We start from the raw sequence: 136485 nt of genomic DNA on the forward strand, positions 1-136485 counted from the left end.
ATGAGCACCATGCAATTATTTGATGACTTCTTGCTTTTGTCCGAAATAAAATTGAACCATCACACTATCAACCCTAATTATTTAATTTGTTAAATTGTTGTATATTTTCTAATATGATTGTGAATCATAACTAACAATTTTCAGATCATAATATATGTGGATTGATGCATGGTTTGGGCACCAAACCCTAGGCTAATTTGACTTAGTATTTGCTCAACTTACATGGGCCAAACCTATGGTTGGTTGGGGACTAATAACAACCCCTTGGATCACTGATTAAGTGATCAAATTTGGATCTAGGCCAGAGGTTTGATGGGCCATTACATGGACCAATTCGGTTCATACTTGTATAACCTAGTTAATATCATATTAAAGTAAGCTAAGCCCGTGTCAGCATGGATAGCTATATGGGGCGAACTGTGTTTTTGCAATTAGGCTCATATACCAAGATAAATATTATTTGATAATTGGGCCCATTAATGGGTTGATCATGTATTAATATAAATGGATTTGGGTTTTACAAGGTTTAATTTGATTTTAATCAATTATGTATTTAATGTGCTATGTGAATATGATTTGTACATGGACCATAAGTGCTTGCTAATGAAAAAGACTTATGTGTCTCTCCACGCCCATCATGGCCGAATGCACATCATTTCCATGATGTCCATGGATCATTGAATGATTTCCTTTTAATGGACCCTTCTCTTGTTTCCTCTTCAAAGAGAAACACCACAAGAATCCTAGCCCTCATGGATAATGTAAGTGTTATGAGATAGGGAATATCATAAGCTGATATCTCTAAAAGTCATCCTTCATTAGCAAGAAAGTCAGTTGAATTGGTGGACGGGGATGCACCATAAAATTATATCGGCTTCAATCAGGGCAAACCCGTTAGTTTAATAGTCAAGTGGATGAATTGGATCTTGAAAATTGACGTACTAGGGTTTTTTGGGTCGCTGACCATATTGGTGAGGTTTGAATGGTTAAGTGAGGTTTGGATGATGGATATCTATGGCTTGATACATTCTAGTCAATGAGATTTGCTGAAACAAAATTTTGGCTTGATAGTAGATTAAATGAGAGACTTTTGGGATGAAATTTAATGGGTAGGGACTTTTAAACGTCTTGAATCTAATGAAAAAGTTGGATAATTAAGCAAAGGTGTGGATTGAAAGATTTGATTCAATTCATGGTTATAGCTTATGGTTTATTAATCAACAAGAAGGCTTGGAATGAAATTTTTCTTGTTTAACGGTCATATGGATACATTAGGTCATGAAATTTGACATACTAGGGGTTTTGGGCTTATGAACATGGATGTGAGGCTTGATTGATTAAACATGGCTTAAATATTGGAGACCTCTATCTAATTAATAAGATTTGTTGAAATTGAATCTTGGCTTGATGGTGGGTCAAACAATAGAATTTTAGGATGTAATTTGGTGTATGGGATGGATTGAGATGAGGAGTCAGGTGTCTAGTTTAGAGATGAGAAATAATCCATTAATCTTGGTTATCTAGTTTGAAATAACCAATACCATCAAAATGGAATCTTGGTATTTTTATGGTTAATCATAATAGATTCAAGGTGGAATTTGGGGGTTGATCGTGTCTTAGTATCTTTGAGGCAATTGATGTGTTGGATTTGATTTCATGTGGTTAAGGTTTCAACATTGCATAAATTGGGACTGTTAAATAGGGGGTTGGTATGATAAACAATGGATTGTTGGAGTTTGGTCATGAAATTTAATGTGTAACTAAATTATAACTAGTTTCCTAAGCCTAATGATCATATATGGTTGATCTCATTGTTCTTGTTAATTTTTATGTTTACTCATGTAGGGGGTCAAGTCTCAGGTTAGTTCAATTATATTGTCAAGTTTTAAGGTCTCAAAAGAGGGCATAAGGACGTAGGTTGAAAGAACCAATCAAAAATTGGGTACTGACATTTAATGTTGTGTCCAACATGTTTTTGACTTCACTTTGTTCAAAGATAGACTTTGGTCCCTTATCCACTTATTGGAATTAGTGATTAACTACATGGTCTCTCTACTAGTTGGGAGTTCACAAGAAAACTATTTGTTGAGGACATCTTCTACACCCTAAATATTGAGCCAAGTTCCAAAGGATATGACATTTGTAGAATGATATAATGGATTTTCCTATGAAGAGTGTAATTAATCTAATCTTGCTAACAAGAATTCGAACATGTGAGTCACCTATTCCATCAATCGTTTCTATTGGTCCATCACAAGCAAATCCACCTTGCTCTCCCATTATACAAAGCTTGTCTAACTACTTGCTAAGGAGGAACGAAGCTCTCCTCCAACAAAGCTTGTGTAATAGTTAAAGAATCTCCCTCAAACACTACATCAAAAAGTTGAAGCTCCATAGAAAAATTGATACACTCCACAATAGCTAAGGATTCAGCTTCTACTGCAAAGCATTTAGCAAGCTTCTTTGCTCTATAGAATAATAGCATACCATGAAGATTATGGATTACAAGGCCTACTCCAACACTTGAGCCAGAGGCGACTCCATCAAAGTTTACTTTCAACTAATTTGTTAGAGGTTTGGACCAAACATTGGGGGTAATGGAAGGCTGCAACAACTGATTTATGGGTTCATGCGTGAGATTGGATGATTGAATATGATTTTATAATTCATCAATCTGAGCATTATTAGCACTAATGATAATGGAATGAATTGAATATGATTGGATTGATGTTGTTGTTTACCACATGATAATAGCACATTTTGCAAGAAAACGATAGGACACCACTCCCAAAGATGTCCAATACTTGTGCCCAATTTGTCAACCAATCATTTGAAGTACAATCACCAAAAACATCCAAGGTTCAAAATATTGATATGCCTGATCATATACTGGTAGAGGCATATCGGGTAGTATCAATGGCTTTTTTTTTTAGTTTTTTAGTTTTTTTTAATCCAGTTCAGAGAGGCCGGTTTAAGGTCTGTCCACCCCTTGAACCGATCAAAACCCCAAAACACCCCTTGGAGGGGCATATCAGGAAGCCCCCGATATGAAACATATCGGATCGATATGGCCCGATATACATTTCGATATTTTGATCCTTGACAACATCAATTCACAAACCCAAAAAGCTTCCAAACCATATTGCCCATGAGTGTTAAAATGTGATAAACAAATGTTAGTAGTTTCAGAAGTCTGGTGGCAGTGAGGGCAGAGGTCATCAATCTTATTTGAGTGGCGAGATAATTCTGCGTTTACTCAAATAGTTTGTTTTGTTGAATGCATCTCTAGTGAAAAACATGAACATGTGGAAAAATGTACATGGCACGCCAAAATGTCATCCATGACACCACTCTAAATGCAAATGATATAGTGGAAGATTGGGCTTCTCCACTCTTTAAAATTTGTAAGCTCCTGATGTATGTTGTTAAACCTCCACTAGGGATATAATTCCAAATTAATTGATCAGTTAGAATCTAAGAAGTATAGAGGAATTTGGATTTCAAGAATGGTGCAAGCTTGATCCTCCGTGAGAAAATGTTGAAGAGCAATGACACTCAATGAGTTTGTCTTTGTATCAATAAATTATCCCACCGTTAAGGAAGAAGTACTATGTAGGGCTTCTACCATAAGTAGATATTTGTATTGAGGAATCCATGGGTCATTGAACATATCTATGTCCCATCCTGAACATACCAGCCATAATAACCTAGAACGTAGATCATTCTTACATTTTAACATATTATCCCAAAAACTAGAGCTGTCATTTTGAGTGACATTCTATAAAGAAATCCCATTTGATAAATATTTGGAATGTAGGAGTGAGGCCCATAGATAATTGTTTGAAATCATGTATCTCTAGAATAATATCATAATTTGTGATTTTCCTAAGGCACTCCACCAAAAATCCCTTTGGCCAATCTAGTGATGACTTTGTAAACATCAGAGGAAAAAAATCTTTTAGACATAAAATAATTGAGAATTGATGAAACTATTCTCTTCAACATGATTATTGTACCTGCATGAGAGAGGTATCACTCATTCCACCCCACTGGGAATTTTTTGATTTTGTCCATCAACATACAATTCACTTTCATCCTTGAGACCTTTGGATTCTTGTAAGTAGAACCCAAGGTATATTTCATATGTTGACATCAAATTCACATTAATAAATTTAAGATATCTATCTCTCCTCATAGTATTTGTACTGAATAGTATAAAAGATTTTGGGCTGACCACATGCCAAATTATGAGAGAATAGACCATAAATCACTACAGCCAAAAAAAAAAAAGTAGGATATTATTTACAAATATTAAATGATTCATTATGAAGCCACCATTGCTAAAGCTAATACTACAAATCATGAGCCTCTAACTTAATATGAAACATGCATGATAATACATCCATGGCCAATATAAAGAGATAAGGAGACAAAGGGCAACCCTACCTTAGTCCCCTTTATGGATGAAAAGAGGCTGAAGAATTACTACTCAATAGAATAGAAAAAAGATACTATGAATTTACAGTAGGTAATCAAGTTGCAAAAATGCTCCTAGAAGCCTGCGAATTGAAGTGCTTTTAATAAAAATGGTCATTCTAATTTGTTATGGACCCTAGAAAGGTCAAGTTTTAGAATGAAAGAATCATACCTATCTACCTCTCTTCTTCTTCACAGAGTGAACAGCTTCGGAGGCAATAAGTCTATTGTTTTGTCTCTCTTGGCCTAGTTTACCACCCATCCTTTTATTCTTTCCCACGAATGATATTAATGGTCCGTTTGGTTGTCGAGAAACAGTGGGATGAGAAGGGATGGGATGGGATGGGAAAGGATGGGATGAGAAAGGAAAATTTATTTTCTCATTTTTGTTATCTTGTGTTTGTTTGCTGAGACCTATTATCCTATAGAATCTGCTTCTAGTGTTTGGTTAATGAGAAAATTTTGCAACATGTTTGGTTTTATCCCACATGGATAAATCCATGTTTTCTCCAACTCCACAACACAACCCTATTTACGAGGTGACATGGCATGATAGGGAAAAAGAAAAAAATATCTAAGAAACATAAATTTCTATATCCTAAGATGACCATGGATCATGTGATAAATGAAAAGGAAATATAAAAATAAATTAATCTTTTGTGTACCTTGTTACACCTCTCAAAAATTTAATTAATTGAACTCATACTCTTGTTATAAACTTGATCCAAGTCCAACTTGTGTACCTTCTAAAATTAATATATAATACCTTAAAAATTAATAAAAAACTGTTCTTAATATGTTCTGTACAAGACTCAAGGGATCTACAAACATTCAACAATTTCTTGGTTGACTTCCTAAATTGAAGAAAATAAGGCAGGTCTGAGATCATGTTCTTGGCTTGCCTGGGATGACCTAAAACAAATCAAAAATTAAAATCAACAGAAAATAAGGAAGGTCTGAGATCAATATTAACAATATTATCAACCCAACAAAACACCAAACCTAAAACAGATAAAAAATAAAAGCAACACAAAAAAATGGTAGATTTGAGTTCATTTTAATGTTTAGTGCTAGAAGTTGGAAGCCAGATCTGGAGCTCAAATGTTAAAATGAACGGAAATGGCCGTTAACATGGAAGAATGACACCTCTAACAATAGATCTATCATTTTTTGTGAACGAAAACTGGTCTAGAAGACTAGGGATGGTAGTAAACGAAAGTAAGATTTGAAGGGGGATTCATTCAATGAAAGAAGACAAAAATGATACAATAATGGGTGGAAATCATGAGAGGAGGCCAAATCTGAGCTTACCTATCGAAAAAAAAAATCACCGGAGATGACACCGGTGAGATGACCATTGGATGGTGTCTGAGAAGAAGACGACACTCTCCGGGTTGCTGGCTCGAAAAAATTTTCTCACAAAAGGCCTCTATTTTCCTTTCCCAATTTTTCCTTCAAAACTAACAATTAGAAAATCAAATATTCTTCCTTTCTCATTCCTTTCTCCGCAACCAAACATACCATAATGATAAACCTCTCTAATATTCTTCCTTTCTCATTCCTTTCTCCGCAACCAAACATACCATAATGGTAAACCTCTCCAATTACTTTGCTGATCCCCATGGACCCTCCTATTAGACAAGTTCCATTAGCCTTCATATTGCTCATTAAACTTGTCTACTAAACTTAAATATGTAAATCCCATGTTTTAATTTTATTTCATTAATTTGGACCAATGTAGGAGATCCGGATACCCAAGACCCATCAACAACCTGAATCTCACACCACATGCCACTCCTTTCAAAATGATTGAAATTAAGCAGGGAAAAGCTCCCCTAAGGTAACTGACAATTACTTCGTACTGGTTGAACTCAGTTGGGTCCAACCCAAATCTAAACCGACCCAGCCCGCAATTCTAATTTGGATTTATGGTCCACAGGTTAGTTATATACAATAATCCTATGTAATGGGTGGTCTCAACTCAAGTCTAAAGCGACCCAGCCCGGACTTAGTTACGAATGTTGGACCTCAAGCTAGGCATATACAAAATTCCTATTTGATGGGTAAAATTACTGTAGATACAAGGCAATTGGCCCAGCCCAATCGACCAATCCATTTATATCAAATTCTAGTACAGATTGGACAAGTTCGACCTTAGGCTACCTTTAGGCTCAAGCCTTACGTCCAAATGTTAGAACTGGGCCAGATTTGACCTTAAACCCAGTTCAATCTGTCCGACTTGCACCCCTTTATTACTTGTTCATACCCTTCTGCTAGTCATCGTTATATGCTTCTTTCATGTGATTGCACACATGATGTTTAGATCCTTTTAAAACCCAAAAATGTTTTTAGGCTCAGTTTGAAAAGAGTATAAATGCAAATATGTAGAGTGTAAAATTTTATATTTTATATTATTTTGTATATATTTGTACTGTACATATTTGTATTTGTACTCCTTCCAAATTGAGCCTTAAGAAAATTGCAAACAAAAGATGAAGAAAAGGAAGAAACTAGGCAACGGCATCAACGATGAAAACGAAGATGAATGTAACTAACAAAGTGCTTTGACTATTACAGCAGTGGTTTGGAGAGGTTCTACATGGATTGGAAAAGGCAATTACAATGCCCTCCTAACTAAGAAATAACAACAAACACACATCAAATAAGGTTGATTCGGAAGAGACCAATAGATTGAGTAACAAGGCTATGTTGAAAATTTCTTCTCTTATCTCAGTTTTGCTTTATTTGGGGCATCTCAGTCATCAATGTTTTCTCAAAATGCTAACACTTCGGCCTTCTTTTTTCTTTTTCTTTTTTTCAGGTAAAAGGGTTATTTATTACTTTTTTTGTTTACTTTGTTTGAAATGGAGTAAGTCAAGCTCTTGGTAAGTACCTACATTACGTCCCCTTACAAAGAGTTCAGATCTGCGCCCCACAACTTCCCACACCACATTTCTGCCGTGTATTAAGAGCATCTCCCGATGATGTCCTAGAACTGATGATGTCATCATCGGGAGATGCTCCCATACACGGCAGGGATGTGCTGTGGGATATTGTGGGGCATCCCCTGTGGGGCATAGATGTGAACTTCCCTACAGAGCAGATAGGAGTGGCTGGAGACAAAATCATGCACACCAGGCTGGGCTACCTATCATGAGTGAATAGTTGAATACACCTAAATTCACTGTGGGCCTCACCAGTAGTGAATACTGGCTTATTCACTCATGATCATAGCTTTCGAACTGCCGTTGACCCGGGCAGTTGGACCACTCGGCTCGAGAACCATCTAGGCAATCGTTTCCGTTTTACCCCAAACACATTCCTTGGCCAAAAACTGTTGAATCAATTAATGACCCGTTGATCTGGGTAGTCGACCTGTTGAACGGTGTTTTGGCCCTTTTTATTTTTTATTATTTTTAATTTTTGTTATTAAAACCGGTCATTCATTCAAATCAGGTGGTCAAACCGTCAATCTGATAATCAGTGCTAGAATGATTCCGTTTTATAAGTCGTTTTTTAAAAGCATGTTCTTGATAGATATCCGAGCCCGCGTACATGATTTCATCTCCATCTCATCCGAATGCCTTGCAAGGGCAGTACTTTTCCCATTACATGGAGCCTTAAGCTACCTTTGGTGCAACCAAAAACATTTCAAATTTTGTACTGTTGATAGTTGAGAGAAGATTAAAAGGGAGCTGCAAGATTTGAAGAGAGATCTAGCAGGAACTTGGTTCGGAGGGCATTTGGTTGTCTTTTCAATCGCCAACTCAAAAAATGACAACACGTTTGATGAGATAATTGAACAATTAATTGAGTCAGAATTTCATTTTCTTCCAACAGTAATGTACAGAATCTCATTGGGTCGTTATTAATGTTACAGAAGAACAAGAAATAAACATAAAGAGAGGTTGATCCTCCGGGCCGAATAATAAAATCAAAGCTAGCATAGGGCATTGATAGCAACTTCTTTTAGAGCTGAAAGGTGGCAAAGAACAAGGTGAATATATACTTCTTTCACGAGTAACGCCATAATTAATCTTTAGTTGCGACCATTAGCTTCTTTCATTGGTGCAAAAAGGTGTTTGACAAAACGACAAAGTGAATACTTATTTCAAAAGTGGCAAATATATTTGGTAATATTGGGAAAAGAAAAGAACAGAGGGTTTGGTCTTTGGAGGAGCGCTAACTAATAATCATTCTGATTTGATTTCTGAATTTACTTCTTTATCACTACAAAGAGAGTGTAGAAGTAAATTAATGATGAACTTTGAAGTGTTAATGTTGTGTAAATTAAAGAGTAATTCATATGGTGGTTTAGAGGAGAATTATCATTTTATACATGCATTCTAAACTGGATTTCCTACTCACTTTTCTTATTCGTCGTGAATTGCAGCTACACATTTCTATTATGAATTGAGAGATTTATAGTTACAATTCACACAATGGCCGGATAGAGAATAAGTAAAAAATCTGGGTTCCATACATTCAGTCAGCAATAGGGGATATTTTTCTTCTGGGAGTGGCAATTTCTGAACCATCCACTTGCAGCCACCCAAACCTATTCATTATAGGCCCCGTTTTAGTAAAGTTGGTATAATACTCGTGTTCATTTGTCGCTGTATTAGATCTCACAGTAAATGAGAATGCCTAAGAATATCAATTATGTGAGTATCTGATATCCTCTTGCCAAGTGGGTAACTAACTTTGAAGCTGATGATAATTGTTCTCTCTCTTTCACCTCTTTTTACCCGAGTAACTGGTATTGGACAAGAACATTGGAAACTTGTTTACCTAGACAAGCTTTTTCTAAGAAATACTTGCCCGAGAGAACCTACTTACCCAAGTAAAAAATAAAGAATGAATAGAGTATTGGTTGAACAACCCATTATGTCAATTAAGGTTTGGATTATGGCTATCCATTTAGGTCCTAAATCATGAAGTTTCTTTGTTTCTTTCGATGGGCAACTACATGAAAAAAATTGTTTACATATATTCTCAGTCGTTTATCTTTTTTCTTTTAGATTATGTTTGGTTTGAAGGAAAAAGTAGGGAAAGAAAAGGAAAGGCAAGAAAACCTTTACAAACCTTGTACAGGTTGTGATATCTTTCCCATCCTTTTTCTACCTTTTCCTTCAAACCAAACATGGACTTAAAAAACGTTTTAATAGGGGTTTAAATATTAAATGGATCATATGGATGGATTTAAGTTGGATGTGGGTCAAGTTAGGTTGCAATCCATGTATATATGTGGGTCTATCCCAGAGAACCAAAACAATCATACTGAGAAGTATAAATCAAAGTAAATATTTTATTTTTAATTTTTATTTTCAATAAACAAATAAAAATTTAAATACCAAAAAATCAAATAAATATTTTACTTCTTACGTAAGTTTGGGATTCATGCTACGTAAAGGAGGTATAAATCAAATCACTTCCTGTACGAATGTTGAACGGATTCTACTTTTCAAAAATGAATGTTGAACAGATTCCAATACTGTAGCTAGAAAATTACCTCTCATGCGAGAGTGAGAGGTACCACTTTGAAGTAAAATCCTACAGAAAATTTATTGCTTGGAATCTTCTGTTTCAATTGTCTCGGGTGTATTAATTATTCCCTCACCTGACTTCAGAAAGTACAAATTTTATCCTCCCATTTCTGGGAAATCTTGATTTTTAAGTCCAAACTGTACTTTTATCATAAACCGACTGGGTCTCAACGTGTTGTCCCACTTCTCAGCCGACGAGCTTGATGAAATCTCAAGTTTACGATGCCACTCATCTGGACTGGACGGCCTCAGAAAACTTTTGACCACCTCGAGTCTCGAATTAGGTAGAGTTTGCTTTCAGCTTTCAACTAAAAGAGATCAGAAATGATGCTTATGACAATATTGAGATTTTGCTTTGGGTTCAGTTATTGCAAAAGAGGTGAAATATTGAGATTTTCAGGTGGACTATTTTGATGAATTTTCAGAACTTTTCTTGAAAATCCAGGATTTTATTGTATGTTTTGTCCAGAAACTTACACTTCTGACAAAATTTTGTCATTTTTATGAAAAAAATGATAGTTTAATGGAATATTTCAGATGTTGTTTTTTCAAATATCTAGAATATCCAAAATTTAACTACTTAAGACTTGTCTTTGGTTGTCTATAGAAAAACAGAAAGAAAATTGAGGGAATGTTTTTAAGCAATTTCACAAAATTCTTTAAGTAGCTTTCCCTCAACTTTCAAGATGTCTTTTGTTTTCTATCAAAATAAATATAGCGTAATTACAATTAGGATTTGAACTTAGTTTCTCTACTAATCAAAAGAAAGTCAAGGACGTCACTTACTCAGCCTCGATGGTTATTCAAAATTAACCAATGAGTATGTATTTTATGTGTTTGGTTTCATTTACCTTGAACATTTTGTAATTGTGTGGTTGTAAAATTGAGAAAAGTAATTAATGAGAATGTTTATGATACATAAGTATCATTAAACATCACATCAACAAAAATGTTAATAAATGCCTAATTGTTAAGGGAAACTCCAAAATGAAGCTTTCTGAAATAGGAGAGATGTACAGGATGGACGTCACTAAACTTCCTATGCATCCGTATCACCTTAACACCACTATAGCACATAGAAGAGTGTAATAAGTGAGGATTTCTTGGCCATGGGGGGACATGACTCCCCTCGGTCCCCTTGGCTTTGCCCCTGGTAGTCTAGTAGGTTTATTGCATTGGAATTCTCCATTAGCCAATGCTAGACCTGTTGAGAAATTGTCTTTCTATATTTATATTTATGAATGTTATTGAACTCCGTATGCATCCGTACCACCTCAACATAACATTGAAAAGTGTAATATAAGTGGGGATTTTTGGGCCATAAGGGAGACATGGGGAGACTTGTTGGTAGTCTAGTGAATTGGTTTATTGCATTGGAATTCTCTATTGTCAATGCTATACCTACTGACAAACTATCTCTCTATATTTAAATTTGGGAATGTCATTGAACTCTGAATGTATTCATACCACCGATGGTTTTCAAAATTAGCCTGGACCGGACGGTTGGACCGGGAAAACCAGGAACAGGTTAGGTGACTGGTTTCGGTTTCCTCAAAATCATTGATTTTGGTCAGTAAACCGCTGACCTGGGTAATTAACCATTCGAATAGTTTTGATCGGTTTTTGTTTTTTTAATTTTTAAATTATTTTTTGTCAGAACGGGCCGACCATTCGGGCCCGTTCGACCCAGTAACCAGACCCCTGACCGATTCAGTCTCCAGGTTAATTTTAAAAACCATGATACCACCTTAACCCCACTAACCAGGTTTAGCATATGGTACTTACCCCAATGGAGATCTATCAAGAAGCCAATCATTGGCTCAACATATTTAATGAATCCAATAGGAGGGTGGAATCGAGCCGATCCCAAATGAATATCTGGTAATTCGAGTTTAGCTAACTCAACAAAAACAAATGAGATTCGAGTTTAAATTCGAGCTTGATTCGAGTTAGATGTCTAAGTTCAAATTTGCCTCAACTCAAAAGTTAATATTGGAGTTGGGTTTGGCTCGATCTTCATATCTTCATATAAGATAAAAAAAATTATAGATGGGCACATGTTATGCATGTGTGATGCAAGTAAATGAAGTTGACGGTGTATAATATTCAAATATAACTTTTATGACTTACACTAAAATCAAGGAAAATATCCTCTTTATAATAGTATATATAAATATAACACTACTAGAATACATGTATTTAGAGAGTCTTGACCAATGACAATCAAAACAAAATGCCTCTATAAAACATTGAACACAAAAGTTTTATTTGGTTTATTGTAAAGACAGATTTTAATGCCTCTATAATGATATTTTATTCCCCATTTTAATTTGGCAAACAAAAAGAGGTTGTCACTTAATTAGGTTTGGAGCCCAAAATGCATCATGCACGAAACCTCCTGTTTCCTCTCCTCCTCTCAATGTAAGTCTCCAAGTGACTTCTCTTTTCTTCCTCCACTCCACAAGCCTTTTATGCCCACTCCTCCTTTCATTGCAAACCTCCAATTGTCTTCTCTTTTCTTCCTCCTCTCCACCACCCTGTGCTCTCTCCTCTTTTCTTCCTCTTTTTTTTTTCTTTGAACCCCAAACTTTACTCCATCATCAGGTGCATGTGTGACCACCTTAAAATTTTATTAATCAATGACTGAAATCATATTCAAAATATAGGGGAGGGTGTAGTCTACCTTGCCCCAAGCCCAAGAAACAAAAGTCTCCTAAACTCTCCAGCCATTCCCTAACAAAGAAAACTAAACTCATTTAACATGGATCCAAGGGATTTCCACTTGATCTTTTCTTAACACTTTCTTAATCTAATTCGGTAAGCTATCACTTGGCCAAAACATCCAATCTTGGCATGCATCACTTGCAAAGTTTGCCAATGCATCCACCACTCTATTGCATTCTCTCTATAAGCATGGTTGATCTTAACGGCCACCTTTGCACAAGTATTCAGTATCCCCACCAGGCCTATAAACACCAAGGAACTAAGACCTTGCCATATACCATGTTGACAAAATATTTAGAGTCCAGCTTTACCCAAATTCTAAACAGCCCAAATTCATCACATAATCTCAGGCCTTCTAATAGGGCTATTGTTTCCGCTTGAGTGTTTGAAGTCTCATTATAGAACTTGGAAAAAGCTAGTAATAAATCAGCTTGAGAATCTCTAATGGTGCCACCCCCATTTCTTCTACTTGAACCATTACAAGCAGCACCATCAATATTTAATTTAAACCCATGAACAAGGGGTTTAAACCTTTTAGTTGTTATCATTCTCTTGCTGTAAACATGGTGCTTCATAAAGGCCCAAACATCAAAATACATTTTATGAATAAGAGCATATTGATGTTGGGATTTAAAGCCATACATGGAATCTCTCATGTTATCAATAGCACTATTCATGACTTCATTGCTTGTGGACAGTTACCCATTATACCTCTTAGCACACCTTTCTTTCCAAACCTCCTAAAGAATGAAAGTAGAACCAAATAACCAATAAATCTGAGATCACATCTCCACCCCACAATGCCCCACAGCACATCCCTGTCATGTATTGGGAACATCTTTCGATGATGATATATCGGGACTGGTATTATCATCGGGAGATGTTTCCACTACACGGCGGGGATGTGTTGTGAGGTGTTTTGGGGCGGCCCCTTGTGGGGCAGAGATGTGAACTCAATAAATCTCAGTTTGGAAGTGGCACACAACATTGCCAAGAACCAACTGCATATCTCTGTTGGTTAATGGATTGATGTTGATTAGTTAGGCCTTTAAATAAATTTAAAAACTAGGTCCAAACTTTAATTTAGATGCAAGTGTGCCTCTATTAAACAAATGAGTCAACGATTCAAGATGAGCATATGTGTAAGAAGAGCATTTGGATCAAAAAGGAAAGATTTGTTATACAATTTCAACACTGAGAATCTTTCCTTTAAGAAGCTACCAAAGGAACAAAGAAAACCTTTAGAAGAAGAGCCTTACACCACATATATTTTTTCCATTCCACCTATTCATGCCTTCTTTGATCCACGTTCCAAGTATATCTAAGGGAGAACTCCCCACTATTGTTTGCCTTCCACTAAAACTTTACCCCTATTTTGTAGAGATCAAATCAGCCCCCCACAAGATTGCCCCCTACAACGTCCCACAGCACATTCCCACCATGTATTGGTAATATCTCCAGGTGATGACATCATCACTTCTAGTATATCATCAGGAGATGTTCCTAATACACGGCTAGGATGTGCTGTGGGACATTATGGGGGCCAATTTTGTGGGAGGCTGATTTTAACTCTATTTTGTACTTACGGCTTAGTTTGGAAGGAGTATAAATACAAATATGTATGGTGCAAATATATACAAAATAATACAAAATACAAGGTTTTACATTATTTGTATTTATACTCCTAGCAAACTAAGCTTATAGAAGTTTTGTTTTCAGTAAAAACATTCTTTAGAGAACAAACCTTCTTCCATTGTTTTGATCCCCTTAATTTAGAAGTAGACAAGGGGGCCACCACACCACAATATTTATCCTTCACAAACTGCAATGAGGGCGTATTTCTAGTTTGTAATTGCTAAAGAAGTCTTAGCTTTATGGCTTTACAAACAGCATACAAGAACCTCAAGCCCATACCCCCTTCCTCAAAATACAAGCATAAATCCTCCAATTTAATCCAATGACTTTTCACAGCCCACTTCAAATCTCCTCAAAATTAGTAAAGCATGACCCTAGCCTCTTCACAATTAGATTTATAGTGGCTAAAGCAGCAAGAGTGTAAAAAAAGGCATAGACCGAAGAACATGCTTCAGGAAAACCACTTTACCACTTGCCAAAAGGATCTTACGTACCTTTTGGGCCATCAATTTTGTTTTGTGTTTTGTTGATCCTTTCCTCAAAGAGAGCTCTTACACCTGCCAATAAATAAAGGGACTCTTAGAAAGGATGTTCCTATTCTCTTCATTTGGCCTTTTTTCGTTTTTTTTTTTTTTTTCATTTCCCATTCCTCCCCTATTCAAATCAAAGATGCGTCATCTAAGTTCAATCTCCACCGTTTAAATCGAAGAAGAATTGAAATAGTAGTTTTTCCCTGTTCAAACCTTCTAAGGTCAATTTGACCCAAGTATAAATCTCTTCTTCCCACTCCTCTTTTCATTCTCTACAATTCACTTTTTTTTTTCTTTATTGTGAGTAATCAATGGAAGTTTTTAGTCAAGAGGCTCATTGAGATAAACTCAGAATAGTAATTGCAAGTTTTTTAACATATTCAATAGCAAGAAGAAGAATACAATTATTTATATTACTCATGTCTTGAAAGAAAATGAAGAGTACTCCTATTCATATCCTTTTGTTTATCATCATGATCAATCATCATCCATGCATGCCTTATCCCAACTATATAGGGTCAGCTACATGAATCTTGTTTTGCCAATCTGTTGTATTTAAAGCCATATCCACTATTAAATTGCTATTGCTTAAACCATTTTTTACTACTTCTATCCATACCCTTTTTAGTCTACTCTAAGATCTTTAAGCCCCTTCAATGTGCAACAAATCGCTTCTTCTAACCAGCACAATTGGTGGTCATCTATGGACATGCCCAAGCCATCTTAGTCTACTAACTTTCATTTTATCACCTATTAGAGCTACTCCTAAGTTCTTACAGATAACTTCATTCCTAATCCTATATATATCATTTCTAGTTTTTTCCACTCATTCATCTTAACATTCACATTTCTGTCATATTCATTTAGATATGTTTCTTTACTACCCAATACTTCACTCCATGCAACATACCTAACCTTACAACTGTTTTATAGAATTTTCCTTTTAATCTAAGTGATATTTGCTTATCACATAAAAGTCTAAATTCACCTCTCCATTTGTCCCATCAAGCTCTAATTCTTTAGGTGCGACATCCTCCTCAATCTTTCCCTTGTTATGAATTATTAAACTAAGGTACCAAAAATGTTCATATTGAGTTATTTCTTGGTCTCCAATCCCAAGTGTATCTTGATTACACTCCTGTTCTAAATTTACATGTCACATATTTTTTTTAGTCCCACATATTTTAAAACCTCTTGTTTCTAAGGCATTTTGTCCATAAGCTTAATCTTGCCTTTAATAATTCATAGTTTCATCAATTAAAACAATCATCCATATACAACACGTACCATAGAACTTTCCTCTGAATATGTTTAATTAATTCTTCTCTTGTTAATAGAAACCTAAATTTGTTTAGAAAAAGTACCCAAGAAGAGAAGATTGGATGGTGATGGTAATGGAAGTATCCTAAAATACAAGTAATATAATAAAGCTAAGGAAAGAACTATCTTTTTATTTACAATGTGACAACCTGACAAGCCATTAGGCTAAGAGTTGCCACATGATCTTAAAGTGTTATCAATCAACACATACAACTTTTCTTTGTGTTTCCACATAGATAAGTTGTCACGAAGGATTCCCCATTGATTAGAATTGATCGAAGAGTTTTAGGTGTGGTAGGAGTAATAGGGAAAAGTGGAGATAATATATACACATATTGCCCAATTAGCCTAACCCAAGAGGGGGATGAAATGGGTTTTAAAGGATTTCCCCAACTAATGCCTTCTACAAATTTGAATGCAAAACTTAATGGAATAGAAAGTTATACGTGTAGTGCAGTGTGATGCAATTAAAAAATAAATAGACTAGTAAAGAAAAATCAACTACAATAAAGTAAAGCACACGGAGATTATTTATAGAAGTTTAGCTAAACCCATGCCTACATCCTCTCTTTAAGCAACTTCATAAGAATTCTACTAAATTAGATGGACTTCTAGGTGCCAACAAGACCTTATAACATTTCAACTTCTAAGTGCCAACAAGACTTTATGCAATTGGACTTAAAAGCTACAACAAGACCTTTGAAAATCTAAGTGTCAACCAAACCTAAAGAGTTAGGCTTATAGGTGCCAACTAGACCATTGATGGTGTTCACATTTGAACACACTAATAAAACAAGATGATAAACAATGAAAAGCACAAATAATATAAGTGCCTCTTGATAGGCTCATAAAACTGATACAAATAAAATTATTCAAATGTAATATGATACACATATGCTATAGGCTCAGTCACTTGAAAATGTTTGAGAAATCTCAATGAGAAAGGAGTCTAGATCTGCTGACCACAACACATTGCTGGCCCTATTCATCTAGTCGCACGTTGGGAATATCTTATACTTTATATCATCGATATTCCCGATGCACGGCTAGGTAAAAGTGACTAGCAATGCGTTGTGATTAGTAGATCCAGACTCTTTGGAAAAAGGACCTCTATCCACAACCAACTAGGACCCTCTACAAAATTACCACCACCCTATCGTCAAAGGGTCAAGCCTTGGACCTCCAACAGTATTTTGGAGTTTATTTCAAGGTAAGTTTAGTTCCACCAAGGCTATCAGGTTGGTTCAGGTAGGATAAACTAGACCCTGGAACTAGCCTCGATAAGGTTCAGTTCCAAGAATTTGGATCCATACCCTACCCTGTAATAGATTGGATAGTGTTGGTACAAGGTTAGTTCAAGGTTGATTCCATTTGGTTCCAGGTAAAAACTACCCATTTACTCACCCCTAGCCACCGAGATCCCACCTCAAATAACAATACCTTGCAACATCTCCACCCTTACTTCTTTTAGCATGGCACACTTCATTGGCCTTTGGAAAGGAATCTGGATCTACTGACCACAATACATTGCTGGCCATGTTCATCCAGTTGTACATTGAGAATATCTCATCATCAATATTCCCAATGCACACTTGGGTAAACGTGACCAGCAATATTATTTTGTGATCAGTAAATCCAGACTCTTTGAAAGATGACCTCTATCCACAACCAAGTAGGACCCTATACAATACTGCCACCACCCTAACCTCAAAGGGTCCGGCCTTGGACCTCCAACAAAAGGAAATTGAATGGTAGCAAAGATCAAGAATGCAATGGCATACCATAAACCCCATTCCACTATTTGAGGTATGTTTTAGAAAATAGGAACACTCTCAAATGTAGGTGACCATGGCCAGAAAGAAAAATACCTTCCATAGGACAAATAAGGGTTGTTCTATAACACTTAAATCACATCACATTCTGATAGAGGAAGAACTGAAAATCGTTGAAAAGTTATTTGACTATTGACCTTGTTGATTCACCAAACCTGCTCAACGGACTATTCAATATAGATTCACCGACCTCTCCAACACAACCGGACCTTCAACAATAACTGTGTTGGTACCACCGTCAACCCTGACCTTAGCACCCCAATGTAGATAAGTGTGATCTGAATCTAAACATTTGATACATTTATTAGTGATTCCATCTCTTCTTAGCTAAAATGGTTGCATGTTAAATTCCTTGGAAGTACCATTTGTTTGATTCTGATAAGGATCTATAATGTCCTACTTCAGTTTATTCCTGATTTGAATAATCTAGGTCTCTCAATTAAACAAATTGACATTCCTACTCACATGGACTCATCGTAAAAAGAATTCAAATTCCACTAATTTCCTGTTCGTTTTTCGGTAAGTTATTTATCCAGGTGGAAAAGACTTACCCAGGTAATTATATTTACCCATGTTCTTTTCTTTTCCATATAAATAAGGCAATGACCATCTTAGCCATAAAAATTCCATTATTAAAAGGGACATTTTTGTTCCATCTAAGTATTGGCAATTTTCTCATAGATGGGAAATTTAATTTACCCACCTAGAAGATGGGTATTACTTACCCGGGTAAGTGATACTCAAGAAAATAAACTTTCACCAGTCCCCACATAAATCTGAAAAATAAATATGAGTTTTTGGTCAATGAGAATCAAAATCCCATTGACCAACTTTCCCCCTCTCAAAATCCAAAAACAGAATGCCCCCTAAGAAACATAATTTATGAGTTATTATGACCTTTTTCTTAAATTCTAACGCTGATGAAAAAAAAAAATCATCTAAAGCATCCAGAGATTCTTGCGATTGACAATTCAATTCTGCCTCCAATGACAAATCCACTTTAATACAACTACAAAGAATAAATGTCACAAGAAAGTCACCAGTTGGTAAGAACTGAATGACTTATTGATCTGTCTTTTGATAAATAGGTTTTCAAAAACGTTGTGAGTTCCTGAACAGCTGAAGCTGAAGTAGATTACTGTACCATCGAGTATTTCATTATTGAATTAATTTATAGTCCAACAGACAAAGCATTAAGTCATTCAATTCAGCTCCTTCAGCCCTTACCTGTTATATGTTTATGTCCTATACAAATTGGACTGTTCAAATAAATTTCCAGTTTAATTTCAATTTGACCCAACAGGGTCGGACCGGACCCATCTCATCGTTATCTCATGCATCCCCTGATGCAGCACAAATTAAACATTTGTTTTTAGTTGAATATAAGACCCAACGACTAAAATTATCAGGCAAAACCTCTGCAAATGTTTAGGCACATAAATATCCACAAGGGTGCGCAGGATAAAAGAGGGGCTGTAGGAATCAACTCTGATAAGAGAGAACTGCTAAACTACACACATGCGCGCAGGGAAGTCAGTGACTGTTTAATTTGTGTTAGACGTCTTTGTCTTACGTAGGCAGCCGGTACAAGACAGAGAGAAAAAGGTTGAATAGACAATGTGTTGTCACTTCATAAAGGTAGTGATAATGAAAGTGTAGTCAGATAAAGATTGCAGGAGAAAATATTGAAGATAAGATAAATGGGTGGTTTAGCAAGGTATCTTTTCACGTCTAATACAGGATTCTCTGCCACTTGGAATAATTTCTCTTATCAGTTGATTTGATTCAGTTCTCATTAAAACAGGACCATCAGTAACAGAAACTTAAACATAAAATCCCTACTTTCTAATATAATAATAAGAAGTTTAACAATAAAGTGGAGGAAATGGTCTAATGATAAGATTTAGGTTGGTTAATTTTAACAAATTCTCTTGGGTTTTCTCTCACCCTAAACCCAATGAAAGATTTTGTTGACAGACTGAAATTAGATATGGGTGTCCATGAGTCATCCTCTTCCTGCATGGATAATGCATGAGAAGAGTACTCGGGGGACTGCTATGGCCATGCATCCATTTGCATATGTTAATGATCATGGGTTTTATTTATAGATGATCATGTGTTTACCATTATTTGGGTCTTGAGCCATGACACTTGCATTGTTGCATGGTGTCATCTTTTCTCTGAGATATTTGCATCAATTTGAATGTTGGTGCTTCTGCATGTACATGGCCGTTGATCTTTCTTGTTTACCTACTTTGGTGAAAAGTCTTGATTCATATTTGAATATAAAAACTAAAGATAGAATTATCAGTTAGCAGCAATGAATCAGGCTTAGCAAGTTAGCACTTGAATAGGGTGAAACTTGATTAACTTTGGACTATTATTAATTTATTGCAGTACTGTTTCACTTTAAATCACTAATAATTATTAAAGTAATACATTAATAACAAGTAGTCAAGCACCAAGTACCGAAAAAGAAAAAGATCTTAATTTGGGTAAGATTGCTCTTAGAACCTGTTATAAAAGTCAGGATTTTTCAACATGGTCAAAGAAATGTTGCAACAGGGTGAAAGAGACATACCACCGTAGCAAATACAGTCTTTCACCTTTCTTCTTCTCCTCCTCCTTTGCACTTTCTTCTGCTTTACTATTCTCCACAAAACTTGATACTCTTATTAGTATTAATGCTTCATTTATCGGATTGCGTGAGTGAAGAGGTAATAGACGAGAGAGGGAGGATTACAGTGACGGATGCTGTTCTCATAGATGGGTAAGTCTCATAACTGCACTGGCACACTGCTATATCTATACTTTCTGCTCTCACCTTCCCTCAAATCAGATCCCCATTTATAGACTTTGTTTCTCGTTTTGTGTTTACTTTCATCAGTTCAATTTAGGACTAATCGGTTACTTTTTTGTTTGTGCAGGAAATTAAACTCCCATTTCGAATGTCAATCTCTTGCTTTTTAATTTACTTCACATCCTCTTTCCTATATAAACCTTGTGTCTCCTCAACAAGGATCATTACTTGTCAATTTCTATCACTTCACACTTCCACAGCACAACATGTCTGCTTTTCTCTCCCTCTCTTTCATTTGTTCTTTGTCGTGGTCTTCTTATTCTTGCTTCCATGACAATGGGCTCTATTTTGTGAAGCCAGACATTTCATTTTCTTTGTTTAGGGTTGTTGTAAAGAAGAAGAGAAAGAAGAAACAGGAAATGAGTTCTGCCTAATGGTGCTATCTTTTCTGAGCTTATCTTTCTTTTCTTTCTTTCCACTCTTTTATTTCACAGAGCATCTTTTTCTTGGCCTTGCAAGACTTGTTCTTGTGAAAAAAAATTTATCGGCCGCCCTTTATCCCGCTTCCATCCATCCTAATTGTTGGCGTCCTTGCCAGACCTCCCATCTTCATCTTCCACGTCTATCCCTCAAGAGCTGTAAATGGCGACATTATTTAAGCTTTTTGTTTTTTTGTTTTTTGTGTTCAAGCGGAACTGTGCTGTGTGATGTTAGTTATTTAATTTGTAGTCTGCTCTTTCATTTGCTTTTGCCTTCTTGCCTTCTTAAGGTAAGAACAAAAGGGAGATATCAATGAAATCATCAATAAAATGAATGATGGGTATTTTTGTTCTCTAGACGAATTGAATGCACATATATCTATCTATCTATGTTTTCCACCCGTTTTCACACGTTTGGGTGTGATTCCCAATACCTCATGAATAGTAAAGTTGCCTACGTCATTTTAATTTTGATTTGGAGATCACTGGTTATCCTGTTTGTAAATGTTGCATTTCTTTCTAATCAGAATTCAGCAACCACATTTGGCGCTTCAATTCCCATTGTAAATGGCTAAATACCACTGAATGAAGTTTTTCCTTCCCCTCCTAATTAAGGTGAACAAATCTGTACACTACTGATCGATGTAATTGTTACAAACTTGTCAAGACATTTAGCAATTAATGGCTTGTGACATCCTGTAGGGAAAATATACTAAAACCTCAGGTATGGTTTGGAACAATTGATTAAGCCTCTTTAGAATTTAAAAATCCCCATTTTTCCCATAGATAACAATATATAGTGGGGTTTAGATTTATCGAAATACCCCAAGAAAGGTGATTGGCTTCTTAATGCAGATTCTGGGAGAAAGAGGAAGGGTGGTTACTAGCAGCTTGCTATTTAATTGAGTGTTCAATCATATTGTAAACATTCTGCTTGCAGGCCTCTTCCTTAAATGTCCACTTGGAATAACAGAATTTATTATTTCTTTATTAATTTTCTGAAAATTGTACACAGATAGCAATTTTGCTCTGTTGAAAGTTGATAGTAGATCAAATGGTGATCCAAAATATATAAAACCATATGCACCTAACAGCTGACCAATCCATTTTCAGTATGTTTTAGGCATTGTCATTGAATGGACCATCTATCTTTCCCCATTAGGTTCAGTTTGGAAGGAGTATAAATATAAATATGTATAATGTAAAACCTTGTATTTTATGTTATTTCCTATGTATTTGTACCGTACATATTTGTATTTATAAACCGGTCCTTAGGACCGACTCTCAACTCTTACACTGTCGTTGCAACTGAAGAAAAGCATGAAGCGATCAAATGGGCCTCCTTCCATGAGTTGCCGATGTTTCCATTGCTTTGTGCAAGTTCATCAACTCATCAACATGACAGCTCCTTCAATGTATCTCCCTCTTTCATTATACAACCAAACACCAGTAAAGTCAATTAATACGGGAGTCTATCCAACCGGCCTCAACCAAAGTACCATTGAATCTCGAAACCCGTGAACAAAAATCCTCATAGGCTCCGTTAGTTTAGAAGGAAGTTAATTAATTATGTTCTTTTATTTCCCAAGTAAAAAAAGATAATGACCATTTTAGTTATAAAAAACCATTATATTAAAAGGGGCAAATTTGTTGCATCTAGTGTTGTTAATTTCTTCCTCTCCCCCAACCGAGAATGTTATTTATCCACCTACCAGATAAGTATATATTTGCTCTTAAAATCCAGAAAAACAACGAGCAGGCCCTTAGTTGAACTACACTTGTCAAACTGGGATCTCTGCTTGGGTGCAATTTTGAGATCTTTTAACTCCTGATTCATTATTCAGTATTTGTCATGTAATTAGGGTTCTCGATGTATACCCACCAAAGAAGCTCATTCTTGAGCAGTTGCTTTTAGTTGGAGTAAACTGTCCTCTCCTTGCATATATGCCACAATGATACTAGTGCTAGTTGTTACCAACCTCATTTAGAAGAATAGAAGACTGGACTAGTCAAGAGATAGGGTTTAATTGGAATCTAATGCTGAGTTATAGTGGAGTCTTTGGATGGTAATTCCAATATAGTGAAAGCTCCGGTTCTTCCTGCCTAAAGAGTAAAGATAAAAATTATTATGCATATGTTTGGAATTTGAACGAGGTTTCTCCAATTTATTTGAAGAGTCATGACACTCTTTTCATCAGTTGTTGGGTCAATTCTCACTCAAGTCTCTTTTTGGTGATCCCAAGAATAAAGCAATAAAAGAATAGAGAAAAACTCTAGGATTCGGTGGTCATGAGTATCAACCGATCCTAGATTAATTTATATAGATTATTAAACAAGTTTGTGATAGAGTACAACACTAAAGGAGATTACATGATAAACTCAAGTAAGATAAACACAAAATTCTTCAAAAGTTGTAATAAACATAGGACTCCCAAGAGAAGTAGGATAAACTTAGAATTCTCCTATGGTTGTCCTAGTCCATCTCGTATAGTGTTAGCACGCCCTTCAAGTTGAACGAGGTGATGTGAAGTTTTGATCAAAGAAGCTCAAAACGAGAGGATGACAATGGCTTGGTGAACACATCCCGAGTAGATAAATCTCTAAGAAAATGATAATCAATTTCAACATGTTTCGTGCAAGCATGGAAAATATGATTGCCAGTTAAATAAGTAGCACCAATGTTATCGCACCAGCTATTAGAGGTGACACGGAGTAGCCCAAATAAGTAAATAGAGACTGGTTCCAAAACAATTCAATAACAAAATTGAATAAAGCATGAAACTCAGATTCTATACTCGAGCAAGCTATGGTGGCTTGTTTCTTGGAATTCCAAGCAATAAGATTGGAGCTAAGATAAACAGAGTATCCTCCAATAGACCATCTATCATACCGGCAGCTTACCCAATCGGCATCGGAATAAATAGTTAAAACAATCTCAGGAGAGGCATGAAAATGAAGACCAAATTCAATAGTAGCTTTTAGGTAGCGAAGAATTCGTTTTAGTATGCTGCAATGCTCCTTAGTTGGACAATGTAAAAATTGGCATACCTTGTTAACTACAAAGGAGATGTCAAGTCTCGTTAACAAGACATACTGACAAGCACCAACGACACTCTAATACTCAGTAGGATCCGGAAGAGCATGCTAGAGAGAACTTGGATAGTTTAACTGAAGTCGCCATTGGAGTGGAGATTAGTTTGGCTCCATCAAAATAAATTCAGCATAGTAGGTCAGCAATAAACCTTTGTTGAGATAAAAACAGCCCGACAAAAGTAAGTTTTGCTTCAATACCCAGAAAATAATGTAGAATACCAAATCTTTGAAAGGAAAAGTAATGGATAATGAGTGCTCAAACCTCCATAAAGCGTATTTGGACCATTAGTTGAACTATCATTCTAAACACCAAAGACATACCTGGCTTTGTGACACTGTAGAGAATTGTGTCCATTCTTGTTGCATATCTAAGAGGCTAATGCTGGATTTTTGTTTAGACGACCGTCACCAAGAAATTATAGATGATTATTAAAATTATTTTGCTGGTAAAATTATTGATGATTGAACGAGAAGGGTCCTCAACCTCTACCTCTACCCCTACAAAATGTTGAGAAGGTTTTCCTTTCTATTGATAACTTTTATTTTTTGTACCAGCAAAATTAGCATTAACAAAAGTATCATTTAAATAATGAGATTGCTCCTAAGGACAAGTTTCATGGTTGAGAAGTGATCCAAGAATGTCTTGTATACCAAGACTGTCAACATTAGGTCAATTAGTAATAGCTGTAACAACTGGTTCATATTCACTACCAAGACCACCCATAATAAAAAGAACAAGATCAAATTTTGATACCAGTTTAGACACAGTAGAGAGGTTGTTTGCAATCGATTTTGCACATTGTACATAAGAATTGTCAATCTGGAGTGAGTGGAATAGCTCTTTGCCAGCTTAATACTAGTTGATCAAGATCTGCCCACTTCTCAAAGTCTAGATTTGGAATGGTTCCTATACCATTTGAGTTCTAGATATCCTATGGTGGTGGCTTCTTCTTTCCTTCTACCAATTCCATCAAATGGTGACGATGGAGAATGGGCAATAACTGGGCTTGCCATATAAAATAATTGTCGCTTCTTGACTTGATTGGTAGATAGTACATCACATTCTAGATCGAGGGAATAGAAGAGGTTCCACTTAAGACTGCCACACTAACACTTGTACTCAATGCTACCTTACCAGTCACCATAAAGCTCTGATACCAAGTTAAAACAAAAAATGAAACAATAAAAGAATAGAGAGAAAAACTTTAGGATTTGGTGGTGAGTATCAGCTGATCCTATATTAGTTTATGTAGACTATTAAACAAGTTTGTGATAGAGTACAACACTGAAGGAGACTACATGATAAACTCAAGTAAGAGAAACACAAAATTCTTTAGAAGTTATGATAAACATAGGACTACCAAGAGAAATATGATAAACTTAGAATTCTCCAACAGTTATCCCTAGGCCATCACGAGTAGTGTTAACAATGCGGGAGTAGAACATTCTCCATTCCATGAACATTCTAGTGTGGTACAGATGGAACGTTCAAGGTTTCCTTGGGTTTATGGGGCCAAGATAGTGTATGGAGATGCTATAATTCCCTCCCAAATAATGTGGTCCCTCAGAAGTTCTTGAGTGCTCACTACTCATCAATTTACTGTGGCTACGTGAGTTGCTGCCATAGCAGCCTTAGCCACCACAACAGCTATCGTGGCAATAGTGCTCTAGCATCCTTGTTCTGATCAACATCCTCCACATATCAACAAGAGCATCCCAAGCTCTAAGACTCCTTCCTTTCATCTCCATTAATCATTGGTAGCTCAATATGTTCCTTGTCACTAAATGAGCTAATGAAACTCTAGTACTTTTGCTTCACCAGCAAGATCGAGAGAGAATTTCGGCTTCAGTGCTCATAAGACGGTGCTTAAACTGTTCACACAGTCCTTACAGCCTTGCATTGAGAATATCTACCCATGAAAACAAAAGAATATAAGTATGGAGATATTCCCAATGTATGATATTCCCATTGTGAAAGATTATGTAAATGGTATGAGCACCGTCTTATAAGAACTGAAGCCGACCTCATCGAGAGAGATCTAAAAGAAAGAGTGAAGTTAACAAAAGTATTTCAAAGTACTTGGTAAGCGCAAAAGTGCATTTTTTCTGTTTTAATGGAGATAGTAATTTTAACATCTCCATCCACACCAATCTAACATGTAGCCAAAGTTCAAAGAACGAGACCGGGTGTCGACCTAAAAAAGATTCAACCAAGGTTCTTCTATAACATATATTTTTTATAATAAAATTAAGATTTGAGGCCAAAAAATGCATATTCTAGCAAAAAATAGTGGGGTGCCTTGGGAACATGTAGATCTCAAAAAGTACCTAAAATAAAAAAAAAGACCACCCTAATCGGACATCTAAGCACAAAATTACGACCTTTAGAAAACCATACTGGAACCAGGTTACTGATTTTTCAGTTCAACTATCTGGGTCAACAGTTTTGTCTAGTTTTTTTACCAATGCGGTTTTAAGGCTATGACCAAATCGGCTAAGGGCTTGGTTCAATCGGTCCAACCAACTGGTCTGTTCGGGTTTCTAAACATTGCATGTAGGGGTGTTGTTTTCTTAGGTGTTGTAGTTATTTGGCAAGTCTTTTTAAAAATGTTAAACAGTGTATGTCCTTACCTCCAATTAGATTAATGTACATGAACATTAATTTGTAAATGAATAAAGTTCATTATTGTTTCATGTTTATATTGGTATGTTTTCTGTATATTACCCCTTAAATTGAACACTTATGAGACTCATGTTAGTTTAGAATGTTCTCAGTCATTGGATAGATGTAGGAAGTTTATCCTAACAAGACGAACACTAGAGTGATGCCAAACAATTGGAGCATTTTGTCTTAGTTGCTAAGGTTAGACCCAAAGCACAGGTAATGAGTGATTAGAAGAAACACTGAACCCGGACCAATTTCTAGTTATGCCCTAGACCTTGGAAATAGATGGGCAAAACTAAAAATGTATACTTTACCCCAGACTTGATTATGGTATTGCATTAGGTGTTGCACTAAGCTGTCTTTGATATGCCAACCAAGGAGATTCATTAAGAGTCAAATACATGGGCATGTTGGGGCAATTTGGAAATCACCTGAGTAGGTGATCATGGTGATTGGATCGGCCCCTTTATTGGACAAAGTGAATATCAGGGTTTACACTCTCTCTGATGAAAATTTAAACTATCGATAGTGGATTTCACCTGCGTTTGAAATTTGGTTTTGCAAAATATATTTATATATTATATTGTTATTTTATAAAAAATGTTTGTTAAATGTTTTAATCTTGGGATCCATCCGAGCAGAGAGTGTTACACTACACTCTGTAACTAGGGGAGAGGTTTTTCCCTATCGGGCAGTGTTTTAATCATTATGGGCCTAGAGGTTAAGTGTAAGAGACCATTACAAGGTTGATTACCTGATGGCCTTTGTCCCACATAAGTCCATTATCCTTGTGTCTTCATAGGGTGGCTAAATCCAATGATCATTTAAGTATAAGTGTTGGGCCTAGACTGAGCCTATGCTGATTGGCTCAGGGGTTCACTACCATAAGTAGTGAATTCGGCCTAATCTCTATCAAAGGTGGGGGTCGGACCCTCATGGACTTGTGTTAAACCTTTGTGGGGTCTCATGTCATACAATATCAGGCCCAAAGTGGACATGCAATACTTAGGGAAGTGAGCCTTTAAGAGAAATGGGCCTAAGGCCCATTACTAATATGATTAGTTAAGTGGTCACATGACACACTTAAGTTGTCATGTGATTTGGGTCGAAACTGGGCATGGATCTAGGTATAGAACACCTATCCTCTCAAGAATGCTTATCAAGAAGAAAGGTTCTTATCCAAATCAGCTTTGGATCACCTCCTAATTAGATTAGGAGTCTTGCTTCATAAATAGATAAAAAGAGAAGAGGGCAAACCAGTCTTGAACCCTTTACATTCTTGCTCTCTCTTCTTCTCTCTTGTTTCTCAAGAAACCCTATTTTGACGTAGGACTTTCAAGAACTGATTTTGATCAGTTTTCTTTTGGATTCTTACAAGAAAAATGTTGAATAAAATCAAGCTCAATCATCCCACTCGATCCAAGCAAGTTGGATAGAAGAATTGTTGAAACAAGTGTTACTAAATCAGTTTCTCCCGTACACTACGCAATCTTCAATTAGAGGCCAATTTTGGGACTATTATTGGGTGTGAACTTCCACCTTGGGAAATGTGATTTGTGGTCTCCATATCAAGTATAATCTCCTTTCAATTTGATTTCAAATTGGATCTAGTTCAGGGCAAAATTAACCTGAAATTTTCAATTTTCAAATTCACTGATAAATCAATTCCCGAAAGGGTTAGAAAATTTTTGAAAATTTGCCCAGCCATCTAATATAGTTCGGCCATCCATATGATAGATTCTAACCCAAACAAAAAAGTCATTTTAGCATACCAAATGGCCAAAAGGCTCATTGAGCTTATGAGTTCTTTTCCTTAAAGACAAAGATTGCTTGGCAAGTGGTTCTATGTGCTTTTAAAAATGCATTTAAAGGATATTTATCACATGGAAAGACCGGAAAGCTTCATTTAAAGCTTCTCAAATTTTGGTATATATCTTTGGCCTTTTCAAGTCTTCTGAACTTGCGGAAGCCCAAAACACCTATAAAGAAACTTGCCAAACGCCACCTCAATTTCATGCAAATTGCAGGGGAAGAAATAAATGGAAGAGGTCAGAATACAAGGGGGTATTAGAGTAGTTACCAAACCAAAGGGGAAGCTTAGCTAATTTCCCCAATCCTGTAAACGGAGACCATGGTTACAACACCTAGTATCTATGAAAAGTTGAAGGGGACTATAATACCTTTTGTGGTATGTAGGGTGTCAATGGACCAATTTTGGGTTGGACCCGTCTAAATCAAAATCAATTTAGATGGATTGCACGAACCAATGTGACATTGAATTGGACCAATTCAAGCTTAATGGTCCAAAGTATTTATTGGATTGGATTGGACCTGGTCCAACCGTTGAACCAATATCCAATCCATTGATAGAAGATAAGAGAACAAGTGCGCATGCCAATGTATCAGATTTGGGTTGGAAGCAATCTAAATTAAAACTAATTTGAACAGATTGAACGGTCCAAACATTGAACTAGACTGATCCAAAATGGTCCAGAATATTCATCATATTGGATTGAACCTGATCCATCTGTAATGAACCATATTGAACTGGGTTGGATTGGACCAAATCCCATCCAATTGACACCCCTAGTTGTATGCTGATTCTGAGGATGTTTGTTCCTGTTATATTTTTTGGTTTATGTGGTGTCCTCCCTTCTATTGTTGCCGTTAGGAATTGTTGTCATATTTTTTTGTTTAAGAAAAACCATTGGCTAATTCATTGAGAAGCATTTTTCAACAAAACAGGTAAAGGAATTCTGGGGACATAGACCATGAGTTTTCTTCTTATTTTAATAAAATTGCTCGATGGCTGCCCGTAAGATCTACATAAAACTAGAGGCAGGGGGGAAAAGGACTTGGGATGTCACTGAACAGAATGTAATGCTGAAGCAGAATTCATGTGGCTCATGGCCCACACCATAGTGGAACAAAGCTTAGATGATGATGGGCTATAGTTGAGCTCTGACTCTGAAAACTCATGTTCCACAACTCATTCTTGAAAACATGGAAAGGTTCAAACATCTCAATACCTTGTTCATTGTTCAAATAAGATGACTTGGGATGTTTATTGGTTCAAACCATTGGCTAATTCTTTGAGAAGTTAAGGAACCATTGACTTGGGATGTTCATTGGTTCAAACCATTGGCTAATTCATTGAGAAGCATCTTTCAACAAAGCAGGTAAAGAAATTCTTCAAAACATGGAAAGGTTCAAACATCTCAATACCATGTTCATTGTTCAAATAAGACGAGTGTCCGTGGGAATTTTCTTTTCTTTTCTTTTTTTCTTTTTTCTGCTTTTGTTATACATGGTAATCAATACACGTTGCTCTATTTACAAACTTGCAAATGCCATTATAAATAACACTTCCCAACCTCTTAAATAATAAACGAACATCCTTACTAAAATGGCAATTTAATAGCAATAAAATTTCAGCTTCCACTACCAGTTGCAACATACTGATTGCCTGCAGAGAGCCAGGACCTTCTACTCTCACTGTGAGAATCTGGTCGCTGCAAACTGGATCTTGAACACCTGCCCAGGTGGTTCCGCATACTCCTGTCAGAACAAGGAGTTAAGGAAGGGCTAGTGTCTGGAGCTCCCAAGCAAAAGCTTGGGTTTAGTTTCATGGATGGGAACCCTTGGCAGCCAAGTGTCCGGAAGGAGGATGACTCTAAAGACGAAAGACAGGTACAATGTAACTCAGGCTTGAAGTTTGGGGTTGACGTTGTGGGATCTAACCGTTCACCAGAGCATGCACATAAGGACAAAGATAAGTTTGTTCGTGCAATTTCTTTGATAACCGGGCTGGTACCTGGAAGCTTGTTGAATGAAACTATCCCATGTCGGCAAAGAGGGCAGGCAATTGAGCCTGGGGGTCCATGAGCAGCAGTTGATGTGCTGTTGGTGGAACAGAGGTACAAAGCACAATGAGTGCAGAACTCGTGACTGCAACCTGTAGAGTGATAACAAGTAAATTTGTATGATCATCCTGGTTAGTAGTAACATGAAAACCAAAAACTTCTAATTGTATTACACTTAAAAACAAAATAGAGTTGGACAAAATAGAATTTTTGAATAAGTAAAGAAAAAATTCAAAAAACTTAATACAGTACCGACAAACTTTTGAATTGGCATGCTCTTTCTAACAAATGGTCTTCGGGAGAAATAGACAGAGCGTGTTCCTTTAGTTGTATCTTTACTACATATTATCCAGATCTGGAGATTTTCAGACAGCATAGAAGAGAGTAGGGGCATGGAACCATGTCTTTTGTTCGAATTTATGCTCCATTCATCATTGACTCATGTCTCGTGGATGACATTTCCAACTCAATGAATCACTTCAAGTATGATATTTTTTCATTCTCCTAATAAATGAGGGATTGGATAATGGGTTGCAAAACCACCATGGGGGTAGGGAAGAACATCTTGAGACAGGTTTCCTTGGGCTTAAATTAGTAATATTTTGCTGCATCTCTAACATCTGATGGTTAATTTTTATTAAATGATTAAAATTTAGAAATTAGAATACTGCTTAGGTTGTTTTAAGGTCATTCATTGAGACTATTCAAATATTAGACCACCTCTCCAAATTAGATTTAACCAAAAATTGCATTCTTATTTGGACATGGTTGTGATCATCAATAACATCATTTTTTTTTCAACCAGACCATCAATAAGAATCATGCACCATCAACTGTGCTCTTCTTCCTCTCCTTTGGAGACAGAACCTACATGAGACAAGTTGAAGGATTCAAATGATGACCAAGCTTGGGGTAGTAAAGGAAGGCAATGTTCGACTGAAGGTGGCCTTTGAAGCTTTGATCAATGTGTTAGTTAGCAAGTCTGGTGTGTCTGATCAAGAACTGTTTCTGAAATGCTGCTCAATTGAGTGTTTTGGTTAACACTGCCGAGACACCAGTGAAGTTGAAAGGTGGGCAGAGGTTTGGGGGTGTTTGGAAAGACCTTTGGTAAGGAGGCTTGAAGGAAACAAGATTTTAGTAATTTTCTCATCAAAGTCGGAAGTGTTGGGAGCTCTACACTTCGGAAAAAATTCTTTTAATGGGCTCCACTTATTTTTGCAGAGATGAGATCACTGTGCCAGTGAGGTCAGTCAAGTGGGAGAGTATGCTTGCTGGTGGGTTCTCCTGTTTGGCTTTCCATTGCACGCATAGAACCTGGCAACATTCAAGGAGGTAGGGAACGGCTTGGGAGGCAAGGGTTGGACTTCAGGCCCAGTCCAGACTGATGATATGCTTCATAATATTGATCAGCCTAGTCCGGATGTGGAAACTCACCTTTATTTGGGAGCAGCTCAAACATGACTTGGGCCCTAAGAGGGATAAAGCCCAGCTTCTTGGTCTAAATGTTGTAGGCCAATCCAAAGTTTCACATACACCAGCCAGTTTCAAAATTTTTTGCAAGCGTTAATCAGCAAGGAACAGACTGCTCCACTCGAGAAGCAAGAGAGTGCATGGCCCCCATCCCTTCTGTTGATTAACAAGCTTGTGCGGACACCACCATGATAGATGCTGACAAAGGTGGTGACATGCCAATCTCTAATGAGAAGTTAGACAAATTTATGAATTTTGGTAAATTGTTGGGTGTCTCTTTTCCTAATGGGGAAGAAAACACCTGTGGTCTTTTCGAAGGCTAGACTGGCAGATCATGGTGTACGTCGGTCTATTTGTGAAATCGTGATGGCAGAGCAAGAGTTTATGGCGTATGAGAATGCTTCTGAATCAGAATGATCTTTGGACAGCTTAAACAGCCTTCCAGGTTGCAGGAAATCAAACAAGTTAGAATAATTCTGTGGAGATGTAGTGGTAAACAAAGGAAGAAAAGATGCTTGCCGTTTGCATGGTAGAGGCAAGAGAGGCAACAGAAGAAAGGTTTCTTTTTAAGTCTGCAGCCTTTGCTTTCAGTCTTTTGAGCCCAGGTGGGGGGTGGGCAGGCCCAATCCTTTTTGGGGGATCTTTTGGGGGGGTTTAACAAGGTTCTCTTGTAAGGCTAATCTATTGGTTCACTTTAGTGGTTTGTGTGTTGTTTCTATCGTTGTACGGCCAAGTGATTTTGGCTCTTTGGGCCACTTCTTGCCCTTGTATCTTCTTTGTTTTAAAATAATTTCATACCTTACCTCTTTCAAAAAATTAAAAAAAAGAACGATCCAAATGCATGGTAGGCAAAGTTTCTGGTGACTTATTCTTTAACATTATATATGGCCCTACAATACAGAGTGGCATGGCATCAAGATTTGCAGTCTAACATAAGCAAGGACCAAATCAACCCTGTTGTCACCTATACAGTTCTAAATAACTCACACAAGAATTGAATGCCATGCAACTAGAATAGGAAACCATTCTCAATAAGCTTTTAGCAAATGTTTACTCCATTTACATGTGTGGCATTTAATGAAAAATAGAAATCAAATGCAATAGAATTTAAATAGGAAACCTTTTGCCTAGATGCATAAAATGCATTCTTATAGGTTTGTTAACAATCTACAAAAAGAATAGATGAATCATGAATGACATTAAAAGTAAAGGAATACAAAAAGAACAACACAATGACATTCTACAAACAGTTAGCGAAGATTTATGAGAATTTTGGAGGCGAGAATTACAAATAGTTTTGGAAATAAGATTTAGTTGGTTAATATTTTACCTCTCAAGTCTCAACTTAATTAGATATAACCAAATAAGGTCTCATATTACATCATATAGGCATACATTCCCACTTCATGTGTCAAAGTCAAACATTGACCATTGGAGGTTCTAATTTATAGGAGGTTACCTCAGCCTACATCCTTAACGATATCAAAATATTCAAAAGTGACTTTTTAATGTTTCTGAAGCAAACCTTCAACAGCTACTGCGCATTTTCTCTCTAGGCAAACAACACATGGATCAACACCTGTGGGTAGTGAGTCACTGTTCCTCCATCCACATTCCCTGCAACAAAAAGAATTTTAGGGAAGCAGAATATTTTTATAATTATAACATGGGCAAACAAGTTATTGACCTCCAAATTAAATACTGATATAAATAGTTAACCTTAGGTTCAATGATTTTCCAAAGTGGTAAGACATCTACACTAAGCAGACCTTATAAATAAGAAATTCATAGAGATTTTCCAAAATCTTAATTAGTGTCTGATCTTAGTTGACATTTTGACTAAATAATTGTACTGCTAATATTATCCAAACTCAAAACCTTTAGTAATATGAATCTTCAGGTTTACTGTATTTATTTGGAACTTCTTGTTCAATTTAGTTACTTTTAATATGTTTTGGCTAATTTTTGGTAGTAAAATAAAATTTATTAAAACTAAAGGAGGAAGTTAAAAAAAAAAGGACCAGAAGTCACCAAAAAAGAAAACAGAAAAAACAACCATCTTCCCCAACAACACTCCAACTCAATGAAACAGAGAAAACAGACCAAACTCAACAACCAAACCAAAATGAACCACCATTTCAGCCAACCAGCAAACCCAAACTATAGGCTCTTTAATCAATGACAACAAACAAACCAGATCACTAGACACAACCAACCAAGAGTAACCACCAAAAACCAAAGACACTCCAAATAAATAAACCTTTCTAATTATTCTTAACTTTCTTTTTTTACTTCATTGCCTTTTTGTTTGGACCAATAGAAAATAAAATAAGTGATTAAAAGGTGAAGAAAAGGTAAAAGGAAGGGTTCTTGAAAGTAAAGAAAGAGGGGAGAAGATGAGAGGACTTGAAATAGTGTTGTAACAGTCTTAGGGTCAGTGTGAGATCAGTCCAGAAAAATAGAGAGGAAGATAAGAAGAAAACAGGGAGAAAGGAAGGAAAAGAAGAAGAGAAATAGGAGGAAAGAGAGAGCAGATGTTATGTTTCTGCCACCCCTCCCCCATTGCCATTTATATTTTCAATAAAAAGAAGTAAAGACCAAATTACCCCCATCGCCTATAAGAAAGTAAAAAATTAACATAACAGCAGCTAAACAACAGCCTAAAAACAATAAAATAAAGATGATACCACATATAAAAAACATATAAAATAGCAACTAAGGCTCCTTTGTTGTATCCAAGGTTCAAAGTATCAATACGTATCATGCCGATGGCTTCCCGATACGCCGCTCCAAGGGTTGGTTGCATTGGGTCAGACACTGGTTCAGAGGGTAGCCGGCCCTTAAAGTGACCCCTCTAAACCGGTTTCGAAAAAATTAAATAAAACCTAAAAAAGTACCGATACGCCCTACCGGCATATCGTCCCGTCTCAATATTTTGAACCTTGGTTGTATCTCTACACTCCCCTCAAGTTGGAAAAGATATTCAGCATTTCCCAACTTGCAATTTGTCTCCATCTTGGCTTTATTGCTTTGGTGAAGAGATTGGCAAATTGCATATGAAAGGCAATATACGGCAAGCACACTTCTTGAGAGGCAACTCTCTCCCCGATAAAGTGTCGATCCACCTCAATATGTTTTGTCCTATCATGTTGTATTGAGTTCTAGGCAAAATTAATGGCATCCTGATTGTCACAATACAACACCAAGGACTTTTCGTACTCAATTCCAAGTTCCTCAAGTAAGGATCTCAGCCATAATACCTCAACTACTCCATGAGCCATGGATCTATATTCTGCCTCAGCAATTAATCGGGCAACTACATCTTGTTTCTTACTCCTCCATGAAAGCAGATTCCTTCCAAAAAAAGCACAGTACCCCCCTGAGGTAAACCACCCATCATCTACACATCTGGCCCAATCCGCATCAGTGTACACCTCTATCTACATATGGCCATTATTCTTAAAGAGTATGCCATGGCTTGGACACCTTGCTATGCACCAGAAAGTAGGCTTGGGACAAAGTAACAATTTCCCTGGTGAGAAGTTTCTCTCTTACAATATCATATTCAAAGTTCAGCTTTGCTAGGAATTTAAAAACCCTATTTCTTTCCACCAACTTGTTATAAGTTGCTGCATCCTTCTGGCTCTCCCATTCAATTGCCTCGAAGTGATCAATTTCATGCTATAGGGAATTTAGAGTTGAGAAGTAAATTGACACAGGTTTCTCCCCCTATTTCATATTTGTTACTTTAGTTGTCAGCTCATAAGCTACATCAAGGGGCTTAGAATAAGTTTCCTTTATATTATCCCAAATGTGCCTAGTTGTCTTTTCCCAAAGATAGCTTCTAGTGATATGAGGCTGCATTGAGTTGTAGAGCCAAGTCATAACTAGGTAATTTTCTTGAACCCATTTAGCATGGGAGAGATCTCCCTTGGATGGCTTCTGGGTATCACCATTTACATACCCCAACTTACCTCTTCCTCCAATGGCCAACATGGCTGATTGAGCTCACTAAAGATAATTTGTTCCATCAAATTTAATTGTAGTAATCTGAAAAAAGTTGTTGCCAATCACACTACCAGCCTCTACAAGTCCTTCCCCAACGAACTTGAACTCATTCTCAATGTTCTCCACGTTGAACTAAGCAAGATATCACACGGCCCAACTTCTTTCAATTAGAAAAAAGGATCATCATGTGGTTTTACAGTAACCAAGATGTTCACAGTTCATAGTCAATCAAAAACTGGTTGTTCCTCAAAAGAAAATCCTAGAAAGAACTTGGAGAAGACAAGAATACTCCAGCTGCTATTTCCAGAAACCTCTAAAAGCCTTCCTCCTGCTGTCAATCTCTAGAAGAAACAAAAAACCACCCAGAAAACACTAAGTGCCACCTTCAATCTGAGGTTTAACCCCTAAACCTCAACCAAAATAGTATCTCTGATCCTTCCAAGTCACTGGGCAAAATCTAGAGTTTAGAAAATGCTTGAACAGTGCATCAATCTCCACTGACCTCCAATAATCAGACAAAAAAAATCTGAAACTCCAGCCCTAGTAGAGTCTCATGTAGCCAGCTGGGTTAAGCATACATGAGATCCCAACCTAAACCTAAACCTGCTCTGATACCAACTTGAAATAGCTGCTATAACAGTCATAGGTTTAGTGTGAGATCAATCCAGAAAAAGAGAGGAAGAGAAGATCTAAACAGAGAGAAAAGAAAGAGCAGAATGTTACGTTTCTTCCGCCCCCCCCCCTGCCATTTATATGTTTCAATAAAAGAAGTTATAAAGACCAAATTACATCACCAATAAGAAAGTAAAACTTGGCATAACAGTAGCTAAACAACAGCCTAAAAACAATAAAATAAAGATGGGACCACATATAAAAACCATATAAAACAGCAACTAAACCTCCTTTGTTGTAGTAGAAAGCTTGCTGAATTAAAAAATATGAAATAAAAGGAGTTTCTTGAAGAAAGGAAGAGAGAAGGAGAAGAAGAGAAGAAGAGAAGTTGAAAAGAAAGGAGAGCAATAATCTGGTCGCCCCCTTCACTTATTATTTATACTTAAAATAATAGAGTACAAAGACAACTATGCCCTTATAGGGCGGTGATGGAGGGTGATTTGACCTGACCTCCTAACCAGGTGACACGTGGACATGACTCAGTGTAAGTGACAGCTCGGCATGACAGCTTGTCCAAAACTCGGCGTAATGAGCTCGCTGAAACCCCAATAGAATAGCTCGTCATAAGACAGCTCGCTACAGCTCAAGGCAGCTCGCTATTGGAGCTCGCTATAAAGGAGTTCGCTACAAGGGAGCTCGCTATTGAATAACTCGAAGTCTTCGGGAAGCTTCCTACCCGACAAGACCGTGCTTGTCAGACTGCTCCCACGTCTCTTGTCTGATGGCGCAGCACCTTCCAGTCCAGAGGACTGCACCCACGTCTCACATCAGGCGGCGTGGTACACGCCGGCTCTGCATAACGTCTCTCAACCGACAGGACCGTACACTGCGACAGATACCTGCCCCAATCGAATTAGCCTGGCAAATAACGGTTGTAGCAGAGGATCAAAGGCGGTTACACCCGATTTGACAGAACATCAGTATATAAAGGTCCCGATCCCCAAGGGACAAAGGTAACTTGAACAAGGTGATTTCGCGCTATCTGCACTCTTAGCTCTCTTACTATTCTCTACAGTTCTCTCTCAGAGTTCTAACTTAAGCATCGGAGTGTTCCCGCCAGGCGAACTCCCTGGGAATCCTTCACTATCTTCTCCATCTCAGATACTGTCCGTTGCCAGCTAGGTGCCATGCCACCGCAAGCTAGGAGTGACCAGATCACGCTACATCAGGCGGCAAGACATAAAATAGCATATATAAGACACAAAAACATAATAAAATTTGGACTCACATAACTACTGTGGTCCCCACCTCCTATCTAACAACTAACATAAAACATCTACTCAAAAAACATCATAAAACTGATTAATCTTCAACACTCCCCCTCAAGTTGGGAGTGAATGTCACGTCACACATTCCCAACTCGCGTAGATCATGTTCAAGCTTGTTCTTTGCCACCCCTTTAGTGAGAACATCAGCCAGCTGCAACTCTGAAGAGACATAAGACAAACAGACTTCTCAACCCCATGATTATTATAGGTCCTACTTTAGTTGCTTTTAAGCAATCTTTTCTAGTTTGCCATCAAGTGGAAGTAAAAGCTAATGTAGAATAGGTTTGGCCAACCTCTCTGTCTACTACAAATCTGTGAAAGACACTGAATTATGTAACTAAGATATGACAAATTGTATAAACTGAGCTTCACCTCAAGAAATGTACTTGATCTTGATTTTAAGCATTCTTTTCTAGTTTGCAATCAAGTGGAAGTAAAAGCTAATGTAGAATAGGTTTGGCCAACCTCTCTGTCTACTACAAATCTGTGAAAGACACTGAACTATGTAACTAAGATATGACATATTGTATAAACTGAGCTTCACCTCAAGAAATGTACTTGATCGTGTCTCTATAACTGGTGTGTAAATGTGGTGTCCCCTAGGAACCTAGGCAGCCAAGGGAGGTCTTGCCATCTGGGTGGTACTACAAATGCAAGTATATGCATATATACTTATACTGAAGCTCTTTGCTTTATCCTATGGTAAGGATATGTACTAAATGTGAACCATAAGGCAGTCTAAGCAATGTAAAGAAGTTTTTTTTCTAAAATGACCCATATGTTCATCCATATTATATAGAAATAATGTATTCATCAGCTATCCAAATAACTGAGTGATGTTTAATTGGTTAAAATATTGCTGATGTAACTGCTAACTCTTAACAACCATTCGTCCCTCTCTCACACAAATTATCAAAATAACCTATCCTCTATTTTTAGTTTACAATTCCTGCTTTTAATCTTTTAATCTTAAATTTTGCATTCCGTTTCTTGAACTAAAAAGTTCACTTATGGTATTTACTTCGATGATCTATATAACACATTCTCTAATTCTCTTGAGTAAAAGAATCATTATCCATTCCTTGATCCCTTATTGGAGATGACCTAAAGGCTTACATGGATACATCCTTCCATAATTCCCTCAAGAGATCTGTAATCCCAATAATGTCACTATCCTAATTGCCCTGCCCATATTCCACCCCGAATCCTAGTTAGTTTCACTTACTACTACATTTTTATTTTCATTCCCCGAAGTGTTTACGCAACCAAAACCATGATTCCTTTGAGATTCTAAAATTCAAAACGAAATCTTCCTTTCATCCCCCTATACATCCTGATTAGTAGGATTTTCTGACGTCCAACAAGTTTTTTTTCCACCTCCAAATCTCCAGTAATTTTCATGTGCAACCCATTTCTCACAGTATTCCTAATTAACCTAGATGTTTCATTGGAAATCTTGGTTTATTCTATACGTTAGAGAGGAAAATGTATTTTCTCCCTCCAATGAGCTAAAAATCTTAGCGAGCACTCTTGGAATGCAGACAAAGTAGTGAGACAAAATTCTACCTTCAATAGATACATGATGGATACTGATAAAGAAATTACTCATGGTGGAAGTCATAATATAAAAAACAATTAATAAATTCAAATAAATTTTAAATAAAAAAAGGCAAAAAATAGAATATACCTTGCAATTTTGACAATGCTCATAAAGGGGAGAGATAGATATGGTGAAGGAAGAATTTGTGGCTGGCACTCTGGCTGTTTGCTTAGAATTCCCACAAGCCAATCTCTATGCCATGATTGAGCAACCATCAAAGGAGTCCATCTGTGAAAACAAAAAGGATAATGAGAACTTTATAATTAATTCAATGACATGTAAAAAATAAAGTACAGCATGATGACAAAACAAGAGACAAACAATAAATTACCCTAATATAGGTAGTACAAGTTAGCACACATATACATAAAAAAATAAAGCACAGAACCTTCACACTGTCCTGAGACAGATCAGACTTGCAGATTCAGGCTTATACCTTGAGGTTCAACCTTAATAGTCTAATACCTCTTGAAGGTACATAGATGCATATCTCACACGTTGAGGTGCCTTCTGTTAAGGATGTGTATTTAATTCATTAATCACAGAAATTTCTGATGTCACAAGATTGAGAATTAAAATATCAATATTTATTTCCATTGAGTTCTGAACTGTACCCTATAAAGGCACGCATAGCCGATTAAGCAGTAAGCTTAGCATGCTCATGGGGAATGAGATGCACAAAACAAATACAACCAAAGACATGAAGTATAGAATAGTTTGGTGAACAACGGAAAAGACAATAGAATGGTGATTGATTACCAAGAACTGAAGATGGAATGATGTTAATGAGAAACACATAAATGTTGGTCACCTCCACCCAAGAATAACAGGAACAAGGGAGTCAAGGAGAAGGGATCTCACCATGCTCAAGATGTGGCGGTTCTTGCATTCAGCAACTCCATTTTGTTGAGGAGTTCCTGGGCAAGATCTTTGGGATAGAACACTACTTTAGTAGATGGGTCTAGAACTCTCCATTTTCCCCATCAAAATATTCCCCCTTGAATCCAAGCATAAGATACGAATGGTGGCATTATGTTGGTCATCACCATAGTGTGAAAGTTCTAAACGTGGAAAGTACTTCTGATTTCTTCTGAAGAAAGCAAACTTAGGTGTATCTAGTACAATCGTCAATAAATAAGACAAAATATCTATAGCTAAATCTAGATGTAATAGGAGACGACAAAAGATCACTATGTATTACTTGAAAAGGAATTGTAGTATGCTCAGAAGATGGAAAAGGTAAAATATGACTTTTGCTAAGACCACAAGTTCTACAAGATTTATTAATATTCTTAAAATAGAAGTTACAATAGGCAAGCAACCAGAAGAAAATAAATGATCCAAATTTTAGCATGTGTATGGCCTAAAATTTTATGCTATAAATGTCATATGTTATTATAATGGAAATTCAAAAACATCACTAGTAGTTGAAAGAACATAAGGTCTCTTAAATTTAAGAGCAAACAACCTGAAAGCTGAACCACTGTAGTCGAAGTAGCAGAGAAGAGGAGAAGAAGAAGAGATGCTGAAAATGTCGAACTGTACTAGCCAGTCGACCAGTTCTTTATTTATAGATGAATATAGTACAAGGTACAAGAAATTACTGGGATGCCCCTGATTAGTGATGGGACACCCAGATGACTTAAATCATTAAACAGGATTAGGCCCATTAACACAAGCCCAGTTACAAGATAAGTTAAACATAAGAATGGGCTAATAAGAACTCTTATCAGCCGAACATCACTCTAACATTCTAACACTCCCCCTCAAGCTAAGCATAGATATCAATCATGTTTAGCTTGCCAAGTATGTCCCTGAACTTCGTTGATGCCAGCCCTTTAGTTAATACATTTGCAATCTGCATCTCTGATGGAGTATAAGGCACACAGAGTTCTCCTGAAATAATTCTCTCTCTGACAAAGTGTCGATCAATTTCAATATGTTTTGTCCTGTCATGCTGCACAGGATTGTTGGCAATGTTGATAGCAGCTTTATTATCACAATACAGCTTGAGAGGACCCTCTGTCTTGATACCAAGCTCATTAAGGAGAGTCCTGAGCCATAAGAGTTCAGCAACCCCGTGTGCCATAGCCCGGTATTCTGCTTCTGCACTTGATCTAGCCACAACATTCTGCTTCTTACTACGCCATGTGACTAGGTTTCCTCCCAAGAATGTACAGTAACCTGAGGTTGATTTTCTGTCTCCAACAGACCCAGCCCAATCAGCATCAGTGTAGGCTTCGATTTCAAGTCTGCTGTTTTTTCTGAATAAAATTCCTTTCCCTGGGCAAGTCTTCAAGTATCTGAGGATTCTTTCCACTGCTCTCATATGAGGGGTCTTTGGTGAGTGCATGAATTGACTGACAACATGCACTGCATAGGCAATGTCTGGCCGAGTAAGGGATAAGTATATCAGTTTTCCTACCAACTTTTGGTACCTTTCCTTATCACAGTATTCCTCACCCATTGATTCTTGTAATCCATGGCTTGGTTCAATTGGAGTGTCTGCTGGCCTACACCCCATCATGCCTGTTTCCTCTAGGAGATCTAGCACATACTTTCTTTGACATATGTAGATTCCTTCTCTTGATCTAGCAACTTCAATTCCAAGAAAGTATCTCAGATTTCCTAGGTCTTTGATCTCAAACTCTGAAGCTAAGAACTCCTTCAGCCTCTTCATCTCTCTCACATCATTTCCAGTAATCACCATATCATCCACATACACAATGAGTGTTGTAAGTTTGTCATCTTGTCTCCTTGTAAACAATGTATGATCTGCACTGCTCTGAGTGTACCCTACTTTCTTCATGGCCAAACAAAGTCTCTCAAACCATGCCCGGGGAGATTGCTTCAAGCCATATAATGCTTTCCTTAGTTTACATACCTTCTTTCCAACATCATATCCAGGTGGGGGTTCCATGAATACCTCTTCATGAAGATCACCATTTAGGAAGGCATTCTTCACATCCAGCTGATGAAGTTCCCAAGAGAATTTTGCTGCTAGTGACAGTAGAACCCTGATTGTGTTGAGCTTTGCTACTGGGGCAAAGGTTTCCTTGTAGTCAATTCCTTCCTTTTGTGTAAACCCCTTTGCCACGAGTCTGGCCTTGTACCTCTCAACTGACCCATCTTCCCTGTGCTTTACTGTGAATACCCACTTGCACCCAACAGTGCCTTTCCCTTCTGGCAGGTCCACCAATTCCCATGTCCTTGCTTTCATTAGGGCTTTCATCTCCTCATTCATGGCTTCTTTCCACCTTGGATCAGATGCCGCCTCTGAATACCTGGAAGGGACACATACAGAGGAAAGAGCAGACATAAAGGAATGATAGGCAGGGGATAAGTGTGAGTAAAAAACATAATCGGCTATGGGATGCCAAGTGGTACAAGAACGAACAGGCTTACGGAGAGCAATAGGAAGATCCAAATCTGAATTGAGTGAATCAGAATTACCTTGGATTGCAGAGACAGATTGATTTGAGTTCAACTGGTTGCAATCATGAGGTTGAGGGGCCTTCTTCCTTCTACTGTATGTAAGTATCTCTTTCTCTTGTTTACTGGAACCTTCAGAAGTATCAGCCGAATCTGGAGAAGCAACTGGCACAGTGGAAGTCTCACTAGGTTGACCCGGAATGTTATAGCTAGTAGTAGTGGAAGGTGCTGAAATGGGAACAAAAAGGAAGGGAGAATGAGAATCCTCTTCCAACCCACTACTCTCCCCCTGAAGAGGATTCTGAGAAGACTCGAAATAGGGTTGAAACTCAAAAAAGACTACATCCCTGGTGACATATTTTTTCTTGGAGACAGGATCATAACACTTATACCCCTTCTGCGTAGGAGAGTACCCCAAAAATATTCCCTTTGTAGCCTTAGGATCCAGCTTGGTCTTCTTTGGATCTTTCACATGTATGAAGCATGTACAACCAAAAACCCGCGGGGGAAGAGGAAATTCTAGAAGAGTGGGACACAAAACAGAGAAAGGGGTCTTCATACCCAGTACCTTAGATGGCATCCGATTTATCAGGTATGATGCAGTGAGAACAGCTTGAGACCAATATTGCTTGGGCACATTGTGCTGGAAAAGAAGGGCTCGAGCTGTCTCCAATAGATGTCTGTTCTTGCGCTCAGCGACCCCATTTTGCTGAGGGGTGTAAGCACACGATGATTGATGTAACATGCCTGCATCTTCCATGAATGAGTTCAGGGATCTTTCAAAGTATTCAGCTGCATTGTCTGAACGGAATTGCTTGATCTTTTTATCAAATTGTGTTTCAACCATCTTGCAAAACATCATAGTTATCCGGGGAACTTCTTCACGTCCTTTCAATAGATAAATCCAAGTGCACCGAGAATAATGGTCAATAAAACTGATGAAGTAACGGAAGCCATCAATGGAAACAATGGGTGAAGGACCCCAAACATCAGAATGAACCAAGTCAAAAGGGGCTTGAATTTCATTACTAGAAATTGGATACATTGATCTACATTGTTTTGACATTTGACACACATCACAAATTAAACTTTGACTCGAAATGCCCTTACATAATTCGGGAAACAACATTGCTAAGGAAGAAAAGGACAAATGACCTAGCCTAGCATGCCACAAGTGCAGCCTAGCTATTGACTCCACACTCTCTGGACTAGTAGTAGAAGCTTGCATGGCTGAGCTGACATCTTCATCAAAGTAGTAGAGGCCCCCATACTCATGACCACTCCCAATCGTTCTCCTCGTCAATCTGTCCTGGAAGACACAATGAGAAGGAAAGAAAGTTGTACTGCAGTTCAAGTTTTTTGTAAGCTTTGAAACAGACAACAGATTTGAGGTAAGACTAGGAACATGTAGGACTGATTTAAGAGAGAGATCCTTGCTTAGGTCAACCACCCCCTTTCCAGAGATGGTGGAGAGGGACCCATCAGCTACTCTCATCTTATCCTAGCCAGACAACAAATGATATGTGGAGAATAAGGAGGACATATGTGTCATATGGTCAGTGGCTCCGGAATCAATCACCCAAGAGGTAGAATTAATGGAACTAGATGCACTAAATGCAGAGGCTGTACCTGATTTGGCAAGAGAGGTGGAAGCTAAAGAATTGTTCTTCAGACGGGCTAATGCCCGACTGAGAATCTCTACCTCACTAGCTGTGAAGCCCAAAGTACTTGGTCCAGAGGAGTCGGCAGCCTGCCTTGCGGTGGAAGATGACACTGTCTGAATACTCTGTGAGTTGTCACTACTGTTGTTGGTGGCAAGATTCCCACTTGCTGTGTGGCCTTTCTGTTGCCTTTTGTCCTTTCTCAGAGCAACTGGCTTCAGATGAGGGTACAGGACCCAACATTTCTCCTTTGTGTGTTTCTCACCACCACAATGTGTACACTTGAGGGACTTCTTGTCTGAAAATCTATTCCCCTTAGTGGAGACTAAGGCTGAATGCTCTCCAGGTTGTTCTGTTGACTGTGTCTGGGAGTCAACTTGCATCTCCTTTCTCCTTACTTCTTCATTCCTCACCAGGTAGTACACATGGTGAAGCTCAGGTAATTCATCTCTCCCTAGAATCTGTGACCTTATACCTTCATATACAGGGTCAAGACCCGCCAGAAACTTGAAGGCTCTGCCCTCCTCAATCTGCTTATCATGCCTCCCCTTATCATTAGCATTTTCCCAATCCAAAATCAAATGGTGGTCAAGCTCTTCCCAGAGGCCTTCCAGTGTTGCAAAGTAGGTTGCCACGGACATGTCTCCTTGCCTTAGGGCTGCAATGTCTTGGTTCAGCCTGTAGATTCTAGCATTGTTCTTTTTCTGGCCATATGTCTTAGATACTTTCTCCCAAATTTTAGCAGCTGTGGGGAAGTGATGAACAGTTCTGGCCACCCTAGGAGTCATAGAGGCCAGTAACCAAGACATGACTGTGGCATTTTCCTTACGCCACACGGTGTATTCAGGACTGCCAATTTCTGGTTGTTTCTTGTCTCCATCCAAATAGCCAGTGAGGTCACGAGAGGTAATAAACAGTCTTGCTGAGACAAACCACTCTCTAAAGTTATACTCATCCAATAGCACACTTGTAATCTGCAAGCTATGCAGATTAGGGTTCTCCAGGTTTGAAGACCTTATAAGAGGTCTGTTATCTTTAGAAGAAACTTCACTGGATAGTGATGACATCCTAACTTCGGTCAAGGAGTTGTTTACAGTACTGTTGGTGGTTCTGGTTAGGGCTGGCCGAAGTAGTCACAGAGTTCACAGTGCTGATAGCACACAGATAGGCTTCACCTCAGAGTTCACAGTGCTGGTAGCACACCGGATAGGCTTCACTTGGACTAAACCAGTTCGGGTACAGCAGCAAGAAAAAAAAAATTCTGTAACTGAACCAGTTCACAGAGCTGGAGTAGGGCTGGTAACCGACCTGGAAATGATCAGTAACTGAAGTCGCCACAGTCTTGTAAAGGTTTTTCTGAACCAGTTCTGATGCAGGTTCTGATTAGCTGAAGTAACCTCAGCAGGTCCTGACAGCTCGCAACACAGTTTCAGACTTGCCGAGACTGTCACAGTTCTGAAGCAGCTCTGTTACAGCAGCAAAAAGTGTTCTGGGCTGGTAACCGACCTGTGCTATGTAGACTCCACTTTGCACTTCGAGTACTGCTACTGTAAAGGGAGTTCCCCTCCTTACAGACAACACTAGGACTGCTGAAACCAGTCCTCAACTAGGTCTGTCCTATACAGACCTCTTCTTAGCAGCCGAATAGCTGCTAACTACTAGAAACTAGTAGGACTCCAGCTTCAGGGTCTTACCTCCCTTGCGCCCTACAACCAAGGGAAACCCTAGGTCGAACCTTGTGTTGTTCTCCTGCAACCCTAGGGTTTCACAGCAGCAACCCAGATAAAAAAAAAAGGTGAACTACAGCAAGAAAGATGAGATGGCGTCGGCAGTAACCAGGAAAGTGCTCAATGCTCTGATACCATGAAAGCTGAACCACTGTAGTCGAAGTAGCAGAGAAGAGGAGAAGAAGAAGAGATGCTGAAAATGTCGAACTGTACTAGCCAGTCGACCAGTTCTTTATTTATAGATGAATATAGTACAAGGTACAAGAAATTACTGGGATGCCCCTGATTAGTGATGGGACACCCAGATGACTTAAATCATTAAACAGGATTAGGCCCATTAACACAAGCCCAGTTACAAAATAAGTTAAACATAAGAATGGGCTAATAAGAACTCTTATCAGCCGAACATCACTCTAACATTCTAACACAACCTCTCAAGCCTATGCTCCTTCCCCTTCACTTCCCAAATGTGCTGGTCCTATATAACACAACCATTACGAGAAAACAAAACCAAGTTACCATCATCAATAAAGTGTCCCACAAATATAAGATTGGTTGTTCACTAAGAAATAAAGAAGACTTTTGGGAAGTAGAAAGAAATAAATCATCCCAACCAACTATTTTCATTGACTCACCACTAGAGTGACAATCTGGTCATTAAAAGAGTAGGGTTTAGGAGTCTGACCAAAAAAGGCCCTAGTCATATGATTTGAGGCACCCGAATCTTTAATCCACTTATGTTAGGAGAGAAACGAGTGGTAGAAGACTTACCAGGCAGGACCGTAGCCGAAAAGGCAAATGAAATGGATGAAGACATAAGTTTCTGTGTCTTTTTACTTAGTTAAATTGCCAAAAGATTCCCCATTTGAGCTAAAGTTGAGGAAGGAGTACTATCAAATGAAGATTCTACAACTACATTCTTGGGGGGGAGGGGGGCATATAGGGCATTTAGTAATAATATACCCTTGTTGTTTACTGTAGGTGCAAATATTCTTTTCCTTACAATGAGAAGCCACATGTCTGAACTCATTCCACTCATAGAACCAAATCTTGGAAAAGTCCTTACCTTTTGGTTTGGTGACTAGAAACACTATGTTAAGGCAATGTTCTTTCTTTCTATCAAGAGAGGACTGTGTGTACAATCTACTCTTCTCTTAGAAGTTCATCCAATATAATGTCCAAAATAGGCACATTTTCCCTAATGAGAGTGCTAGACATTATCATCTCATAATCTGGTCTAAGATGTATAAGAAAATGCATGATTCTCCTTTGATCAAAATGCTATTTCATAGTCCACAGATTAACAAATCCAGCATAGTACTCCTAGATTTTTTCTCTCCCTCTAGGTGTATGAGAATATGTCCATTTCAATCTAATATTGTGTAGACATAAAACTGTTGATAAACCTTCTCTAGGTAGTTTCAGACCCCTCATATGTCTATTTCCTTAGCAGTTTCAAACCCCTCACAGGAATAGCTACATCAACAATAAATGAACTCAAGCAAGATTCCAACCAGCAGGTTGGTAAGGTCTCCTAGTTGTAGCAAAGACTTGGGATCGAATCCCACCTGGGTTGGGGGATGGGCTACCCCCCCGCGGTTGTGTAGCCCTTCAAAATATATTTAAAAAAAAAAGCAATAACTGAATTCAGTATCTAGGGAACTATTTGGGTATTATTGATTTTCCACTATTTCAAACCTTTAGCATTCATAACATCAAGGGTGGTTGTGGCACCACCCAAATAACCCCACATACCCTTTCCTTCAACAAAAAATTGGAAATGGAATTTCCAGAGAGCATATTTTGTTCCATCAAACTTCACAAAGATGAAATCACTCCTTTTGGATCCCACATTCAGCTAAGAAACCAAGGAAACAGCAAGAGTAACAAATAATAGCCACCAAAAAGCAAGAAGAATACCTTAAAAAAAGTCATTAAATCATTGGGAATAACTGAAGATCTTAGAACAAGCAAGCTAAGCCCAAAACTTGAGTCCAAATGAATGGAAGTTTTAAAAAGGAAATTGTAAGTAGCAACCACCCAAGGAAGAAGATCAAAACTCCTTTAAATCTTAACCAAAGAAAGAGATATTATAAGGAAGAAAGATCAAGTCTATACAACACCAAATCTGAAGTTTGACCTCGATTTGAAGTCTCCCAAGAGAAATCTCTCTTATTGGTTGTGTAACATTGTCTAAACAGCAGGTAGGGTTGATCAAAACAACCCTCTTCCACCAATTGAAGAATGCAGTGAATCTCGGTAGCGGGATGAGATTACTATATATAGAGAGTATCAATCAAGCAAGAAACTAATCAAAGAGCAACCTGCTCTGATACCATGTCAATTCCAGTCGAATAGGTGTGGGGTGTGTTCTATGTCTCACATGCCTAGAGTATATATGTGTGTATGTGTATTTGCGTGAGTGTGTGTTTAATGGACAATTCTGTCCTTATAAGAATGATAAAGTACAATAGGGTACAAGGTAGTGTACAAATAGAAATAAAAGAAAGGTAAAATTAATTACAATATTAACCCCCATCTTTTCATCAGTGATGCCAACAAGCTTAATAAAATCAGAAGCATATTTCTACTACTGACAAACAAAATATCCCCAATCACTACGATGGACTTCTAGGCCCAAGAAATAGGTGAGAGGTCCCAGGTCCTTCATGTGGAAAGAATTATGAAGGACTTCAACTCATAAATACCTTCATCACCATTACCAATTAATAGCATATCATCAATGTTTTCTTCTAGGAAGAAGAAGAGGGAAGAGAAAGACTATTTCGAGAGCCAAAACTCTTGCTGAGGCGACCAGCTCTATATTCATAACAATGAGATTAAATTAAAAAGCAAGGAATTACATATTTGCCCTTAGCAGCACACCCTAATAAAAAACAATAACAAAAGCTGTAAACAAGCTACAGCACTCTAGAACTGATAGCAGGAATAACTGTAACAGAAGAAACAATCCTCAAATCATTCTAACAATACTCCCCCTCAAGTTGGGCTGAATCTATCTATCATGTCCAACTTGTCACAGAGCTCATTATGTTGCAAGTATGGAAGTCCCTTTGTGAGAGCATCAGCCAACTGCTCCTTGGATTTGACATATGGAGTGCAGATTGCACCCTTTTCCAATTTCTCTCTTGTGAAGTGCTTGTCCACTTCAATGTGTTTTGTCCTGTCATGTAAGACGGGGTTAGTAGCAATGTTTATGGCTGCCTTATTATCACAGTGGAGAGACATAGGGCTGTTAACTAGGAAACCCAAGCTCCCCTAGTAAATGCTTCAACCTAAGAACTTTAGCCACCCCATGTTCCATAGCCCTATACCTAGCTTCAACACTGGACCTTGCAACTACATTCTGTTTTTTACTCCTCAATGTCACTAGATTTCCTCCCACAAATGTGCAATATCCACTCATGGATTTCTTGTTGTCCACAACACCTGCCCAACCAGCATCTGTATAGACTTCCACTTTCAGATGGTTGTGCTTATTGAAAAGAAAGCCAATTCTTGGATACTTCTTTAAGTACCTGAAATTTCTTTCTGTAATCTCCATATGTGGTGTCTTAGGGGAATTCATGAACTGACTTAGAACTCCAACCGAATAAGCTATGTCTGGACGTGTCATAGACAAGTAAAGCAGTCTTCCCACTAGTCTTTGAAACTGTTTCACATCTTTTAGAGGTTCACCATCACAATCACCCAATTTGTGATCAACATCCATGGGGGGGGGGGGGGGGGTTCCATTGGCTTTGCACCTAGCTTGCCTGTGTTTTGTAAGAGATCTAGGATGTACTTATGTTAAGAGATGAAGATACTCCTTTTCAAGAGGGCAAATGTCTCATCATAGTCAACACCATAAACCTGAATGTACCATTTTGCTACCAACCTTTCTTTGTATTTTACTATTGTTCCATCTGCCTTGTGTTTCACTGTAAATACCCACTTACACCCCACAGGGTCTTTCCCTTTTGGAAGATCCACCAACTCCCAAGTGTGATTCTTATGGAGGGCATTAATCTCCTAAATAGCATTTGTCCATTCAGGATAAGTCAGAGCCTCTACCACATTTTGGGTATGGGAACACTATTAGCAATAAATAAGAAGGCATAGTGAGAGGGGGAAATATGGTCATATGACACATAGTAGTAATGAGGTGTTTGGTAGTACACGATCTAACTCCCTTCTGTGAGCAATTCGGATGTCAAGATCATCCACAACCAAAATGGGAACAGGGGAATCAACAGGGATAAGGGTGCTTGGTTCATTTGGACTTCCCTCCTAGGAGTCTGACGGCGTTGGCTATTTAGTATTTGGTAGCTCTACATCTTTGCAACACTGCTGGTCTCTATGACATGTACGTAAAAAAACATGAAACAAAGCTAGACCCAGAATAGAGGGAAGAGAAACTGGGTGAACCTACTTTTCCTCCTCCATACTACTCTCCCCCTAAGGAGAAGCAAGGTAGAATGGGTCAGACTCGAAGGAAATATCCATAGAAACAAAGTACTTACAACAAATGGGATCAAAACACTGGTACCCCTTTTGACAGGAGGGATAGCCAAGGAAGATACATGGAATAGACCGAGGATCCAACTTGCCATGAGGAGACAAACCATCGATAAAGGCATGGCAATCAAACACTCTCATAGAGAGGAAAACAAAGGAGACTGAGGGAAGAACAACTAATGGGGGGACTTGTAGTTCATACTCTAGAGGACATGCAACTGATGACATACGCGGCGGCAAGTACATCATCTAACTAGAGAAACGTTTCGGCACATTCATATGCAATATCGTCTCTCATGCTACTTTAAGAAGGTGTTTGTTCTTTCTTTCAACAACACCATTTTGTTGTAGTGTTCTCGCACATGAGCTCCTATGAAGAGATCCATGGGAAGCAAAAAATTCATTAAGATCACCATGGAAATATTTTTTTGCATTTTCTAATTGAAAAATCCGAATCTCGACATGAAATTGTGTGAACACCATCCTTTGGAAGTCCTTTTTAATCTTCAGGACTTAGTCTTTGGTATGCATGGGAAATATCCATGTATAATGAGAAAAATCATCAATCAGTGTGATAAAGTACTTGTATCCACCCTCTGACATTATAGCAGTAGGCCCCCAGACATCAGAATGCACAATATGGAAAAGGAAATTTGCTCTTTTATTATTTGAATGAAAAGTTGTTCTACATTGTTTACTCAATTGACACATTTGATACTAAAAATCTGACACCAAACATGACTAAAATAAAAAAAGAAAACAAGCACTTTAATATTTCAAAGAACACATGACCTAAATGATTATGCAACAAAAAAAAAAAACTTGACTTTTATTGGCCTAACCCAACTGACTATGTGACTCTGAAGATGACATCGAGAAACTAGCCTTGTTGTCGAGAGTGTAGAGACCATCTACTAAGCTTCCTCTACCAGTCGTCCTCCCAGAAGTTAGATCCTGAAAAATGCATGAAATAGGAAAAAAGGTTACACTACAGTTTAAAGAATTTGTGATACTTGTAGAGAAGATGGGCCAAATGGCCCATAGGCTGTTTATTCTTTCTTATTTTTTATGTTCTTTACTGTAATGGGCCTTATTCTGGGCCTATTCTTTCTATGTTATGTTCTTTTAATTTCTTGCCCAACTAAGGGCCTCTTTGTAAATTATTAAAGTTTAACTTAATAAAATAGTGTTTGGGGGTAAGAGGAGAGATTAAGGTTCGAAACTCTCTTCCTCTGAACCCTTATTGCTGCCATCTTCTTAGAAGAAGGATTTCTGCTGTTTTCTTTTGATTTCCGCATCTGTTCTAAACAGTCCTCTATTCTCAAGGACTGTTTTTCTTCTTGGTATCAGAGCAGGCCTAAACTTGGCTTGGGCTCTCATGTAGGTGTTGTCCAGCCGACTACATGAGAGTTGTTCTAGGGCTAGAAGCTTCAGCTTGAGTCGCTTGGTTCTTGGAGGTCATTAGAGATTGAAGAAGGTGCCCAAGATTCAAATCTCTTGGAGAGTTGTCTGGTGACCAGGAAGAATCGGAGAAAACAGGTTGGTTCCTGATTTAGAGCTTAAATTAGAGATTGAGAGTGGTGTCCAATAATTTCTGGGTTGTTTTGTTTATATTTTTCTGGACTGTTAAAGTATCCAAAATTTCTCTGAAATCAGTACTCCTATTTGGCTGTTCTTTTAGACAGCTTTAGCCCAGAAATTTTTGTGTTGTTTTCATATTGTTTGGACTTTCAAGTGGCTGAAATATCTCTGGAATCAGTACTGCTGGTTGGCCTTTTCTTTTGGACTGTTTAGGGCACCTGTACGGACTATTTTCTAGGCTGTATTAATCTTTCGACAGTGTGGTCTCCTCTACTGCCCACCTTGTGTTTGTGAAGAAGTCTCTGAAGTTTTTTTGCTTCCTTTGGATGTTGATTGGACAGTACCTGGAATTTCTGTTTAGAAAATGAGTTTTTTTTATTTTCTTTCTTGAAGACCGAACCAAGTTGGTTGGTGTACCGTGTAGTTACAAGGTGCAGCTTCTGTTTCTGTTTCTCACAGCTTTTGGGTGTGACTCACATTTGTGGTTCTGCTGCATTGAGGTAGGCTTAACACAGTCCTTGTTCCATCTTCATTTGGTGTCCTTTTTTGAAGTTGGTTGAAATCTTTTTGAAGTGGTTAAAGAGATGAACTCCTCAGAGATTGAAAACAAGAATGTTGCTGAATCCGGGCAGGTTCTAGGAGCCTCTGTTGACTCTTTACTAACTGTGACCACAGTCAAGCTGGATGGAACTAATTATCTGGCATGGTCACAATCGGTAAAGATTCATATCTGTAGTAGAGGAAAGTGGAGTTTTATCTCCGGGAGCAAGAAGGCTCCCTCAGAAGATGATCCATCTTATGAAAAGTGGATGCAAGAAAATTATAATGTTATTGGGTGGCTTGTGAACTCAATGTAGCCACAGATTAGCCAGCAGTATTTGTGGATGAATTCAGCAAAGGAAATCTGGGATAGTGTTGCTGAAACCTATTCCCAAAAATTAAATGTGGCTAGAGCTTACAAGTTGAGAAGTGATGTGAAGAATTTAAGACAGAGGGAGAAACCTTTAGTTGTATACTTCTCAACACTGAAGTCTTTGTGGCAACAAATAGATTTGATAGAAGCTGTAACCTGGGACACCACTAATGATGCAGAGACCTACAGAAAACTGGTTGAGAGAAATAGGGTGTTTGAGTTTTTAACCGGACTAAACCCAGAGTATGATATTACAAAACAAAATATTTTATCCAAGGATAGTGTCTCACTGTCACAAGCATATGCCTTGGTAAGTAGTGAAGAGAGCAGAAGGATTGTCTAGGTTCAAGGGGCTGGTCTAAATGATCACTTTGCTAATATGGGAGTGAAACCCAAAGGGGTTGCAAGGACTCCTAGTGGCTCAGGGAAGAAAGAGGTTGTCTGTGAGTACTGTAAAAAGCCAAAACACACTAAAGACAAGTGCTGGAAATTACATCCTAAGCTTCTACCTCTTTGGTTTCAGAAGAAGCATGATAATAAAAGGGTAGGGAGTGCTAATGCGGCTGCTGATCCAGATAGTGGCAAGTACCATATTGAAGAGATGACAGCTTGTGCGCAGTTAGCAGCCATGAAAGCAGAATATGAGAAGTTTGGGAGGATGATCAATCACCTAGAGGGTGTAACTTCTTCTTCCAACCCTTCAGAAAATTCAGCCTCTTCTGCATTTGCTCATTCAGGTATACGAGCCTCTACCAATCATGCAACCATTTCAGGTAATCTTAAGATCCCTTGGATTATTGATCCAGGGGCTTCTGATCATATGACCAACCTTTCTACCTTGTTTGTTTCATATGATTTACTTCTTGGACGTGACAAAATCACCCTAGCCGATGGTTGTCTTGCCTCTATCTCCGGAAAGGGAACCATCAAGGCTACAGATTCCTTGTTCCTACCTTCTGCTCTTCAAGTACCTAAACTAAATACAAACTTGTTATCTGTAAGTAGTCTAACTAAGTCATTAAACTGTTGTGTAACCTTCTTCCCTTCCTACTATGTTTTTCAGGATCTGGAGTCTCGGAAGGTGATTGGGAGTGGCCATGAGGCGAATGGAATATACCTGTTTGATACTCTGGGACAGTGCCCTAAACAACCTGGAAAAGTTGTTTCTAGGTCTATATCTACAGAGTCTATCAGTCGAGTTATGTTATGTCATTTTTGTTTGGGTCATCTTTCTTTTTCTGCATTGAGTCATTTATTCCCAGAACTGTTTAAGAGAATTAGTTTGTCCAGTCTTCATTGTGAGTCTTGTGAGCTGTCAAAGCATTGTAGAAACAGTTATCCCTTGAGTAATAAAAGATCTTCTTCTCCTTTTAATATTGTGCACTCTGATGTGTGGGGGCCTTACCACTTACCCTCTATGGGTGGCTACAAATATTTTATCTTGTTCATTAATGACTTTTCTCGGTTTACTTGGATATTCCTAATGAAATCCCGTGATGAAGTTCCTAGACTTGGGAGGCAATTCCATGAATTTGTCCTAACCCAGTTTGATACCAGGATTAAAATTTTCAGATCTGACAATGCAAAAGAATATTTTGAGAAGAATTGTCCTGCTATCTCTCTGACTTGGGGGTTATTCATCAAAGCTCATGTGTTAGGACCCCAGAACAGAATGGAGTTGCTGAAAGAAATAATAGACATATTGTTGAAGTTGCAAGAAGTATCTTGTTTGCCTCACATGTTCCTACAAAGTTTTGGGGTGATGTTGTTCTCACTGCTACCTACCTTATAAACCGTATGCCATCCAGGGTTTTGGGGTTTAAGTCTCCTTCATCCGGACAATGAGCTTTTTTCTATTCCTCTTCGTGTCTTTGGCTGCACTTGTTATTTACATATTCCTAGTGTCCAAAGACATAAATTTGAACCAAAAGCCCACAAGTGTATCTTCCTTGGTTATTCCCCCACACAGAAGGGTTACTGTTGCTTTGATCCAAAGACTAGTACTCGATATGTCACAATGGATGTCACCTTTGATGAGCTTTCTTCCTTTTATGGTTCCTCTATGGAAGGACATTGTCCAAAGGGGGAGGATTTGTCACAGGTCTTTGCTCTTCCTCTTCCTGTCCCAGTTGCGTCTTTTACTGAGTCTCTTTCTTCTTCAAATGAATCAAGGGAGGATCAATCATTCCACTCTCCCTATCGCAGTGTTCCTCCTCCTTTACCTCCTCGTCCTCTCTTTAATCCCAGGATGTATCAAAGGCAAAGATCCAGAAATGAGCAGGTTGTTTCCCCTACAACAGATGAGCCTCATGCACTTCCAGTTACAGATGAGACAACAGGTACTGTTTCAGCCCCTTTGGAGCCATCCTTCCCTGACCTTGATATTCCCATTGCTATTAGGAAAAGAAAAAGGAAGTGTACTGCACATTGCATTTCCAAACACCTTTCGTATAGTTTGCTTTCTCCTTCATATTTTGCCTACCTTTCTTCTGTTGCCTCTAACCCTATTCCCAGGTCTGTGTCAGAAGCTCTTAATATTTCAGAATGGAGGGATGCTATGAGACCCGAAATTGATGCCCTGGACAAGAATGACACTTGGGAAGTGGTTGATTTGCCTGAAGGGAAGGATCCAGTTGGCTGTAAGTGGATCTTTACTATCAAATATCATGCTGATGGCACCATTGAGAGGTACAAGGCAGGGCTGGTTGCAAAAGGTTATATACAGACATATGGGATTGATTATCTGGAGACCTTTGCACCTGTTGCCAAGATGACCTCTGTGAGAGTTCTTCTATCTTTGGCTGCTCACTCTGACTGGCCACTTTATCAATTGGATGTAAAGAATGCATTTCTGAATGGAGAATTACATGAGGAGGTTTATATGTCTCTTCCTCCAGGGATGTATGAAACAGATATGAAAGGAAAGGTATGCAAGCTGAAGAGATCTCTTTATGGACTAAAACAGTCCCCTAGAGCATGGTTTGAGAGGTTTAGGGCTACCCTTGTTAACTTTGGCTAAGTAAAGACACAGTCTGATCATACTCTCTTTGTGAAGAGGAGAGGGCTCCTAGCAGTTTACCTGATTGTGTATGTTGATGATATTGTTGTGATTGTCAATGATGTTTCAGGAATTAATGATCTCAAATCTTTCCTCCATATAGAGTTTGAGATCAAAGATCTGGGGGAATTGAGATACTTCCTTGGCATAGAAGTTGCTAGATCCAAGGATGGGATTCTTATCTCCCAGAGGAAGTATGTTCTTGATTTGCTCTCTGAAACAGGGAAGATGGGTGCTAGACCAACTGCTACTCCTATTGATATGAATCATAAACTCTCTGCTTCAGATGGAACATTGTTAGAAGACAAAGGAGTCTTCCAGAGACTTCTTGGAAAACTTCTGTATCTATGCATGACTCGGCCAGACATTGCATATGCTGTCAGTTGCATCAGCCAATTCATGCATGCTCCCCGGGACACTCATATGGCAGCAACAGAGCGAATCCTGTGTTATTTGAAGAGCTCCCCAGGAAAGGGAATTATGTTTGCCAAGCATGGCCATATGAAACTTGAAGCCTATACTGATGTTGATTGGGCTGGAAACATTGATGACAGAAGATCTACTTCCGGGTACTGCAGCTTGGTGGCTAGTAATATTGTTTCTTGGAGAAGCAAGAAACAATCTGTTGTTGCTCGATCTTCAGCAGAAGCAGAATACAGAGCCATGGCACATGGAGTTTCTGAACTATTGTGGTTAAAATCATTGATGGAGGAACTGGGGATTGAGCATGACAAGCCAATGATGTTATACTGTGATAATCAGGCCGCCATCAGCATTGCTCACAACCCAGTACAACATGACAGAACTAAGCATATTGAAGTTGATAGACACTTCATTCGAGAAAGAGTGGTTTCGGGTGAAGTATGTCTTCCTTTCATCATCTCTGAAGGACAGTTAGCAGATTTTCTCACCAAGGGCATTCCCAAGGCGAAACTTCAACATGATACTGGCAAGCTTGGCATGATTGACATCTATGCTCAGCTTGAGGGAGAGTGTAGAGAAGATGGGCCAAATGGCCCATAGGCTGTTTATCCTTTCTTATTTTTTATGTTTTTTACTGTAATGGGCCTTATTCTGAGCCTATTCTTTCTATGTTATGTTCTTTTAATTTCTTGCCCAACTAAGGGCCTCTTTGTAAATTATTGAAGTTTAACTTAATAAAATAGTGTTAGGGGGTAAGAGGAGAGATTAAGGTTCGAAACTCTCTTCTTTTGAACCCTTATTGTCGCCATCTTCTTCTTCACCTTCTCTTCCTTAGAAGAAGGATTTCTGCTGTTTTCTTTTGATTTCTGCATCTGTTCTAAACAATCCTCTATTCTCAATGACTGTTTTTCTTCTATACTACTAATGGAAAGCAAATTGATAAGGAGTTTAGGTACATGCAACACATTATTAAGGTAGAGGCTATGAGGAAGAGATATTGATCCCTAGCCTGCAATGGATGAGAATGATCCATCTGCAAGTCTCACTTTACCTCTTCTGGACAAAAGGTTGTACGACTAAAAAAGGTTTAGTTTACCGGTCATGTGGTTAGAGGCCCCTAAGCCAATATTCTAGGGGGAATCAGTGGCAGTGGAAACATGGAAAGCAAAGGCCGCGTTACCTAATGTAGGTGCAAATGAAATAGAAGGGGTACCAGTAACCGAGTTATCCATCTGACATAAAGCCCTACCACATGATTCTAGATGATTACAGAAGGAGTTCATGATATCCTCCTTGAGGTTAAAACCCGTGGAATGTTCCCAATTTCCATGTAGCACCAGGATTACCAGTACACTGAGAATCTTGAGCTGCCACATTTGTTGCATTGTACTTCTTCTGAACCTGCAACTTACATTGCTCTTCCTTTTTCACAGCCCACTTTGGTTTCCCAAAGAGTTCCCAATATGTGTCACGAGTATGTCTTAAATGCCAAAAGTGAGTACACCATAACTTGTCCTTGTCATCAACTTTCTTGGCATCACTCTTCCTTCCTACATTAGTGCCACTTGTTGCAGCTAATGCAACCTGCTACTCCCCTCACTTGTAACAACCACTACACTTCGTCTACTTTCCTCAAATTGGACCAAGGCACACACCTCTTGAACTGAGGGCAACTTACGACTTCCCAAAATCTGAACCCTTGGAGGCTCATACACAGGGTTCAATCCCAATAGGAAGGCAAAGACTCGCTACTATGATACTAACTTCTTATAAGCTTTGGCATCATCATCATTCTTCCATTCTACAGTTTGGTAGTGATCCAACTTTCCAAACAGAGGTAAGAGCTAAATACTATGCTGACAAACTACGGTCACCTTGTTTACAGGTTGAGGACTCAGCCTGTAACTGATAAATCTTAGCATAGTGTCTTTACTCAGAATAGGTTATTTTGGCTTGTTCCCGTTTCTCATTTGTGGTCTCTACTCATATAAAATTCTTCTTTACACCTCATTCCATGGCTACAAAGAGCAATGACATCACCATACTGTTCTCCTAGTCCCACCTATTATGTTCAGCTGTCTCATTCTTAGGTTCTTTCACTTTCCCATTTATGTATCCAGCTTTTCCCCTGGCTGTAACATATAATTTCACACCTTTAGCCCACTCTAGGTAGTTCAGACCATTCAAAGGGGTGATTGGCATCAGGAGAAACATATTACTAGCACCCATACCAGCTGTATCACGGGTTGATGTAACCCCAGATGAAGCTGAATCTTCAGCTGCCATATTAAGCAGGTTCTACAAGTCAAAAAAGAACCACTGATGTACCCAAAAATATGCCTCCACCCTATTTCTACCACCCAACACACAAGTAGGGCACAAAACACATACCAATCTGCCTCCTATAATGGAACATCACTGTTGAAACACACTACCAGAAACTAATAGAACAAAAAAATTCAATCTTCAATCATCATTAGCCACACAAGGCACACACCACAAAAGGACAGCGTATACCTGTCACGAAGGAGTCACACAACTCCTGGACAGCACCTGTACAAGGTTAAACATAACAAAATCCGGTCTTCACAAGATCAGTTGTCGCCAAATAGGGTTTCTTTGGTGGTACTACCAAGGAAGAGCTCAGAGAAAACAAAATCAAACTATTCCGACCAATCCAATTGAGTTCTTTCACTTCACAGTTCAGGAAATCAAAAAACTAATGAGAAGAGATGTGGTTCTGAGAACAAAGAATCCTCCTGTCACCCAGGAAGTCGCTTTGATACCATGTTTTCTTTTAGGAAGAAGAGAAGAAGAGAGAAGAAGGAAGAAGAAGAGGAGGGGAGAGAAAGACTATTTCGAGAGCCAACACTCTTGCCGCCGGCGACCAGCTCTAAATTCATAACAATGAAATTAAAATTAAAAAGTAAGAAATTACATGTTTGCCCCTGGTGGCACACCCTAATAAAACAATAACAAAAGCTTAAAATAAGCTGACAGCAAGAATAACTGTAACAGAAGAAACAATCCTCAAATCATTCTAACAACAATCAACATACAACAAAAGAATGGTAATACCCTAAGGCCATCGCCTAACAAACAAGAGTGATCAGAAGAGCTCTTGTTATCAGTGATGTGATGTAGGAGAGAAGAAGAGAGGAAGAAAGAAAGAGAGGAGAAGAGAGGAGAAGAGAGGAGAAAGATTTGAGAGCTGAAAAGTGTACTGGCGGTGCCAGCTTTTTGTTATACATACTAGGGCAACAGCAACTAAAAAATAAAAGGGTAGAATTACAATAGTACCCCTGCGGTACTATACTTGGATAAATAACAACTTTTAACACTCCCTCTCAAGTTGGGACATAGATGTCAATCATGCCCAACTTGTCACATAAATCATGATGTCGTGAGTGGTGTAGTCCTTTTGTAAAGATGTCTGCAAGTTGATCTTCAGAGCTAACATAACGTGTACACACTTCCCCTGTGACAACCTTTTCTTTGATAAAGTGTTTGTCGACTTCGATGTGTTCAGTTCTACCATGTAGCACTGGATTAGCAGCAACGTTTATGGCTGCTTTGTTATGACTGAATAGGATCATAGGCCTGTCCACTGGAAAACCCAACTCACTCAACAAATTGTTTAGCCACATAATTTCAGCCACTCCATGAGCCATTGCCCGATGTTCAGCTTCAGCACTAGATCTAGCTACCACATTCTGCTTTTTGTTTCTCCAGGTAACTAGATTTCCTCTTATAAAGGTACAGTATCCACTAGTTGACTTTTTGTCGTTCAGGGATCCTACCTAATTTGCATCAGTGTACACTTCAACTTTCAAACGCCCGTGCTTTTGAAACAACAAGCCTGCACCTAGGAACTTCTTAAGATATCTAAGAACTCTTTCTACTGCTTCAAGATGAGTGGTTTTGGGAGCATGCATGAATTGGCTAAGAAGACTCACTACATAAGCAATGTCGGGATGAGTCATAGAAAGATATAACAATCTTCCTATAAGTCTCTGAAACTGTTTCACATCCTTGATAGGTTCACCTTGGCAGTCACCTAATTTGTGGTTAGGATCAATAGGGGAATCAACTGGCTTCACTCCCAATTTTCCTATATCTTGGAGTAGATCTAGGACATACTTTCTTTGAGAAATGAAGATACCCTTTTATGAGCGGACAACTTCAATTCCAAAGGAAGTACCATAGAGGACCTAAATCCTTTACTTCAAACTGTGTAGCAAGAAAAATCTTCAACTTTTGAATTTCATCCTTCCAATCGCCATTGATAATTATACCATCAACATATACTATCACACAAAGATTGTGTGATCAGATTGGCATTGCTTGTATCCTTTCTGTTAAACCGCTGCATGGAACCTGCTGAACCAGGCTCCCGACGATTTTTCAACCCATATAATGATTTCTTCAGCCTACACACTTTATGTCCATTACCTTGAGCCCCAAAACCAAGGGTTGTATCATGTAAACTTCCTCTTCAAGGTCACCAGTCAGGAAGGCATTCTTGATATCGAGCTGATGCAGATCCCAGTCAAGATTAGCAACAAGGGAGAAAAGGACTCTAATGAAGTTCATCTTGGCAACAGGTGCAAATGTTTCTACATAATCAACTCCATACACTTGTGTAAACCCCTTTGCCACTAAACGAGCTTTATACTGCTCCACCGTGCCATCAGCCCTATGTTTGACTGTGAAAACCCATTTACATCCAACTGGATCCTTTACCTTAGGAAGATCTACTAGTTCCCATGTGCCACTTTTATGTAGAGCATTAATTTCTTCCTTCATAGCATCTGTCCATTCAGGCACTGAAAGAGCTTCTACCACATTCTTAGGGATAGGAACACTATCAATGGAAGTGAGAAAGGCCCGAAAAGAGGGTGAAATGTTTTCATAGGAAACAAAGTGGGAAATGGGGTGTTTACTAGTGCAAGATCTAACACCTTTCCGGTGAGAAATAGGAAGGTCAAGGTCATTAGCAACAGAAGTATCAATAGCAATAGGGTCAGGAACATAGATAGGAACCAAGATACCTGAGTGAGTATGATCCGCCCCCAGAGAGTTTGATGGCATTGGAGGTACATTTTCTAGGTTCTCCACAGCTCTTGAACATGGTTGGCCTTTGTGACAACGAAAGAAGACACGAAAAGGACGAGGATCAGGAAGAGGGAGCTGAACCAATTTCTCCTCATTCCTACACTCCCCCAAGGAGAAACAGGGAAAAAAGGCTCACTCTCAAAGAAAGAGACGTCCATGGAAACATAAAACTTCCGAGAAACAGGATCAAAACAACGGTATCCCTTCTAAGTGAAAGAATACCCCAAGAAGATGCAAGGAATAGCACGAGGGTCTAATTTTCCACGAGTAGGTGACAAATTTTGAACAAAACAACAACAACCAAACACACGATGAGGAATGGAAAGAAGGGCAGCCTTAGGAAAAAGAAGTTGATGTGGGGCTTTGCACTCTAACCAACGAGAGGGTGTACGGTTGATGAGATAGGTAGCGCAAAGGACAGTCTCAAGCCAAAATTGTTTGGGGACATTCATATGAATTAGTAAACCCCGGGCCACTTCAAGGAGATGTCGGTTCTTTCTTTCAGCAACAACATTTTGTTGTGGTGTCCAGGCACAAGAGCTACGATGAAGTGAACCACGTGAAGCAAAAAAATCCGTGAGATTTGGATCACTATGAAAATATTCTTTGGCATTATCTAATTGAAATATTTGAATTTCAGTTTGAAATTGGGTGAAGATCATCCGCTGAAAATCTTGGATAATTTTTGGTACTCCATCCCTGGTTCGCATGGGATATACCCATGTATATCTAGAATAATCATCCATAATGGTAATAAAACACTTATAGCCACTCTCAGATGGTAAAGTAACAGGTTCCCAAACATTAAAATGAACAATGTGGAAAGGAAATTCAGATTTATTATTCTTTGAAGGAAAATGAGTTCTACACTGCTTAATTGATAAGTTTGACAAGAAAAATCTGAAACTGACACTGACTTGAACAACTCTGGAAACACCACTTTTAAAGACTCAAAAGATAAATGACCAAGACGACAATGCCATAAATAGACCTGACTCTTAGACTCTATGACTTGAAGACCAGCCTTATTCTCCAGCATGTAAAGTCCATCCACCATACATCCTCTACCAATCGTCTTCCCCGAGGCCAGATCCTGGATCACACAGTAAGAAAGGAAAAAGGTCACTGAGCACTTTAAGGAATTAGTAATACTACTAACAGAGAACAAATTAATGGGAAATTTCAGGGCATGTTAAACATTAGACAGGGTAAGGCAAAGAGGAAGAGAAATGGTTCCTTGACCAACTATGGTAGTGTATGATCCATCAACTAGTCTCACCTTGTTTCTTCCAGAAAGGGGGTGATAGGTTTGAAAGTAAGAGGGCGTACTAGTCATGTGTTTAAACGCTCTAGAATCAATGATCCAAGGAGTGTCAGGGGTATGAGATGCTACATGGAAAGTTGTGGCAGAGTTACCTGATTTAGACGCAAATGAAGTTGAGGGAGGAGCATCCATCTGACGAGTTGCTCTTCCACAGAGCTCTAAATGGTCACAGAAGGAATTAATAATATCCTCCCTTGGGTCAGATCCAGAGGCATGAGTCGGAGTCACAATAGTAATGGGGGGCTGATTTTCCTGAGAAGCCATGTTTGCCACAGTGTTCTTTCTTGTACTTTGTTGTCTTGACTTTTTATTCAGATCTGAACCTTGCTTCTTACTCAAATCTTGAGCCCATTTTGGCTTCCCATGAAGATCCCAGCATGTATCTCGGGTGTGTCGGGGTTTCTGGCAATGAGTACACCACAGTTTGTCTTTGTCATCCGCCCTTTTTTGAGAGTCCCCACTCTTAAAGGTATTTCCACCACCTGCAATCAAACTCCCTTTTGCTGCCAACCCAACTGCATCCCCTCCAAAACTGCTCACCAAATTCCTTCTACTTTCTTCTGATTGTACAAGAGCATAAACTTCTTGGACGAAGGGAAGATCCTTGCTACCTAGGATCTGAATTCTGACAGATTCATATGCAGGATTCAAGCCATGTAGGAAAGCAAACACTCTCTGCTGAGAAACAAGTTTCTTGTATAATTTTGCATCTTCATCACACTTCCAGTCCACACTCTGATAATATCTAACTCCTCCCAGACAGAGGTCAAGTCTGAGTAGTACATAGAAAGGCACCTCTCCCCCTGTTTACAAGTGGACGATTCTACCTATAACTGATAAATCTTTGCATAGTGACGCAGCTCATAATAGGTTGATTTTGCCTGTTCCCAAATTTCATTTGTCATTTCAGCCCACATAAAGTTCCTTCTTAGTTGGGGTTGCATAGACATTGAAAGCCAGGACATGACCATGCTGTTTTCCCGGTTCCATTTGTCATATTCAGCACTCCCAGAATTGGGTTCTTTGATTCTCCCATTTATATAACCTATCTTTCCCCTTGCAGTAATGTACAACTTGATCCCTCTTGACCATTCCAAATAATTTAAACCATCGAGAGGAATAACAGCCATGGGAAAGGATGGGTCCGCACCCCCACTCATTCCATTCTGCATTGAGGAAACACCGGGCATAGGAGAATCTTCACCGCTCATGGTTACAAACTCAAAAAAAAACTCGTAAGGTGGGAGCAAAACCTTTAAAAAAAGGCTAACACCAAGGGAGAAAGGAAGCCCCCTTTTTTTTCTTCAGAAACACAACCCCTTTTGATAACACCAAGTGCTGTTACCCCCTTCCCCCCTTTTTGAAAAACACAGGTGCTGTTACAGCTATAACATGCCCCTTTTTTGATAAACACAGGTGTTGTTACAGGGCGGACAGATCAATTCTTGACCTACGCATCAAACATAGATGCTGTTATAGAAAGTACAGGTCACTTTGACCTTCAGGTTCAGCATAAAAACTGCTATCGCAGCACATAAAAGGTCTTCACCGACCTACAGATTTTTACAGGGGTCAGTCGACCCCACAAAAAAGGAAAGACAGAGATGCTGGTCACCTCACATCCAACCAGCAGACCTAGTACAAGTTCTGCCCTAGCACACAACCAGAAAAAAAAAAAAAGAGGGAAGGAGAGAGATTACTTCAGGCATGAGGAGACTTGACCTTCAATCACTCAAACTGTAGATGAAGGCGGCAGATCTGGAAGTCTGGTGCGATCTCTCCTTTTCAGATCTGATACTCCTGCTCTGATACCATGTTATCAATGCTATGATGCAGGAGAGAAGAAGAGAGGAGAAGAGAGGAGAAAGATTTGAGAGCTGAAAAGTGTACTGGCAGCACCAGTTTTTTGTTATATATATACCAGGGCGATAGCAACTAAAAAATAAAAGGGTAGAATTACAATAGTACCCCTGTGGTACTATACTTAGATAAATAACAGCTTTTAACAGCTCTATCTATGTCCATAGCAACTACAACATCTCGGAAGCGCTCAAACCAAGCCCGAGGAGTCTGTTTCAAACCATATAGAGATTTCTTCAAGAAACACTCCAAAGAAGGATCATTGCAGTAACCAGGGGGAGGCTTCATGTAAATTGTCTCCTTCAATTGACCAAGAAGGAAGGCATTCTTAATGTCCCAACTTTAATAAAGAAAAGTAAAGCGAAAGAAAAAGAGAAAAGAAGAAACGGAAAGAAGTAGGGAAGAGATAGAGAAGAGGAAGAGAAGAAAAGAGGGAAGACAAGCATGGATAAGTCAAACCATCTCTCATCACTGTCGGCACAGCTTGTAGTAACATTCTACTGATTGCTCAAGAACTGATACCATAAAGAGTACAGGTCCAAATTCAGTTATCAACCTTAGAAGGATCAAGAAAGACTTCTTCCAACAGTTCAAGTAAAGTGCATTCTAAAGTCCAGAATCTCTTATACCCCTTCAAAATCCCAAGTTCCAAGTCCAGAATCTCTTATACCCCTCTCGGCAACATTATAAACTTTTAGTCTCTGGTGTGAACAGTAACTCGAGATACACCTTCGTAACATTTCTTCTTCTCTTCTTCTCCTCTTTTCTCTTCTTCTTCCTTTGTTTTTAGGCGTCACCTTAAACAACTTAGATATAAGAGATGTGGTACCATTAGCAAGGGTAATATGATGGATCACCTCCAAAATTTGTCAAGAACTGAAAAAGGAAATAAGAAAGGAATATATGGATCAAATCAGTCAAAAAACCTGACATGACACCATGTGCAGATTTATACTTTAAGAATGGAGGAGAGAAATAAGCACTTATATCTCTGAAAAGAAAGGAAATATTGAAGTGGAAAAGAGTAAAGTGTTCACTCCACCCAACCAGGCAATTGTATATACATTATCTACCAAAATTGATCCATTGCAGAAAAATAAAAGGAAACAAAAATCCAGTCAACCTAGGCTCTACTTCCAATGGAGACCAAGCAAATCTAAATTTTTAATTGTCTTTTAAGTTATATCATGCTGTTTTCTTTCCTTGAACCAAAACCTAGTTCAAGCACATGATTGAAATAATTTTCCAAATTCAAATTTATCTTTTGACAGTCAAACTGGAGATATTCACAAATTTATAAGATTTAGAAGAGAAGTCCTCTCATGGGTTAAGAGGCCAGGGGAATCTAAAATGTCAGAACAGAGTAACCAGAACATATAACTGAATGGACCCCTCCAGGCTCCTCCTCTGCTCATTGCTCAAGAACTGATACCAATGTTCTAAGAAATTGAATAGTTACATGATGAAAAACAGAAGGAATACAAATTTCAGGTAGAAAATAAAACTGCAGGGTGTTAAGTAAAGGAGATACCCATTTGCATTTTCAGCAGTCACACTGGCACCTCTAGCAATCAAAACCTGAATCCAAAATATGAATAATAAAGTAAGGCCCACTTAATATGAAACTTTCAAGTAAATAATCAATTCAAAGCATAAAAGCAACATACTTGACAACATTGTAAATTTCCACCACATGCAGCATAATGAAGTGGTGTGCTTCCTGCACCTGGCAATGATTAAATGGTTCAAGTCATACACTCATGTTGGTTGAATATCTTAGCACGACAAGAAATCTCTTATGGCACTCTGAGGTAGCTGATTTTGTTCCCAAAGTATGGAGCAGAATATTATTTTGTAGATGGGAATATAAGATATCCTTATCATTCGTTGTTCTTTCAATTTAGTATTTTCCAGTCAATTAATTCCAAGTATGTTGTGTTAACAACCCAAGTGACTGAAGGGGGGATGAGGAATGAAAGTTTCACCCACATAATGCATATATAAATCAAATTGAATCAAACAATGTCAATTATAGCAATGTTATGCCCCTTTTACCCTTCCTTCATACACACATTCATGTATTGATTTGTGAAATGTTACCCTGTAAAGGTCAATATGCATATACATAAACATACAAATGGAGCTGGGAGTACCATTAATTATAAAATGTATTTTATCTTCCAAAATTCAGAATAGCCTCCAAACCAGTAGCAAAATAACTGAATATATAGGTTCTGCAAATAATTAAGAATTGAATATATTTCCTGTCTTCTGATAAGAGGAAGGTGAAAACAATACAGCTACAACTGTATCCAAAAAAGAATTATAAGATAAAAATCATTGCTGAGAGAAAAGCCCAAATATTAATTAAAATTGAAAAAAAAGGGGAAAAAAAAACAAACTAAAGTGGATCATGAACACCAAGACACAAAAAGTTTTTCTAATCATCAAGTGGCCAAGAAAGATCTAGTTAACCCAGGGAATGAGTAATATGAAATCTGAAAGGAAGAAAAAATTACCAAGCAGGTCAATTGTTGTGCCATCTTTCACAGTAACCTCAGAAATAGAAGCTCCTAGGTCCAAGAGTAATTGCACACTCTCAGCATGCCCATTCAGTGCTGCCATATGAAGAGCTGTAATGCCCCCATCAGAAGGTTTATTAATTACCTTGGAGAGAGCACTGATGCAAAGAAAATGAAATGTAGAAAATTATCAACCAATTATTTGGGAAGAGAAGATAATCGAGGCATAGGAATAACAATGAGATGAATGTACCCTTGATCAAATTCAATTGTTGATTCTTCTTTAATAGATCTTTTCCTTAATATACTCCATACATCAGGATGACTAGGAATATAATCCACCAGAAGGAGCCGAATGCATCTAGAGTGCCCATTCAAGGCAGCAAAGTGAAGTGCTGTACCTCCATTAAGATAATCTGTTTTGTGAATCTAAAATCCAATTGCAGCATATGTTTGTAAGAGCTAGTCTAGAAAATTTTAAGCTATTCTATTTTTAGTGAAAGCAAAAAATAGTAAGATAAGAAAGAAATCTTACATTTGCTCTGAAAAGCATCAGAGTCTGAACAACCTCCCAGTGGCCATGTTGACAGGCTTGCATCAAAGCAGTCTGCTCACCATAATAAAATACATAATTTTCAAATAAAATTCAATTGAACTTTCAAGTGTAAATTGGGAAGGTTTTTGGAAACTAAACAGTGGAAATGTGGATTATTAGAAAAACAAATTCAACCCAAACCCAGTAAAATGAAACTCAATATTAAAATTAATTAGATTATCTACCTGCCCTCTATAATTCCTGAGATTAATATCCACCCCAGATTCCAGCAAGAGAGTCACAATCTGTATAAATGAAACAGTAGAGCCATTAATGGAGCAAAAAGAAATGTAATATCTGCAGTTTCAAACATATAAATCTACTTTGAAAGAAGTAAAAGACATAGTACTGGATTACCTCATGGTGTCCCTGAGCTGCAGAATAATGAAGGGGAGAATTGCGAACGCCAAAGGTTGAGTACCTTGCCAGACGTGGATTATACTCCAAAAGAGCTTTGGCTTCCTGAAAATCCCCATCCCTTGCAGCGGAAACCAGGCGCTCCCCAGAAGCAGAGCATCCAAAGGAATTGCCCATAACGCTCAGAAATCTCATGATCTTCGATGATTACAAACCAGAAGGGCATACCACTAAACAAGAACAGAACAAAAGAGCTTGGGTTTTCTTCTGCGCAAAATGCTTGTACTGCTGGTCGAAAATAAGAACCCACATTAAAATCTCTTACCGTGAAGCCGAAGCAGTTCATCCATGACTTATTTTTGCCAAAGCAACCAAAAACCTGTCAAAACAAAAACGGTCTGCCACTCTCTTCACAAAATTCCTTGTCCTTTCACCAAACTAATAACAACCAACACCAGTTTCCCCCATAACACAACCAAGGGAATTGGCTTCAGTGCTTGGATATCTCACTACACTCAAACGAAACCCAACTAGATTAATAGAAAAAGGGCAAAGAACCCTGTTCTGTCTCTGTACATAATTCCTCAATTCTCGCCATAAGAACAACAACCCGTATCGGAATTACTCATTTAAAAACCAATCCAAATGTGACTGCCCATTAGATTCCTTGTAAAAAATAATATCTAGAACTTCCACAGCACAAGCAATAGACAACAAAAACTTCCACCTTTTCCCTCAAAATCCGTTATTTTTCACCAAAAATGATAACAACCCACATCAAATTTCTCCCTTGCCAAAAAATCCAATACCCGATGTCGAATTTCTATACAGTTTTCTGTTTCAATCCATACCCAAATCGTATATAATCCTCAAAAGATGACCTTTTCGTATTGGAAGCCAAAGGAGCAAATCGCCAGGATGTAATGTAACCGTGAATGTTTTTAATTTTTAAATAAACAAAACGAATAAAATTAAATTAAATTGAAATAAATAAATAAATAAGGAAAGGCAGATGAAAAGAATTTTGAAGGATTAAGGAGGCAACCACTTTTACTGCAGTTTCCAACAAAGAAGCCTGCAAGAAAAGGGTGTCTCCGTCATTGAAAAACCCAGTCAGAGTTCGTTGGTTCGTTTGCTCCCTTTTAAAGAACAAAATTTTAAAACAGAATAAAATACAAAATTAATAATGAAGAGAGTACAGTTTTATTGTTAATTATTTATTTATTTATTTTGAGTTAATTTAATTTGTGGGTCGGCATGAGAGAGAACATCACACATGTAAAGATTCAGGGTCTCAGGGAGAGATGGAGAATAGCCTTTGCATGTCAAGATTGTTTCAATAAAATGGACCCGGCAATTAAGTTGAGATCGATAAATATTGAACCTTTACAAATGATGGCTTTGATTGATTAATGATGTGGGATTAAGTGGTATATGTGTGGCTTTAGCAAAAGTCTAATAGACATATGGTCTGCACGTATTTGATTGAGTAATGGAAAGATGTATTAAGGGGATACGATCATTTGCTTAGACAATGGACGCCCCTCGTGGTCTCACGTATTTACTAAAAGCGTAGCATCTAATTTCTATATTATTAAGGGTAGGAAAATTCTTTATTAGTATTATGTACTTTCGCTCGAATGATAATTTTATTTCTGAACTTTAAAATGCGATTATTCAATATCGGAACTTTCAAAATGTGATAATCATATATTTGAACTTTCGAAATGTGACAATCTAGTATTTGTCGTTAATTAGTTCATTAATCAACCGTTAAGTGACATTTAAAAAGTCAAAAATGCTCTAAGAATGTCATTTAATTCTCTTTATCAATCATCCAAACATTGACAATAAAATGAACATACCCAAATTCTAGATTCTTCTAAATAATCACCAACTTTTTTGAATAGAAGAGGCTAGGATTTGGGACTATTTAGTTTTTTGTCAATGTTTGGATGGTTGATAAAGAGAATTAGATGCATTATAAGGGCATTTTTTACTTTTCAAATATCACTTAATGGCTAATTAATAGACTAGTTAATGACAGATACTAAATTGTCACATTTTGAAAGTTCGTATTGGATTGTCCCATTTTAAAGTTCGGGGACCAAATTGCTACTCGAGCCTAAGTACTTCCTACTATTAAAACACCCTTATAGTTTGCATGTATCAAAAATGTTCCAAATGATGCCTGAAAGGTGGTTTTTTTTCCTCCCTAGGGAGAGACTCTCAAGTTTCCTCGAATTTCTTCTCGTCGTCCATCTTCCCCCATCGAGTTTGTTTTTCGATGGCTCCCCTCTCGGAGTTCTTCCTCTCCCTTTTTTCTATTTCCCCCTTTCTCCCTCTTTTCTCTTTTATCTTGTTTTTTCTCCTTCCCTTCTCCCCTTTTCTCACTCGATCTTCTCTCTCCCTCTTAATTAATCCTTCCATTATACAGTTGCTCACCCTTTTTCCGTCACCTCATTATTTTTTTCCTCTCACCCCTTATTCCCCTTTATTTATTCTTTTTGTTTTCTTCTTTGCTTCTTTTGTGCAACGAATTTGGTATAGGGGGATGACTCTTCATTGATTTGGTGTTGGGTGGTGGCCATGATTGCTACTTTGGATTTCATCGTTCATGGTTGTTTCCCGACTATATTTCCATCGGCGATTGCATTTCTTGATGGTGGTTGCAGTCTCCTGATGGTAGTTGCAATTATTGGTAATGGGTGCAATTATTTGGGACTTTGTCATCTTTTGTAGCTTTTCTCCGATCATGCTATTTCCGACACTTTGTCCTTTCCTTTGAGAATTTATATTGCCTTTATCTCTCAGTTTTGGTGGGAGATGCACTAGATTGATCCTTCTGTTGGTGATTTTACCTAACCATTCATTGGTTGTAGAAGTTCCTTACCTTCTCATTTATCCACTACTTGTGTGTATATTTAATTTGTTCTTTTTAAGAAATTGTATCTAGGCTTTCTTGTTTGGTACCGTTACCAATTCTTTGTATTCATACAAGTTTCTTGATTGAATGAAATATGCTTTTAGCTTTAGTTGAAAAAAAAATTAAAACCTTAATCACTCTTTTATCAGGAATTTTTCATACACACACACTAAAGAAGAAACATGCTATGTCATGGCCTAAGCTTTCTCTCTTACTCCAACCTAAAATTCTCAGACCCTCTTCATTTTAGCCTTTCTTATTCCCTCAGGAAGCCACCTCATCACTCCCTTCTCCCTCTCTCATAATGACACCTCAGCAGGCCCAGCCCAGGTCATAGAACTGCCACCAATCAAATTTTGGTAGCGTGTCTAATGAGATTAGGATTCTAGGAAACCTGATCTATCACGTCTCTAACCAATTCAGTCAAAAGTCACCAAAAAGCAGGGGGCTATAGGTTCTCTCTTGGATTGTTCTGCTTTATGGTGATTTTTTGGATTATTCAGTTTAAATGAATTCAAACAATAAAAATTTAACACTAAAAAATATTATTTAAATATATCAATAACTAAATATCTCAAATAACAAAATATTAAAAGTAGCGACATAATTATATAAACAAATATTTAATATTATGTAATAACTTTAAAATAAGTAAAATTCAAATAACAAAAAGTTATAAATATTTTATATATTATTTAAATATTTAAATAACAAAATATTTTAACTAATGAAATATTTAACATAATTAGATTTTAAATAGTTAAATAAGAAAATTATGTAATAAATACAAAAAAATTCTTAAAAGTAGAAAAATAACTATAACATAATAATCAAATTAATAATAATTTAATATTTTACAAATTTAATCAGAAAATTATATAATAATAGTATGAATTATAATTTATGGATTATTAAATTCAATAAATAATAAAGCATTTTAAAATTTAAATAATGATATTATTTAAATAACTAAATAATATTGTAAATAACTAATTTCACTTATATCTATTAATAACTCTATAAAGTAACTTTCAAAAAAATAATATTTATTAATAATAATTTTAAAATATTAATCTATATCTACTATATATTTATCTATACTAAAATTAACATTTATTGTATTTTCACTAATTATTTATTATTTTCAGTCATTTAATAGAAATTTTTCAATAATTATTGGAGTTTAAACTACTATTATATATTTAACTTCTTAAATTTATTTTATTCTAATTATTGTATTTTTGTTATAATTTATTGATTATATTTATTGGAGATTAAATTATTTTTCTTGAATAATTTAATATATTTTTTAGTATTTATTATATTTTTGTAATAATTTTATTTATTATATTTTTATTAGTTATTTATTGTATTTACATTATCAATATATTTTCAATAATTGTTTATTTTTATATAAAATTTCAATAATTATTGGATATTAAACTATTGTTATTTATTAGAGATTAGACTATTAATTTAGCTAAAATTAGGACTGTTCATGGATTGGTTCAACTCAGTTGTAGGTTGTTTGGCCAACCAAATAGACCTGGCCAAATTGGGGATTTAGTTACTCGAAATCGACTGACCATTAGTGAAAATCGGCCAACTTGGGTCGTATTGTCGATTTTTAGTTTCATCGGTCGGTTCAAAATATTTAAAATTAAAAAATTAAATTTAAATTTTAAAATAATTATAGTGGCATTTAAAAAATAAATCTATAAAATAAATTTATGATATAAAATATTTTAGATTAAGAAATATGTGAATTTTCCTACTTTCCCGTATTAAAAATTTATATTAAAAACATAAAATATTAATATTATATATGTGGTTAGGTTGTTCAATTTTGGTCGATTTATAAATGGCCAAAGAAAAACTGATCCAACCGAGTTAGGTTGGGAAATTGTTGAACCAAAGCCAATTGAAAATACTAGAAAATTGACCAACTTTGGTCGAGTTGGTTTGGCCAGTCGGTTTCATCAGTTTGATGAACAACCCTAGTTAGAATTAATTATTGTTATTTTTTTATATTATAAAAAAATTAGTAAAAATTGTATATAAAATATATACAATTCTTTTACTTCTCTAACTTTGCTTGTTGTTAGTAGCTTCCTACTTTTTTTTCAATTAAATTATTTTCTCTTGAATTTCTTTGATTTCTTATAACAAAATTATTCTTTCTTAAATTTTATATTTTTATCTTCAATTTGCTATTAGTAGTATCAATATACATCTCCTACATTTATAACATTTTGCGTTTTGTAAAGTTGGTATGTGGTTTTTGTGTACTTCAGGCCCCTCTATTTTGAGGTGATGTTGGGTTGGGCCTTCTTTATATTTTTTATTTTGTTGATCCAACTTTTATTTTTCATGTAGCCAAGGATAAGGTTAGTCTATGAGCTACAAAGATTGGGATTAGATGCCAAAAGATGCAGAAGCTCCAAGGGATTCAAGGAATAGAGGGTTCCAAAAAGGATGGGTTTAGAATGCCGAAGTCCCCCACGTACATAATTTGATGCCGCACAAAAAACACTCTGAGTCAAGGCAATTGGTGATTGTTTGACAAATTAAAGAAAGAGTTAGAGTCTTATCAGAATCACCTACACCAATTAACACCTCACATGTGGCCACCCTAGAGGGCAAGTTTTGTCCTTTTCAGGCTTTGTTCACTTTTCGTTAAGTTATTTATCCGAGTAAATGCAATTACCTGCATAAGTTTTTCCTGGGAAATACTTACCCAGGTAAGTGCATTTATTCATGTTCTTTTATTTTCTAGGTAAATAAAGCATTGACCATTTTAGCCATAAAAATCTATTATTAAAAGAGGCATTTTTGTCCCATTCAAGTGTTGGCAACCTTCCCCTAGGTGGGAAAGTTATTTACCCACCTAGGAGATGGATATACCCAGGAAAATAAACTTTCCCTGGTCCCCACATAAATATGAAAAAAGAACATGGGATTTTTGGTCAACGAGAATCAAAATCTGATTAACCAACTTTTCCCCCTCTCAAAATCCCAAAAAAGAATACCCCCTCAGGGTCTTAGAGAGTATTTGTGACGGTTCACCCCAGCCTTAATTGCGAGCCTTCTTCCTCTAGGGTGTTATGACCTCCGCTGAGCATTTTGGCTCAATAAATAACACAGTAATACTCAGCTATATGGTTCCAACCTTAATGAAACTGGTAATTAACTAGCTCAACCCAATATGCGAAGCCATTACAAATTACCCTTAAATCGCTTCATGCCTTTTGGAGAAAAGATTTTTGTTGGTATTGTTTATTTGACTTGTCTATAGTTTCATGGGTTAATTTTTCTTGCCTAATGGGGCTACACAAATGAGAGTAGCCCATTCCCTCTAACCATAACCCCCAACCCTAGTGGCAATGGGATTTGAGATCAAATATCTCTTATAATGAGCCAGAGACCTTACCAATTGAGCGGCCATTAATTGGTAGCTCCAAGGGTTAATTGAGGGCCTATTTACGAGAGTTTCAACATTGATTGAATTGTGTTGACTAAGCTGCTTCAAAGAAGCTACCAAAACTAGCTTATCTGGAAAGTCAGTTTCTCATCTCAATGCCAATGTCATTGGGCTTTTTAGGTTCTTTACCAAACATAACTTCACAGCCTTTTGTGTAAAGCGTACCTTGCAAGGTAAAAAGAGGCCATATGAAAGCCCTCCCAAACAAACACAGTGCTTGCACGTAGATTCCAAAAGCTCATGAAACTTGTTGGATTTTAATCTCATAAGAGATTAAATCCAATGGGTTTGATTGGTCAATTACATGAGAAATTGTACTTGCACACTTGATTGAAAAATCAGTTTTTCTCTTACAAAAACCCAGTTTTGAACTTGTCCCACATTGGAAAATTATAAGTTTTGTTTTCAGTATTTCAATAGGAGCTGATTTACACTCCTTAGAATTAGTAGAGGAGAGTATGGGGATTCGATACCGCGCACGTGCGGCGCAATAAAGCGCTTTAGAGGCGCACTTTGCTCGCACTTCGCGCGCACCTGCGTGGCTCACGATGGGTGGCTCTGGTTTTGGTGCATTGATTACCGTTGATGACCGTTGATCTCATCAACGGTCACGATTCGATCGGGTGTGATCAAGAGGCACAATTCAAAGTTAACAGTCACCAACTGTTAACTACTTTTTAAACAGGCACCAAAGGTAGGTGCCTTCTCTAAACTAGCACCTACCTTTTCATCATACCTCTTCACAATTATTTAAGGAGCATGAATCAGACTCTAAATCACACAATTTCGAAATTCACTCTCTCTCTCTCTCTCTCTCTCAGTCCGGTCTGCTACAGTCTCACAGAAGGTTTCTCTGGAGACTCTTCAACTTTGCTGGTTGCAGATTCTTGCCCAAGGCTCTGTTGTATCTTGGGAACGAATTTGCCTGTAACTCAATAGAAAACTCAGCAAAACTGAGTGGGGGCAAATAACGTTTTAAAGACAGTGTCTTCAGACGCACCTCAGAGCTTCTCCTCCAAAGTTACAGTAACCCCATCTTCCCCAACAATTTTAGAACATTATTCTGCAATGGAGGCGGAAGCAAGCATGACTTCAATCAAGATGATGAACCAAGATCTTATTCGACTGGACCAGTTCGATGGAGCAAATTTTAGCCGATGGCAAGACAAGATGATCTTCTTTCTGACCACACTAAAGCTATACTATCTCCTAGACCCGAATCTGCAATCACTTCCTGAACCCACTAACAAAGACTCAGATAAACTAAAGAAGGAAAAAGCAAAACGAGAAAAGGATTCACTTCTGTGCCGAGGACACATACTGAATGTTTTATCAGACCGGCTCTACAACTTCTACAAGGAACTTACATCTCCAAAAGAAATCTGGAAGACCCCTGGAATTCAAATACAAAGTGCAAGAAGCAGGTACGAATAAGTATCTTATTGCAGAATACTGACTTCACCATGAATGACCATAAACCCATACTAGAGCAAGTTCATGAACTACAGGTGATAGTCAATAAAATTCGATCCCTTAACATCATCCTTTCTCAATCTTTCCAAGTGGGAGCAATTATTGCCAAACTTTCACCCTCTTGGAATGATTACAGAAAGAAGCTTCTGCACAAAGTTGAAGAACTTACTTTGGAGCAAATTCAGCAACATCTTCGTATTGAAGAAGAGTCTCGGTTTAGAAACAATAAGGATAAGACCTTGGCTGAAAGGAAAAATAGAACACTTACAGAAATGATAAATTGCATGATGTTAAAAGCTAATGCACCCTTAAACCTATGGGGGGAAGCACTCCTAACAGCCTGCCATTTACATAACATAATTGTTTCTAGAGTTAATAACAAATGCCCATATGAATTATGGACAGGAAGAAAGCCTAATTTAGCATATCTAAAAGTGTGGAGGTGCTTAGCATATTATAGAGTTTCAGATCCTAAAAGAACCAAATTAGGACTGAGAGCTAAGAAAAGTATGTTTGTTGGATATGCAGAACATAGCAAGGCCTATAGGCTTCTAGACTTAGAGTCCAACATAATAATTGAAACTAGAGATGTTGAATTCTTTGAAAATAAACTGTGTTCTGAACCTACAGAAAATGACAGAGAAACTCAGATCTCAATACCTATTGATAATAATGAGACTGAAAGAATAAATGACACAACTGTAACACCTACAATAGGACTTAGAAGAAGTCAAAGACAAAGAACAAAGAAACACTTATGTTTTGATTTTATCTCTACTCAGTTAATTGTATTTTCGGTTGAGGCTAATAGAGAGAATATTTTAAATAAAATAGCCATTGTCCTAAACATTGAAAATGATCCAAAAACTTATAGTGAGGCCATGACCTCTAGAGATGCTGCCTTTTAGAAGGAAGCTATAAATGATGAAATGGATTCAATAATGTCAAATAACACATGGGTACTAGTAGATTTGCCTCCAGGATCAAAACCAATAAAATGTAAATGGGTGTTTAGAAGAAAATACAATACTGATGGAATTGTGCAAACTTTTAAGGCTAGATTGGTAGCCAAAAGATTTAGTCAAAGGGAAGGGATTGATTACTTTGATACCTATGCACCAGCGGCTAGAACAACTTCTATTGGAATACTCATAGCATTAGCATCAATTTATCACTTATCTGTTCACCAAATGGATGTTAAAACTGCTTTCTTAAATGATGATTTAAATGAAGAGGTTTATATGGAACAACCAGAAGGATTTGTTCTTCTTGGAAACGAGAAGAAAGTCTATAAACTGGTTAAATCACTATATGGATTAAAACAAGCACCTAAACAATGGCATGAGAAATTTCATTCTTGCATCATAGCTTTTGATTTTAAACATAATAGTGCTGATAGATGATCTACTCAAAATTCATTGAAAATTATAGAGTAATTGTATGTCTTTATGTTGATGATATGCTTATTGTGGGTATCAATATGGTTGGCATAAATGAAACTAAAAACTACTTATCCTCTGTCTTCAAGATGAAAGATTTAGGAGAAGTAGATACCATCTTGGGAATAAAAGTTAAAAAGCATAGTAGGGGCTATGCATTAAGCTAATCACATTATATTGAGAAATTACTTGAGAAATTTAAGCATTTAGGGTTTAAAGAATATAGCACGCCATATGATTCTAGTATAAAGCTAGTAGAAAATACTGGTAGAGCAATTGCATAACTTGAGTATGCTAGTGCAGTAGGGAGCTTGATGTATGCTATGCTTTGTACTAGACCTGATATTGCATTCGCAGTAAGTAAACTCAATCGGTTTACAAGTAATCCCAGTGCAGAGCACTGGAAGGCAATTGGGAGAGTTCTTGGGTATCTCAAGAGAACCTTGGAACTTGGCTTGTTTTATTGTGATTATCCAACTGTACTAGAAGGGTACACTGATGCAAGTTGGATTACCGGTAATGGAGATAACAAGTCCACATCTGGATGGATTTTTGTCCTTGGTGGGGGTGCAATCTCTTGGGCATCTAAAAGGCAAACTTGTATATCTCACTCGACCATGGAATCCGAATTCATAGCCTTAGCGGCTGCTGGAAAAGAGGCTGAATGGATTAGGAATTTATTATTGGATATAAAACTTTGACCTAGTCCTATGCCTCCAATTTTCATTTACTGTGATAGTGAGGCAACTCTGTCAAGGGCCTACAGTGGTACCTACAATGGTAAGTCCAGACATATAAATCTGAGACATGAATTTGCTAGGCAACTAATTCAAGATGGAGTCATCACTATAACTTATGTGAGGTCAAGTAAAAACTTGGCTAATCCTCTTATCAAGAGCTTGGCTAGAGAATTGGTAAGAATGACAACCAAAGAGATGGGATTAAAACCCTTTACTTAGTCACCTGTAATGGTAACCCAACCTGAACTGAAAAACCATCAGTATTGGGTTTAATGGGTAATAAGTTACAACAATGTGACTGTTAGCACTGACATTGAGAAATTTCCCATCACAACATAAACAGTGTTGTCCGTTATGTTGAGAGGTTGAGATAAACTCTTAATGAAGTTCTGAAATGTGTCAAATAACGGAGCACATAGTGGAACTTCACCTATGTGAACATAGAAGTGCCGTTTCTCATGAGGGTTTGGGTTTGCTCTCGGGATTGTTCATGAAACCCGGAAAGAAGCACATGGCCATAACAGTGCTGAGCAAAACTTGAAACTCTTGCAGAGACTGGACATTTTTGTGTGTATAGGTGTCTCCGGTCTGTCTTGAGAGTAATTGGTTTAAGGTCTTACCACCAATAACTTTGACAAGGCTCTGAGATAACTATACTAACAAGATGTTTAAGTTGATAAACACCTTTTGTATGCATAACTATGTCATAGTAGTTTGGATTGAGAGAGAACTATGTAATTGATCAATCAATGTGGGGGATTGTTGGATTTTAATCTCATAAGAGATTAAATCCAATGGGTTTGATTGGTCAATTACATGAGAAATTGCACTTGCACACTTGATTGAAAAATCAGTTTTTCTCTTACAAAAACCCAGTTTTGAACTTGTCCCACATTGGAAAATTATAAGTTTTGTTTTCAGTATTTCAATAGGAGCTAATTTACACTCCTTAGAATTAGTAGAGGAGAGTATGGGGATTCGGTACCGCACACGTGCGGCACAATGAAGTGCTTTAGAGGCGCACTTTGCTCGCACTTCGCGCGCACCCGCGTGGCTCGCGATGGGTGGCTATGATTTTGGTACGTTGATGACCATTGATCACCGTTGATGAGATCAACGGTCACGATTCGATTGGGTGTGATCAAGAGGCACAATTCAAGGTTAACAGTCACCAACTGTTAACTAATTTTTAAACAGTCACAATGTTTGAAATTGTGACTGTTCAACGTGCCTTCTCTAAACCAGCACCTACCTTTTCATCATACCTCTTGTTCAACGTGCCTTTTCTAAACCAGCACCTACCTTTTCATCATACCTCTTCACAAATTATTTAAGGAGCATGAATCAGACTCCAAATCACACAATTTTGAAATTCGCTCTCTCTCTCTCTCAGTCCGGTTTGCTACAGTCTCACAGAAGGTTTCTCTGGAGACTCTTCAACTTTGCTGGTTGCAGATTCTCGCCCAAGGCTCTATTGTATCATGGGAACGAATTTGCCTGTAACCCAATAGCAAACTCAGTAAAACTGAGTGGGGGCAAATAACGTTCTAAAGACAGTGTCTTCAGACGCGCCTCAGAGCTTTTCCTCCAAAGTTATAGTGACCCCATCTTCCCCAACAATTTAACTAGAGTTTGGTCTTCATTAGAAGAGTATGACTTTGTTTGGTTGCATTGTAAATTTCATTTGCATAAGCATAAATGCATGGCAGTGCAAATAGACTAAGTGTACTTATTTACTTTTGTTTTAGAATTGACTTCATGAATTTTATGTCAAATAAAAAAGCACAAATCGTTGTTGCAAACAAAATGCTATGATTGGGTCTTCAAATTTGCATTGCAAACAAATAGAAGCAATAGAAGTTCATTGAGAAAAGAAAATTTCTTGTGGATTCAATGGAAGTACTCAACTTTCAAACAGTTCACAAAGGGAGGCAATGAAATGAAAAAATAACTTTTACAAACAATTCCTTCAATGGGCACCCGTAGGATACAAATAAGGATCCGGAGTCACTAATGAATAATCACCCAGGCCCACAAAGGAAGGCAATAGGAATCTTTAGCACTCAATGCCTCAATGGCGTTATCTTTGTTTATTTAATTCATTTATTTCATCAAAAGGTGCTCTAGCATGGGTTGCCACTAACAAGTTTTGGATATTTTGTGATCGAGGTAGGATTGGTGTACCAACAATAGTTTAATTTTTCTCTCATGTTTCATGGGTGATTGGGGTATTCAATGACATCAGACAGCTTGAAATGGTTTGGGGAACAAGATATAGCTATGAAGAAGTTTCACATTGACAGGATCTATTACGATCCAAATATTAGCATAAGATACCCTTTGCTGGATTTTAATCTCATTAGAGATTAAATCCAATAGAGTTTGACTGAATTACATGAAAAATATATCTGTACACATGTTTTGAAAAATAGTTTTTTCTCTTACTAAAATCAATTTTAATTTGTGCCATATTGAAAATTACAAAACTTGTTTTGAGTTTTTAAATAGGAGCTTATTTATACTTTTTAGATATAAAGAGGAGAGTATGGAGGCTTGCTAGTGCAATGCGTGTGCGCGTGTGTGCATGTGTGTGTGTGTGTGGCACAATGAGGTGCTTTAGAGGTGCAAACCGCGTGGCTTGCGAAGGGTGGCTTTGACTTTTGGTGCAAGGTTGACCGTGAATATTTCAATGGTCATGATTCGGTCAAGTGTGATCAAGAGGCACTATTCAAAGTTAACAGTCATTAATAGTTAACTACCTTTTTAACAATGTAGGAGCCTTTTCTGAACTAACACCTTCCTCTAGTCCATGACTCTTCAGAAATTATTTAAGAAGTGTGAATCAAGCAATTGTACACACAAGTTTTTCGAAAATCACTTTTATCTCTCTCAGTTCGATTTGCTACTGACTCGTAGAAGATTTCACCGAAGACTCTTCAACTTTGTTGGTTGTAGATTCTTGCCCAAGGCTATGTTGTATCTTGTGAACGAATTTGCCTATAACACAATAGAAAACTCAGAAAAACTGAGTGGAGACAAATAATGTTCTAAAGACAGTATCTTTAGACACACCTTAGAGCTTCTCCCCCAAATTTCAGTGACCCCATTTTCCCAACATCCTTTGGGCAGTGAAGAAGAGCTTTTAAGCGTTTAAAGAACAACTTTGGTAATTTGCATATTAGAATGTTATATGCTTATCAAGCTGTATCTTTTATAGAGGAAAGCTAGCTAGCGTCACCAGGCCCACCAGCGCCACCAACGATGGGTTGCAAGGGGCATGTAAAGCAGAAAGGGCAAAAATTAAACTAGACATTAAAACAATGAATTTTGTGTATTAACAAGAAGACCCCCTGTTTGGCTTTTGTCCTTTTCTAGTCCCTTGTGGCTGAGAACTTTTTTTTATAAGGCTCTATTTGGTTTGTGAGATAGGGAATGAGAGAAAGGGAATATTCCAAAAATATTCTTTTTTTTTCTCATTTGTTTCGAGGGAAATAGGGGGATGGGATGAGAAAAAAGTGGGATGCGAATTTTTTATGTGCAATATTGGCAGGGTTTATCCAATGACAGAAAGTGATATAATTGAAATCCCAACAAACATGTTAATCAAAAACAAAATAGACGAAACGAATTAAGCAGGGTTTATCCAACAAGTGTTTACATCACTACAAGAAAATGCCGATTCAATTGATTATATAATAAAATGTGCAATATTGGCCACAAAGACATAAATTTATTGAATGACAAGTTGATTGGGAATTTCCCAAGAGAGATGATAACCTGCTATAGTTATGACTCATAAGAAGATGACACAAATAATTACTATCCCATTGAATCCTTAAATTCTATAACTCCTAATGGATTATCACTATATCGACTCACTTTAAAAGTGAATTGCCCTATCATCCTTCTTCAAAACTTTGATTCGTCGAACGATTTATCATCTCTCCTGGGAGATCCTCTCACCATCTGAGGATGAAGGGTTTCCATTTAAACTTAAGCATAAACAATTTTTTATTCGTTTAAGCTTTTCAATAACAATAAATAAAATTCAAGGCCAAACAATCCCAGATGTAGGCATTTATCTTCCAGAATATGTCTTCTCACATGGACAACTATACATTGCTTTGTCAAGAGGAATATCATCTTCAATAATAAAACTATTCATCAAAGCTGAACAACTAAATAAGAAAAGAGGAACTTTTACAAAAAAATATAGCATACAAAGAAATTTTAACCACAAATACCATCTGAAGGTACATCTAAAGACATACATAAGTTTTCTTCTTGTTTTTGCAAGTATGATAACTAATGCCACTAATTTTTGAGCTACATTTCTAATAGTAGATATTTATGTTATTTTTATCTAACACATTTCATATGTTTGTATAGAATGGATAAAGAATTCGATTATGTCCTTATAAACTCACTATTAGAAGAAGATACAAATTGGACTATAAAGGCATTGATCATACATAAAGGAGCGATGAACACTTACAAAAACTACAAAGGAAATGGAAAGAAATTCACGACCATACTACTCGACAAAGAAATATCCATACCTAACTCATATTTTCTAAAAAAAAATTAGACTAATAGATATTTTTTCTATTGTAGGGAACATAAATGCAAGCTATACTGTTTAATTCAATAACGTAGAAATTTGTTAATGACCTTATCCAAAAAAAAAAAACTTACTTCATCACCAATGGCCAATTAAAGAGCATCAACCCATTAACCGCAATCATAGAAGCAACAATTTCAATCAGCTCTACCAAACTGAAATACAATTTCATCAATCTTAATGACTTTACTAGATACATCAAAAGTAAAGACCTTTTTAGTAAGTGATACCATTACCATAACTATATGATCAATTCCTATCATAATATACTAGTTGTGATTGATGTAGGCAGATTGCATAAATTTCAATATAAAAAAGGATATTCAATAAAGAGAGAGATTACTATATCAATGCATTCAAATCCAGTGAAATATCAGTAGATACCAGTAAAAAAGGATAATACCAATAGAGAATGGTGCCTTATTGGGGATTTAAGTGCATTTAGATCCAGTCAAAATAAGAGGGGAGGAAGAGCCATTCTTCCTTCTCATACTAAGGATTTCAATAACTTAATTAGTGATTATAACCTCCTCGAAATTAACATGATTGGGAATCAATTTACTAGGAGAAACAAATTTACTTGGGAGAGGTTGGATTGGGTTTTTGTCAATGATGAGTGGAGGAGAGAGTTTGCTAATGCAACTTTCACTAATCTTCCCTTTTATTATTTGACCATTCCCCCATCCTTCTCTCTATTGAGTTGTTAGCCCAAAGGGGCCCTAAGCCTTTCAGATTTGAGGCAATGTGGTGTGGGAACCCCAATCTTGTTGATGTTATTTCCCATTCGTGGAGTCGTAATACTACGGGGTCTAGAGCTCTCCAATTTATTAAGAAAAGGAATTTACTTGTTCAAAATTAAAAAAAAAATGGAAAAGGATCATTTTGGTAATATCTTTACAAAAAAGAAGGAGATCCTTCAAAGGCTTAATGAAGTTCAAAGCAAATTACTTGAAAACCTAGACGATAGAACCATCATCGGTCTGGAGCATGATCTCCAAATTCAATTTGACAATATTCTTAAACATGAACAAATCTTCTGGATGCAAAAAGCCAAAATTGATTGGATGAATTTTGGAAACAAAAACAACAAATTTTTCCATACAATGGTTACTATTAGAAGAAATACAAATAGAATATTTAGATTAAAAAACGATGAGGATGACTAGATAAAAGACCAACAATAGATAATAGACTTTATTGTCAAAAAAATTTGAGGAGAGATTTAAGTCTGAGTATGTTCATGGGGTGGATGCTTTCATCAAAAACATAAATCCATGCATCTCGGTGAAGCAGAACAAATTACTTTGTAAGAAAGTTACAAACAAAGAGATTTGGGAAACTGTTAACTCAATGAAAGACCTCAAAGCCCCAGGCCTAGATGGGCTAAATGCTCTCTTCTTCAAAAAAAATTGGGATATCATTGGAAACATAGTGTGCAATGTCTTAAGAGCTTTTTTTAATATTGGAAAATTAAATAAGGTTCTTAATGAAACATTCATTACCCTTATTCCCAAAGTTAAAAACCTAGATAATGTAATCAAATTCAGGCCTATAAGTCTTTGCAACGTGATTTATAAAATCATTACCATAATTCTAGTCAGTAGACTTAAGTAGATTCTTAATGCTATTATCTCTCCATTTCAGAGTGCTTTTGTCCCACATAGATATATCAGTGATAATATTCTTATTGCACATGAAATTCTCCATATAATGAAAAAGAAAAAAGGGAGCTTAGGCTTTCTGGCCTGTAAGGTTGATATGGAGAAGGCTTATGACAGACTGGAATGGTCTTTTATAGAGAAATGGCTTCCATATGAAATGGATTAACTAAGTCATGACTTGCATAAAATCAATCTCCTATAAATTTTTGATTAATGGCTCCCCTTCTAAAAGTTTTGAGCCATCTAGAGGCATTAGCCAGGGAGGTCCTCTATCCTCGTACATTTTTGTATTATGTGCTGAAGCTTTAACTAGGAACCTAATTAAAGAATCAAGCAAGCATAAGAGTCCAGTTGGTTTTAAAGTCTCAAGGGTGGTCCTTGTATCCCAATTCTTCAATTTGCAAACAATTGTCTTATTTTTCCAAAAACTACCATTCCAGCTTGTGTAAAGATTAGGGAGATTCTTGATAAGTTTGTTGAAGCTTCTGGTCAAAGTCCTAACTTTGGAAAATCAGCTCTTAAAATCTCTAGTAACATCCCATCTAGATTGCAAAAGATTCTTTCAAGAATGCTTAAAAATCCTCTTGAGAGAAAAGACTCCACCTATTTAGGTGCTCTGGTCATCAATGAAAGAGTATCAAAGGAAGTATTCAACAATCTTCAAGATAAAGTTAACAAAATTTTGATTGGATGGAAGAGCAGGACTCTTTCTTTGGCGGGCAGAGATACTCTATTTAACTCTACTATTAGTTTTATGCCTCAATTTACCATAATCTCATTCAAAATTCCAAATAACGTGATTGAGGAGATTGACAAGAGAAAAATGAACTTTCTATGGTCTAAAGGCAATGATAAAAATCCCATTCATCTAATGAGTTGGGGAAAAATTTTCCTCCCCAAGAATTGGGGTGGTATGGGCCTTAAAAATCTTCATTGGGTTAATGAGGCTTGCTTAGCAAAGATAGGTTGGAAAATTCTACAAGACAAACATAATTTATGGGTCCAAGTGGTTTCCCACAAATACCTTCGAAATGAATCTTTTTGGAATACTAAACCTAAAAGTGGAATTTTTTGGGCTTTGAGGGGAGTTTTGAATTCCAAAGACTTACTCAAAAGGGGTATGGGTTGGATTGTTGGCAATGGAAAGAATATTAAGTCTTGGGAAGATAACTGGTTGGACTTGGCTCCAATTGAAAGAATATTGAATAGAGACCCTTTGGGGGTTGAAATTGAGCATAATGAGTTGCTAGTGAGTGATGTTATTAATCAGAATAAGATCCGCAACTTAGTTCCCCTCAATATTTGGAATGGCATTAGAACCATCTTTATCCCCTCTGAATCAAATGAAGATATGTTGATTATGAGGTTGAATCCCAAAGGACACTTTACTATTAAATTGGCCTACAAAGAAGCTATTATCATGCACAGGGGTTAGAGTGATGTTAATCTTCAAGTCAACAAGATTTGGGGGCTTAAAATTCCTCCTAAAATCAAAACTTTTTTAGACCTGCTGCTTAATTCTAGGTTGCCTTCTAAAACTTTCTTGAGGTCTTTAGGTCTCTCCATTGATGTTGGTTGCAACTTCTACAATGGAATTGAAGATAGATCATATTTTTAAAAATTGTACTATTGTTAAACAAATATGGAGTATCTTAAACTCAAATATTAAGGGCTTAGTGAAAATGACTCCTCACTTAAGGAGTGGTGGGATGGCTTACTTTCCAATCAGACTGATTCTATGATCCTTGTGAAATCCTGCTTTATCTTGTCGCAAATTTGGAAGAATAGAAATGAAAACACCTTCCATAACTGTTGTTGCTACCCTTCGGTCATTATTGATAGAGCTTTGTCTCAATATTTTAATTACAATGTTGAGAACTGTTCTAACTCCAGCCCTATATAGACTAAAGACTGAAAGCCAATCAAATGGAAAGCTCCAAAAGGGGGTTCTATCAAAATAAATTTTGATGCGTCTAGAAATATAAAGGTGGTTGCCCAATTGGCTCCATTGCAAGAAATTAATGGGGGAATGTTCTTGAGACCAAAGCTTATTTATCGGGAATCCCTCAATTAATGTAGTGGAGGCTTGGGTTGTGTGGAAGGCCCATAACATTGCTCTTAACTATAGGGGTCTCCCCATCTTCATTGAGGGAGACTCTCTTCTTGTGATTTCATATTTAAAGAACAAATTAGACTGCCCATGGAGATTGAAGACTATCATCCGAGGAGTGTTTGAAGCTGGCTGGAGATTTGGAATGTGGAGTCACCTACAACCACGTTTATAGAGAGACCAATCAAGTTGCGGACTGGATAGCAAACCAAGCTCTTTCTTTTCCTCTCAACACTTTCAATTTTTGCTCTCCCTTTATCCTAGAATCGTTTAGACAATTTAAGCAATCCCCTAGGGATTTATGTTCTATTTGTTTTCTTTTCTACAAAAAAAAAAGATTACTATATCAACACCTCAACATGCTTAATCATCTATATGAAATTATAAATCCTCAATTGACTAATTATTACTTAACAATTTTTTTTATAGTTGCAACTCATTGCTTTTGACATTATGGGGAGAGTATGCTAAAGAATGAGGTGAATTTTTATTACAAGAACTTCACCAAAAGCTAGTGGTAGCATTCACATGTTTAATTGCAACAACATATAATTGTAATAAATTTCTAATTTTTGTATGCAAATTTAAATAACTTTTTCAACACCCCTAATAAAACTTAAAAACAATGCAGGTAACACCCTTTCCATAATGACAATCACAATAATCCAAATTAATACATCAATCCCACAAGCAAAAGCCATGAATTAGGTGTATGTACTTTTATTAGAACTAAACAATTATATAACTTCATATTAATTACAAATATTTCATTCCTATAGGTTCAAAAACTCATTTAACTCCAAAAATGATATACTATCACATGTTAAATCGAACTTGATAAACCAATCGAAGGAACTCAAAATAAAGGACTTGATAGAGAGACAAACCTTTCAGGTAAATATAACATTCTATAACTACTAAATTTTTGCATCTTAACAACTTATATTATTACTATCATTCTTACATATATTGTCACAATATATTACATTAAAATGCAAAAAAAAATTATTGCTCAATCAAGGCAATCATCACAGACATAATCAATATGGATGAACCATGGTATAATGCTTGTAGTGATTGTAATAAAAATTATTGCTCACAGCAACATGAGCATATTCTAATAAATGCAAGAACGAAGAAGCCAGTTATTCCGAAAGATAAACTATAGTACAAACACACAACTTCATAGAAAAATTTTTACTTGTGTTCTATAATGATAATACATTCTACATGAAACAGATAGACACTAAGATTAAATATATTGGACAACACTGGGAAGATTGCCGTGACATTATTTAAGCCCACAAAAACCATAATTGGATGCATTATATATGAATAAATCAAGGCTCAAAAAGAGGTACTTCAACAAACATCACATACAATTTCTTTATATGCTTTCTACTTTTAAAAATTTTTAATTTGAACTTAGAATAATAAATTTATATAATAGATACTATAATAAACTAATATACAATATTATTACTTGTAGGCTAAATGTTACAATCAATTTATCACAAATTTACAAAGTCTAAAAGGAATTGTATATTCTTTTATCATTTGGGTAGACAATAGAAACAACGCAAGCCGCACTTCTAGAAAAGTCATAGCAACAAGACATATTCAAATTAGACAACTATGAAGCCACATGGATAAAAGATGTCGAAGAAAAGGACATGAAGATGAAAATCAAGATCGAATAAGGTTGATGATGAGGGCAGATTTGGCCCTCCGTGAAACTGCGACACGTGGCACCTCGTGACAACTAGGCAAACACCCAGGCAACAACTTACCAAGTTGGTGTCCCCCCCGAGCACCGGTCTGGCTGGCCTGGCGCGGCCTGGCGCGGCCCGCGCGACCTGGCCGGATCAGCCTGCCACAGGCGCCGACTTGGCAACCTGGCCCGGACACAGGCGTCGACCTGGCAACTTGGCCCGGACACCGACCCGCCGACTGACACAGGCGCCGACCTGGCAACCTGGCCCGAACACCGACCCGCCGACCTGACAAACTGGTCCTGGCGCCGACCTGGCCGCCTGACACGCGCCAGCCTAACAACCTCGAGGAGTTCATCACCATACCCCGGTTCTGACGGGATATGACGTCTTACCGTTTGAAGGCTTTTCACCCACCTAACCCACGAGGGCACCACTATATAAGGACTCCGACCCCCAAAGCCAAAGGGGAGGAAAAAGGATGGTAACCCCCGCTCCCTAGCTCTCTCATTTCTCTCCAAGCCCTCTGTAATCAGAATGCTAACTTAGGCATCGAAGAGTCCCCACCGGGAAAATACCCCCGGGCCCTCTGATTCAATTCTCGTAGGTCCCTCAACTCCCGCCGCCTACAAAGGAGAGAAAATCACCTCACGCGGAGGGTAGTCGGGTTGCGCTGCACCAAGGAGCTCCACCATCCTCCGAGTTGCAAGCCGCCTAGGAGCAAGTCAAGTGACGAATCCACCAAGCAGTTCGCCACCAGGGAGTTCGCCACCAGGGAGTCCACCACCAGGCAGTTCGCCACCAGGCAGCTCGCCACCAGGCAGTTCGCCACCAGGGAGTTCACCACCAGGGAGCACCACCAGGCAATTCGCCATTAGGCAGTTCACCACCCGGCAGTTCACCACCAGGGAGCACCACCAGGCAGTTCGCCACCAGGCAGTTCACCGCCAGGCAATTCGCCACCCGGCAATTCGTCACCAAGTAGCTCTCCACCAGGGAGCTCGCCACCGGGCAGTTCGCCACCCGACAATTCGTCACCAAGTAGCTCTCCACCAGGGAGTTCACCACCAGGCAGTTCGCCCCCAGGCAGTTCGCCACCAGGGAGTTCGCCACCCGGCAGTTCGTCACCAAGTAGCTCTCCACCAGGGAGCTTGCCACCGGGCAGTTCGCCACCAAGCAGTTCGTCACCAAGCGGTTCTCCCCCAGGGAGTTCGCCACCAAGTAGCTCATCACCAAGGCACGTCACCACCGGGTCAAACAACGAGTTACTTAGCCAAAAAATTTTATACATCACAAAAAATGGTACGTGACCAAAAACGGTAACATCAATTGGCGCCGTCTGTGGGAACCACTACGAAAAGCTAAGTTCTCATCTTACCAAAGCTAAGTCCTCACTTTTTTGAAACTATCACTTTATAGTTTACATTTTTTACAAGCTCAAAAACTATGCAGGGAGCTAACAGACTAAGTAGCTCTACCAACCTTACTTTCAATTGAGATAATGCCTCATCAGTCCTCTCCGCAAGGTCCCCCCTACAAAGATGAGCTCTTCGTGGCTTCCGCGGGAGTTGACGGTCAACAGACTACATAGGTGCCCTTACCGGTCGAGCCTTCCAAGGCTCCTGTGTGAGCTGGAGACCTAAAGTTAGTAGTGCTGCCCCCGAAGGTCGAGCTCCTAGTAGCTTCTTGTAGGAGTGGGTGACCGGCATTACGAAGTTGATGCAGCACAATCATAGCTCGACACCTCACAGGCAAAGCCTACGGGCCACATTACTGCTTAAGACCCGATCGCCTCTCCGACACGGGCAAAGTCAAAAAAGAGTAGACTACGAGTCACTCCCAAAAGCCTACGGGCCACATTACTGCTTAAGACCCGGTCGCCTCTCCGGCACGGGCAAAGTCAAAAAAGAGTAGACTATGAGTCACTCCCAAAACCTATGTGCCACATTACTGCTTAAAGACCCAGTCGCTTCTCCGGCACAGGCAAAAGTCAAAAAAGAGTAGACTATGAGTCACTCCAAAAAGCTTACGGGCCACATTACTACTTAAGACCCGGTCGCCTCTCCGGCACGGGCAAAGTCAAAAAAGAGTAGACTACGAGTCACTCCCAAAAGCCTACGGGCCACATTACTGCTTAAGACCCGGTCGCCTCTCCGGCACAGGAAAGTCAAAAAAGAGTAGACTACGAGTCACTCCCAAAGCCTATGGGCCACATTACTGCTTAATGCCCGGTCGCCTCTCCGATCGCTTCCTCAGCAGGAACAAAATCAGCAAAAGTGAACTATAAGTTGCCCTAGAGCCTAAGGGCTACACTACTGAACTAGCGGAGACCCCCTCGTCTTACTGGCAGCTCGCCACATACAGGCAGCTCCCAAAGCCTAAGGAATTGGATAAAAACTTACTAGCTCGTTGACTTACGGGCCAAAAGAAATCTACTCCCTTCGCTGAGTTACTCTCAGCTCGAGAGTGGGGGGCAATTGATGAGGGCAGATTTGGCCCTCCAGTGAAATTGCGACACGTGGCACCTCGTGACAACTAGGCAAACACCTAGGCAACAACTTACCTAGTTGGTGTCCACCCTCGGGCACCGGTCTAGCTGGCATGGCGCGAACTGCACACGGCCTATGGGCGGCCTGCACGCGGCCTGGCGCGGCCCGCGCGGCCTACGCGCGACCTGGCGTGGCCTGGCACGGCCTGCGCGCGACCTGGCACAGCCTGCACGCAGCCTGCGCGACTTGGCCGGATCAGCCTGCCACAGGCGCCGACCGGGCAACCTAGCCCGGACACAGGCGCCGACCTGGCAACCTGGCCCGGACACCGACCCATTGACTGACACAGGCGCCGACCTGGTAACCTGGCCCGGACACCGACCCGCCGACCTGACAACCTGGTCCTGGCGCCGACCTGGCCGCCTGACACAAGCGCCAGCCTGACAACCTCGAGGAGTTCATCACCGTACCCCGGTTCTGACGGGATATGACGTCTTACCGTTTGAAGGCTTTTCACCCACCTAACCCGCGAGGGCACCACTATATAAGGACTCCGACCCCCAAAGCCAAAGGGGAGGAAAAAGGATGGTAACCCCTGCTCTCTAGCTCTCTCATTTCTCTCTAAGTCCTCTGTAATCAGAATGCTAACTTAGGCATCGGAGAGTCCCCGCCGGGAAAATACCCCCGGGCCCTCTGATTCAGTTCTCGCAGGTCCCTCAGCTCCCGCCGCCTACAAAGGAGAGAAAATCACCTCACACGGAGGGTAGTCGGGTTGCGTTGCACCAAGGAGCTCCACCATCCTCCGAGTTGTAGGCCGCGTAGGAGCAAGTCAAGTGACGAGTCCACCAGGCAGTTCGCCACCAGGGAGTTTGCCACCAGGGAGTCCACCACCAGGCAGTTCGCCACCAGGCAGCTCGCCACCAGGCAGTTCGCCACCAAGCAGTTCGCCACCAGGGAGTTCGCCACCAGGGAGCACCACCAGGCAGTTCGCCACCCGGCAGTTCACCACCAGGGAGTTCGCCACCAGGGAGCACCACCAGGCAGTTCGCCACCCGACAGTTCATCACCAAGTAGCTCTCCACCAGGGAGCTCGCCACCCGGCAGTTCGTCACCAAGTAGCTCTCCACCAGGGAGCTCACCATCGAGCAGTTCACCACCCGGCAGTTCGTCATGAAGTAGCTCTCCACCCGGGAGTTCGCCACCAAGCAGTTCGCCCCCAGGCAGTTCGCCACCAGGGAGTTTGCCACCAAGCAGTTCGCTCCCAAGCAGTTCGCCACCAGGCAGTTCGCCCCCAGGCAGTTCGCCACCAGGGAGTTCGCCACCCGGCAGTTCATCACCAAGTAGCTCTCCACCAGGGAGCTCGCCACCGGGTAGTTCACCACCAAGCAGTTCGTCACCAAGCGGTTCTCCCCCAGGGAGTTTGCCACCAAGTAGCTCATCACCAAGGCACGTCACCACCAGGTCAAACAACGAATTACTTAGCCAAACAATTTTATACATCACAAAAAATGGTACGTGACCAAAAACGGTTACATCAGTTGACAATCATCCAAAAGTTCAAACATTGAAGAAAACTTTTCCATTATTGAGAAAACAACTTCAACTCTAATAGGAATTGATTTAGATTTGGTAACTCAAGTTCTATGTGTTCCATTTGAGATACTATACCTGAATGATCCGGATGTGCTGGGTGGAATTTCACTGATTCTGCGTTGTAGGGGTTATTGATTAGTCAGGGCTTTTAGTTTCTCTTGTTTCCTTCTCTCTGGCACTGGTTTATACTTCTCTCATTCCATTTTTTTTCCCTCATTTTGGAGGCCAATTTTAGTAGTAATCTGAAGGCTTCTATATCTTTCTCAAGGAAGGCATTTCTTGTGAAGGCTCATTTACCTTAGCCTCCAATTGAAATGTGTCTTACAATTGATTTTGTTTTTTGGGGTTAGAGACTTATTTTGGCGAGGTTTTGGACTGAAAGGTCCGATATGGAAATGGAGATTGAGGTACTGCTCCAATTGTAGGTTGTATTGCAAGGGATTACCTTGTCACAACTAGGCATTGATAAGCTACATGATTTATAGTTTGCATTTTACTAGTAGAGGAAATGCTGAACATGTTTTGGTCAATGGTTTAGAAGCAGTGCAAAATAGTAATAGGGCCTGTGAGCCTGTCCATGTGACATGGTGGAGGTTCAGAACTAATCTGAGTGACATGGTGATTGGGTTTGAACTCATTAGTCATGCTTTAGTGGTGCCAACAGAAGTTGGCAATGTTGGCCAAACTGCTGGTTTAACCAGATCTTGAGGAGCCGATGCTTGGTTTTCTTACCATAACCTGAAGCAAAATAGCTACCTACTAAGCTATTCCTCTTTGTTTGGTTGGAAAATTCTATTGATATGTGATAGTTTGTATAGGTGCTTTGCAAAAACTAGGAGGTTGGAGTACACATATAGTCTTGGATCTGATACTTCACATTTTTCAGGGGATTGAATGGCATTTTTTTTTTTTTTTTACCAAACCAACATATCTATCTTTCATTTTATGAAGACCTACAGACAACACACAACCTTACACAGACATTGTATGTTTACTTACATGCAGAGGAAGTAATTCTACTTGTATAATTTACACTCTACAAGCAAAAGATTCAAGTAGTAAAATTTCTGTAAGTTGTTGCAAACTTCCAAACCAACCCATTAGGGATTTTGGGCATAGGGGTGTGAGCAGATATAGGAGAGAGCGAGAGAGAGAGAGAGAGAGAGAGATAAAGAGGCACAAAAACTATTAGGAGCAACCAAATCCCAAGACATAAAGTGGGCATTAAACATACCATTCTTCTAGCATCTATGGCTATGATCAATCCACATACATAGCCACTCTCCCATTATAATCAAACACACCGTTCTTCTATTTTGCAATGAAGCTTTTCTAGTTTTCAAAAATTTATGTATGGATAGCAGCCTATTTTTCAAGAAAACATCATCATGGGCTTGGAAAATTATCCAAATAAAGTATCAATCTCTAAAATCTATGTTAACTTGGATGATTTGTAGGTTTCCGATATAATAGTTTTGAAGGATTATGATAAGATGTGAAACATAATAATTATTTGAGCTACGTTGATAACCAAACTTGCTCAAAAAATATTTCTCCTCCAATGCCATTCATTGGTAATCATGTTATTTGAGACTCTTATTCCAAATCCTAAGAGATGGATCCTAAATTAAGCGGTATCATTGAGAAGTATATGTACAGACTACAAAGAGCACCTACATATGTACAGACCAGATTTCATATCTGCCATGAATACATCTAACCAGGTGCTTATGTTTTCTCATATAATTTTCATTCAATTTTGTCAATGGTTAAAGAAGCTAACATATCACAACACAAGCTTATATAGGAAAGGAGAGTCCCTTCAATATTTTATCATTACACAAAGCAATTGACCCTACTCACTACGATTTCATCTAGAGAGAAATTCCCGGACAAACTCTGAGATAATTGAGATATTCAAGTCACAGAATTTGGGTTGGATTGTGGCACCTATTACTATTAAATGTGCAAAAAGATGGTTTTCTCTAAACGTTTACTGAGATTTTTTTTACAATTTCTTTTTCATTTTCCATACTTTAATGATTATCATCACAACCTCTCACGTGCAATACACGTGCCCTTTTACTAGTATGTATATATATATATATATATATATATATATATATATATATATATATATATATATATATATATATAACATTGGATTCTTCCGGATCGGATAGGGGTGATCATCTTGTTATTCAATCCGATTTGATCCAAAAGTATAGAAAGATATCTAAATCTGATAAAATAGGATCGGATCTGGTCGGATCATCCATTTGCACCCCTAGTCCAACTCAAGATAAATAGGCGGCCTTAGATGAGGTTTTTGGTGAAACCTCAGGGCCATACATCAGAAGTAGGATCTATCTGTTGTGGTTGGGCAGATATATAAAAGATTATAACCTGAAACTTTGTGGTAGGGTACAGCTGAGGTAGTACACTAATAGATTAACTTGATGGGGTTAATCCAGTATCCCTGCTATGAGTGGTGTTTAGTGACCATCTCAACTATCAGGTTATCAATACTTCGTGCAAATTTGAACTAGATGCAAAAGTCATACCTTTGTTCGTAATCATGATTTGCATCTCTATCTGTTACAAAATTTGTACTTTTTATCTCATTAATGCCTATTAAGAGTGCAAATTTTGCATTAAAAATCCTCTTGTAAAATTTGCACCACTTTCTTCCTGCCTTCCCTCAATCACTCTCACAGTAAAAAAAAAAAGAAAAGGAATTCCATCATTAATTCCACTTCCCATTTTATTTCTCATATAGATACAACCTTGTTTCTAATTTTATTTTTTTTCTCATATAAAATGGGACCTCATAATCATTTTACATCGAATTTTGCTCTTCCCAGATAAACAAAACAAAAGAGATTCTAAGCCCTAATGGAAATTTGGACCTGAGCTACAACTTTGTCACCATGAAACCTCCCATATTGATGCAATTGTGTAGTGATTGATGTCCACTGTTCGTTATACGCGTTTATATTTAAGTCCTAATAGGCAGATTGGACCTGACTATAACTTTACTGGGCCTGGCCCATAAAATTAGAATTAGATAATGGTTCCTAGAGCATATGGTGGGCCTGGCCCATAAAAAACTAGAATTAGATAATGGTTCCTATAGCATATGGGTAGTAATCTTCTGAGAAAACATGTGCTTGACAGTTGTCATGTTTAAGGTTCCATTAAACTGGACCTCCCAGAATCGTTTAGACAATTTAAGCAATCTCCTAGTGGGACTGAATATCTTTAGCTTTCAAAATGAAATCAAGTCATTGACATTTTCGTCCTTTCAACTTCATTGATTAAGCAGCTCATACCATTTTATAGACTATTGGATTCTTTGGTTAATAATAACTATTGTGAATCTGTGATAAGGAACGGAACGTTGTCTACTTGTATCTTTATCTCTTGACATAGATAATGTACATTGAGTTATATAAAGTGACTGCAATGAAACTCAATGTATTTAGTTCATTCTTAAGAAGCCCAAGAAGGAGAGATCCCATGAACTCATAATTGGCATCAGCACTGCAACTGGAGATTGTCAATCCTTCCAATTCCCATGATTGTCTGTTATTAATATAGCAAATAAACTTATAAGATTATCTAGACTGAGAGAAGAGACAGAAGAGAGATGTAACAGGCTTACTTGATAATTACCTGCATAACAGCCAAATCCATATCTTCACTGCCATGATATCACCCATCGACAGCTAGCCACAGATTGTCTTCTACAAGAAGCATTCTAACCATTTAGGCTGTGTTTAGTTTGAAAGAAATACCTTTTCTTTTGTTGGACCAAGTGATCTGTGATCCTTGATGTTATCCTCGACCTGCATCACTATCCATAGGCCAACGGGAGTAATTATATGATCAAAGGAGTATTTGCTTTATGTAGACTAGTATGTACATACTGTCAATATCTTTTTTTTTTAGTTATTATTTTTCATGAAAACCAAAATCTGTTTTGACTTATCTCTCTTTGAATTTGGTCCATTAGAGCAAATATTTGGTCCATTAGATGGGTTGTCTCGCAAAAGATTAATCTCCACACACACCTTGGTTTCCGACATTCTAGTACTGTTCATAGTAGAAGCATCAATCTGAAGGTAGAGGTAGAATATCTATGAGATAGAATGTTTACCTGGGGTTCCCATTTACACACCAATAGTCCTCTGTTTTGCGCTTTTATTCAATCCTCGAACCCCTCTGGCTACCAGTCATCTACCCTGAATTCAGAGTTTATGTCAAGTCCCACTCGAGGCTTAATGACCCATATGAAATTTTTACTGCTTGCCTCTAGATTGATGGTCAATTCCATCATTTCTGAAGCAGAGATTGTGTTCTGAGAACAGAAGCATATGCAAAGAACAAAATCCGTAGGTTGCGCATTGAGCCACTAGATGCATTGATGCATTGATTCTGGGTAGTCCTGGTAGCTCTGTCCGCACAGGTTTTGTTGTCCAGTGAAGAGGTGGTAGGCCAATCTGACTGATGTCCTCTGCCGTGTTAAATAAAAGCCCAACAGATCTCAACCACATACGAACTTGTGGTGTTCCATCAAAATGTCTAACAGGCTGAAGATCTGTCATATGGAAGACCCTTTCGAATATAACTGGGTGGCTTTGAATAATGCTAGAAATCATCAGTTAAACAATTTGTTGAAAATGGAGGAAGTTTTTTGGCACCAAAAGTCCCAAGGTTACTTAGTTGAAGGAAGGCGACAGAAATATGACATTGAAAACTGGTTGTTGACTCCGGATGACATTGGTAATGGACTTGTGGCATATTTTTCAGAAATTATGTTTGCCGGTAATGTGACTGACAATATAAATCTGTTATCTTCTATTGATGTGTCCATTTCTTTTTAAGAGAATTCTAGACCAATGATGGTTCCTTCCCTTGAGGAGGTTAAGGGTGCAGTTTTTTACATTAATAGAGATGCGGCTCTAGGACCTGATCGCTTTTCTGGTCATTTTTTTTGTTCGTTGCTGGGGTCTTCCTGCTATGGAGAACCCAAGAGGTTCTATATATTATATTTTTAGTGTTGGAAATTTTATTTATAAAATTTTGGCAAAAATTTTTACTAATAGACTGCAACCTTTTATATCTAATATGATTTCTAATTGGCAGGGTGCATTTGTACAAGGACGGACGTGGCTTAAACCTATGGTAGGCTAGAGTGGACTATTCTTTTTCAGGTTCTGTGCCGATTTGGCTTTTTTGATGACTGGATTAAGATGATTAATCGGATAATCTCAAATTGCTGATTTTCTATCATAAATATTAATAGGATCTCGCATGGTTTCTTTAAATCTTCTCGGGGCATTAAACAAGGAAACCCACTCTCCCCCTATTTATTTATTTTTTGCAAAGGAGGTTTTAAGCAGAGGCTTGAGGAAGTTGATGGTCATCAATCAAGTTCATCAGTTTCATTTACCTAGAGGTTGTTAGAGTATTTCTCATTCTCTCTATGTAGATGACACGGTGAGCAAGCTTCTGGTCAGCTGTGTTACAAAAATAAGAGTGGCTTTTATGTCTCCAAAAACACTTCAGATGCTCGCATTGGAATAATTGAGAGATGTATTGGGTTCACTCAAAAAGCTCTTCCTTTTACTTATTTGAGATTTCCTATTTGTAAGGGTAGGTACAAAAGTAAAGTGTTTGATGATTTGCTGAAGAAAATTTCTGAAAGAGTCATAGGATGGAAAGGTAAATTTCTTTCTTTTGGTAGTAAAATTACCCTTATACAAAGTGTCCTTTCTAGCATTCCAATTTATCTTCTTTTAGCTGTTGCTACCCTAGTAAAGTCCTCTGGAAAATTGACAAAATACTTGTTGATTTCCTTTGGCCTAATAGTGAAGGAAGTAAGAAACACCACTAGGGCCTTAGTTTATGCAGAATATTTTATATTAATAAGGCTTTATGCATGAAGGCTCTTTGGAACACTCTTAATGGGAGGTTATTATGGGCCCTTTATTTAAATCCAAATGTCTACATAATTCCCACATCTCTCAAATTGATTGCCCCCAGTTGATTATGCAACTTGCAGGAAGAACTTAAATTTTACCGAATTGGAAAATTAATATTGGTTATTAGGTAAGGATGAAATTTCTTTTCTTTCTAGTTGGACATTTGGATTGTATGGAGCTGGTTGATTTTTTCAACTCCTAGAGTTTGGTTGATTGCATTAATGGGATCTTTTCTCCCCCTTGGTCGATTTGGTATTTTTTAGTGGCGATTAAATCTATCCCTCTTCATTTTTCAAATTAGCACATTTTTAGAGAGGGAAACAAAGTGGTTAACTCATTAGCAACTTGGCTTGTGACCTTCAATGGGATTCCATGATTTCGCCTTTTATGGACTATCCTTTTGTTTTTCACTCCCTTGTTAAGGATGACTCTTTTGGTCTTCCCTTTTTGCACATCCACTAATCTCCTTGGACCTTTTTTATATATTTATGAGCCAATTGCCAACTTGTATACCTTTTCTGGGGGGGTGTAAAGTTTTTATGTCCCCTCTCCTAGGCTTCTTTCTTTTGAAATTAATAAAATTATGATGAACCCCCCTCCATCAGGAGTAAATTTAGGGCTTCAAAAAAAAGGTTAATAAGATTATTAGGCAGTTAGTACATCTCGGGGCAACATGACCAATTGGGAGATGTTGGACTAAGTACCCTATGGCCATTGATGTCATTCTTGATGTGTAGAAGGGGCGGAGCTAGGATTTTTTTCTTAGGGTGGCCAAAACTAATATGATTACTTGAAAATGGATAGGCCATGGCCAATGGTTGGCCAATGAAAAGGGTGGGTTATTGGGTAGGACAAGTGTATTGAGCAGAGTCTATGGTGATCATAGGCCAAGTTGGGCTTTGCACTAATAATAAGGGTTATAGCCTAGGCCTAGCCTAGCCTCTTCAGGCCTATGCTTTTATATATAAAGTATTATATTATAGTATTTTATATTTAATGGTATATAAGTACCCTATGGCCATTGATGCCATTCTTGATGTGTAGAAGGGGCGGAGATAGGATTTTTTTCTTAGGGTGGCCAAAACTAATATGATTACTTGAACATGGATAGGCCAAGACCAATGGTTGGCCAATGAAATGGGTGGGTTATTGGGTAGGACAAGTGTATTGAGCAGAGTCTATGGTGATCATAGGCCAAGTTGGACTTTGCACTAATAATAAGGGCTATAGCCTAGGCCTAGCCTAGCCTCTTCGGGCCTATGCTTTTATATATAAAATATTATATTTTATAGTATTTTATATTTAATGGTATATAATTTGTTTATAAAGTTATTTTATTTATTATAATATATCATAAAATAGCAATTATACATATATATATACTATATATAAAATAAATATATTTAATAATATATGTACGTTGGGTTAGTGTTGGGCTAGCTTGATGTGTTAGGCATAGACTTGGCCTTGAAAATTGTGATAAGTAGGCCTAAGCCGAGGCCGACTAGGCCTAAACACAAAACCTAGGCTTAAGCCTTAAATTTTTAGGTTGGGCTTGTGTGCCCCATGATGAAATGATCACCCTAGAAAAGTGCCACGGTAGGTGGGCGCTAGGTAGAAAGGTAGGTTAGTTGCATAATGAACTAGGTGGGCAGAGTGGGTATTGGGCAGAGAGTGCATGTATGGGTGTATGTGCATGTTGAGCAAGACATTGCATACATTTGTGCATAGATCTCATTTGATATTTCCGTAGAACACATGGGCCCATTCTTTGAAACCCTACCTATTTCAAAAACACCACCAATTCCCATACATACATCTTTGGTGATTGTACAAAGAAAAAATAATGAAAAAAGACAACCATAAATAAAACAAAAAAAGAAAAATATATAAAAAAAACTCAAACAATTTTAAAGTTGTACACTTATATGCCAAATGTAAAACTTTTTTTCCTTTCGGTGTTCCAACTTCCAATATATTAAATCACATTAGTTTGTACACAATGACAAATTGATAATAAAAAAATTAGAAAGACTAAAAAAGTCACTATTTTATTCTTCCAACTAATTAGTTCTATAAAAAACTTTTAAAAATGAAAGGGATTCAAAAATCAAGAGAACACTTGACTAACATGTCCATTGTTTGACCTTGACAATCCAAAAATGTATATAAAATATATCATATCACTATTAATACGAATACACATAAAATATATCATATAACTATGTTATGTATGTATATTGGTAAAATACCATAAAGGGGGCAAAAAGTCATATGCCCCCCTCTCTCCTCAATTTACACAAACGGTTTATTAGTTTTTCTTCAAACAATGAAAGCACTATGGCTCCCTAGGTCCCCTAGCTCTGCTCTAGATGTGTAGGACTACCATAGGTCAACAAGAATAACTAGATAATCAATGGAGTATTCGCTCTATGTGGATTAACATGAACATACTATCAATACATTTTTTTAAATTATTGTTGTATATTATTATTTTCATATAAAAACAAAAGTCAGTTGTCTTATTTCTTTTTGAACTTGGTCCACTAGATTAGTTATTTAGTTGAGAAAAAGTCTCAACTAAAAAGACAAGTGTCTCATCCCAATTAGGGGGAATCTTTCAACATTCTTGGAGGAAGAATAACGTTGCTCCCTATTTTTTAGAACACCCAACATTCAATTGGGAGACTCTATAAATACAACTCCAAAAGTGGCATATAAGAAATACCATATTGTGGAGATTACTATTGAGATAAATTCTCCCTAGTAATTATTTTTCTTATCTATTTATCAACAAGAGAAGTTAGGTGGGAAAAGCCTCTACTTGGGATATTGAAAAGGTTTAGGCCTAGTGCCCAAACTTACCCTAAGTTCTTGGGACATCACTAACATTATAGTCTTTCATCTTTTAAATTAATCACAACCTAAATGGTTAGAATAATTCTGGTAGAGGACATTTTTCCTTCAAACCAAACACAACCTTAGGGATAGAGATAAAAAAGAGCAATTATAAATAAAAGGTAAATAAAAAAAGAAGGAAAAAATTGAAACTTGGCTTCACAAGGCTATTTTCAGAAATGCATTATGTCTATCCACATGGTTGAAAAGATTATATTTGAAAAGTTGGCTTCCACCACATATATACATATTAAGGATGACGTTATTAATCTCTAAACTATTTTTCTTTTATTATTTTTTATTAAAATTTGACCTATTTCATTTAAAACCTATTATATATTGTAAATTTAGTTTAGGTATTTTTTGATAGAAAGAATTTTTATTTGAACTAAGATTTTAAATTAGGTTCCATTTATAATAAACTAATGGGGGCTCCTACGAAGAAGAGGAAAATAGAATAAAGTACCAAATTTTTATATAAATTTTATATATTAAAATCAATAATATTATAATATAATATAATCAAATGAAAATTTTAATTAGATAAAATAGAATCAAATTCAACTCATATCCAATTTTTAGTCGGATGCATATTGTAAAATTTGAATCTGATTCAATTATGTCAATACCTCATTTGGATTTGAGACAATTGGATTGGATGTCAGATTAGGTCATAAAGTTTCAGGAATCATAAATAGACTTCAATTGTCATCATCAATGCTTTCAGTTTGTTGTTAACGTGATTAATTGATTGTTTGAACCATCACTTGTCTATGATTTCGGGTTCAATTTTAGTAGGTGTTGGGCATCGTTGCTGGAAACATCACAATGTTTTCTAAGAAAAACGATTCTAGGCATGTAAAGTTGTAAGCATCAGAAAATGATGCTTATTTTTTTGTTTGGAATGGGTGTTGCCACATAGGTGTTTTTTGAGAAAACAACACTAGTTTTGTTTAGTACCAATGCTGGCAACAATGTTTTCAACACTAATCTATATTATCCAATGTCCAAGATGATGCCACATCATTGCATCGTTGGCAACAATACATTGTTTTCCCAAAAAGCATTGAATTTGGTGTTGCTCTAGACCACACTTTCCCAATTTCCAAGGTGTGGTCTGGAGCAACGCTTTTCTAGAAAAGTGGTACCAAACAAGAGGGTGTTGTTTGAAACACCATTTTCTATGATGTGGCGCTTATGTGGTGCTGTTTTCTTAGTAAAAGACATTGATGCCAAATATTGCCTTAGTAAAATCCTACCATTTGGTTAAAAACCATTGGCCTAGTCAAAAATCAAATGAGGGTGGTTAGACCATTGACTATGTTTGATTTTAGTAAACCTTATCATTTTGGTTAAAAACCATTGACTTAGTATAAAAATTGTTCAAGGGTGGTAGGACTGTTGACACATTTGACCTAGTGATCAAGTCGTGGATTGCACACTAAATGTGCATGTAAACTTCTGTAGGCCATAACTATTTGCCTAAAATTGAAAATTTTAGCTTTTTTATACATAAATTAAAATCTAAATTAAAAATTGTAAATTAAACATAAAATAATATTTATATATTCACATATTATTATATATAAAAAATGATTAAATGTGTATATTTGCTTATGTAACTTGGATTAACTCATTACCCTTAACCTAAAGGCAAAAATGATTCAATCTTTAGGTCAATTTTCAATGGAATGATTATAAATAATTGAATGTTTAAATAATGTCATAATCGTAAGTATATTAATGTTTAAAAGAAAATATAAAACACATATTTTAATTGTCACTATTATTTTTTGTCTTATATGATGGTATTGTTCTAAATATATCAATCTTTAATAGTAATTATAAAAGATGTAATTATCATTATTACTTTTTGTCCTTATATGATGGTATTATTATAAATATCTCGATCTTCAATATCAATTATAAAGAGAACATTAAGCCCTTCACACGTTTTATACCCTTTGTATATGGGATACCATTTGTTTATATCTTATTATTATCTCGCGTAATGGTACTATCATAAATATATCGATCTTTAAGAGGTTAATTGTTAATATTAATTTTTGTCCTTATATGATTGTATTATTGTATATATTTAATCTTCAATATCAATTATAAAGAGAAGGCTAAGCCCTTCATACATTTCATGCCCTTTATATGAGGGATATCATTTGTTGATTTCTCATTTATCTATATACACTAATTTTATTGTTAGGATATATATAAATGCCACATTCCAAGAAAATTCTTTATAGTGAGTCTTTTATTTGAATTATGAAAATAAATTAAAAATATTGATAAGGATCTTAAATTTTTAAAACCAAATTCTTTTATAAGTAGTCACGTTGGATGTTAAAGTTGCTCACATTTTTTAGAATGAATAGATACATGCTTGAAAAAAAGGCATGTATTTAGAAGTGGAGGCACTTACTTTTTTTATATTCATTTTTGAAAATGTAGGAAGTTATATATTAAAAGAAGAAACTCTCTAGTCTAAGTTACCACACACAAATAAAAGTTTTTATAATGATTTTTTTTTATTTGAATAAAGAAATTGAGAGGATGTTTGGTACTGTAGTTGAATAAAAGTTTTTATATGCCATAAAACATCATTAGGCACCACAAAAGTTGAATATTAAATAAATAGATATGTATTGGGGAAATATTAAAAATGGTGTTTTCATCAACAATTGGCTCTTACATAAACCGAGACAAACATTCATCTAATAAATGACATTTTAAAATAAATGCGTATGTGGTGATAAGCTAGCATCGTTTTTTGAATAAACGGCTATAAAACGAAACACCATTTGAATTAATAATATTAAAATGATCCCACAAGATTTGAAGTGAGATTATTTTTATACAAAGTCACATATTTGGAAATTAGTACTTTTTTTTCGCTTCATAAGGCTACACAACAGGGGGTAGCCCATCCCCTTTCCCTTAACCCCCCTAACCCCTAGTGGTAGCGGGATTTGGAAGTTAGCACTTTTTAATGAGAGTAAAATATTAACAATTACTTTTTTGAAGGTTAATAAACACAAGTCTAAGTAATGAGACTTCTTCAATATTTTTTTTTTCAAAAAGATAAGAAGCTTTATGTTTGAAGAAAGTTCACTATAATTTGTTTTATTCTACACTATTAAAAATCATTATAATGGGTGTTTTATTTGAATTACAAAATTATATTATAATATAATTTATATATACACATACGTTTTGAATTGATATTATTTAGAAGTAGTGATATGTTTATAAATTAACACCTTTTATGAACAGGTTTAAGTACTTTCCTTTTCTAAGGATAGACATGTGTTTGGGGTTAGAGGCTTTTATTTGAGTTAAATCATCCACTTCTTGGGTACTCTTTTTTGAAAATTGGAAAACTATGTGTTTCAAGGAAAAACTTTATAAATTGACATTCGTTTATATGTAGCAAATGTGTAAAAGTAACACTTCTTATAAAAGTGAATTTAACTATTCCTACCTTCTTATGGTGGGTAAAAACATATTAGACGAAGAGAACTTTTAATTAAGAGTTCATCACTTCTCAATTTTTTTTGAAAATATAAGATACCATAAGTTAGAAGGGAAAGTTCTTATTATAAGTTATTTTGCATCATATAATTTTTTTTTGTAATATCTTGTATCATATAATGAGTGTTTTATTTGAATTAAAAAAATAAATTAAAAATGATTAACATAGATTCTACACCTTTTGAAGTAAGACATTTTGTTTGCGTAACGTGTTTACAATTTAGCATTTTTTATGAAATCATAATTAACTATTCATACCTTTTTGAAATCTCCAATTTTTTAATCTATCCAGGAATGAATTCCTACAAGGTCCAATGCATACATCGCTGAACCAGGTCCAACACTCCAAATCCGGCTTGGGGATGAAGAATATTCTCCCTAACTGTTACATACTCGCCGAGAATAATATGACAAATAATCACAGCAATTCTGCCATGGCATTGTTAGTTAGAAAAACTAATTCCAATAGAATCGATTGTAATGAAGCCAAAGCTCCTTCGCCTTCTAAAAAAACCTACAAACACGACAAGAGCAAAAAGTAGCTTAAGGGCTAGATCTTCGGATTCCTTGCCGGTGTGGCTGCTGGAATGGTATTGGGATTGATTGTGTCGGTATTGTTTAAATTACTACTCATTTGCATAAAAGGCAGGTTGAAGGACTCGGGCCTTGCTATCTTTTGTTCGCTGATCAAGAAGGCCAAAGATTTAGCATTCTTAGAAAAAGAAGATGGGCTTGCATCTCTAAAGATCATTGGACAAGGAGGATGCGGAGAGGTTTACAAGGCTCAATTGACAGGAAATAACAAGAAGATTATAGCAATCAAGAAGATAATACAGCCCAACCCCATCGATGCAGTTGAACTAGCAAAGGAAGATAGTAAGCTTCTAGCAAAGAAGATGCGGCAAATTCGTTCGGAAATCCAAACTGTGTGTCAGATTTGGCACTAAAACTTGCTCCCTCTGCTAGACCATGTGCCATGGCCAGATTGCCACTACCTGATGTATGAATACATGAAGAACGGGAGCTTATAGGACATGTTGAATAAGGTACCGAAAGGGAAGAGAGAATTGGATTGGATGGCGCAACACAAGATTGCGCTGGGAGTGGTCACCGGCCTTGAGTATCTCCATATGCACCACAACCTTCGTATTATTCACATAGATCTCAAGCCTGGAAACATACTTCTTGACAATGATATGGAGGTGCGCATCCCTAATTTTGGGATAGCAAAGGCAGTCACAGAGATGAACACCCATGTCACAACCTCCAATGTGGCTGGGACTGTTGGATATATTGCACCCGAGTACCATCAAACTCTAAAATTTACAAACAAGTGCGACATTTACAACTTTGGCGTCATTCTAGCAGTGTTTGTTCTAGGCAAGCTGCCTTCGGGTGACTTCTTTCAGACCATAGAGGAAATAAGCCTGGTCAAATGGCACAGAAACCAAATAAATTCGGAGAATGGGTACGAGAATCAGATATGTTGGTTCTCAAAATTGCCTGCTTCTGCATTGTGGATGATCCAAAGGAGAGACCTAGCAGTAAGGAAGTAAGGACCATGCTGTCTCAGATCAAGCATGAAGAATAGATTACAAAAGTGGTTGGTGCAATGAAGGTTGCAGGTGGAGTAAAGTTGGGGGTTGCAGCTACTACCATGTCAGCAGCAGCAACTACAACTATGGTAGGATCTAAACGGGAATTAAATGATGCTAGCAAGTAGCCTTAATAGTGTCATTGATGAAAGGGTAAAAATGTAACTATACACTTTTTCTGTCTTGGTCATTGATGAAAGGGAGCTATTTGTCGATTTTTCCAAAAAATAGAAGGGAGGTTTTTGATAAAGTGAAATTATAGGGAAGGTTCTTATGATTGTCAAAAACTTCAAGAGAGGTTTTTGTATTTTACCCTAATTTTAACGTTACAACAAAAAGGAAGTTAAAGGTTTCTTTCAAATTCCTATTCTCCAATGTTCATAAGCTTTTACTAATTTAGAAGAAAATGAGATGGAGACAAAAAAATTAAAGCCTTGCCTTATTAAATTAAGAATGAGAAGGATTGAAAATATCTTTTGTTTTGGATGGAGAAAGGACAAGTTAAAGTTGAAGATAAGACAACTTTCTCTTTGAAGGGTGTATCAAAGAAGAAGGTTTAAACAAAAGTTTCTTTTGTCCTAAGAATAGGAATTTGCCTTGTTTATGTAAAAAGCAAAGATGATTAGACTTAGACTATGTTTGGTGAATAAGAGGTTTGGAAAAGAAGTACTTGTCGCAAAAGTATTTTTTCGAAATGCTTCTTTTAACAGGGCATGAATGCTGTTTTGTGACTCACATTCCAACCACTTATTGTGTTTTTAAGCACTTATTAGGGTGGGGGATGTTTGGTGACCCACCTTCCCCACAAGTGCTTATTTTGGTTTAAATGATACTTTTGGCTTTCACTCCACACATACTTATAAACAATGCTTTCCATATCATTATAATATACATTTGAATAAAAAATTGTCACATCACTATATCATGACACATGGATAATAATAATAATAAATACTTCCAAAAAGCATTTTCAAGGTTTATTTTTCATAAAGTACTTCCAAAAAATGCTTTTGAGAAACATCTTTTACAAATTACTTCCAGAAAGCACTTTCAAGGCACAATTTTCATAAAATACTTTCAAAAAATGCTTTTATGGTGTAGTTTTCACAAATTACTCCCAGAAAGAACTTTTAAGGACCAGTTTTCACAAAATATTTCTAGAAAGTGCTTTTAAGGACCAATTTTCACAAATTACTTCCAGAAAATACTTTTAAGGACTAGTTGGAAAATTTTAACTATACATATAAATCAACAAAAAAATAAAAATGGGATAATTTAAACTATACATATAAATCAATAGATGGAAATTCAGATTATTCAAGAGAAAAAACCACCACCAATATCAAATTAAAAAATAGGATGACTAAATTCGGATTATTCAAAAAAAATAAAATAGGATAATATTAACTACACATATATAAATCAACAAATAAATAAAAATAGGATAATTTTAATTGTACATATAAAACAATAATTGAAAATTTTAGATTATTCAACAAAACAAAAAAAACACCACCATTATCAAATTAAAAAAAAACAAAATAGAATGACTAAATTCAGATTATTCAAAAAAATGAAAATTTAGGTTATCAAAAAAATATTAAAAACATCACCAAAAAATTCATGAAAAATTCACAAATATTCACACTTCAAGAATATATTCACACAAATAGTCACAAATATTAAAATTCAATCACAATTAAAGAATGTATTCACACAAATATTCACAAATATTCATCCAACTTCAACAAATTTTCACACAAATATTCACAAATATTCATCCAACTTAAGCAAATTTTTTGCATGATTTCTAACAAAAAAACACCCATAAGAATTTCAAATTTAAAATTTCTCATATGAACACAAAAAAAAAAAATCAAATTAGAGAAATAATCATCCAATAAAACCCAAAAAAACAATCATGAAAGGGAGGAGTTTGGGCGAACTCACCTTCTAGTCGTCGGCGGTTGGATGGTGGGATATCGCCGTTGATGTCACTCAAACACAGATCTATGACCAGAGAGAAAAGGGTAGTTTCAAACTTCAAAAAAGCAAAAAAAATTTGCCTCAAATTGATAGAATACTAGAGAAAAACAAAGATAAGAACAAAACGATAGGTCCGCCTACCATTTTTTGCTCACCGTCGAATGTTGTCGGTGGACTTGCAACTGATGCCGTTGCTGCCTGGTATGGTGTAAGGTTTCGAATGGAGGAGGATAAAATAATAGGGACTGGTTCGTCTCATTCGAATGAAGAAGCACTTCTTCAAAAAGTGTTGAGAAAAAGCCACATCCATGTCACTTTTTTAAGAAATGCTTCTTTTAACAAGAAGTATTTTTTCCCCACTTTTTTACTAAGTACTTAAAAATCAACTAATGTGTGGTCTCATGTCTTAAAAGAAGTACTTTTTAAAAGTGAAACCAAACAGGGCCTTAAAGGCTCAAAGGCTCAAGGACACTTTTTCCGACCTTGAAACTAGGTAATACAACCTTTTAGTTCTTTAAGAAAAAGTGTGATAGGTCACTCAAGTACCTTTGGTACCAAGTCCATTAAATGGAGTGTACGACTTCATTTTATGATGGGCATGGCACATTCAATTCATGTTAAAATAGAGAAGCAATTTGAGTATAAACTCACTATATTGTTTTAAGAGGTTTGATATTCAATATATAGGTTATGTGTCATATGGATGAAGGATACATGATAAAGATTATGTTATGGACGCCTTCCTCGGGAAGACGTACCATCGCCGCTGGCAGCAACAAGCCCCGGGCCCACCGCCAGCAGCAGCAAGGATTCAGTGATGCTCATCCTACCCAGTTCGGCAACAGCAGCCTTATCTAGATTAGATTAGCTCATTTTGCTTGTTCTTATCTTATTGTTCTTATCTCTTATCTTATCTTGTTAATAGCTTATCAGATTAGGATTAGCTTAGCTTATCTTATCTTGTTAGTAGCTTATCAGATTAGGATTAGCTTATCTTATCAGATTAGGATTAGCTTAGTTTATCTTATCTTGTTATTAGCTTATCAGATTAGGATTAGCTTATCTTATCCGTAGCAAGATAAAACTAGAAGTCTCCCTATTCAGCAAGGAGACTCCCTTTGATTAGGACTCTTGTAATCTCCTATTTAAGGAGACCCCATTATTGAATGAGATATCAAATTATTCAGTCAAGAGTGAGTTAGGAGAGTTGGTGATCTCTTGGACAAATCACCGAAGGTGCCAAGATAGGTTCATCATGAGCAGGAAGGAACAAGGGAGAACAGTAGGTTTTCCCCGTGGACCGACCCGTGACGAGATCCTATTCCCGGGCCCGCAACAACTTGGTATCAGAGCAAGGCGTCATGGGAGATTTGGAGCAGCTACCTTCCAGGGTCCACGACCTCGAGCACCAACTCGTGGAGACCAGCTCCGAAGTTCGTGAGATCAAAGGTGAAGTGCGAGAACTGCGACGACTAATGGAGATGTTTCTTTCCAGCAGGGAAAGGAACTCTGACGGAGGAACAGCAGCTAACGACCGCCGGCCAGATCTGCTAGAGTCTTCCGGCGAACAGCAGTCCGTCGGCCATGGAGCAACCATCATCCCCAAGTACAGCAGGCTGGAGTTCCCATCATACAACGGCAACGGAGACCCCCTAGGCTGGCTGTATCGCTGCGAGAAGTTCTTTCAGAATCAACAGACAAATGACCAGGACAAGGTAAACCTAGCCGCCTTTCATTTAACAAAAGAAGCACAGCTTTGGTTTTATCGGTTAGAGCAAGAAGAACCCGGGCTCAGTTGGCCCCAGTTTAAATCCTATTGCCTTCTTCGGTTCGGACCCCCATTGACCAGCAATCCACTGGGTGAGCTAATTAACCTTAAACAGATCGGAACAGTTGTTGAATACCAGCGACAGTTCCAAACCCTCCTCGTGAGGGCATCCTCCGTGCGACCAGACCAGCAAGTCGATATGTTCACAGCAGGGTTAGCAGAACCCCTGCGAGTGGATGTCGAGATGCAGAATCCCCCAAATTTGGTCACAACCATGAACTTAGCCCGCGCATTTGAGCGCAAGCTGCAGCTCAGCCGCGAAATTTTTAATGTGGGTCATCCACCGAACTCGTGGGTGCCCCCAAGACCAGCAGCAACAACCCCCTCTTCTGCTACCAGTCGGGAAATGAAGCCTCCCACGACCACCACCTCTAGAGCAGTGACAAGTACAGGCAGTAACATGGTCACTCCTCCCATCAAGCGCTTGACCAGGGTAGAAATGGCAGAGCGCCGAGCGAGAGGTCAATGTTTCAACTGTGATGACCTCTACTCGGCAGGACATAGATGCAAGAGGCTTTTTTGCCTTCTCATAGATGAGCAAGAGGAGGAGGAAGGGGAACCCGTCACATTCAAACCAGAGATCTCTCTCCATGCGATCACCGGTATTAAAACCTCTCAGACCATGCAGTTACAGGCACAGATCACAGGTCAGCCGGTGCGCATTCTCGTTGATTCAGGGAGCACACACAACTTCATAAGTGAACATGCAGCCCTGCAGTTAAAACTACCAATGGAACTCCGGCCGCGACTACAGGTAGCCGTCGCAAATGGTGAAAAAGTTCACAGTCCAGGGATTTGTAAGGACGTCCTAGTACAGGTCAATTCTGAACTAATTCTTGTTGATTTATTTGTACTCTCATTGGATGGGTTTGATATTGCTCTTGGGGTCAAATGGTTAATTACCCTAGGCCCGATTTTGTGGGACTTCAGCGCACTCACCATGACCTTCCACCTGAATGGCAAGCAAGTTTCATGGCATGGTTGCAGGGTTAAAGAAAAGACACCGCAGGTTCATGCACTCCAGACAGAACCGGCAGCCATGGAAAAACTTCTCGCCGAGTTTTCAGATCTGTTCCAGGAACCGAAGGGCCTTCCCCCTTCCCGAGCTTGCGGCCATCGTATTCCTTTGGTGGCGGGTTCAGCACCAGCTGTTGTCAGGCCTTATCGCTACCCTCACTTACATAAGGATGAGATAGAAAAACAATGTACAGCGATGCTGAACCAAGGAATCATACGCAAAAGTCACTCCCCCTTCTCTTCGCCGGTTCTGTTGGTGGCGAAGCAGGATGGAACATGGAGGTTCTGTGTTGACTATAGAGAACTCAATGAACGGACGATCAAAGATAAGTTCCCTATTCCCGTTGTTGACGAACTGCTGGATGAGTTGCATGGTGCCCAGTATTTCTCTAAGTTGGACCTCAGGTCTGGATATTTCCAAGTTCGCATGGATCCCGGTGACGTGAAGAAGACTGCTTTTCGCACCCACCATGGCCACTTCAAATTTTTAGTCATGCCATTCGGACTCCCCAATGCACCATCTACATTTCAGTCACTAATGAACAAGGTATTCCAGCCCCATCTGCGCAAATTTGTTTTAGTTTTCTTTGATGATATCCTCGTTTACAGCAAATCATGGGTAGAGCATGTCCACCATCTGAGGACCGTTTTCGTACTCCTACACCAACACAGCTTATTCCTAAAACGGTCCAAGTGCTCCTTCGGGGAGCGACAGGTTCTTTACCTCGGCCACATCATCCATGGGCAGGGTGTAACAGTTGATAGTTCCAAGATTCAGGCTATAACAGAATGGCCCAAACCTCAATCCGCCAAGGCCTTATGCGGGTTCCTCGGTTTAACGGGTTACTACCACAAATTTGTACAGAACTATTGAGTGTTGGCAGCCCCGTTAACCAACCTGTTGAAGAGAAACTCCTTCCGATGGGATGACACAGCTGATGAAGCTTTTCTGTCACTGCGAAATGCACTGTCTTCAACCCCTGTCCTGCAATTACCTAATTTCGCCCTCGAATTTACAGTCGAGTGCGATGCTTCTGGAGTGGGTATCGGGGCCGTACTACAGCAGCAAGGGCACCCGATCGCTTTCTTCAGCCACAGATTGGCTGACCGGCATCTGAAGCTTCCAGCCTATGAGCGCGAACTAATCGGCCTTGCCCGAGCCATCCAGCACTGGAGGCCGTATTTGTGGGGGCGGTCGTTCATCGTCAAAACTGATCATTACAGCCTCAAATACCTGTTAGAGCAGCGTCTCACCACTTCCCCTCAGCAGCATTGGGTTAGCAAACTGCTCGGGTTTGACTTCCGGGTGGAATATAAGGCGGGATCCTCTAATCGCGCAGCTGATGCCTTGTCTAGGCGAGAAGAAGACGTGATGGTTCTATGTAGCATTTCCCAACCTCAGATCTCTCTGTTTGACGACATTAAGAAGGCAGCACCACAGTCCCCAGAATGGCCGCTCTTAGTGCAGAAGATCCAGACCGGCACGGCCGACCCCGATTGGTCACTTCACGACAGTTTGGTACTGTATAAGGGATGAGTCCATCTTCCAGCAGATTGCCCATTGATTCCCACCAGCATCCATAACTCCACCCACGAGGGCATTCAAAAAACACTATACCGTGTCCGGACTGATTTCCATTGGCGAGGTATGAAGACTTCTATTCGAGATTTTGTCCAGAATTGCTCCACATGCCAACAGCACAAATGGGAAAACCTACACCCGGCAGGCCTCCTTCAGCCCCTTTCCATCCCATCGCAGATCTGGGCCGACATCTCCATGGACTTCATTGAGGGACTTCCCAAGGTAGGGGGCAAATCAGTTCTCTTTGTGGTAGTCGACCGCTTTTCTAAATACGCGCACTTCATTCCTCTATCACATCCGTACAGTACCACTTCGGTTTCCCTCACCTTCTTTACACATATCTTTCGCTTACATGGGTTGTCGGAATCCATCGTCAGCAATAGAGACCCGGTCTTCACTAGTGCCTTCTGGAAAGAGTTATTTCGACTACACGACACCACCCTAGCCTACTCATCAGCTTACCGGCCACAAACCGACGGTCAGACGGAAGTGGTTAACCGCACTATCGAGATGTATCTTCGTTGTTTCATAGGCGATCAACCTCGACGGTGGTTGGAATGGCTTCCTTGGGCCGAGTACTGCTACAACACAACCTACCATTCCTCCCTCGGCATGACTCCCTTTCGCGTCGTTTACGGCAGGGATCCTCCCCGCTTGCTGTCCTATGAGCCTAGATCTACTCGCTTGGACGCAATCGATCACTCCTTACAGGACCGCGACACCCTCCTCGCCGACGTCCACATTCGCTTACAGCAGGCCCAGCTCCGCATGAAGCTCCACTATGATAAGCACCACCGGGAACTATCATTCGATCCAGGACAATTTGTTTGGTTGAAGCTCCAGCCCTACCGGCAGCGCTCCTTGCGCCACAAGGCTGCCCCGAAGCTGGCCCCTAAGTACTATGGGCCCTACAAGGTTCTGCAACGGATTGGCAATGTGGCCTACCAGCTGGAATTGCCATAGACTAGCCGAATTCATGATGTCTTCCACATCTCCTTGCTGAAACCATTTACGGGTGTTCCCCCGGACCAAGTTCCCTCCCTGACACCCTTGAAAGATGGCAAACTGGTCCCCCAGCCTAGAACTGTCACCCGCTCTCGTTTTAATCGTGGAATCCTTGAAGTCTTGGTGGAATGGTGTGATCTACCACCAACAGAAGCCACATGGATCCATTTGGCAGAGTTCCAAGCCACATATCCAGCTTTCGAGCTTGAGGACAAGCTCGTAGTCCAGGAGGGGAGTAATGTTATGGACGCCTTCCTCGGGAAGACGTACCATCGCCGCCGGCAGCAACAGGCCCCGGGCCCACCGCCAGCAGCAGCAAGGATTCAGTGATGCTCATCCAACCCAGTTCGGCAACAGCAACCTTATCTAGATTAGATTAGCTCATTTTGCTTGTTTTTATCTTATTGTTCTTATCTTGTTAATAGCTTATCAGATTAGGATTAGCTTAGCTTATCTTATCTTGTTAGTAGCTTATAAGATTAGGATTAGCTTATCTTATCAGATTAGGATTAGCTTAGTTTATCTTATCTTGTTATTAGCTTATCAGATTAGGATTAGCTTATCTTATCCTTAGCAAGATAAAACTAGAAGTCTCCCTATTCAGCAAGGAGACTCCCTTTGATTAGGACTCTTGTAATCTCCTATTTAAGGAGACCCCATTATTGAATGAGATATCAAATTATTCAGTCAAGAGTGAGTTAGGAGAGTTGGTGATCTCTTGGACAAATCATTATTGAATGAGATATCAAATTATTCAGTCAAGAGTGAGTTAGGAGAGTTGGTGATCTCTTGGACAAATCACCGAAGGTGCCAAGATAGGTTCATCACGAGCAAGAAGGAACAAGGGAAAACAGGAGGTTTTCCCCGTGGACCGACCCGTGACGAGATCCTATTCCCGGGCCCGCAACAGATTACAAGCACGAAAGATGGATAAGAAGATATAACAATTATGGTCTAGTTAATTAGGACTTAACAGAGTTTGAGATCAAATCAAACTTGGGTCTTCATTTATCTTGAGAAGCACCAAGTAATTGTGCACACGTGGACCTACTATCCTTATCAGCCCCCCTCAAGTGGACAAGGGAGGAACACACTATCAACTTGTCTCTAAGCATCTCAAACCGAGAAGTGGAAAGCGGTTTGGTGAGGATGTCAAGAGGTTGATCAACATTGGAAATAAATTGAACTAATAAGCTCTTATTGGAAAACCTGCTCCCGCACAAAATGAAAATCAATCTCAATGTATTTGGCTTGGGCATGAAAGACTGGATCAGAAGTAAGATAGGTGGCACCAATATTGTCACAACAAAGAATGGGTGAGGAAGAGGGAAGCACGGAGAGCTCAATAAGAAGAGACTTTAACCAAAAGAATTCAATTGTTGCACAAGCAAGGCTTCGGTACTCAGATTTAGTACTGGAGTGAGATACTATGGCTTGCTTCTTAGAAGACCATGAGATTAAATTGGGACCCAAGAAGATGTAAAAACCATCCTAAGAATGCCTATCATCCAGGCACCTAGCCCAATCAGCATCGAAATATGCATGAAGTTGAAGCAAAGAGGAGGAAGCCAAATGTAGGCCATAATGAAGTGTGTGCTTTATAATGCAATATGTGTTTCACCGCAAGTTAGTGTTCTGTAGTGGGACGATGCATAAACTGACATACCTTATTAACAACAAAGGCAATGTCAAGACGTGTAATTGTCAAGTATTGGAGCGCCCCAACAATACATTTATAAGAAGAAGCATTTGGTAGAGGCTCCCCCATATGCTAACTTAGCTTACAAGAGGACATCATTGGGGAAGAAATTGGTTTCACACCTTCCATATGAGCACTATGCAAAAAATCAACAATATATTGGCATTGAGAGAGAAATATACTAGAGGAAGAATGAAGCACCTCCACACCAAAAAAGAAGTGAAGCTCACCCAAATTGTTGACTGCAAAAGAGTCACGCAGATGCAATAAGAGTATCAATTGCAGAAGGTTTAGACCTTGTAATGATGATGTCATCCGCATAAATCAAGAAAAAGATAATTGTAGAGGATGATGAAAGTATAAACAAAGAAGATTTAGAGGCAGAGGCTTTGAATATAGTTGATAGCAAGAAGACACTCAACTTATTTGAATCCCTCACAGAACCATTAGGGTTGTGCTTGGTCCTAAAGACCCATTTGCAACCTATAACATGCATGTTAGCACGATGAGGTACAAGAACCCAAGTCTGATCTTTTGAAGTGTCTCAATCTTAGCAATCATTACTTGATGTCATTGAACATTGTTATTGGCTTGAGTAAAACTTGTAGGTTCAATATCAAAGGCATAGAGGGTAACGAGATGCAAGGTTGCAACACTTAAGGTACAAAAGAATCTGATGATGGTAAGAGCATGGATGGAGAAGAATCATGCTCTGAACAAGAAGTAACACAGTTCTAGAGTGGTAGGAGGCTCTAGAGAAGCCACTAAACCAGATTGAAGTGTCACACAGTTTTGTTCAGAAGTAGAGCTAGTAGCTACAAGGAGCATGTGAACAATGGGTGGAGGCTCAATAGGGATAACAAGAGCTTGTGGTAATGTAGATACTAGAGAAACAAGGGCTTTCAAAAAGTGAAAATGATTCTCATCAAAGATGACATGACGGGAAACAAATATTCGCTCGATGGGTAAATGGAGGCATTTTTATAACCCTTGAAATTTAAATTTGATAAACACATTCAGAGCTTTAAATTTGTGAACAAGTGGGAAAATCCATTGAAATCAACTATATGCATCAACAAAGAGAATATAATATCTGAATCCATGAAGAAAAGTTATAGGAAATGGCCTCCATACATCACTATAAATCAACTCAAGTGGACCAGAATATTGAGTATTACTAGAAGAAAAAGGCAATTTGTGTTATTTGCCAAGAGGACATGCATGACAAGACTTCATGCGTTTGTTGGAGGAGAGAGGTAACGAACTAGAAGAAATAACATGGCGTACAATCTTGGGTGCATAATGGCCAAGCCGTTCGTGCCATTTATTTATAGAGACACAAACACCAACAAAGGCTGAGAACTGGGGTTTCTTATTACATGCTTCACTTGCATCTTCTTGCAACTTGTATAAGCCATCCTCATTAGAAAAGTACTCTCCTTCTCTGTCGATCTTTTACAAAAAATGTATTTGGATGAAACTCAAAATAAGTCATTGTCCTTATTAAAGCATGAGACATATAAAATATTCTTGCAGATCTTTGGTAGAAAAAGATATCTTTAAGAACAAATAAATGTTAAAATGAAGAAAAACTAAAAGTCCCAGTATGTGGGACACAAACCTTCACCATTACCAAGATCTGTTATTGCAGAAAAATCCAAAGATAAAGATAAACAAGCATAGAGAACACACAGATTTATGTGGTTCGGCTTATAGCCTATGTCCAAGGCGAAGGAGGAACAAAAATCCACTATAAAGTAAGATATGTCTAGACCCTAACTCCCAAATACACCCAATATCTCACTCGTCTCTCACAAGACTCAGGCTCTATGTTCAAGAGAAAAAACCCCCGAAATATATAACTCTTTGTATTTGGTTCAGACCTATAAGATGAATATGGGTTGAGTCCATACCGCCGTGGGGGCGTACAAAATTTGCCATCGGATTTTTCTCAAATTAATTCGGAGCGAATTCATGAAACGGATCGCCACAAAAAATTTAAGACACAAACATAACATCTCTAGTCACATGGTGGCTGGTCCCCCTGAATCAGGGGTACCAACTACTGTCTATCATTGAACTTGAAGATGTAGTACATGCAAAAGGGGAGCTTGGACGACCTTGTCAAACCTGACACGACACTTGTACGTTGTATGATTTAATTTGTGACAAATTTGGCATTTAACACCTTGGTATGGGTTAATTGTCTTCTTCCCTTGGGTATCGGTATATTTTGGCTTGTTCTTGTATTCATCAAGCTTAAGGTTTGTAAACGTTTTTGGGCTATAAGATTTGCTTGGGTTGTAAAAGCATCAAATAAATTTCTGAGTGTTCCAATCGTACCTCATGGTTGGTGAGAAGAGCTTGTATCTCATCAAAGGTGTAGTCATCACTTCTGAGTAAAATAAGAGTAACCGAGACTCATAACCTGGGCTAAAACAAAGGTGCAGGCAAGAGCATCCCAAACCCTTAGAAGTAGTATGCCCAATAACCTGGGCTAAAACACTTTCAGTAAGTGATGAAAGGATCCAACTAAGCAGTAGCTGGTCCTGTTGCTCCCAGATTAAGAAATCTGGATTTGGAATAATGTTACCTTTAACAGTAATGGTTTTGAGAGGACAGACAGTCATCCCACCAATATACTCCATAGCCTTGAAGCCTTTCAGTACAAGAATGTGTTGAGATCGCCACACAAGGTAGTTAAGTCTATCTAGTTTAACAGGGACTAGATGACTCATCGTAGAGGGTAAGTTCAGGTTGACTACAGTCACAACAGAGGTTGTTGATGAGGTTTGAGTGGTGCTTAACATGTTGAAGGAGACTTGAGTGAACTTAAGTGTTGATACCATAAAACAGAGAGGCAGTTTGAGTATAAACTCATTGTATTGTTTAGTGAGGTTTGATATTCAATATATAGGTTATGTATCCTATGGATGAAGGATACATGATAAAGACTACAAGCATGAAAGATGGATAAGAAGATACAACAACAAAGTCCAGTTAATTAGGACTTAACAGAGTTTGAGATCAAATCAAACTTGGGTCTTCGTTTATCTTGAGAAGCACCAAGTAATTGTGCACACCTGGACCTATGATCATTATCACATGTTAGGTAATTACTTTTATGTTTTTCTATTATGGAGATAATCCCTTTGGAATTAAGGGGGCATTCTTTTTTTGGATTTGGAGAGGGGGGGACCAAGAATCCTCTTTTCTCAGCTTTATGTGGGGACCAGGGAAAGTGATACCCATCTCATAGGTGGGTAAATAACTTTCCCACATAGGAGGAAAGTTGCCAACACTTGAATGGGACAAAAATGCCCTTTTTAATAATGAATTTCTATGACTAAATTGTCTATCGTCTTATTTACCTGTGAAACAAAAGAACATGGGTAAATGCACTTACCTGGATAAGTATTTCCCAGAAAAAACTTACCCAGATAATTGCATTTACCTGGATAAATAACTTACCGAAAAATGAATGGGGCCTAAGAATTATCCCTAAAACAAAGTCTAGAGAGTCATTATTTAAGTGACTAAGAAGAGATCCCTTGTTCATAAGGAGTCATCCCTTCAACAAAGCAAGAAGCTTTTCCCTCTCCTTTGCCTTTTGGAGATGCCCTCAATTGATAAAGGGGTTATCCTAGACGTGCTTGGTTGTTTGAGGTTATTGAAAAAATTTGTAAAAATGAGCATTGAGTGATCTGAATCAATAACTCAATGGAAATATTGTGGTTAATAGAATGATCTCTCCATAGACACAGAGAGAGGGAGAGAGGGAGATGAAGGCCCAAAAGTAGGCCCATTAAGCAAGAAACCCTCAGTTATATACCAACTGCTCTCCATGAGAATTTGGAATCTACAGTGCAAAGCCTCTTTGCTTTGGTTATGAAATGTGACCCAATGATACTATTTGTGGACTAGGTAAAATTGGGTTTTGAGCCAAGACCATATTAAACTCGATCCATTGGCATCCCTTCTCTCTCTTAGGGCTATCGATATAATAGTTTTGAAGGATTATGATAAGATGTCAAACATAATAATTATTTGAGCTACATTGATAGCCATACTTGCTCAAAAAATATTTCTCCTCCAATGCCATTCATTGATAATCAGGTTATTTGAGACTCTTATTCCAAATCCTAAGAGTTGGATCCTAAATTAAGTAGTACCATTGGGAAGTATATGTACAGACTACAAAGAGCACCTATATGTACAAACTAGATTTTATAGCTGCCATGAATACATCTAGTCAGGTGCTTATGTTTTCTCATATAATTTTCATTCAATTTTGTCAATGGTTAAAGAAGCTAACATATCCCAACAAAAGCTTATATAGCAAAGGAGAGTCCCTTCAATATTTTATCATTACACAAAGCATTTGCCCTACTCACTGTGATTTCATCTAGAGAGAAATTCCCGGACAAACTCTGAGATAATTGAGATATTCAAGTCCAGAGAATTTGGGTTGGATTGTAGCACCTATTACTATTAAATGTGCAAAAAAGATGGTTTTTTCTAAATGTGTACTGACATTTTTTAACATTTTTTTTTCATTTCCATACTTTAATTATTATCATCACAACCTCCCACGTATATATATATATATAAATATATATCGGATTTTTTCGGATCGGATAGGGGTGATCCAAATTCGGTCTGATTTTTAATTGGATCTTGTTATTCAATCCGATTTGATCAAAAAATATAGAAAGATATCTAATTAATTAAATCTAATAAAATAGTATCGGATCTAATCGGGTCATCCATATCCACCCCTAGTCCAACTCAAGATGAGTAGGCAGTCTTAGATGAGGTTTCTGGTGAAACCTCTGGGCCATACATGAGAAGTAGGATCTATTTGTTGTGGTTGGGCAACACTAATAATATGTGATGTATAAAAGATTATTACCCGAAACTATGCAGTAGGGTACAACTGAGGTAGTACACTAATAGATTAACTTGATGGAGTTAATCCAGTATCCCTACTATGAGTGATGTTTAGTGACCATCTCAACTATTGGGTTATCAATACTTCGTCTGTTAATTACAATGTAAATTTGAAGTAATGCATTTGTTCGTAATCATGATTTGCATCTCTATTTGTTATAAAATTTGTACTTTTTATCTCATTAATGCCCATTGAGAGTGCAAATTTTGCATTAAAAATCCTCTTATAAAATTTGCACCACTTTCTTCTTGCCCTTCACTCAATCATTTTACATCGAATTTTGCTCTTCCTAGATAAACAAAACAAAAGAGATTCTAAGCCCTAATGGAAATTTGGACCTGAGCTACAACTTTGTCACCATGAAATCTCCCATATATTGATGCAATTGTATAGTGATTGATGTCCACTGTTCGTTATACGGGTTTATATTTAAGCCCCAATAGGCAGTTTGGACCTGGCTATAACTTTAATGGGCCTGGCCCATAAAAAATTAGAATTGGATGATGGGTCCTATAACATATGGGTAGCTATCTTCCAAGGAAACATGTGCTTGACAGTCGTCATGTTTAAGGTCCATTAAACTGGACCTCCCAGAAACGTTTAGACAATTTAAGCAATCTTCTAGTGGGACTGAATATCTCTGGCTGGCAAAATGAAATCAAGTCATTATCCATTTGTCATTGACAAGCTCGCTGTTTCAGCCTCATTGATTAAGTAGTAATTAATCTGCTTTCTCCATGTTCTTAGGTGCAAACATTTTGGTTAGTTTGGTAATCAATCAAACATGTGCCCTATGTTCATTAATAGTTAGACAGAAGCCAGAGACATGGTGGACAGAGTAAAATACCCAAATAATTAGGTTATTAGCACGTGTTAGCAGCTCAGACCAGTTTATAGACTATTGGATTCTTTGGTTAGTAATAACTATTGTGAATCATATCTGTGATAAGGAACGGAACGTTGTCCTCTACTAGACGCAAGAAACCCTTCCAATTTCCTTGATTGTCTATTAACCAATCTACCAAATAAACTTATAATATTATCGAGACCGAGAGAAGAGACGGAAGGGAGATGTAATAGGCTTACTTGATAATTAGCTGCATAACAGCCAAATATATATCTTCACTGCCATGATATCACCCTGTTAGAATATCTCAATAATTATATAGACTTGTAATTGGGATGGTTATCTCTGATAGCTATCTTAGATAACTGATCACCTTATCTCATTATCATATAGCTTATTCTCTATTAATTTCCTAGATAAACTCTAACTCTGTAATTGTTATCTTCTGTACATAGTTATCCTCTTGTAACTTCTCTATTTAAATGATTCAAGAGACCAGTTATTTTCGACTGAATCATTCCCTCCTCATTATTCCAGTATTGCTCTTATATGGTATCAGAGCCATTTGACAAACGTCATGGCTTTAGAGACAAGTACCACTACTCATGTCGTCCAAAGACAAATGCAACTTGGATGACAGATGGTCGAACCAATATGGTGGTGTCCCTTTCCAATTTTATGAATGTAGTTTCAGTAAAACTGGACCGTACTAACTTCCTGCTTTGAAGCTCTCAAACTACACCAACTCTCAAAGGGTATCATTTATATGGCTATGTGGACGGATCTTCTTCTTGGAAGATGGCAATAGCCAAAGATCCAGCCGTAGCAACCCGGATCATGCAGCATGGATCGAACAAAACCCGTTGATTATAAGTTGGTTATTATCTTCATTAACAGAGTCAATTCTGGCTCAAGTAGTTGGCAGTAAGACATCCAAAGAGGTACGGGATCGACTTCATGTTCTTTTTTCTTCTACCAGCTAGAATCGAATCCATGTTTTGAAATTAGAATTAGCCTATCTCAAGAAGGGTACTCTCACTGTCACTAATTATGTTCAGAAAATTAAAAATTTATCTAATGCATTAGCTGCTTCTAGATACTTTCTCACTGATGTTGATCAGATTCATTATCTTCTTAGTGGTTTACTTGTTGAATATGATACATTTGTGCTCTATATGACTACTAGACTAGATAGTCTTTCTTTTTCTGAAATTCAAAATATGTTACTTACATTTGAAAAGCACCTAGAGTGTCACTCTTCACAACTTGTGATGGACTCTCCTTTTGCTAATTTGGCCAATAAGAAGAGAAACTTCAATCGCAATCAATCATCTTATTATAAGCCACAACAATTTAATAATTATGGTGGTTCTAACAATTCCAAGAAAGCTTCCTATAATAACAATAATCGCAGCATATCCGATTCCAAGAATGCCACTGTGGTTTGCCAACTCAGTGGGTATCCTGGCCATACAGCAGCTACTTGTCGCTGTTATCTAAAACTCACTACCAATAAGAATACCAAGCAAGCTCATACAACCTCATCTTCACGATCTACTCGTGATGAAAATTGGTACCCTGATTCTGGACCAACCAATCATATGACCTCAGATCTTGGGAATCTCTCTCTTCACGATGAATATCATGAAACAGATCATATCCTATTCAGCAATGGTACGGGTCTAGACATATCTCATATTGGCTCTTCTGTTTTGAATATTGATTATAGGTCCATTGTCTTGAATAATGTTCTCAGAGTTCTTAATATATCTAAGAACTTTCTCTCTGTCAGCCAGTTTTGTAAGGATAATAATGCAACTTTTATTTTTGATGCTATTGGCTTCTCTGTTAAGGACAAAGCGACCGGGAAAATTCTCCTCCAAGGACCAATTAAGGGAGGGCTCTATCAACTGAAGACAAATTGCACAACTAAAGCTCCATCGGCATTGATTGGTGAGAAAGCATTGGTTTCTGTATGGCATCAGTGGCTAGGACATCCTAGCAAGCGAGTAGCTACCCACATCTTATCTTCATTTCAGCTTCCAGTTTCAAATAAGGACATGTCTTTTTGTCCATCATGTCCACTAGGCAAGAGTCATACCTTGTCGTTTTCTAATAGTACTTTTGTTGTGAAGTATCCATTAAAACTTTTATTTTCTGATGTTTGGTGACCAGCCCCTATCTCTAGAAGACATAGTTTTCGCTATTATTTGAATTTTGTTGATGCTTACAGCAAGTATATATGGATTTTTCCTATGACCTCTAAAACTCAAGTTGGTTTTATTTTTGCTGTTTTTAAGAAGAATGTGAAGAATTTATTGAACACCTCTATCAAAACTCTACAAACAAATGGAGGTACCGAATACAAACCACTTCTCCCTATTCTCTCTGATTCAGGCATCACTCATCGTCTCTCATGTTCACATATTCATGAACAAAATGGGATTGTAGAACGACGCCACCGCCATATTGTTGAAATGGGTCTCACCCTCCTGGCTACGGCTTCAATGCCCAAACATTATTAGTATGATGCCTTTGAGACTGCAGTTTTTTTAATTAACCGACTCTCTTCTCCAATACTAGACATGAATTCTCCTTTAGAGTGTCTCTTTGGCACTAAACTTACACTTTGTTGCACACTTTCAGATGTGCTTGCTATCCGCATCTCAGACCTTATAACCGCTCTAAGCTAGACTACCGCTCCAAATGTTGTTTATTTCTAGGTTACAGTTTACATCACAAAGGGTACAAATGCTTGGACTTAACATCTAGTCGTCTATATATTTCCCGTAATGTGGTTTTTTATGAACATACCTTCCCATGCACTTCTGGCAGCACAACACACTTCCCAACTCGGCTACCAACACTGTGGTTGGTCCTCCTATCGTTACATATCCTTTCCCTTCTCCTCAGACCATTCCTGTACCCATCGGCACCACCTCCTCTAGCCCACCTATTACATCCACTGGTGTTAGTTCTACCGACTTGTTCCCATCATCATCAACCCCACTTAATGCTCATCCCATGATGACATGGAGCAAGAGTGGAGTTCGCAAGCCAAACCCTTGGTATGCTTTGGAAGCCTCCGTTGACCTCGATCTTGAACCCTCTTGCTAAACTATTGCCAAGAAAGATCCTCGTTGGGTACTTGCCATGGAGGATGAGTACAAAGCGTTGTTGCATAATGATACCTGGGATCTTGTACCTCCACCTCCTCATAAGAACATTGTGGGAAATCGATGGGCTTATAAGATTAAGAGACGTCCGGATGGGTCCATTGAAAGATACAAAGCGCAATTGGTGGCTCAATGGTTTACTCAACAAGCCCGTATTGACTTTGCTAAAACATTTAGTCCGGTGGTTAAACCAACCACTATTCGGTTAATAATATCTCTCGCAGTTCACTATGGCTGGAATCTTAGACAACTTGGTGTGAGCAATGCCTTCCTTCATAGCTACCTCAGTGTAGATGTTTTTATGAAATAGCCCATGGGTTTCATTGATCCAGCACGGCCACATTTTGTATGCTGTCTTAAACATTCCCTTTATGGTTTGAAACAAGCCCCACGGGCCTGGTTTACTCGATTAAGGGATCATTTGGTTCACCTTGGTTTTCTGGAATCCTGAGCAGATAGTTCTCTATTCATGCGGCGGACTAGCACTGATGTCATATTTTTCTTGTATATGTGGATGACTTATTGATCACTGGATCTTCTACTTCTGCCCTTACTCACCTCATCTCTCAGCTATCTACCACTTTTGCTCTTCGAGATCTTGGGGAAGCTCATTACTTCCTGGGTTTGGAACTGCACCGCAGTTCAGATGGGGTGCACCTATCCCAACGTAAATATATTCATTATCTTCTCGTCAAGACCAAGATGCATGAGGCTAAACCAATTCACACACCTATGGCGGCATCTACCAAACTTGATGTTACTCATGGTTCTCCTCTTCCAGATGCCACCGAATATCGCAATGTAGTAGGGGCCCTACAATATATTATCGTTACTCGGCTAGACGTCAGCTTCTCGGTTAACAAAGTTTGTCAGTTTATGAAAGAACCCACTAATGTTCATTGGAGTGCAGTCAAGAGGATCCTCCGTTATCTTAAATCCATAATTGATCATGTCATTACTTTTCGTACTTCTCTAGAATTGGCTCTCGAAGCCTTTTCTGATGCTAACTGGACTAGTTGCCCTGTTGATCATCGCTCCCAAGGGAGTTTCTGTGTTTACCTGGGTCGTAATCTGATTTCATGGAGCTCTCATGAACAGTCCACGGTTTCTCGCTCCAGCACAGAATTGGAATACCGTAGTCTTGCCTCCACTGCCGCTGAAATTCTTTGGCTCCAAATGTTGCTCACGAAGCTTGGATTGAAGCTCCCTCGCCCACCTGTCATCTGGTGTGACAATTTGAGTGCCAAGTTTCTCTCCTCCAATCCTGTCCACCATTCTCACACCAAGCACATAGAATTGGATGTTCACTTTATCCGAGAAAAAGTTGCAGCCGGCCTTCTTCTGATCAATCACATTCCCAGCCATGATCAGATTGCAGACATTCTTACCAAACATCTGCCATCAACAAGGTTTAATGACCTTACAGCCAAGCTTATCGTCTCCAAGAGACCGCTAAGCTTGCGGGGGGATGTTAGAGTATCTCAATAGTTATGATAGACTTATAACCGGAATGGTTATCTCTGATAGCTATCCTAGATAACTGATCACCTTATCTCATTATCATGTAGCTTATCCTCTATTAATTTCCTAGATAAACTCTAACTCTGTAATTGTTATCTTCTGTACATAGTTATCCTCTTGTAACTTTTCTATTTAAATGATTCAAGAGATCGGTCATTTTCGACTGAGTCGTTCCCTCCTCATTATTCCAGTATTGCTTTTATCACCCATCGACAATTAGCCATAGATTTTCTTCTACAAGAAGCATTTTGACCATTTAGGATGTGTTTAGTTTGAAAGAAATAACTTTTCTTTTGTTGGACCAAATGACCTGTGATCCTTAATGTCATCCTCGACCAGTATCACTATTCGTAGGCTAATGGGAGTAATTATATGATCAATAGAATATTTGCTCTATGTATACTGTATGTATACACCATCAATATCTTTTTTTTAGTTATTGTTATATATTACTAATATTTTATTAAAATAAAAATCTGTTTTGGCTTATCTCTCTTTTAATTTGGTCCATCAGATGAGTTGTCTCGCAAAATATCAACCTCCACATGCACCTTGGTTGCCGACATTCTAGTAATGTTCATAGTAGAAGCACCAACCTGAAGGTAGAGGTAGACCTATGAGATAGAATATCTGCCTGGGGTTCCCATTTATGCACTAACAGTCCTCTGTTTTGCAATTTTATTCAATCCTCGAATCCCTCGGGCTACCAATCATCCACCCTGAATTCAAAGTTTATGTCAAGTCCCACTAGAGGCTTAATGACCCATATGAAATTCCTACCGCTTGCCTACAAAGTGATAGTCAATTCCATCACTTCTGAAGCAGAGATTGTGTTCTAAGAACACAAGCATACATAAAGAACAAAATCCAAAGGTTGCGTATTGAGCCACTAGATGCATTGACGCATTGATTCGGGGTGGTCCTGGTAGCTCTGTCCGCACAGGTTTTGTTGGCCAATGAAGAGGTAGTAAGCCAATCTAATTGATATCCTCCATTGTATTAAATAAAAGTCCAACGGATCTCAACCACAAACAAACTTGTGTCTGTGTGAATCAGGATGAAGGATCAATCTCTGGGAGCTAGGTGCGATGGATTATGGAGGGAGGTGTGTAGATGGAGAAGTGGCCATGCCATAAGCACTGCCAGTGTTGAAGATGGAATGAAATATATCTAGGGCATTCGCGACCTTGGCCCACCCTCCAAAACACATGTCGACAATAACAAAGAAGGACGACCATTTTGTTGATGTGATGTCAGATAGGAAATGTTTGAAAGAGGGTTTGAGAGAGAGATGCTTCAAAGAGGCGAACGATGTAACGTCCAGAGCTTTGCCTTCAAGGTTTCAATGGACTTTTAGACGGTTTACGGAGAAATGGAGTTGGTCCATTTTGGTCCGTTAATTGTATCGAAGATAAAAACATGGACTAGTCCAATCCAATTTTAATATTTGGACCAAATCTGGACCATTGACACCCCTAGCCAGAGGGGCCCAGATCAGGGATCGATGTTGGTTATGAAGGAAATATTTTCCTAGTGTGATGGAAGATGGGGTCTAGACTGTGCTTGGGCTCAGCTGGATAGAGCATTATTTGATAGAAACCGTATTAATGGTTTCCCTTTGAAAACAGTCAAACATTTGAACAGATTGTACTCTGATCATGCCCCTTTCATCCTTGCCTGGGAAGATGAGGTCCTAATTTCCCATAGAGGTTTTTAAATTCAACAGATGTGGACTGAACACCATGACTTTCTTAATGTGGTTAAGATTGTAGGGTTTAGCCAATGGGGGTGATCCTGCAGTGAAAATTCGTAAAAAATTGAAACGACTACAATCAACCTTGCAGAATTGGAATTGATTAATTTTTGGATATTCATCAAAATGTCTAGCAGACTGAAGATCTGGTGCTGATTAGGGTGTCGGCTCATATGGAAGACCCTTTCGAATATAACTGGGTGGCTTTGAATAATGCTAGAAATCAGTTAAACAATTTGTTGAAATTGGAGGAAATTTTCTGGCACCAAAAGTCCAAGGTTACTTGGTTGAAGGAAGGTGACAAAAATATGATTTTCTTTCATGCCTCAATTAAAGTGAAAAGAAGATGGGGAATTATTCATAGAATTCAGGATTCTGACGGTAACTGGTTGTTGACTCCGAATGACATTGGTAATGGGGTTGTGGCATATTTTTCAGAAATTATGTTTGCTAGTAACGTGACTGAGAATGCAAATCTGTTATCTTCTATTGATGTGTCCATTTCTTCTGAAGAGAATTCTAGACTAATGATGGTTCCTTCCATGAGGAGGTTAAGGGTGTAGTTTTTGAAATTAATAGAGATGCAGTTCTAGGACCCAATCGCTTTTCTGGTCATTTTTTTCTTTGTTGTTGGGATCTTATTGCTATGGATGTTTATGAAGCCATCTATTATATTTTTAGAGGTGGTAAGATTTCAAGAGATTTTACTTCGTCTTTGATCTCTTTGATTTCCAAGATGAAAAACCGAATAACTTTTGCTGATTTCAGACCCATTAGTGTTGCAAATTAGGGGTGTTCACGGGTCGGGTTGGGTTGGTTTGAGCCATTTTCTTCAACTGACTCGAAGCAAAACCAACCCAAACATGAAGGGTCGGTTTATCAGTTCAGTCGATTTATTTAACCTCTCTTTTTTTCTCTTTTCAAAACTAAAGAGTGAAGACTCCAACAGTTGTCTCTCCATGACAGCAATGCTTGCTAAACCCAAAAAGGTAATAAATAACTTTATTTAACCTCTCTTTTTTTCTCTTTCCAAAATTGAAGAGTGAAGACTCCAACAATCCAACATGTATTCCCATTCCAATTTCCAAGACTCTTTCGCATCAATGCTTGCTAAACCCAAAAAGGTAATAAATAACTTAAATTTAAAGTTTACTGTGATAGGAAGTAGGGCTGAATAGGGACTTCTTAGTAATTACTTAAAACATATATGGTCAGTTTGGTTCAGTTTAGGTTTTCATGTATAAAAACTGAAAATAGAACCGAGTTGTCAGTTTATTTTCTCAGACAAACCAGAACCGACTAGTGGTTTTGAAAAATTTATCAACTCGGGTTAGGTCGGGCCGGTTTGGTCAGTTTGACATTTAATGTGAACACCCCTATTGGAAATTTTATTTATAAAATTTTGGCAAAATTTTTAATTATGCCTAATATGATTTCTAATTGGGAGGGTGCATTTGTACAAGGAAGGAACATAATGAATAGTATTTCTCTAGTGCAGGAGATAGCACAAGAAATCGATAGAAAAAATTTGGGGGGTAATGTTGTCTTGAAATTGGACATGGCTAAAACCTATGATAGGCTAGAGTGGACTTTTCTTTTTCAGGTTCTATGCCGATTTGGCTTTTTTGATGATTGGATTAAGATGATTAGTCAGATGATCTCAAATTGCTAGTTTTCTATCATAATTAATAAGATCTCGAATGCTAGTTTTCGCATTTCGGTAAGTTACTTACCTGGGTAAATACACTTACCCAGGTAATTGTATCCTAGGAAAGATTTACCCGGGTAAGTGCATTTACCTATGTTCTTTTATTTCCCATGAAAATAAGGCAATGACCATTTTATCCATAAAAATCCATTATTACAAGGGGCACTTTTGTTCCTTTCAGGTGTTGGCAACTTTCTCCCAAGGTGGGAAAGTTGTTTACCCACCTAGGAGATGGGTATCACTTACCCGAGTAAGTGATAACCAGGAAAATAAACTTTCCCTGGTCCCTACATAAATCTGAAAAAAGAACATGGGATTCTTGTTCAATGAGAATCAAAATCCCATTAACCTACTTTCCCCCTCTCAAAATCCAGAAAAATAATGCCTCCTAAATCTTCCTGGGGCATTAGACAAGGGGATCCACTCTCCCCTTATTTATTTATTTCAGCAAAGGATGTTTCAAGCAAAGGCTTGAGGAATTGATGGCCAGAAATCAGGTTTGTCAATTTCATTTACCTAGAGGTTGTTAGATTATTTCTCACTCTCTCTATGTAGATGACATGGTGATTTTTATGTCTCCAAAATAAGAGTGGCTTTTATGTCTCCAAAAATACTTCAGATGCCCGCACTGGAATAATTGAGAGATGTATTGGATTCACTCAAAAAGCTCTTCCTTTTACTTATTTGGGACTTCCTATTTGTAAGGGTAGGTACAAAAGTAAAGTGTTTGATGATTTACTGAAGCAAAATTTTGAAAGAGTCATAGGATGGAAAGGTAAATTTCTTTCTTTTGGTAGTAAAATTACCCTTATCCAAAGTGTCCTTTCTAGCATTCCAGTTTATCTTCTTTCACTTGTTACTACCCCCAAAAAAGTACTCTGGAAAATTGACAAAATACTTGTTGATTTCCTTCGACCTGATGGTAAAGGAAGTAAGAAACACTACTAGGTGTCTTGGGAAACTATTTGTAAGCCTCATGATGAAGGGGGCCTTAGTTTACGCAGAATTTTTTATGTTAATAAAGCGTTACACATGAAGTTCCTTTGGAACACTCTTTATGGGAGGTTATTATGGGCCCTTTTTTAAATCCAAATGTCTACGTAATTCCCACATCTCTCAAATTGATTGCCCCCAGTTGATTTCTGCAACTTGCAAGAAGAACTTAAATTTTACCAAGTTGGAAAATTAATATTGGTTAGTAGGTAAAGGTGAAATTTCTTTCTACTTGGACATTTGGATTGTACAGAGTAGGTTGATTTTTTCAACTCCTAGAGTTTGGTTCATTGCATTAATGGGATCTTTTCTCCCCCTTGGTTGGTCTGGTATTTTTTAGTGGCGATTAAATCTATCCCTCTTCAACTTTCATTTTAGCACATCTTTAGAGAGGGAAACAGAGTGGTTAATTCATTTAGCAAACTTGGCTTGTGACCTTCAATGGGATTCCACAATTTCATCTTTTACGAACGATCCTTCTATTTTTCAGTCCCTTGTTAAGGATGACTTTTCTAGTTTTCCCTTTTTGCACATCCACTAATCTCCTTGGTTTCTTTTTCTTTTTTCTTTGGTTGTTAATGTCTGGCCTTTGGACCTTTTTTATATATTTATAAGCCAAATGCCATCTTGTATAGCTTTTCTCGAGGAGTAAGGTTTTTATGTCCCCTCTCTTATACTTCTTTCTTTTGAAATTAATAAAATTGTGGTGGACCCCCTCCATCAAGAGTAAATTTAGGGCTTCAGAAAAAAAGGTTAATAAGATTATTAGGCAATTAGTACATCTCGAGACACATGACCAATTGGGAGATGTTGGACCAAGTAGCATATGGTCATTGATGTCATTCTTGATGTGTAGCCAAGGCGGAGTTAGGATTTTTTTCTTAGGGTGGCCAAAGCTAATATGATTACTTGAATATGGATAGGCCAAGGCCAATGGCTGGCCAATGAAATGGTTGGGTTATTGGGTAGGACAAGTGTATTGAGCAGAGTGTATGGTGATCATAGGCCAAGTTGGGCTTTACACTAATATTAAGGGCTATAGCCTAGCCTCTTTAGGCCTATGCTTTTTATATATAAAATATTATATTTATAGTATTTTATATTTAATGGTGTATAGTTTGTTTATAAATTTATTTTATTTAGTATATAATATATCACAAAATAACAATTACGCATATGTGTATGTTATGTATAAAATAAAGGTATTTTATAAAATATGCACGTTAGGTCAGTGTTGGACTTGAAGTATTAGGCATAGACTTAGCCTTGAAAATTGTGATAAGTAGGCCTAAACACAAAACCTAGGCCTAAGCATTAAATTTTTATGTTGGGCTTGTGTGGGTCATGATGAAATGGCCACCCTAGTATGTGCATGTTGAGCAAGGCATTGCATGCATTTGTGCATTGATCTCATTTGTTACTTTCATAGAACACATGGAGTCCATTCATTGAAACCCTAGCTATTTCAAAAATACCCCCAATTCCCATGCATTCATCTTTGGGTGATTGTACAAAGAAAAAATAATGAAAAAGACAATCATAAATAAAATAAAAATAAAAAATAGATAAAAAACCCAAACAATTTTAAAGTTGTATACTTATATGCCAAACCTTTTTTCCTTTCAGTGTTCCAACTTCCAATGTATTAAATCAATTTAGTTTGCACACAATGACCAATTGACAATAAAAAATTAGAAAGACTAACAAAAATCACTATTTTATTCCTCCAACTAATTGATTATATAAAAAACTTTTAAAAATGAAAGGGATTCAAAAATCAAGTGAACACTTGACTAAAATGTCCATTGTTCGACCTTGACAATCCAAAAAGTATATAAAATATATCATACAACTATTAAAACACACACCCAAAGTATATCGTATAACTATGTATGTATATTGCTAAAAAACATAAAGGGGGAAAAAAGTCATATGCCCCCCTCTCTCCTCAATTTACACAAATGGTATATAGTTTTTCTTCAAACAATGAAAGCACCATGGCTCCCTAGGTCCCCTAGCTCTGCTCCTGGTGTGTAAGACTACCATAGGTTAAAAAGAATAACTAAACAATCAGTGGAGCATTTGCTCTGTAAACTAGCATGAACATACTATCAACACATTTTTTTTAAATTATTATTATATATTATTATTTTCTTATAAAAACAAAAGCCAATTGTCTTGTCTCTTTTTAAACTTGGTCTACTAGACTACTAGAGTAGTTATTTAGTTGAGAAAAGTCTCAACTAAAAGGATAAATCTCTCATCCCAATTAAGGGGAATCTCCTAACATTCTTAGAGGAAGAATAACATTGTTCCCTATTTTTTAGAGAACCCAACATTCAATTGGGAGACTATAAATATAGCTTCAAAAGTGGCATATAAGAAATATCATATTGCGGAGATTACAATTGAGAAAAATTATCCCTTTTAATTACTTTTCTTATCATTTTATCAACAAGAGAAATTTGGTGTAAAAAGCCCTACTTGGGATATTGAAAAAGTTTAGGCCTAGTGTCCAAACTTGTTACAAGTTCTTGGGACATCACCAACATTATAGTTTTTCATCTTTCAAACTAATCACAACCTAAATGCTTAGAATAATTCTCATAGAAGCTATTTTCCTTTAAACCAAATAAAACCTTAGGGATAGAGAGAGTTTTAACGACCGGAAAAATTGTCATTAAAAGTCCAAAACTCATCGCTGAAAGTTTTTTTAACGACAAGATCATTTACCATTGCCACTCGTCGCTGAAGGCCTTACCACTAAAAGTTTAGGCGACAAATTGAAATTTTTTGTCGTTAAAACCTATTACCAATAAGGGAGCTATAGGTCGTTAAAAGTATTGCAATAGCAACAAAAGATCTCGTTGCTATTAATTCAAAACTATTAACTACAGCTTATGTTGTCACCACTAACATGCATTAATGACCACAAATTATCGCCAATAAATTCAAATTTATTAACAATGACATATTCTGTTAGTATTGGTCTCATAATAACGACTAAAAACACTGTCATTAATAAGTTTAAAAGTAATAATGACCAATGTATATTGCCACTATTCATCTCATTTTTTTACCTGAGAATGCAATTATAATAATGATCACTTTATATTGTCGTTATTAATCTCATGATTGGCTTTTGTCAAAATTTTAATAGGCCGAATCTAAAGCCCAAGCCTAAATTAGTGTATGTCAAAGTCCTGACCCATGAACGATTCTTACATAACTAAAATTCCCTATATTTCATTGTGATATGAATATCCATACTCTTAAAACAAAGCAAATACACAATTAGTAAATTAACACTAAAAAACAAAAAATATTACATATAAAAGATTTTAGTGGATTCAAAATAACAAAAGTATAGTATATGTCAAAGTCTAGAACCTGACCCATGAACGATTCTTACATAACTAAAATTCCCTATATTTCATTGTGATATGAATATACATACTCTTAAAACAAAGAAAATACACAATTAGTAAATTAATACTAAAAAATAAAAAATATTACATATAAAAGGTTTTGGTGGGTTCAAAATAACAAAAATATAGTGTATATCAAAGTATAGAACCTGACCCATGAACGATTCTTACATAACTAAAATTCCCTATATTTCATTATGATATGAATATCCATACTTTTAAAACAAAGCAAATACACAATTAGTAAAATTAACATTAAAAAGCAAAATATATTACATATAAAAGGTTTTGGTGGGTTCAAAATAACAAAAGTATAGTGTATGTCAAAGTCTAGAACCTGACCCATGAACGATTCTTACATGATTAAAATTCCCAATATTTTATTGTGATATGAATATCTATACTCTTAAAACAAAGCAAATATACAATTAGTAAAATTAATACTAAAAAGCAAAAAATAATACATATAAAAGGTTTTGGTGGGTTCAAAATAACAAAAGTATCTCTGTAAATCTTATTAAACATGACTACTAAATGATAAGCCAAAGAAACAATTATATGTTTGTATATACATGTAACATAAACAAACTATTTATTAAATGTCAAAATATGCTAAACAATATCCATATATCTCCATGGAATAAGCCTCTAGTTGACCATTAAGAGCTTTAATTCCTCAAAAACAATGCTTCTTGAAAAATAACTCTTAACTCAGCAACCAACAGAACTTCCACAACTTCCAACTTTATTTTCTGCAGCCATAAAAAACTCTTTAAAGGAATTAGAAACAAAAAAATCATAATAAAATTCTCATTATGTAATTTATTTCAATTGAAGGGTTTAGTATTATTCAAATAAACTCCTTACAAATTTACATAACTCTACATAATAGTTTCTATCTATCAAGAAAACGTCAAGTAATTCTTTTATAAGTGGATAAGGTTTTTAAGGGGAAAAGTTTTTTACCAATTTAATAGTCATTTTCTAAACATGTATCCTATAGATGAACAACCTTGTTATGTATATTCTTCATGATGAGTATGGTTTACTTTGCCCGTGAATTGCCTTTAAGTCTGTAGCACATAGTTATATCTAAGTCTGTAGCACATAGTTATATGTTCAAGTTTAAGTGGGGTTGATATTCTTGTCTTGGTAGTTTTTATACTATCTCAATCCTAGAAAGAATTTCATAAAAAACTTGATCATTTATCCTATAAAATTCTTTTTGTCCATATATCATGGACAAAAAGTGGTAAAATATGAGTGGAGTATTTGTTTTCATGTAAAAGATGAAGAAACACATATGGATTTATTTATGATGAACTTCACAATAGATATCCTACTCTATAGCTAGCACTTAGTTGCATGTTCAAGTTTCAAGAGGTATGATATTCTTGTTTTGGTGGTTTATTCTATTTTAATCCTAGAAAGAATTTCATGAAAAACTTGATTATTGGGTGGTAATGTGTATGCCCTCTTTTTCTCTTTCACATTTTTGTGTATAAGGCTGAGCTAAGTTTAGTTGACTTCCAGATTTTGTGCATATGTACCATCTTTTTCTTTTAATAAAACTTCTTTAAAAAAGTCACTAAAGAGATAATATCTACTTGCTAGATCTCAACAAATACTTTGGAAGTGATCCTTTAATCATGTTCC

At 37.8% G+C, this 136485-nt stretch overlaps 3 protein-coding genes and 1 pseudogene across 4 annotated transcripts; 2 read left to right on the forward strand and 2 right to left on the reverse strand.

Moving 5' to 3' along the window:
• Positions 1-30265: 30265 nt before the first annotated feature.
• LOC104605353 (putative E3 ubiquitin-protein ligase XBOS32) lies at positions 30266-70250 on the reverse strand. 2 transcript variants are annotated; one of them, XM_010270084.2, is made up of 11 exons: positions 69393-70250; positions 69068-69297; positions 68896-68955; positions 68651-68722; positions 68369-68544; positions 68113-68273; positions 67261-67319; positions 67125-67171; positions 40069-40209; positions 33959-34050; positions 30266-31055 (listed from the first exon to the last, which is right to left on the reverse strand). In XM_010270084.2, the coding sequence occupies exons 2-11, from the start codon at positions 69260-69262 to the stop codon at positions 30532-30534; spliced, it is 1527 nt and encodes a 508-aa protein (XP_010268386.1). In that variant the 5' UTR covers positions 69263-69297; positions 69393-70250; the 3' UTR covers positions 30266-30531. The 2 variants fall into 2 exon arrangements, with proteins under 2 accessions (XP_010268386.1, XP_088749590.1); XM_088893464.1 differs by having other exon boundaries at positions 69068-70250.
• LOC148789791 (uncharacterized) lies at positions 63251-65881 on the reverse strand. The gene is made up of 3 exons (XM_088892973.1): positions 65731-65881; positions 63826-64536; positions 63251-63502 (listed from the first exon to the last, which is right to left on the reverse strand). The coding sequence occupies exons 1-3, from the start codon at positions 65879-65881 to the stop codon at positions 63474-63476; spliced, it is 891 nt and encodes a 296-aa protein (XP_088749099.1). The 3' UTR covers positions 63251-63473.
• A 35756-nt stretch (positions 70251-106006) lies between the features above and the next one.
• Positions 106007-107331, forward strand: LOC104605456 (leucine-rich repeat receptor-like serine/threonine/tyrosine-protein kinase SOBIR1 pseudogene; annotated as a pseudogene).
• A 4440-nt stretch (positions 107332-111771) lies between these two features.
• LOC148789792 (uncharacterized) lies at positions 111772-114711 on the forward strand. The gene is made up of 3 exons (XM_088893776.1): positions 111772-112354; positions 113051-113345; positions 114126-114711. The coding sequence occupies exons 1-3, from the start codon at positions 111772-111774 to the stop codon at positions 114709-114711; spliced, it is 1464 nt and encodes a 487-aa protein (XP_088749902.1).
• The last annotated feature ends 21774 nt before the right edge of the window (positions 114712-136485 follow it).

This window comes from Nelumbo nucifera, chromosome 8 (assembly GCF_055504915.1).
Source record: "Nelumbo nucifera cultivar China Antique chromosome 8, China Antique-T2T, whole genome shotgun sequence".
In the NCBI taxonomy this organism is placed as follows: Eukaryota; Viridiplantae; Streptophyta; class Magnoliopsida; order Proteales; family Nelumbonaceae; genus Nelumbo; species Nelumbo nucifera.

Bases quoted from the DNA above. Each gene is read 5' to 3' on its own strand.
- LOC148789791 (XM_088892973.1), bottom strand. From the start codon at position 65,881: ATGAAGCCTCCCCCTGGTTACTGCAATGATCCTTCTTTGGAGTGTTTC. The intron at 64,537-65,730 runs GTTATTTATCTA...ACTTGTAAACAG, and splicing joins AGATAGAGCTGTTAAAAGCT to GGGGAGAGGTGCCTTTCTAT. The intron at 63,503-63,825 runs GTAACTCTGCCA...TGTGTGATCCAG, and splicing joins TTCATTTGCGTCTAAATCAG to GATCTGGCCTCGGGGAAGAC.
- LOC104605353 (XM_010270084.2), bottom strand. From the start codon at position 69,262: ATGAGATTTCTGAGCGTTATGGGCAATTCCTTTGGATGCTCTGCTTCT. The intron at 67,320-68,112 runs GTAATTTTTTCT...AATCATTGCCAG, and splicing joins CACAACAATTGACCTGCTTG to GTGCAGGAAGCACACCACTT. The intron at 67,172-67,260 runs GTATGTTGCTTT...TTTTGGATTCAG, and splicing joins GAAATTTACAATGTTGTCAA to GTTTTGATTGCTAGAGGTGC.
- LOC148789792 (XM_088893776.1), top strand. From the start codon at position 111,772: ATGCAGTTACAGGCACAGATCACAGGTCAGCCGGTGCGCATTCTCGTT. The intron at 112,355-113,050 runs GTACAGCGATGC...GAGTGTTGGCAG, and splicing joins GGATGAGATAGAAAAACAAT to CCCCGTTAACCAACCTGTTG. The intron at 113,346-114,125 runs GTATTTGTGGGG...ATCCATCGTCAG, and splicing joins GCCATCCAGCACTGGAGGCC to CAATAGAGACCCGGTCTTCA.